Source organism: Mytilus californianus, unplaced genomic scaffold (assembly GCF_021869535.1).
Source record: "Mytilus californianus isolate M0D057914Y unplaced genomic scaffold, xbMytCali1.0.p SCAF_6, whole genome shotgun sequence".
In the NCBI taxonomy this organism is placed as follows: Eukaryota; Metazoa; Mollusca; class Bivalvia; order Mytilida; family Mytilidae; genus Mytilus; species Mytilus californianus.
In genome coordinates this window covers 14989706-15111601 of record NW_026262712.1, presented here as the reverse complement: position 1 = coordinate 15111601, position 121896 = coordinate 14989706, and the positions used below count along the sequence as shown (strand labels likewise).

The window sequence follows — 121896 nt, the reverse complement described above, 5'->3', positions numbered from 1 at the left end:
CTATATCTCTCATCAGCCTGAGAAGGTCAGTAAATATACCCAATTAAAAACACATGATGTTAAGAAAGCATCTTTGAATATATTAACTTTGGTCGAAAAAAAAGGTGACAAATACTTAATTACAGACTGTTTAATTTTTAAACAACCAAGACAATTCCTTTCACCATTTATTTCCTAACTAGAAATCAGCAGCACATTACATATCATCAACTATATTTCTGTCTATTCTTTTTTTTGCTAATAAACACAGATGGTGGCACGACCTAGTTATTTTATCATATTATACATGCAGTTTATTGATTCCTTCCGTCATTTCTATAGGCTTATTTTCAGCAATAACCACGATCTATCAACATTTATATTATTAAAGTGCCAGTTGGTCGCATTATACATATAGAATAATTTGTCTACCCTGTTAGTCGTCAGACACAGGTTTTATCCAATAAAAAAATCTTTTAACATCACATGATTAAGTGAATGGCATTAATAAGCAACTCTTTGAATGGTAGGCTTTAATACAATGTTCCTGTTGAGCTAGAACTTATAAGAGCAGTAGTTACAAAGAACAAGATCCCATAAGATTCAACATCATCATCTAGTGAAATTTGTTTGTAAAGGACATATTATTATCCCCTTATGAAACTTTTCACCATCTTGATTCTCAATTTTACAAAGAAAGGCCAATCAGAATCTAGAATCCAATGGAAAATATGTTCTATTCAATATAAAATAAGATTAAAAATCTTGTAAATTGTAAAATAATTTTCATACATTGTTCCTACCACATTTGTAAGTAATAATTACCTTTAACAGTAGTTTAAGAATATCATGTTTGTGTTCAAAAGTAACTATGAAAAGATATAAAAACAATAGATAAAAAGTAGTTGCAATATCCGCATATTAAGGTTACTTAAGTAAAAATTATTATTATATTAAGATCAAAAACATTTCTTCTTGTAAAATTTCACAGTATTATCCAAACTATTTCACTTATTATTTTTAGTAAAAGAAATATATTATATGGTATATATGGTATGTCAGTCATCCTTTTCAACTTTTGAATATCTAAAAAGGTGACAAAATATTCACTCTTTTTTTTTTTAAACATGGATATGAATATATATAAAGCAAAGTTTTTCTAAATTATTTTTTTTCATCATACATTTTCAAAATATTAAAGGGGAAAAGATAATACTCTCTACAATAAAAACTTATTGGGTCAATTAGTGAAAAAGACAGACCTGCCAACTATCCCGATCTATGGGGGATATCCCCCATTAGAGGTGTTGACTTTTTGAAATTCTTTATTACATAAACTGAAGACCTCAAAACAGTCATTCAAATGAGTTAAAAGGGTATTTAAGCACACAAATACTCATACAAACAGTATAGTAGTAGATTAAGAACACTTATGACAATATAAGAGGAGCATCAGGTCCTCTTGTGCTTAAAATCCCCCATGGACATTTTCAAAAGTTGACAGGTATGAAAAGATATTAGATTAGTTCATTGTGATCTATTTTATTGACTTTCCAGTGACATGGCAGCAACATAAACCTTGATTTGTACTATCAGACCTCTTCTTTGTTAAACAACTCTTTGTAGATATGGATTCTTATTCCTATTCCTCTAATTATATAAACTCATCAGAGAAGATACAATTCACATAGCGAACTTTTAGTTGTATGTTTTGTACTCGATATATTTTCATTTTCAAATAAAAATGAATCAACTCTTCTTGTTTCCCAGTGCAAGAAAGTTTTCCCTTGTCAAATCTCTTCCAAATCTGGTAGAGAATTCTCTTTGTATCTTGGCTGGTTAAAGAAACCGTATTCCATTCACTATATTTGTATCTGGACTTCCTTTACAATGTGATAGAGTTCTTGTAAGCTAGCTGGATTATTTTCTTTGTAAATTCTGCCAAGGCAGTCACCATGTAGTACATATCATTGCCATGTGTATCTTCTGAACAAAAAGAATAAATATCAATCATAAACATTACTGTCTCAAAAGTAATTGTGAGATTTAGGAATCCTGTTTGTCATATTTATCAAATATCTTTAATAGCAGGAAATGGTGTATGAACAAATATGGCAACTACTATGAATTCATTATATATCATATAAGGAGCCTCAGTGGGCTAGTGGTTTCAGTAGTTCATCTACTGTGTAATAAGCCTGTCAATACTGAGGTTGTGAGTTTGAACCCTGCACATGGTGATTTTTTTATTCTAATCTACCTTAGGTAATCTACCTAGGAAATGCGTTCGACTCCAATCTTAATTGACTAGGATTTTCAGTTTCCCTGCCTAGGGTGGTGGTTCTCTCTGACTTCCTCTACGAATAAAAACAGACCAAATCATTGCATTTGTTGAAATCCGCTCTGAGAAAGATGCTTAGAAAAATATATGTGATATTTTCAACCTCCATGTTGAAACTGCCACTATCCCAGAAAATACTGTAAACCAGGAGCCTGTAATTCAGTGGTTGTCATTTGTTGCTGTGTTACATATTTGTTTTTTGTTCATCATTTTGTACATAAATTAGGCCGTTAGTTTTCTCATTTGAATACACCAGTTTCACATTTAACTGTGCATGTCTAATCTAATTAGCCAAACTATGAAATCACGCGATAATTTCCGAGAGTTCATCAACTGGGGGCTAACGGTTGATAAGCAGTGACCATGCAGACTTGGAAAAAAAATCATCTGATTAAATGTTTGCGTGTCAAAGCAACATGAGCATCATTTGAATCAAAATATAAAAATTATATTGACGAGACAACTTTAATTATTAACACATTTAAAGATTTTAAAACGGACTACTGCTGTGTTGTTGGTTGCGGTAATATACGATCTGATATGCCGTCTGGCTTTAATTGTACCTTTAATTGTCACAAATTCACGCCAAGGTCGTTCACTTAACGGGAAGAATAAATTAGATAAATAAGCGGGGCTCACTTCATCTACATAGTATTAGGTCATAAATTAAGAAGTCAATTAACACCTTAGCCATGTGGAATCCTCGTTTTACCTTGTACAATCTCACCAGGTGACAATTGATAAAAACGTACCCTTATCCATACATACAGTTACTGATAAAGGGCGACTATTTGATTGATTTATTCAACTTTTGTACACAATTATTTCCTGCATCCTGCAGATTATTCTTTTCCATCCTGCCTGGTCATACTTATTTATTTTTAACTCCTACTAGAATAATAATTTTCTAACCCCCCCCCCCTAAAAATCAAATGGTCATCCCCTTATACAGATATTTAAAAATGTTAACCCTAGTACCTAATTTATTCTTATTTATCATAGCCAGTACGGACCTTAATGCCACTGGTAATATTTTAATAATTTAAGAGGGGGTTATTCAGCAATTTGATCTTTTTTATGGCAAAGCGTGGTAAATATAGGATATTCAATTAATTTTAATGACATGAAAAATGATAAAGTTGAAAATATGTAGAAAATTACTCTGGTTGCTGGGACTGAACCTCTGCATAGAAGAAGATGATCATGAACATAGCTTAGAAATTAAAATGGTATTGAATGCATTGTATTATAGTCTGATGTTTGAAATTAAAGATAAACCTGTATTTCTAATACGTATTTTAAAACTGCTTTGATATCTCTCTTCATTATCATGGCCGTTTAAAATATCACTGACGCAGAAATATTTGAAACGAATGTACATTCAAATAAGAGGATGTGGTATGAGTGCCAATGAGACAACTCTCAATCCACGTCACAATGTATAAGAAGTTAACAATTATAGGTCACAGTACGGTCTTCAACACGGTTCCGAGGCCCTGTCTACTACATGTCAATATTTTCTGTTGGTATTCTGAAAGAATTTTATAAGAGCTATATCTTCCCACATTTTATTTTGATATTCTATCATTCATTTTACCTTCAAATATTCATATGATGATACCTTAAAATTTTTCTCTGTATAGTCCATACAAAATGTTTCATATTTTTACAGCCTGTAGCTTAAAAACAAAACTCGGTGACCTATCATTGTGTTTTTCATATTTTTAACATATATCACAATATATACTACATCTTTGACAAAGGATATAAGGACAAATTCTATCAATTTTGGTTAACACTTCCATGCTACTATTAGTGGAAATTTCGATTATTTAGTAATGCCGGTAACTTGTCCTTGTACCCATAAAATTTCACGTAAAAGTCACCATAATAGTAATGTGTATTTTTTTAAAGAAAATTAAAAGTTCAAGTCTATGATACTTAATCTATATGTAGGCCGTAACCCCTTTACATGCATGTCACAAGCCGAAGATGCAAAAAAATATTTCAAAAAAACTTCGAATTGATACTGGAACAGAACTGATATTAAATGTATTTTCTTTTTATCTAATACTTTTCTCTTTTCAAGAAAAATCAAACTGATATACTGCAATGTACATAGCGCAGTAGGCAAAAGAAAGCAATTACAAGATTAATACTTTTTTAAAAACCATTTTACTAATATTAAAACACAACTGTTAACAACAAGATGACTTATTTTCAGGTTTGAATTGTTTTGTGTCAGGACCTTTTAGAGCTTACTATTCGGTATGGATTTTTTCATTGTCGAGGGCTGTATGGTGATATATAGTTGCTTTCATCTGTTATTTGGGTCTGGTGGATAGTTGTCTCGTTTGCAATCATACCACATCTTTTTATTTTAAATTTGTTAATCAAATAAACGATTATTAATATCTTAAACATAGATGATCTCAAGCATACATCATGAGAGGGAGATGAGTATTATTAGTTGATTTATTATTGTGTTGCTAAATATTAGAGTCAATTTGATGTAGCCCCCTGTCACGTATATCGTTAATTATCGCGGGATTTAAACTCAAACGCGCATAGGATTTCGAGATCAGCGTTATGTGAAACTGGTCTATTGTTTTACATTTGTCATATCGGGGCCTTTTATAGCTGGCTATGCAGTATGGGCTTTGCTCATTGTTAAAGGCAGTACGGTGACCTAAAGTTGTTAATTCTTGTGTCATTTGGTCTCTTGTAGAGAGTTGTCTCATTGGCAATCATACCATATCTTCTTTTTTATATAAAACAAAAAAATCTTTTGGACCTGACATAATATAACAACAAACGATTCCAATAATTCATTACATTATCAAATTTTCCTATGAAATGAAATGTGCATTTAATGGTGATTGAAAATAATAGTGAGAGAGAGAGGATGCATGGTTACAAGGCCAAGTTCATTTTTTTTCCCCTTTTCATCTACATTGGGTGAAAAATAGAGTGGGTGGGAGGATTTAATTGTTCAATTTTTAATTCCTCTGAAACCTTTCCATAATGTGTTCCTCAATTGTAAGAGTAATAAAAATAGCTTATATATACAGAGAATTCTGCATACTTTTTAAAATTATTTTCAAATTCTTAAATAATATTTCTAATTGACAACCATTATTCTTTCTTTAGAAACTCATTGTACGTAAAAAGCAAAAATGAGGTAGAATGCCCTCTTTTAGACTACTTGCATCAATTTTCTTTTGATTCATGCACTATGATCTGTAGTATCTATCAAATGCACTGCTTCAGGAGCATCGGGTTCTGCAAGCTAATTTGCAGTGACTATACCATCCATCCACATCAGACTGATACACCTCTCAGCCAATGCATGCTTTCTCAAAGGCACATTGGTTTGAGAAAAAAAAACAAGTATAAAGAGTACAGAGTGGACATAGGTGAAAAACATAACTGTGTTGAAAATACTAGGGTTAGGATTCATACAAGATGCAAAAAAGCTATGTATATTCCAAACATGAAACATGAACTGAACCAAAAGAAGTTGTTTAATGATTTTCTTGAGTTAGGTGTAGTTTTTTTGGGTCAACCAAATAAGTACAGTTTTGGAGTTAATCTAGTTATATGTTGGTCAACATTTTGTGCTTAATACATATACTGTTCTTAACAGTATAATGAATGCATCGAACAACTTCACATCAAGAAAATTTCAAGTAATGAAAATAATTGTAAGGTTACCAGTACCAGATATTGTTAGCATTTTAAAATGGGGATGAAAATAATATATCAATTTATTTTTATTGGCCTCATCAACAGACAATTAAAGCATTTATACTGATAAGGGACAGGAATCCTAGTATAGAATTAATCTTCTTTAACAATTGTTGACACTGCCCACTGAAATACCACACCTAAGTTCCACTTCCAGGACTATCTTTGCAGGCCAGACAAAACTGATGAAATTGAAGGATCTGAAGAAAATTTTAATTCCATACCTGGATCTGAAAATTCATGCATGTCTAGGATGAGTTCTCTAAACATATCCATCACACTGTTGAAGAACTGAAGCCTCTTCTTCCCACTGTCCATGGCATCCAAGATATTCTGAATCATAGTCATGACATATGAAAGACTAAAACTGTTCTTTACACACACCTGAAAAATAATAACAAGCACATAACAAGATAATGAATTTATACAACATTCACAAAAAAATCATTGATGACTTAAACATCTTCTGATTTTGTTTTGTGATAAGGATTAAAATACTTGGAGTGCAATAAAAAGCAAAAACATAGATTTATGACTCATCATTGGTTTTTCAACCCCTCCCCCCAAAAAAAATAAAAAAATAAAATATACATGTATCCTCAGATGCATTATTGGCAGTTGGAGTTATGATATTGTATGGATTATGATATTTATTCATATCATTTTAACTTTTAAATTACACTGAAATATTTTCCCCAGTTCTACCTTTTTTTAATCGGTATGATATTTTTTTTTGTTTTACCTCTATCCATTTTACTCTTTAAACTGGGTAAAATTGAAGTGAGAACCTTTCTAATTAACCAAAGGCTTCCTTTTTCACAAATGTGAAGCTTTCTGGGACACAAGACAAACAAGGTGTACTGTGAACTGATTATACCCCTACTCTATATTGTTCACTCTATTTTGTAGGAAATACAAAAGTAGTTGGTGAGAAAAATGTGATTTTTTTTCCATATTTGTGCATTACATTGTAAAGATACAAGTTTTTTGGCTAACAGGAAGTTAGAGGTAATAAAATAATTAGATGAAGCATGGTGCCGTATATCAAGAAGCTACAACTTGTTGCAAAGAAATATGTGAAAACAAATTTCATATGCATGCATGACATTTTAAGATACACGTTTTAATCGTTTACTGCAAACAGGCAGTAGAACATTAAAGAACTGAAAACTTGTTCCATAGAAATGCATAACCAGATGAAACTGTATAACATTTATCAAGAAGCTATGACTTGTAACTGTGAGAAAATTGCAACAGAAATGTGTCATGTACAGAGGGACGAACAGTAGTAAACTGGCCCATGGTATATACCCTCCCTTGAAGCAGGGGTATAAGTATACACCAACATTAGCCGGTACCTACCACACAGAAGGATGTTGTTATGCTGGACAGTTCCATTATTCTACCATTAATTGCTTTACTGATCAACATTTTTGATGTTATCACATCACCACATAATATCAACAGGTGTGCAACATTCTCTGCAAGCCACTCATCTGGTGAACCTGAAAAAGTACAAGGACAATTTCACTTACAAATAAATCATCTAAAACATGTTATTTCAGAAATACTTTGATGGTTCTCTGGATTCATTTATTTTCATACAAATCAATTTTTGTGGTTGGAGAAAAATTTGTTATTTTGAGAGTATAAACTTATTTCATGGTTTATTCATTTGCTCCTATTAAAATAACCCCAAAATTTGTTTTATATTTATAATTTAATAATGAAGTATTGAAAGCAATGAATATTACCACAATTACAATGTATTGTATTACTAACAGCTTTTCCAGAAATAAATGTATTGGGGAGTTGGAGAGCACTTTTTACCTAGCCCTGCCATGCATAAAATTTTAATTGATTATTTCATATTACTATTAAGTCTATCTGTCTAAAATAACTTTTATCCATGGAATTTTAATAAAAATACCTTTCAAACCCCCCCCCCCCCCCAATTCAATTAATTCTGAAAAAGCCCTACCGTAGAAAGGCTTGTATAGTTCGCAGTGGTACATAGTCCGCACCCCCTTCTCCCCACTAAATTTTAGGTAAAAAAACTTTTTGTAACTGTTAGAAAAGGTCTAATGAAACTCCGGTAATTTCAAATCCTGTGCGGTCGTTTGCGGTATTTTCTTGGAAAAACCTGTTTTCCATCATCAAACAGAAGCTGAAACTGCTTGTTAATGATTCTAGAACGCATCATGATTGTTAAATAAGTTTAATTCACTTAAAAAACAATTGAGAAACTTGTGTATGTTTAAACAGGAAGTTTAAAAAGCACGTGTAAAAGAAGAAATTAACCGGTGAAAGTCGAAATCCGTACATAACAGATATCACTATAATACGACTTTGAAAGTAAAACAGTTCCATCCTTTTGTAAAACAGTCTTTAATATATCTATCACATTAATGTTTGAAGGGTCTTAAGCTAATACAAACCATATTAGTCAGTATGAAACACCAAAACGGAACGAACAATAACCGATTTAGTTTTGTAGTTTACAAATTCTAAGCTGGTTTACGGTTGTCTTTTTCACTATGTTTGTATCGTTTCAATAGAGCAGATACCAGTTTATTTCAACCAATGCATTGAAAAGAAACGAGAAATTTGTAATGAAAGGTTTAGTTTTTATATTTATCAGTATTAATTTGATATTGAATAGAAATAACTTATTAATATGGATGAGTTAAAATTATTAGTTTGAAAAATGATAAGAGCGCCCTCTACAATAGAAACAACAAAGATGGCGGAACGTAAACAAACCACCTCGACCGCGAAATTGAAATTTTTCTCTTATTTCTTACTTATTGTACTCTATAGTCCGCACCCCGTCTGGAAGGTCCAATTTTGGAGAATAAAACCGCGGACTATACAACTCTTTCTACGGTAAGTAATAAATTATCTCCCTTTGTCATATTTTTGAAATTCCTTCTATAAATGAAATATGACTGAATCATTTGATATTTTTATAATTAACTGGTTTTTCGTCAATAATTTTATTTACTGTTGCAATATATGCAACTTGAATGAGATGTCTTCATTGCTGACGATTGTCCTTTTTTTTAACATAAGACTCACTTGTGAGTTCATCTAGAACACTTATTATATTGTCTTCTGACCATTCTTTAGGGTGACAATGTAAGATCTGTAAGGCATTAGCTAACTCTCCGAAATGTTTGGCTGACTGTTCTGAATCAATTGGTGTATTCTCACACAACTCATACCATAATATTTCCTCTGAAATTAAAAAAAAAATATCGTCAATTAAAATTCTTTGGAGGACTACAGATGCATGCTGGTAAATATAATGTTTAATTTTGCCATATATGCAAGCTTGAAATATATTATAGTATGTTAACTATAACAACATATACTGTTCATTATTTTATTTTCTTAATTAACTATTTTATTACTTTAATCAGCAAACATTTCCACCTATAAAATCAACCTTGATGATAAAAGTATGTAGGACACTTACAGATGAAGATTAGTTCTAACATCTGTATAAATTAAATAAGAAGTGTCCAATATTTAACAGGATCACACACAAAAATTCCTTGACTCCTTTATTTATTACCAATGTTTGATCCACAGTTGGAAACAAAAATTGCTTCAAATTATGATTTTAGATTATTAGAAATAAATTTTGGGAAAGAGCTTTTGCAATAAATGAATTCCGTTCATTATATCCTGGCTCAATTCAGAATATTCATGTTCAAATACATTTTCCAATGGATTCAGTATAAAGTCCTATCAACAGTGAAAACACTATTCTTATTCTATACAGAGTAATAACAAATGAACTTTTACTTACCTTCTAATGTTGGGCCATACAGAATGTATAATAATCTAGACTGGTGAACCATTGGCCAGGGCTTCAAGATTCTTGTCAACCAGAAAGCTCTTTCATTTATAGATTGACAGTGGTCTAAAAATATTCTCCTAAAGTAACATCTGATTTCATACTCACATCTGCTATGTAAACCTGGAAATAAATACAATAAATTTTAAATTCATTCTGCAAATTACACCAATCTTGGTAATATACATGAAATGGCTATATTCTAAGACTAGAATTTTTAAAAAATAATCTGATTAAATGCTAAATTTAGAAATTAAAGGTAAATTTAGAAAAAATACTAAATGCAAAATGTCTTTTCCCCAAAAATATTTAAAACATCACCAAGGCTGCATTCCTGTCAAAATATTTTTCTGTAACGTCTTATATCTTGGACAATGTATGTTGTGGCATTGCAATGTCATTCTTATTTTACTCTTAACATTAAGTTACAGACGTTCAACATGACAATGGCAATTTTTATGTCATGAGGCATGTGGACAATTTATCTAATCACTAAGTTGTTCTTTGGGACTGACTAAAAATATTCTGATACTGAATATTGATTATTATTATACAGTATTTTTAACATATATAAAAATTACCCTAAGCGCTTTACAACATATATCAATTCACATATACAATATTTATTTACAATAGAATATGAAAGCCCATGACAAAAATTTAGCATATGAGAAACAATCACTAATAACTTTTAAAAGATGATAAAGAGATGTTAAAATTTATAAAAATCTGATTTTAAATATAATGCATATAAGCTATTAAAATTTACTGATTAACAACAAAATTTAAAAAAATGAGCATGGTTAAATAAAAAGACAATAAAACCGTACAAATAAAAATGAGTTAAAATTCAAAAATATTTAGTTAAAAATTCAAAAATTACAATATGAGGTAGAAATATCTTAAAAACTATGAAAAAGCATGTCTGAACAAATGAGTTTTCCAGTTTTTCAGTGTTCACAGAATGTATGTTTTGTAGTTCACATGGCAAATCATTCCCCAGAACGGCAGCTGCTTTGTGGAATCTTCTTTCCCCATATGTTGATAAGAGTAACAGTATTGCTAAGAATATTACTTCATTATAATCACAACTATGTTATGTTGTTTTTTATTTATTGTTAGAGTGCTGGCATGTAGCATGAGGTATCATAAAACTGAAGAAAGAGGATGTTTCAAATAAGAGATGTGCAAACTAAACTATATCTCTGTCAGATTGTTCCATTTAAAAAATACCTAGTACCCAGGGAAAGAACTTTGAAAATAGAGTAAACCCCCATAGCAATTTGGAGATATACATTTTAAACTTATATGACCAATAATATTATATTTCACACCCAGCCATAGGGGTAAATTCAAGTTGCCTTCCCTGGGTCCCATGTATGTTTTTATGGGACAGTCCTTACCATGAGATTTATTACTTGTCATGTTTACAATGATAATAAAATGCTCCGCTGGGCGCAGCTTGATACGACTGCAGAGGTCGAACCATGAACTGTTGGGGCAAGTATGGACACAACATTCAAGCTTGATACAGCACTGAATTTGGATTGTGATTAAATATTTGACACAGCATAGGTTTCTGACACAGAATGAATGTGGTCTAAGAACTTAAAATTTTTTAATTTACCTATTCAAACCATATCATTATTATTTGCTTTTATATCTAAATCAGAAATAACCAATTTAAAATGGAAATTTTTAAAGAAAAAAAAAGGAAAAACAGAAAAAAAATCCCTCCCCCAAATTTTTTGAACCCCTTATGATTCATCACCCCCAAACTCAATCCCAGCCTTCCCTTTGTGGTATGGTACCTTGCTGTACAATTTCAGAGAGATCCATACACTTGAACACAAGTTATTGTCAGGAAACTAGAAAAATGCTTGTTTTTTGGCCCCTTTTTGGCCCCAAATTCCTAAACGTTTAAGGCAATTACCACCAAACTCAAACCCAGCTTTCCCTTCGTGATATGGAACCTTGTAGTACAATTTCATATAGATCCATACACTTACACACAAGTTATTGTCCTGAAACTAGAAAAATGCTTGTTTTTGGCCCCTAATTCCTAAAATTCTGAGGCAATTACCCCCAAAATCAATCCCAGCCTTCCCTTTGTGGTATGGTACCTTGCAGTACAATTTCAGAGAGATCCATACCCTTGAACACAAGTTATTGTCTGGAAAATAGAAAAATGCTTATTTTTGGCCCCTTATTCCTTAACATTTTGGGTAATTACCCCCAAACTCAATTCCAGCTTTTCCTTTGTGATATGGAACCTTGAAGTACAATTTTAGAAAGATCTATACACTTACACACAATTGATTATCATGAAACTAGAAAAATGCTTGTTTTTTGCCCCTTTTTTGGCCCCTAATTCCTAAAATTTTGAGGCAATTATCCCCAAAATCAATCCCAGCATTCCCTTTGTGATATGGAACCTTGTGGTACAATGTCAGAGAGATGCATACACTAACACATAATTTATGTCTGGAAGTTACAAAAATGCTTATTTTTGGCCCCAAATTCCTTAACTGTTGGTACCATAATCCCCAAAACCAATCCCAACCTTCCTTTTGTGGTATTGAACCTTATGGTAAAATTTCATAGAGATCCATTCACTTAAACTAAAGTTAGAGTGCGAAAACCATTGTGTCTTCGGACGATGACGATGTCAACGTCATACCAATATACGACGGTCGTATTAAAACTATCTTCAATACCTGGTTTCGAGTTGACAATCATTTTAACATTTTTGTTGACAGCGGTATGACTGTTAAGTATGTCAAATGTTCTAACACATTCTGAATCATCCCATCCGGCTATTACAGTGTGAAGGAATTTACCAAAACATGTCAATGATATACAACGGGACATCTTTTCACATTTACAAGCATTTCCACACATCATCTGAAAAAGAAGAAAAGTAAATACTTAAACTTGTAAGCAAAAGAAAAAGTAGAAAAGTAAATACTTGAACCTGTAAGCAAAAGAAAAAGTAGAAAAGTAAATACTTGAACCTGTAAGCAAAAGAAAAAGTAGAAAAGTAAATACTTGAACCTGTAAACAAATGAAAAAGTAGAAAAGTAAATACTTGAACCTGTAAGCAAATGAAAAAGTAGAAAAGTAAATACTTGAACCTGTAAGCAAATGAAATAGTAGAAAAGTAAATACTTGAACCTGTAAGCAAATGAAAAAGTAGAAAAGTAAATACTTGAACCTGTAAGCAAATGATTTGATTTTAATTTTTGGAATTTTAACGCCACTTTTGGGCTATTACATGGCGGCCAGTTTTTATTGGTGGAGGAAGCCGGAGTGCCCGGAGAAAACCACTGACCTTCGATAGGAAAACTGACAATCTTAGTCAATTAAGATTGGAGTCGAGTGCACCTGCACGAGCGGGGTTCGAACTCACAACCTCAGTGTTGACTGGCTAGTGATTACAGTAGTAACTACTTAGACCACTCGGCCACCGAGGCCCCTGTAAGCAAATGAAAAAGAAGAAAAGTAAATACTTGAACCTGAAGGAAATGAAAAGGAAGAAAATAAATACTTGAATCTGTAAGCAAATGAAAAATATCAAGTACTTTATTTGTATTTTTTTGTGTGTTAATTCATTTTTACCAAACATGCATTTAAATATAGATTTTACCACTACACTGTATCACATAAGTTTCAGTATTAAAATTTTTTTCTTTTATGTTTTTTTGACAAATGTATGCAATCTTTGTTATTTTTTGTGTGTGTGTGTGAATTATTTTTTTTTTCAAATATATACAAAGCAGCTTCGCCTAGAGCGCATGATCATGGATTTTTCTAGCATTCCACTTAGGTTCGGTATTAGGACCCATTCCCAATGGCAAAACTCCTACATTTTCCCCAATTTCAGCAGGAAAAATTCCCAAATTCAAGTCAAACAAAGGGAAATTCTTTTTAAACAAAGTCCAATTCTCAATCTGAAGATCATTCAGTACTGGCAGCTCCTGGCGCGGTGGGGGGGCACTTCAATACTTAATTGATAGGGGGTGTCGCTGGGGTTCTGTTACCCCACCCTTTTCATATAATTTAGATCTTAAAAATGTATACCTTTTCATATATTGCGTAGGTAAAAATGTAACCTTTTCCCATATTGGTTTGGTTTCGTGTAGTGTGCTGGAAAAATTGAATATTTAAGGTTTAGTTTCTGTATGTAATGTTGACTTACGGCCAGACTTTCGGCTGTGAAAAAATGACAGGGCTTTTCATATACAAGTATTTGGAACTTTATTGACCTAAGCATGTATTTCTGATAGTTTTCCCCACCTTTTCACATATTTTCAAGCTGGAAAGTGTGACCTATTCCAGCAGCACGTCCGATCACCTTGTATATAAGAAGTGGCCCCTCCAGAGGGCAGCTCACCAAGTCCAAAAAGAAAACAATAAACAAAATGAAGAAATGAATGGCAATCATGTAATTTCTTACTTTATATTCACAAAAAAAAGATAATTTCTAATGAACTGTACACACTAAAACTCTCATCCGGTTATTTTTCTGTTTTCCCAATTTCATTGAAAATCGTGTCAAAAATTCCCCAAACTGCCCAGGGTCCTTTTTCCCAAAATACATAGAAAAACCCCTGATGATACACCTGAATTATGCATTTTAATTTTTACATAAAATACTATATTTTGAATGATCTAGTCAAAGGATATCTTTAGACATATAAATATTAGGTCAAATATGACTGTTAAAAGTCCCATAACTCTGAAACAGCAAACCAGAAACTTTTCAAAAGCAAGTCTTGATTCACAAATGGCCAAAACTGTAAAGTTTGTAATAAATTGGTCTAAGCATACTACAGCTAGTGCATGAGATGTCAAAAAGTCCTTTTATTAATCTGTCGATAAAAGTACAATAACTCTGCACTCTTACTTTCACCAATTCCAACAATTATGTAAAGTTTACAATAAATCATTCCAAGCACACTAAAGTTATGGTACAATATAAATATAAACACCAAAAGTTTTATTTCTGCAAATTTATTGATTAGTTTAAGTAAACAATGACATCAAAAGCACTATTTTGTGTCAAAGAAGAGCTACTTTTACATACGTTATAAATTGGAGGGAGTGAATTGGTGGTCTGACATCTAAAGAGACAAAAAAGTTTATCAGAAGTCTTTTGTTTTGCTTTATTCTTAATCCTTGGTCAATTTGTAGTAAAACAAATCCTATCTGAGCATAATGCGACTTATATTGGAAAATTCACAGCTCAGTTTAAACTGACTGTAATGTATGACTTTAATAGAAAATACTTAAAAATTTAATTTCAGACTACAGGAACATAAACTTTCAATATCAAGATCAATTTTGGTTGATTTTTCCTTATTTGTCCTACTACTTTAAAGAACCACAATTTTTACAATGAGTTTAGTAAAAAATCAAAGGTACTGAAGTGCCTAGGAATATTGACCCCCTTTTTTTCATCAGGTGTCAGTAATGGACTATTAATTGATCAATAATGCAGTTATGGTCATGAAACAATTTTTATTTATTATTAGTCAATAAAATTTAAGGTAGAAAACTTTCATTTGAGACAATTTATGGGATTGGGGAAAGTTTATTCAGTGTTATGCTATCTGCCAAATACATGGAATGACGCAATGATATAACGGGTAAAATTCAAATAATTTCATAAAATCTTCATAACGACAATTTTTTTTTTGTGGTAAACAACCTATGTTTTTATGTTTAATACCACAGAAACAACTTACTGTGCATTCATACCAATTTCAGACATTTTTTTATATGAATGCATATAGTAAGGGTGGGAAAAGCTAAAAATAGCACAGTTTCAGGTTTAAGGCTCTAATTTTGCAATATGTGACTTTTTTGCCAAAAAAAAAAAGGTTGAAATGTGACTACTTGCAATTTAAATGATCAGTTAAGACAAAATAATCAATTGTTTTCTGATTTTTTGGTTTCACCACTTTTCGCTTTAAAGGTGTCAGACCACCAATTCAAAATCCCTGTCTATTCAACCAAATTTTGCAATTTTCACAGCTTTTTTAATATTTTACCTTAAGTTTAACTTCATAGAAACTAGGTATATCCTGAATTGTACATGTATCATCTTTCTACATGCCAAATTTCAACCCATGTTTAAAGTCTTGTAAAAAAGAACTGTCTTTCAGGAGACAAGTACTAGTAAAATAACCCCTAGTTTTCTGGAAATCTTAAATTAGTATACTATGGAGCGCATTAATCCTCAAGTTTTAATGCAAACTCATAGACAAGTAAATTTTGGCTCAAAATGGTCTAAATATAAATATAAACACCAAAAGTTTTATTTCTGCAAATTTATTGATTAGTTTAAGTAAACAATGACATCAAAAGCACTATTTTGTGTCAGAGTAGAGCTACTTTTCATACGTTATAAATTGGAGGGAGTGAATTGTTGGTCTGACATCTAAAGAGACAAAAAAGTTTATCAGAAGTCTTTTGTTTTGCTTTATTCTTAATCCTTGGTCAATTTGTAGTAAAACAAATCCTATCTGAGCATAATGCGACTTATATTGGAAAATTCACAGCTCAGTTTAAACTGACTGTAATGTATGACTTTAATAGAAAATACTAAAAAAATTAATTTCAGACTACAGGAACATAAACTTTCAATATCAAGATCAATTTTGGTTGATTTTTCCTTATTTGTCCTACTTCTTTAAAGAACCACAATTTTTACAATGAGTTTAGTAAAAAATCAAAGGTACTGAAGTGCCAAGGAATATTGACCCCCTTTTTTTCATCAGGTGTCAGTAATGGACTATTAATTGATCAATAATGCAGTTATGGTCATGAAACAATTTTTATTTATTATTAGTCAATAAAATTTAAGGTAGAAAACTTTCATTTGAGACAATTTATGGGATTGGGGTGAGTTTATTCAGTGTTATGCTATCTGCCAAATACATGGAATGACGCAATGATATAACGGGTAAAATTCAAATAATTTCATAAAATCTTCATAACGACAATTTTTTTTTTGTGGTAAACAACCTATGTTTTTATGTTTAATACCACAGAAACAACTTACTGTGCATTCATACCAATTTCAGACTTTTTTTTATATGAATGCATATAGTAAGGGTGGGAAAAGCTAAAAATAGCACAGTTTCAGGTTTAAGGCTCTAATTTTGCAATATGTGACTTTTTTGCCAAAAAAAAAAGGTTGAAATGTGACTACTTGCATTTTAAATGATCAGTTAAGACAAAATAATCAATTGTTTTCTGATTTTTTGGTTTCACCACTTTTTGCTTTAAAGGTGTCAGACCACCAATTCAAAATCCCTGTCTATTCAACCAAATTTTGCAATTTTCACAGCTTTCTTAATATTTTACCTTAAGTTTAACTTCATAGAAACTAGGTATATCCTGAATTGTACATGTATCATCTTTCTACATGCCAATTTTCAACCCATGTTTAAAGTCTTGTAAAAAAGAACTGTCTTTCAGGAGACAAGTACTAGTAAAATAACCCCTAGTTTTCTGGAAATCTTAAATTAGTATACTATGGAGCGCATTAATCCTCAAGTTTTAATGCAAACTCATAGACAAGTAAATTTTGGCTCAAAATGGTCTAAATATAAATATAAACACCAAAAGTTTTATTTCTGCAAATTTATTGATTAGTTTAAGTAAACAATGACATCAAAAGCACTATTTTGTGTCAGAGTAGAGCTACTTTTGCATACGTTATAAATTGGAGGGAGTGAATTGTTGGTCTGACATCTAAAGAGACAAAAAAGTTTATCAGAAGTCTTTTGTTTTGCTTTATTCTTAATCCTTGGTCAATTTGTAGTAAAACAAATCCTATCTGAGCATAATGCGACTTATATTGGAAAATTCACAGCTCAGTTTAAACTGACTGTAATGTATGACTTTAATAGAAAATACTTAAAAATTTAATTTCAGACTACAGGAACATAAACTTTCAATATCAAGATCAATTTTGGTTGATTTTTCCTTATTTGTCCTACTACTTTAAAGAACCACAATTTTTACAATGAGTTTAGTAAAAAATCAAAGGTACTGAAGTGCCAAGGAATATTGACCCCCTTTTTTTCATCAGGTGTCAGTAATGGACTATTAATTGATCAATAATGCAGTTATGGTCATGAAACAATTTTTATTTATTATTAGTCAATAAAATTTAAGGTAGAAAACTTTCATTTGAGACAATTTATGGGATTGGGGTGAGTTTATTCAGTGTTATGCTATCTGCCAAATACATGGAATGACGCAATGATATAACGGGTAAAATTCAAATAATTTCATAAAATCTTCATAACGACAATTTTTTTTTTGTGGTAAACAACCTATGTTTTTATGTTTAATACCACAGAAACAACTTACTGTGCATTCATACCAATTTCAGACTTTTTTTTATATGAATGCATATAGTAAGGGTGGAAAAGCTAAAAATAGCACAGTTTCAGGTTTAAGGCTCTAATTTTGCAATATGTGACTTTTTTGCCAAAAAAAAAAAGGTTGAAATGTGACTACTTGCATTTTAAATGATCAGTTAAGACAAAATAATCAATTGTTTTATGATTTTTTGGTTTCACCACTTTTCGCTTTAAAGGTGTCAGACCACCAATTCAAAATCCCTATCTATTCAACCAAATTTTGCAATTTTCACAGCTTTCTTAATATTTTACCTTAAGTTTAACTTCATAGAAACTAGGTATATCCTGAATTGTACATGTATCATCTTTCTACATGCCAATTTTCAACCCATGTTTAAAGTCTTGTAAAAAAGAACTGTCTTTCAGGAGACAATTACTAGTAAAATAACCCCTAGTTTTCTGGAAATCTTAAATTAGTATACTATGGAGCGCATTAATCCTCAAGTTTTAATGCAAACTCATAGACAAGTAAATTTTGGCTCAAAATGGTCTAAATATAAATATAAACACCAAAAGTTTTATTTCTGCAAATTTATTGATTAGTTTAAGTAAACAATGACATCAAAAGCACTATTTTGTGTCAGAGTAGAGCTACTTTTACATATGTTATAAATTGGAGGGAGTGAATTGTTGGTCTGACATCTAAAGAGACAAAAAAGTTTATCAGAAGTCTTTTGTTTTGCTTTATTCTTAATCCTTGGTCAATTTGTAGTAAAACAAATCCTATCTGAGCATAATGCGACTTATATTGGAAAATTCACAGCTCAGTTTAAACTGACTGTAATGTATGACTTCAATAGAAAATACTTAAAAATTTAATTTCAGACTACAGGAACATAAACTTTCAATATCAAGATCAATTTTGGTTGATTTTTCCTTATTTGTCCTACTACTTTAAAGAACCACAATTTTTACAATGAGTTTAGTAAAAAATCAAAGGTACTGAAGTGCCTAGGAATATTGACCCCCTTTTTTTCATCAGGTGTCAGTAATGGACTATTAATTGATCAATAATGCAGTTATGGTCATGAAACAATTTTTATTTATTATTAGTCAATAAAATTTAAGGTAGAAAACTTTCATTTGAGACAATTTATGGGATTGGGGTGAGTTTATTCAGTGTTATGCTATCTGCCAAATACATGGAATGACGCAATGATATAACGGGTAAAATTCAAATTCATAAAATCTTCATAACGACAATTTTTTTTTTGTGGTAAACAACCTATGTTTTTATGTTTAATACCACAGAAATTACTTACTGTGCATTCATACCAATTTCAGACATTTTTTTATATGAATGCATATAGTAAGGGTGGGAAAAGCTAAAAATAGCACAGTTTCAGGTTTAAGGCTCTAATTTTGCTATATGTGACTTTTTTGCCAAAAAAAAAAGGTTGAAATGTGACTACTTGCATTTTAAATGATCAGTTAAGACAAAATAATCAATTGTTTTCTGATTTTTTGGTTTCACCACTTTTCGCTTTAAAGGTGTCAAACCACCAATTCAAAATCCCTGTCTATTCAACCAAATTTTGCAATTTTCACAGCTTTCTTAATATTTTACCTTAAGTTTAACTTCATAGAAACTAGGTATATCCTGAATTGTACATGTATCATCTTTCTACATGCCAATTTTCAACCCATGTTTAAAGTCTTGTAAAAAAGAACTGTCTTTCAGGAGACAAGTACTAGTAAAATAACCCCTAGTTTTCTGGAAATCTTAAATTAGTATACTATGGAGCGCATTAATCCTCAAGTTTTAATGCAAACTCATAGACAAGTAAATTTTGGCTCAAAATGGTCTAAATATAAATATAAACACCAAAAGTTTTATTTCTGCAAATTTATTGATTAGTTTAAGTAAACAATGACATCAAAAGCACTATTTTGTGTCAGAGTAGAGCTACTTTTGCATACGTTATAAATTGGAGGGAGTGAATTGTTGGTCTGACATCTAAAGAGACAAAAAAGTTTATCAGAAGTCTTTTGTTTTGCTTTATTCTTAATCCTTGGTCAATTTGTAGTAAAACAAATCCTATCTGAGCATAATGCGACTTATATTGGAAAATTCACAGCTCAGTTTAAACTGACTGTAATGTATGACTTTAATAGAAAATACTTAAAAATTTAATTTCAGACTACACCCTCATGAAAAAAAAATTCTGAATATTGTCTGAATTTGTCTGAAAATGTCTGAATTTTTTCTGAAATTGTCTTACATGATAAATGATGTCTGCATTTTTCTGAATCCCGATATTTCTATTCTGAATTGATGCTGACAATTCTGAATTTTTGCTGAATATTTCTGAATCAATAAGAATTTTATTCAGACAAATTCAGAACTTCTGAAAGTGTCTGAATTGTTCTGAAAGTGTCAGAATTATGTTCAAGAAGGTAAGACGAATTAAGAATCTGTCTGTATCAGTAAGAATATGATTCAGACAAATTCAGAACTTCTGAAAAATGTCTTAATTTTTCTTAATGTGTCAGAACTATGTTTAATAAATTGTTGACACAGAGATGACTAACCTTTTTGTTATGTTGACACTAAAATGTAAATGTTGAAATCAAAATAGTAATAGTTTAACAAAATATTCAAAGTCAATGAACCATGACTGAAGCTACAGGGCCAAACAATCTCCATGGAAATGAAATGTGCCAATGCTAATACATATGCATACCAATTATCAATAGACCATGACAGATAGTGCAGGGTCAGATTATCTCCATGGAAATGAGATGTACCAATGCCAGTTAAACTGCATACCAAATAGCATTGACATATCACAATACGTTCCCCATGCATTAACTGACCTTATCATAAACTAATACAGTTGTAAACTAAGCAAAAGTTTCAAAATCTATAGACCATGACTGAGGGGGTAGGGTCAAATAATCTCAATGGAAATGAGGATGTATTTATTATGCTAGTTCAACTAGTGGTTCCCCAAAAACTGACCTAATCACAAACTAATACATGAAGACTTAGCAAAAGTGTCAAAGTCAGTAGACCATGACAGAGGGTGCAGGGTCAAATAATTTCCATGGAAATGAGATGCACCAATGCTAGTTTAACTGCATACCAAATATCATTGACCTACCTCTAGTAGTTCCCCATAACCTGACCTTATCAAACTAATACATGTAAACTAAGCAAAAGTTTCACAGTCACAAATTAACTTGTAATACGTTGTTCAAAGCCACTGCCGTCGATGCCGGAAACAGCATATACCTATGTCTCGATTTTTGGTTTCTTCAAGGACAGACAAAACTGTAAGAATTATCTTTTCTGTATTCCCGTGTATAACGAAATTTTCAATGTGCAAAAATATCAAGTATAACTGAATAAAGTGGGTCTCATTGGGGTCTAAGCGTAACGCGGGATTGGCCGATTTGTTTTAAGCGCGACACGTGAAAGTCAAATAATTAAGCGTGAAAACGGGAAATTACATGCACTATTATGGCAACGAGAAGCGGGATACGGGATTCTCACTAAACAATAAGCCGGATCCGGGATCAGAACCCCCCCCCCCCCCCGAATGAGACCCCCAATAAAAGGAATACCATTTTGTAAATGAAACAAAGAGAAATGTCGTTCTTAGCAATTATATCAGTTGATTGCAAACATGTTGCTCCGTGAAATAGGACCCCATTGATATATTCGAAATTCCTAAGAAGTGACCCATTTTAGGTACAGAGGTGTTGCTGGTATTACAAACCCCATTCATCTTCATTCATTTATTTCTTAGTTATCACCAGGAACATAGTTCCCAGATTATCACATATATACAATTTGGATCTGATCTAATTGAAAGATACCCGTTGAAAGCGGTACAGTATATATGGAGAGCCGAAGACCCCCCATTATTTTGATACTCTTTCGAGGTCAAAACAGATGACGTACTCAAACGAAAGAATAGCTTAACGATGTAAAATGTTTTCAGACAATTACAGACAAGAGGAAAAAAGAAAATATGGAATATTCGTTGACGAGTGTTAATAAAAATTAAATACTGATGTCTGGAATGTTTTTTATATTAAAAAAAAATGTAAATGGTTTCTATGAAACCATGTGTCTCGCACTTTTGCTACTGTCAGAATAAAAGTGCATTGTTGTTTGTCAAAAACATACGTCCACTTCGGGAGTTACCATTTGATTTTTAGGGGTGGGGGTGGGGGCTAAGATGAAAAATGTTGTCCTGCATTTTATTTAGTTGTAATCTCTGTCCTGCCTTCTTTTTTTCGCTCTAATCAGTCCTGCCATTTTTTATCCTGACTTTTTGATATAAATTTTCATCCTGCCTTTTTTTTGCCAAGTTGCTCATCGTGTCTTTTTTTACTCAAAACTCTTTTTTTTCAAATTCCATCCTACCCCCCCCCCCCCCCCCCCCCCCTTTTCCCCCTAAACATCAAATGGTAGCTCCTTTATTAGTAAAATTACAGGAATTTTTTTTCTGCTGCTATTTCTAGATCTTGAGAAAAAAGTGTAAGCCAAGTGATAACATTCTAATATCGTTATTTCTTTTTTTTTAAGAAAATGAAAATTTCGGCACTGCTTTCATCAGCAATATTTTGTTTTCAATAAATTCAACAAATATAAAAGTTTGGGTGAATAACAAACAGTTTTCATCAGAATCAGATCGCCCTTATTCATTGTTTTTTTTTCACCGACAAGTTTGAAAATTCCAAAAAAGATTAAATCATTGATCTACTGAGTGAAAGTCAATTCCGTTTTTAAAAGGTAATATTTATTGCAGAAATTATGCAATCAACTAACTTGACATCGCTTACAAAAATTTCGTTTTTTAAACGATTTGTTTATTGCATAAATTATACAATCGACTACTTGAGCATTGGAACTTGACATCGCTTACAAAATAGAAATGTTAAACATAACTGACATCGAAATACAAAAGCGTGTCGACTGCACGAGGTAACATTGGTGGGAAATTTAGATATCGGGTTAAATGTTTACTTGATTGACAGGAATCAATTATCGTTGAGGCTCCAGTAGGGAAAATATGATGAAGTTGCCATTATTATAAAGTGGATTATATACGATCAGTTCAAACAGGGACAGCCTATACTAACGATTTGGTACCCAACCAGATTTTATGTTCGGACTCCAGGACGTTTTTCTCACAGGGACTCGGTTAGCAGGTTAATTGTTTTTATGATAAATGCCTAAAAAAAAACCCCGTTTTTCCTGTCCAATTGTATAACTTCCTACGTAAATACGACTGTTGTAAATACCTGGGACAATTACAATAACAGTTAATATAATAGTCCCAGTAAATACATTATAAACGTATTTAACGTCGGTTAATTAACTTTCCATATTAGATTCAGAAATAAGGTACGAATTTCCTTGTACGATTTATTTACTCTGCCTACGATTTAATAGAACTTATCGGTGAGCGTAACAGACTATAATCCGGAAAATGATCCGGAGTCGGTTTTCATGTTAAAACACTGCTGAGATCTAGAACTTGTGACGCAGACGACGAAAGAACGCTGCAGAACAGATAAACAAGAACCTTTGTATATATAAAACAGCTTCATAATCATAGGAAAAGATGACGTCTGCCATTCAGAAGATGGTTTTCAACTTGCCCAGAAAATTGACTACAACTTGTGAACTGTCAGTGTCAATCCAACCGCACATACAACTAATGCATGAATGAACTATCCACCACAGGCTAAGAACAATGTCTCCAAACGGGTATGATGAGTCCATTGACAATTTTTTGATTTGGAAACGGCCATTTAATATTGTGGGTGGGAGCAGGGGATTTGGAAAATGAATAATCTTGCCTTGCCCTTAAAGATATCAGAATGAAAAATTATTTTACCCACCAAAATAAAGGATATTTAAGACTTTATGTGTGAAAATATTTTTTTTGACAACAAAAAAATAAAACAATCGGGAATCACAAAATAAATATTCCAAAATTCATCCTGCCTCCCCCTGTAACAGAATATTGAATGGTTGTACCCTTATACAGTCAGATTATACCATATTTATTAAATGCAAAATTCAAAACAACATGTAATATGATATGGGTAAACATAGTCATAGTCCAAATCATTATGAGGTCTTTTAGTTTTAAGGCTATGTTTAGTCTTGCTGGGAGGAAGCAAGGTGTCACAGAAAAGCAATGAAATGACTTACCATACAATATACAATAATGTCAATATAAAAATAAGATCTGGTTTGATTGCCAATGAGACAATTCTCCACTGCTACTGGAGACCAAATGACATCAAAGTAAGGAACAATAGGTCAATGTCTGACAATTACTGATTTTTAATAAAGATTTCACAAAAAGAGTTACTGTAAATTCAGAAATTAATGCAATGTTTTTATTATTGCGAAAAATGCGACAGGGTTGTAACCGCAATAATTTAAACTCACATTAATGATTTTGAAATTTTGTATATGAAGTAAACATGATTTGTCTCAATATCGCAAAATCTAAAATCACGCTTTAGTCGAAAATGACAATATCTCAATAATAAATGCACGCAATAATTTCTGAATTTACAGTATTTTAATTACAAATTACAATACACCTTATCACTATTTGTCGGCCATTACTGGACATCACACAGGTTCCCGTTAAAATTTTGACGTCATAATACAAAATATGTGATGCCACAATGGAAAAGTGATTGTTGTATGAGGTCAATAGTTAAAGCGGGACAGATTCTCGGGTCAGACGGGAATAGTGATAAGGTGTATATAAAAAAAAGACCAAATGAGGCGGAAATTAACAACTATAGGTCACTGTACGGCCTTCAACAATGAGAAAAACCCATACCACAGTCAGCTATAAAAGGCCCCAAAATGACAAATGTAAAACAATTCAAATGAGAAAACAAACGGCCTAATTTATGTACAAAAAGAGAAAGAAAAACAAATATGTTACCCATCAACAAACGACAACCACTGAATTACAGGCTCCTGACTTGGGAAAGGCACATACATACATAATGTGGCAGGGTTAAACATGTTAGCGGGATCCCTCCCCCCTCCTAACCTGGGACAGTGGTGTAACAGTACAACATAAGAACGAACTATAAAATCAGTTGAAAAAGGCGCTTAACTCATCAGATGGATACAAATAAAATACATCTAACAAAAACACAGAGTGGACGTGGCCGGGTACTTGTATATCCCAACAACAAAAAGACACTAAGTACTGATCTGAGAGTACTTGAAGTTACTGACAGCTAGTTCAAAGCCACTAAAAACTAATAAAAAAAATCATGCATCTAAGAATAAATACAAGTATATCATTATGCACTTCCTAATTTTCTTATTTTTGTGACTTGTGTGTGGACCATACAACTTATAGCTATTTGTCCACCATGACTGGACATCACAAAGGTTCCTGTAAAATTTTTATGTCACTATTTAACTATGAGGCAAACCTATACCATTTATTGGACGGCTACATGTATAATTGGTCCTGACAAGAAAAATATGAAACAATTCAATTGAGAAAATTAAAAGTCCAATTTATTACAAAACAATTAACGAAAACAAGAGATAATTGACAGTACATGAAACAACAACAACCACTGAACTACAGGCTCCTGACTTTGGACAGGCACATATAGAATGTGGAGGAGTTAAACTAAATTTGAACGCACCAACCGGGACAGTGGTGTTATGGCACAACATTCGAACAAACTATGCAAAACATAAAAAGAAAAACAAATATGACATACAGCACAACAACCACTCAATTACAGGCTCCTGACTTGGTACAGGCACATAGAATATGGTACAATTATTGTAGGCTATTAAATACCTACCCTAACTTTTTTTTTAGATGTAACTAGAACCACACATACTATTTTATAGAGTACATAGGTATTGAACAGATTGTTGTAGCTTAAATGTGCATGTGTTTAAAAGTAATATTTAGTATGGTTTTAATTGACTGATAACAAAATCAATATTTATACCAATAAAAAACAATATTCACTTCTTTTAAAAGAACTGGGCCATTTGAAGTTAGATGAAAGATGATCTGCATCATTGCGTTTATGATAATGTGGAAAAACACCAATTGTTTTGAGGTAAGAATGACACAGAAGAGACACAAAATAAATCACAGCAACCTTACAATTTATAAGAATATACAAATATTTGATTTTTCACCTTGGCATAGTCGATCAGTATATTTAGTGCCAAAATCATATAATTTCTAACTATATATTTACACTAAAAAAATGGTTATGCTACTTGTAATGATCACAGTTTATGATTGACCTATTTACTTTTCTAACTTGAATTCATAATGGATAATGCAAAAAACAATTATTTTGTCTAAACAGTAACGTAAATGTCAAAGAAACAGGAACCCAAAAACACAAATAATCAAAAACGTTTTAAATTCAACATAGATTTTACAACAATAAACAGAGGTGCTACCGTGTATACATGCTCTTCTGTATTAACCGTACATCAATAAGATGCACACCTTGACCCTATATAACTTTCAATGTTAATTTTTTCAATTTCAAACATTTACGGGGGGACTGTAACCCTAACACATTTATGCCATTTAGGAACAAGCACTGATAAAGTAAGACTGATTCCCTAATAGTAACCAGATAAACCTGCATAAAAAGTGTTAGTAAAATTAAATGAAATTGCCTACCTACCTACCCTATTTTTATAAGCCCATTTATGGGATGTATTATGGTATACCGTTGTCCGTCTGTCCGTCCGTTGACAACATGTCAGACAATAACTCAAAAACGCTTGAACCAATTGGCATGAAACTTTGGTGAATTGTTAATATCTATTGACATTAGCTCCCTTTCGGTTTTTTATAGATTTTGAGTTTGTGTTTTTGTTTGTTTTTTTTTCCATTAAAAAAGGGGATTTTCTTGTGTGCAATTCAAACCATATTTTAATGAAATACATATATCAAAATTTTATTGCAATGCCTTGACAAGTGTAAAAATCAGTTCAAAACAAACTATTTTTAAATGAGTTTTTCCTGTTGCAAATATAAATTAGGTAAAAAATTGAAATTGTAAGCAATCTCAACTTGCATTGTAGGAGAATAATAAAATTTATTGTGAAATTTGTATAAGCAATATATGGGACAAGTCGAAATATCAGAGGTTATGAATTATTTTAACAGGCATGACAGGAGTTAAGTCTCTTAGAAATGTTAATTTAATATAGAAAATAGCACTCATATGTACAATTCATGCCAGATTTTTATAAAATGTATATCAATGGCTTACATCATCAATGTCAAGAGTTGGATTTAGGGAAATAGAAAGAAATATTATAGAGAATTACTAACAGTTCAAACAAGAATTTGTGGAATTTTAGTTATTGTCCCTGGGCAGACAAGACATATGCTTGTTTTTTATTTACTCAGGTATAAGATACCTGCACCTACTTGATATAATTTTTATGTGAAATGATCCATTCTATTTTGAAGGGAATTTACTCATAAAGAAAAGAGAGCTGGAGGCAGGAAAAGAACAGACCAGGGAATCACAGATCCATATCAGATAATAAAATTGAATCGAAAATTTAAAGTTTGAATTTTATGTTATTGAAACTATTAATTTACAAACTTCCTGAAAATTTGGATTTTTTATTATTGTTTAGAGGCTATGGATATTTGACCATCATCAATGTGTAAGCACATTGATTTTCATTCAACTTCAAGAACTTCTTTTTAGGTTTTTATGGGAATTTCTGTTGTATAAGTTTCAAAGTTTTGTATGGATATCCACATTTTGAATCATTCTGAATGTTTTCTGAATATATCTGAATCTGTCTGAATCCATCTGAATGTTGTCTGGATATTTCTGAATGTTGTCTGGATGTTTCTGAATGTTGTCTGATTATTTCTTAATCTTTCTGATTAAGTTCAGAATTTTTCTGAATTCATTCTGAATAATGTCTTAATTTATTCTTACATTATTCTGATTTGTGTCTGAATGCTATTCTGAGATTTGTCTGAATGTTCGTATGAAAATTCTGAATTTTTCCTTAAAAGTCCGAAATCCAGCAAAAATTCAGACATTTGCATAAATGTAAATTATTATAGCCATTCAGACATTATTCAGAAAAAAATAAGAAAAATTAAGAATACTTGTCAGACAGAATTCAGACACCATTTTTTCATGAGGGGGCCTGAGGAACATAAACTTTCAATATCAAGATCAATTTTGGTTGATTTTTCCTTATTTGTCCTACTACTTTAAAGAACCACAATTTTTACAATGAGTTTAGTAAAAAATCAAAGGTACTGAAGTGCCAAGGAATATTGACCCCCTTTTTTTCATCAGGTGTCAGTAATGGACTATTAATTGATCAATAATGCAGTTATGGTCATGAAACAATTTTTATTTATTATTAGTCAATAAAATTTAAGGTAGAAAACTTTCATTTGAGACAATTTATGGGATTGGGGTGAGTTTATTCAGTGTTATGCTATCTGCCAAATACATGGAATGACGCAATGATATAACGGGTAAAATTCAAATAATTTCATAAAATCTTCATAACGACAATTTTTTTTTTGTGGTAAACAACCTATGTTTTTATGTTTTATACCACAGAAACAACTTACTGTGCATTCATACCAATTTCAGACTTTTTTTTATATGAATGCATATAGTAAGGGTGGAAAAGCTAAAAATAGCACAGTTTCAGGTTTAAGGCTCTAATTTTGCAATATGTGACTTTTTTGCCAAAAAAAAAAAAGGTTGAAATGTGACTACTTGCATTTTAAATGATCAGTTAAGACAAAATAATCAATTGTTTTATGATTTTTTGGTTTCACCACTTTTCGCTTTAAAGGTGTCAGACCACCAATTCAAAATCCCTATCTATTCAACCAAATTTTGCAATTTTCACAGCTTTCTTAATATTTTACCTTAAGTTTAACTTCATAGAAACTAGGTATATCCTGAATTGTACATGTATCATCTTTCTACATGCCAATTTTCAACCCATGTTTAAAGTCTTGTAAAAAAGAACTGTCTTTCAGGAGACAATTACTAGTAAAATAACCCCTAGTTTTCTGGAAATCTTAAATTAGTATACTATGGAGCGCATTAATCCTCAAGTTTTAATGCAAACTCATAGACAAGTAAATTTTGGCTCAAAATGGTCTAAATATAAATATAAACACCAAAAGTTTTATTTCTGCAAATTTATTGATTAGTTTAAGTAAACAATGACATCAAAAGCACTATTTTGTGTCAGAGTAGAGCTACTTTTACATACGTTATAAATTGGAGGGAGTGAATTGTTGGTCTGACATCTAAAGAGACAAAAAAGTTTATCAAAAGTCTTTTGTTTTGCTTTATTCTTAATCCTTGGTCAATTTGTAGTAAAACAAATCCTATCTGAGCATAATGCGACTTATATTGGAAAATTCACAGCTCAGTTTAAACTGACTGTAATGTATGACTTCAATAGAAAATACTTAAAAATTTAATTTCAGACTACAGGAACATAAACTTTCAATATCAAGATCAATTTTGGTTGATTTTTCCTTATTTGTCCTACTACTTTAAAGAACCACAATTTTTACAATGAGTTTAGTAAAAAATCAAAGGTACTGAAGTGCCTAGGAATATTGACCCCCTTTTTTTCATCAGGTGTCAGTAATGGACTATTAATTGATCAATAATGCAGTTATGGTCATGAAACAATTTTTATTTATTATTAGTCAATAAAATTTAAGGTAGAAAACTTTCATTTGAGACAATTTATGGGATTGGGGTGAGTTTATTCAGTGTTATGCTATCTGCCAAATACATGGAATGACGCAATGATATAACGGGTAAAATTCAAATTCATAAAATCTTCATAACGACAATTTTTTTTTTGTGGTAAACAACCTATGTTTTTATGTTTAATACCACAGAAACAACTTACTGTGCATTCATACCAATTTCAGACATTTTTTTATATGAATGCATATAGTAAGGGTGGGAAAAGCTAAAAATAGCACAGTTTCAGGTTTAAGGCTCTAATTTTGCTATATGTGACTTTTTTGCCAAAAAAAAAAGGTTGAAATGTGACTACTTGCATTTTAAATGATCAGTTAAGACAAAATAATCAATTGTTTTCTGATTTTTTGGTTTCACCACTTTTCGCTTTAAAGGTGTCAAACCACCAATTCAAAATCCCTGTCTATTCAACCAAATTTTGCAATTTTCACAGCTTTCTTAATATTTTACCTTAAGTTTAACTTCATAGAAACTAGGTATATCCTGAATTGTACATGTATCATCTTTCTACATGCCAATTTTCAACCCATGTTTAAAGTCTTGTAAAAAAGAACTGTCTTTCAGGAGACAAGTACTAGTAAAATAACCCCTAGTTTTCTGGAAATCTTAAATTAGTATACTATGGAGCGCATTAATCCTCAAGTTTTAATGCAAACTCATAGACAAGTAAATTTTGGCTCAAAATGGTCTAAATATAAATATAAACACCAAAAGTTTTATTTCTGCAAATTTATTGATTAGTTTAAGTAAACAATGACATCAAAAGCACTATTTTGTGTCAGAGTAGAGCTACTTTTACATACGTTATAAATTGGAGGGAGTGAATTGTTGGTCTGACATCTAAAGAGACAAAAAAGTTTATCAGAAGTCTTTTGTTTTGCTTTATTCTTAATCCTTGGTCAATTTGTAGTAAAACAAATCCTATCTGAGCATAATGCGACTTATATTGGAAAATTCACAGCTCAGTTTAAACTGACTGTAATGTATGACTTCAATAGAAAATACTTAAAAATTTAATTTCAGACTACAGGAACATAAACTTTCAATATCAAGATCAATTTTGGTTGATTTTCCTTATTTGTCCTACTACTTTAAAGAACCACAATTTTTACAATGAGTTTAGTAAAAAATCAAAGGTACTGAAGTGCCTAGGAATATTGACCCCCTTTTTTTCATCAGGTGTCAGTAATGGACTATTAATTGATCAATAATGCAGTTATGGTCATGAAACAATTTTTATTTATTATTAGTCAATAAAATTTAAGGTAGAAAACTTTCATTTGAGACAATTTATGGGATTGGGGTGAGTTTATTCAGTGTTATGCTATCTGCCAAATACATGGAATGACGCAATGATATAACGGGTAAAATTCAAATTCATAAAATCTTCATAACGACAATTTTTTTTTTGTGGTAAACAACCTATGTTTTTATGTTTAATACCACAGAAACAACTTACTGTGCATTCATACCAATTTCAGACATTTTTTTATATGAATGCATATAGTAAGGGTGGGAAAAGCTAAAAATAGCACAGTTTCAGGTTTAAGGCTCTAATTTTGCTATATGTGACTTTTTTGCCAAAAAAAAAAGGTTGAAATGTGACTACTTGCATTTTAAATGATCAGTTAAGACAAAATAATCAATTGTTTTCTGATTTTTTGGTTTCACCACTTTTCGCTTTAAAGGTGTCAAACCACCAATTCAAAATCCCTGTCTATTCAACCAAATTTTGCAATTTTCACAGCTTTCTTAATATTTTACCTTAAGTTTAACTTCATAGAAACTAGGTATATCCTGAATTGTACATGTATCATCTTTCTACATGCCAATTTTCAACCCATGTTTAAAGTCTTGTAAAAAAGAACTGTCTTTCAGGAGACAAGTACTAGTAAAATAACCCCTAGTTTTCTGGAAATCTTAAATTAGTATACTATGGAGCGCATTAATCCTCAAGTTTTAATGCAAACTCATAGACAAGTAAATTTTGGCTCAAAATGGTCTAAAGATAAATATAAACACCAAAAGTTTTATTTCTGCAAATTTATTGATTAGTTTAAGTAAACAATGACATCAAAAGCACTATTTTGTGTCAGAGTAGAGCTACTTTTGCATACGTTATAAATTGGAGGGAGTGAATTGTTGGTCTGACATCTAAAGAGACAAAAAAGTTTATCAGAAGTCTTTTGTTTTGCTTTATTCTTAATCCTTGGTCAATTTGTAGTAAAACAAATCCTATCTGAGCATAATGCGACTTATATTGGAAAATTCACAGCTCAGTTTAAACTGACTGTAATGTATGACTTTAATAGAAAATACTTAAAAATTTAATTTCAGACTACAGGAACATAAACTTTCAATATCAAGATCAATTTTGGTTGATTTTTCCTTATTTGTCCTACTACTTTAAAGAACCACAATTTTTACAATGAGTTTAGTAAAAAATCAAAGGTACTGAAGTGCCAAGGAATATTGACCCCCTTTTTTTCATCAGGTGTCAGTAATGGACTATTAATTGATCAATAATGCAGTTATGGTCATGAAACAATTTTTATTTATTATTAGTCAATAAAATTTAAGGTAGAAAACTTTCATTTGAGACAATTTATGGGATTGGGGTGAGTTTATTCAGTGTTATGCTATCTGCCAAATACATGGAATGACGCAATGATATAACGGGTAAAATTCAAATAATTTCATAAAATCTTCATAACGACAATTTTTTTTTTGTGGTAAACAACCTATGTTTTTATGTTTTATACCACAGAAACAACTTACTGTGCATTCATACCAATTTCAGACTTTTTTTTATATGAATGCATATAGTAAGGGTGGAAAAGCTAAAAATAGCACAGTTTCAGGTTTAAGGCTCTAATTTTGCAATATGTGACTTTTTTGCCAAAAAAAAAAAAGGTTGAAATGTGACTACTTGCATTTTAAATGATCAGTTAAGACAAAATAATCAATTGTTTTATGATTTTTTGGTTTCACCACTTTTCGCTTTAAAGGTGTCAGACCACCAATTCAAAATCCCTATCTATTCAACCAAATTTTGCAATTTTCACAGCTTTCTTAATATTTTACCTTAAGTTTAACTTCATAGAAACTAGGTATATCCTGAATTGTACATGTATCATCTTTCTACATGCCAATTTTCAACCCATGTTTAAAGTCTTGTAAAAAAGAACTGTCTTTCAGGAGACAATTACTAGTAAAATAACCCCTAGTTTTCTGGAAATCTTAAATTAGTATACTATGGAGCGCATTAATCCTCAAGTTTTAATGCAAACTCATAGACAAGTAAATTTTGGCTCAAAATGGTCTAAATATAAATATAAACACCAAAAGTTTTATTTCTGCAAATTTATTGATTAGTTTAAGTAAACAATGACATCAAAAGCACTATTTTGTGTCAGAGTAGAGCTACTTTTACATACGTTATAAATTGGAGGGAGTGAATTGTTGGTCTGACATCTAAAGAGACAAAAAAGTTTATCAGAAGTCTTTTGTTTTGCTTTATTCTTAATCCTTGGTCAATTTGTAGTAAAACAAATCCTATCTGAGCATAATGCGACTTATATTGGAAAATTCACAGCTCAGTTTAAACTGACTGTAATGTATGACTTCAATAGAAAATACTTAAAAATTTAATTTCAGACTACAGGAACATAAACTTTCAATATCAAGATCAATTTTGGTTGATTTTTCCTTATTTGTCCTACTACTTTAAAGAACCACAATTTTTACAATGAGTTTAGTAAAAAATCAAAGGTACTGAAGTGCCTAGGAATATTGACCCCCTTTTTTTCATCAGGTGTCAGTAATGGACTATTAATTGATCAATAATGCAGTTATGGTCATGAAACAATTTTTATTTATTATTAGTCAATAAAATTTAAGGTAGAAAACTTTCATTTGAGACAATTTATGGGATTGGGGTGAGTTTATTCAGTGTTATGCTATCTGCCAAATACATGGAATGACGCAATGATATAACGGGTAAAATTCAAATTCATAAAATCTTCATAACGACAATTTTTTTTTTGTGGTAAACAACCTATGTTTTTATGTTTAATACCACAGAAACAACTTACTGTGCATTCATACCAATTTCAGACATTTTTTTATATGAATGCATATAGTAAGGGTGGGAAAAGCTAAAAATAGCACAGTTTCAGGTTTAAGGCTCTAATTTTGCTATATGTGACTTTTTTGCCAAAAAAAAAAGGTTGAAATGTGACTACTTGCATTTTAAATGATCAGTTAAGACAAAATAATCAATTGTTTTCTGATTTTTTGGTTTCACCACTTTTCGCTTTAAAGGTGTCAAACCACCAATTCAAAATCCCTGTCTATTCAACCAAATTTTGCAATTTTCACAGCTTTCTTAATATTTTACCTTAAGTTTAACTTCATAGAAACTAGGTATATCCTGAATTGTACATGTATCATCTTTCTACATGCCAATTTTCAACCCATGTTTAAAGTCTTGTAAAAAAGAACTGTCTTTCAGGAGACAAGTACTAGTAAAATAACCCCTAGTTTTCTGGAAATCTTAAATTAGTATACTATGGAGCGCATTAATCCTCAAGTTTTAATGCAAACTCATAGACAAGTAAATTTTGGCTCAAAATGGTCTAAATATAAATATAAACACCAAAAGTTTTATTTCTGCAAATTTATTGATTAGTTTAAGTAAACAATGACATCAAAAGCACTATTTTGTGTCAGAGTAGAGCTACTTTTGCATACGTTATAAATTGGAGGGAGTGAATTGTTGGTCTGACATCTAAAGAGACAAAAAAGTTTATCAGAAGTCTTTTGTTTTGCTTTATTCTTAATCCTTGGTCAATTTGTAGTAAAACAAATCCTATCTGAGCATAATGCGACTTATATTGGAAAATTCACAGCTCAGTTTAAACTGACTGTAATGTATGACTTTAATAGAAAATACTTAAAAATTTAATTTCAGACTACAGGAACATAAACTTTCAATATCAAGATCAATTTTGGTTGATTTTTCCTTATTTGTCCTACTACTTTAAAGAACCACAATTTTTACAATGAGTTTAGTAAAAAATCAAAGGTACTGAAGTGCCAAGGAATATTGACCCCCTTTTTTTCATCAGGTGTCAGTAATGGACTATTAATTGATCAATAATGCAGTTATGGTCATGAAACAATTTTTATTTATTATTAGTCAATAAAATTTAAGGTAGAAAACTTTCATTTGAGACAATTTATGGGATTGGGGTGAGTTTATTCAGTGTTATGCTATCTGCCAAATACATGGAATGACGCAATGATATAACGGGTAAAATTCAAATAATTTCATAAAATCTTCATAACGACAATTTTTTTTTTGTGGTAAACAACCTATGTTTTTATGTTTAATACCACAGAAACAACTTACTGTGCATTCATACCAATTTCAGACTTTTTTTTATATGAATGCATATAGTAAGGGTGGAAAAGCTAAAAATAGCACAGTTTCAGGTTTAAGGCTCTAATTTTGCAATATGTGACTTTTTTGACAAAAAAAAAAAGGTTGAAATGTGACTACTTGCATTTTAAATGATCAGTTAAGACAAAATAATCAATTGTTTTATGATTTTTTGGTTTCACCACTTTTCGCTTTAAAGGTGTCAGACCACCAATTCAAAATCCCTATCTATTCAACCAAATTTTGCAATTTTCACAGCTTTCTTAATATTTTACCTTAAGTTTAACTTCATAGAAACTAGGTATATCCTGAATTGTACATGTATCATCTTTCTACATGCCAATTTTCAACCCATGTTTAAAGTCTTGTAAAAAAGAACTGTCTTTCAGGAGACAAGTACTAGTAAAATAACCCCTAGTTTTCTGGAAATCTTAAATTAGTATACTATGGAGCGCATTAATCCTCAAGTTTTAATGCAAACTCATAGACAAGTAAATTTTGGCTCAAAATGGTCTAAATATAAATATAAACACCAAAAGTTTCATTTCTGCAAATTTATTGGTTAGTTTAAGCAAACAATGACATCAAAAGCACTATTTTGTGTCAGAGTAGAGCTACTTTTGCATACGTTATAAATTGGAGGGAGTGAATTGGTGGTCTGACACCTCTAAAGGGGTTCCTTTTAACAATCCCACTAGGATGATGGAAGGCCTGATCTGTTGATTGAAAATAAAATGTTTACACTTTCCTTATGCAAGGAGCAAAACTAATTTCTCCTACAAAAATTGAGCAAACATATTTTTCCTCAATCTTGAATCTTATTTGTTGATAAAATAATAAAAAATATTGTTTGTTGTTTATTGCTGATATATTTATCCATTATAAATCTCTCCATCATGATTGATTACAACAAATTGCATTTTGAAACATAACAATATTACTCTGCCACTGTGGTAAACCTTGAAAAGTAGTTTATATATCAAAAATAAATATAATAACACCTAGATGTGTATAGAATATATTGGATTGCAGTATAAAGACAACAATAGTGTATTGACTTGACATAACAACAATATAAGAAGTTGCATATATTTACCAAGGAAATGCTCTGCAGAGCTTTCATATACCCCTTTTCTAAGCCTCATCCTTACATCGTTATAATGTCACTTACCGGTAAGTAAATATACTATACTATATAATTAATTGTGAATCAAGTTTATTTACAAGATTCTTAATTCATTGTACCTTATATCTACTTCCAATTACAAGTATATGGGAGATAACTCTGTATTTTTCTTACCCTTGTTAAATATTCATTGACTATTTTCAGTCTCTCTCTTGTGGCATATAAACAAGTAGTTCTTTTAACCAGAAGTCCTACAATATATTGTAAAGTCACAGATAGCTTCAAGTAGTTTGAGTATTTATGGTCTCTATAAATTTTAAATAACTGCAACAGCGGTCAGGGTATAGTACACTCCTCAAGTGTGGAGGTTAGAGAGTTCAATCCACAGCCACTTTAAACCAGAATTAAATCTTGTATTTTCTGCATGTTAACTAATTAACACTAAGCATTTAGCGGTAAGACTATGAGTTAGGACTGGTTAGTAGAGCATCAGTAATTGTGCCAGTAGAAGGGTGTCAAGGTTCCTGTGGACTATTCTCTAAGATGTTAGAAATTTGTCTTATAAAAATAAGAAGATGTGGTATAATTGCATGGCTTCCAAAACGGTCATATATTCCGGACATTGTCCGACTGGGAAAAGCATGAAACGGACATCTACTTTTAGTTTTCACGGCTTTCTTAAGAGACGGTCATTTTAACATAATTAAAAAAAAAAAGGAAGTTTATGCGATCTTTTGCCTTAAACAGCCACACATTTCCGGTCATAAAAGTGACATGATGAATAAGTACTATCAAAACAAACCCTACTTTAATACCTTCTCATTAAGGTTAATTAGTTGTCGGACAGCTGAAATTTACCTGTTCAGGCGACAGGTAAACTATTTTGTACCGGACATTGTTCGGTCTATTCAAAGTTATTTTCTTACATTTCAGCAGTTTGCATCTAATTAATTTAGTCAAAAAGATTGAAATTATCAGAAATATGTTTATAAATATGATTTGATGAAAAATTTAAAAAGGTTTTGAACGAAAATCGTCAGAACCACTTTGTCTGAACTAGTACACGTGTGCGCAGGTGGGAAATTTAATTATGCATCCTAATTCTTCAAAAATGCTAAAATTATCATTGATACCTTTATCTAACATTCATTTCAAGTATTTTCTTGAAGAAATAACCTGGAAAAAGCTACTTAAACTCAATCGTGCTTTGTAAACGTACACAGATTTTACGTATCCATCTCTGGTCCGTGTTTTACCATTGTCAAGTCAACATCCGGTATTAGGAAAATGTGCTTTTTAAAAACAAAAGTAAAAGTTTTTGACAAAGTTATTTTGCACAAATAAAGAATCTAAGGCAGATATTAGTATGCTGATGTTGCACACTTCGAATGATGCACTGTCAATTTAACAGTTTACGTCAGAACATCGAATTTATATAAAAGTAAAGTTTAATATCGTTTGTCAATCATTGGTTATATGATGGCCAACTGATTACCATAGTTGCCTTTTGATACCAAGTCTTAAGGGATTAAAATCGGGATATGACCTAAAATATCCGGCTGGCTCAAATATTTTTTGGAAGCCCTGTATAATTGCCAATGAGACAATTCTCCACCAGAGACCAAATGACATAGAAGTTAACAGCTATTGGTCACCTTACGTTCTTCAACAAGGAGCAAAACCCACACCACACAGTCAGCTATAAAAGGCCCAGAAATGACAAATCTTAAACAATTCAAACGAGAAAACCTGTTGAACGGTACAAAATAATGAACAAAAAACAAATATGATATATAGCAACAAACGACAATCACTGAATTACAGGCTCCTGACTTGGGACAGGGACATACAGAAGGTTAGGTAGCAATACACAGTTAGGAGTTTGGTTTCGCATTTTGGCCCCGTTGGATTTTTCAAATATGAAAGTTATTGTGTAATAAAATTCATTTTTAGACAGCTGAGTACTAATTTAGAGTTCAAAGGTGGTTTATAAGAACATCAAGATTATTTTTTACATGTTTTATGGGCTATTTTCTGTTTGACTCTCCGTATTTTCATAGCTAGACCGGTCATCGGTCCAGAAATTAATGTAATGTTTACAAACACATTTTTTCTACACAAAGTTTTTGACGCAATTTTACAAAAAAATGAGACGAAAGACATATGAATTTCATTGGATTTATTGAAAGATATATGTAAACAGTTTCAGAAAAGGTATTACTTGAAGTGATTGAAATTCTACTTTTGGCCAAATTTTGGGGAAATATGTGACATCTTTTCCCCCCTTTTTGCTATATTTTATAACAAAAAAATGCAGATTGTTGCCATGGATACACCAAAAAGAAATTATATTTTACCATTTTATATACTGGATATGAAATCTATGGAAGATTCTGATTACATACATATGCACATATATGACACAAACAGTCAACTTGATATTGCAAGAAGGCAATGAAAAGGGGATAGTAAAATTTATGAGGGAAAATTTTAATAATTTTTCCTAACTGTTTATTGCTACCTTATGGCATACTTACCAAGCTCAGAATTGTATAATTTAAGACTTTTCATACCACAAATCTATTGATATTTAGATTCTAAATCAACTTCTGAGGGGATTAAGTGTTTAAGAATGACAATGCATGTCAATTTTATTGTTTACAGTCCTTAGCAACCAAAATTAGACATTTTGACACAAGGCTTATAATTGTTCTCTATTTGCTTAACCCTTGCTTCTGAAGGATTGCGCAGTATGTAGTAGCCTAAGTATTGAATGTTTTGTATTTTTTCTTGCGAATATATCAAATTATTATTTTTATCAAGATTTCATGTTACATTTTGACATATATTAAATGTATAGTTGATTCAGCTGTAAGAATTTGATTCCCCATTACCAAGTTTTTTAATCAAGTCTTTGGTACACATTAAACATAAAGATTAACATTTTCATGCTTGAAATTGTTTAATTTTGTACAATTTTGCATCATCAGAGGTCTAATAAAGATTTTTAACATTAAAAAACTGACAAAAGAGGTATAGTTTTTAAGATTTTGCCAAAAATTGAGGTAGAAACAAGATTTTACACTTTGACTTGGCACCTTTCTTTAAATCAGTTTTTGTCACGTTTCAGTGTCAACTGCTAACCTTCATAAAATATTCATTACTCAACCAATTTTCAAAAATAAAAGGCCATTTTACTCGTTTTAGCTAGCAGAACACAGAAAATTAGTTAAAAGGGAGAATTTGAAAAAAAATATTTACTATTATGGCATACTTACCAAGCTCAGAATTGTATAATTTAAGACTTTTCATACCACAAATCTATTGATATTTAGATTCTAAATCAACTTCTGAGGGGATTAAGTGTTTAAGAATGACAATGCATGTCAATTTTATTGTTTACAGTCCTTAGCAACCAAAATTAGACATTTTGACACAAGGCTTATAATTGTTCTCTATTTGCTTAACCCTTGCTTCTGAAGGATTGCGCAGTATGTAGTAGCCTAAGTATTGAATGTTTTGTATTTTTTCTTGCGAATATATCAAATTATTATTTTTATCAAGATTTCATGTTACATTTTGACATATATTAAATGTATAGTTGATTCAGCTGTAAGAATTTGATTCCCCATTACCAAGTTTTTTAATCAAGTCTTTGGTACACATTAAACATAAAGATTAACATTTTCATGCTTGAAATTGTTTAATTTTGTACAATTTTGCATCATCAGAGGTCTAATAAAGATTTTTAACATTAAAAAACTGACAAAAGAGGTATAGTTTTTAAGATTTTGCCAAAAATTGAGGTAGAAACAAGATTTTACACTTTGACTTGGCACCTTTCTTTAAATCAGTTTTTGTCACGTTTCAGTGTCAACTGCTAAACTTCATAAAATATTCATTACTCAACCAATTTTCAAAAATAAAAGGCCATTTTACTCGTTTTAGCTAGCAGAACACAGAAAATTAGTTAAAAGGGAGAATTTGAAAAAAAATATTTACTATTAAGGTAGCAATACACAGTTAGGAGTTTGGTTTCGCATTTTGGCCCCGGTGGATTTTTCAAATATGAAAGTTATTGTGTAATAAAATTCATTTTTAGACAGCTGAGTACTAATTTAGAGTTCAAAGGTGGTTTATAAGAACATCAAGATTATTTTTTACATATTTTATGGGCTATTTTCTGTTTGACTCTCCGTATTTTCATAGCTAGACCGGTCATCGGTCCAGAAATTAATGTAATGTTTACAAACACATTTTTTCTACACAAAGTTTTTGACGCAATTTTACAAAAAAATGAGACGAAAGACATGTGAATTTCATTGGATTTATTGAAAGATATAAGTAAACAGTTTCAGAAAAGGTATTACTTGAAGTGATTGAAATTCTACTTTTGGCCAAATTTTGGGGAAATATGTGACATCTTTTCCCCCCTTTTTGCTATATTTTATAACAAAAAAATGCAGATTGTTGCCATGGATACACCAAAAAGAAATTATATTTTACCGTTTAATATACTGGATATGAAATCTATGGAAGATTCTGATTACATACATATGCACATATATGACACAGTCAACTTGATATTGCAAGAAGGCAATGAAAAGGGGATAGTAAAATTTATGAGGGAAAATTTTAATAATTTTTCCTAACTGTTTATTGCTACCTTATGGCATACTTACCAAGCTCAGAATTGTATAATTTAAGACTTTTCATACCACAAATCTATTGATATTTAGATTCTAAATCAACTTCTGAGGGGATTAAGTGTTTAAGAATGACAATGCATGTCAATTTTATTGTTTACAGTCCTTAGCAACCAAAATTAGACATTTTGACACAAGGCTTATAATTGTTCCCTATTTGCTTAACCCTTGCTTCTGAAGGATTGCGCAGTATGTAGTAGCCTAAGTATTGAATGTTTTGTATTTTTTCTTGCGAATATATCAAATAATTATTTTTATCAAGATTTCATGTTACATTTTGACATATATTAAATGTATAGTTGATTCAGCTGTAAGAAATTGATTCCCCATTACCAAGTTTTTTAATCAAGTCTTTGGTACACATTAAACATAAAGATTAACATTTTCATGCTTGAAATTGTTTAATTTTGTACAATTTTGCATCATCAGAGGTCTAATAAAGATTTTTAACATCAAAAAACTGACAAAAGAGGTATAGTTTTTAAGATTTTGCCAAAAATTGAGGTAGAAACAAGATTTTACACTTTGACTTGGCACCTTTCTTTAAATCAGTTTTTGTCACGTTTCAGTGTCAACTGCTAACCTTCATAAAATATTCATTACTCAACCAATTTTCAAAAATAAAAGGCCATTTTACTCGTTTTAGCTAGCAGAACACAGAAAATTAGTTAAAAGGGAGAATTTGAAAAAAAATATTTACTATTATGGCATACTTACCAAGCTCAGAATTGTATAATTTAAGACTTTTCATACCACAAATCTATTGATATTTAGATTCTAAATCAACTTCTGAGGGGATTAAGTGTTTAAGAATGACAATGCATGTCAATTTTATTGTTTACAGTCCTTAGCAACCAAAATTAGACATTTTGACACAAGGCTTATAATTGTTCTCTATTTGCTTAACCCTTGCTTCTGAAGGATTGCGCAGTATGTAGTAGCCTAAGTATTGAATGTTTTGTATTTTTTCTTGCGAATATATCAAATTATTATTTTTATCAAGATTTCATGTTACATTTTGACATATATTAAATGTATAGTTGATTCAGCTGTAAGAATTTGATTCCCCATTACCAAGTTTTTTAATCAAGTCTTTGGTACACATTAAACATAAAGATTAACATTTTCATGCTTGAAATTGTTTAATTTTGTACAATTTTGCATCATCAGAGGTCTAATAAAGATTTTTAACATTAAAAAACTGACAAAAGAGGTATAGTTTTTAAGATTTTGCCAAAAATTGAGGTAGAAACAAGATTTTACACTTTGACTTGGCACCTTTCTTTAAATCAGTTTTTGTCACGTTTCAGTGTCAACTGCTAACCTTCATAAAATATTCATTACTCAACCAATTTTCAAAAATAAAAGGCCATTTTACTCGTTTTAGCTAGCAGAACACAGAAAATTAGTTAAAAGGGAGAATTTGAAAAAAAATATTTACTATTAAACTAACAGGTCAAGAGAAAAAAACTGTGTATTTCTTATGATCAACAACGTTGTTGTCTTAAATACATCAGGGCAGAATAAAAATGTTTAACAGAAATTTTCACAACAAACTCTGTAATCATACCACTGACTGATAAAACAAGTTTTCCTAAGAATGATCTCATCCTGTCTAGTCAATATTTGTACAATGGCTATATTTCTTAAGATGATGAATTAACAAGAGGCTATGAGATTGACAGCAAACCGGAATTTTCCTGCATGAAAATGATATTTGCAAATCTGGATCCCCAAATAGGATCAAGAAAAAAAAATTAAATGAATTTTTGTAGGTTTCAGAAATGGAAAGGCCAAAATCAATCTAAGTTTCACTTTTCACTCCTTAAAGGTCTACAACTCAACAAAGACAAAAGCTAAAATCATGAAAATCCAACTTGACCTTCATTTAGTCACAGGAAACAACATATCTAAATTTGAAAAGATTTCGTCAAAGAGTTTTTAAGTTATTGCACAGACAAGGCTCTAAGTACCATTTTTCGCTACTTAAAGGTCTACAACTCAACAACGATAAAGGCTAAAATCATGAAAATCCAACTTGACCTTTATTTAGTCTCAGGAAACAACATATCTAAATTTGAAAAGACTTTGTCAAAGCGTCTTCAAGTTAACGCACGGACACTGTTTGAAAGACACCCACCTAAACGGCTGACCGCCCGCAGTACATCACCAAATTAATAACTGATATTTTCCTTTAGAAATCTGGTTAAAAATGGAGATGCTTCTTGTTACTGTTGCACATTTAATATTTACCTTGTCTGTTAAAAGTCCTTAGAAAATCACCTAGTTTTTCTGTTGGTAGTGGGTGAATTGATGCATGCAGTTGTTGTATTACTTTGTTGGTCAAACTAGGTGACAAAACTCTGAAACCTTCTACCAAATTCCTCATGGCTTTTGAGCCTAATGCTAAGAGGCTAATATCCTCAACTGCAATAATAAACAAATATAAATCACATAGGTGAAAAATATTCAGATGGTTCTAGTTGTAAATAACAAAGTTTTCTTATGAAAAGAAATAATCATATGTTGAAACATATCAATTTCGATGATATTCTGGTGATCTGAATTTTATATTATTGTATCCATTTTTCAGCATATTTTTGTTCCTGTTAACAGAAGTAACTGGAAACCTTGTTATAAGCAGTGCAATAAAATCAATACCAGTTGGAGCAAATATATTATACCCCTTATTTCATTAGACACAAATCATTGGCTAGAGATATAAGGGGAGGGTTGAGATCTCACAAAACATTTTAAAATGGGGCCTGTTCCAAGTCAAGAACCTCAAGCCTTTTTACTCTTGTGTGTTTTCTAAATTTTGGTTCATTTGTATGTTTCTGAGTTTAGTGTGGCGTCCATTTTGCTGAACTAGTCTACATTATTGTTTAGAGGAGCTGAAGCCCGCCTACGGGTGCTCGATTTTCTTGCTGCTTTGAAGACCCATTGGTAGCTTTGGGCTGTTTTCTGCTCTTTGGTCGGGTTGTTGTCTCTTTGACACATTCCCCGTTTCCATTCTCTATTCTACTGTAATAATTCTTCTACTTGGAACTTGTTTTTTTTATGAAGGAAATTCTAATCCATGTAAGTCGACTCTCGTTTCTTTGATTCATAAAATAGCTAGGTCTCTAATTTGATTGGTCCATCAATATCGGCCAATATTGGCTAAAAACTAAATTGTTTTTGGATTGACCAATATTATTTAATTGGCTCTTTTTAATAAGGGAAATAATGCATTCTCCCAAAAAATAAGTGAATTAGTTGATATTGTCATAGCTGATTGCTATCAAAATGTATCATGTTTATAATGTTAAAAAGAGAAATAATTAAGGCTTTGATTTGTTATATTCCTATATTTTAACTTTGTTTTTAACTTGAACACCAGAAAATTACACTGCAGCTTTTAATTGCACAAGAATGACTTTTACTTGTTCGGAGCGATAGAATAACAACTACTGTAGAACTTGATCTGTATAAGAATTTCCTAAAATAAGGTGAATAAATTTTCACTTTCATTCAATTGCTTAGGTGTCCACATAAAAGTTTTTAAATTATTGACTTTAATAGAAAATGATAATCGGTTTAATTTTTATGTGAAAGGTGAATAATTTTGATATTTTACATAATTATCACATATATTTTCTTTTCTTTTTTAAATTTTGTTATTTCCTGACCTTCTGAAAGATAAAAAGCAAAGTACAAAAAATATTTCATATTATTCATACAATCAATTCAATTATAAATACCTGTCATATATCTCAATATATAAAATTTAAGTTCCAAAGGAAGTAAATCAAAGTATCCAAGTGCTGCAGACTTCGTGCAAACTTTAGCATCAGGTGAAGTCACTGAAGATAACCTGGTGTCTTTTTTGATTTCTGGTGACATTTTATCTTTTCCTTCAAGCCTGTTTGATCTTCTTAGTTTTTTACAGGGTAAAAACTTTTTTATATCCATGTCTGAAAAAAATAAGAGTTTAAAATATATCCTTTTCTATGGAATATCTTTGGCAGCTAAAGACTGACTACAGTGTCTGGCATAACATAACTCATTCGGTGTGGTCTGTTGTACCTTCAATTTCAAATATATTGAACATAAACAGGGCGAAATTTTGCATCAAAGAACGCCACTTAACAAAATATGTCCAAAAGACAATACATAGGTTTCCTTTTAGTATAATTGTGGAAAACATTTATTATTAAATTAAGGAGATGTGGTATATGTTTTTTGGTATAGATACCCAAATTTGCCAAAATCTGTCAAAATTTCTGGATTATATCCCATGGTTTATAATTAGGTAATCGGCTCTTTATAAAATACGCAAGTTCACACATTGGACTGTGATACCATGATTGAACCAATACAGGTTGATTTTTTTCAGAGCTTTGGTCAGGTAACACTTTTATTTGATGTAATAATCCATAAATCTATTGCGGTTGTTGTTATATTAATATTTTTTTTCATGTACTCTTATGTGGATGGAGCCATAGATCTTTCTTTTCCCGTTAACTGTTTTTTTTCTTTCTATCTGTCAAAAGTAATTATCAAAATGTTGTAATTTAAACACCAGGGATGATTCTACTGTATAATTTAGGGCTGCTTTGCGGCCCTTAAATCAGCTGGCGGCCCCAAAAATTTTATGCAAAACATTAATTCCCAATTCAGGAAAAAAAAAATCAATATTTCGGGAAATGTTTCCGTCGCCGATTTAGGCAACTATATTTTTTCATAGTTTTGCCATCAAAGCGTCTTAAAATCTGGATAAGAATGCTGTCAACGATTGCATTTTATTAACAATGATTCAATTATGTCAACGTGTGGTAAACAATTTTAGCAGCGGAATCAGACCCCTCTTATACAATTGACGAAAATACAATGGGAGTATTTGATCTTGTAAAACTAACCCAAATAATTATGATGTTTTGAAAGGCCAATTTTTATTTTTTGCTGTGACGCCTTCCTACGACAGCAAAAAAAATAAATAGCCTTTCAAGACGTCATAATTATTTGGACTATTGTAAAAGCAGATGGCCCAACAGGTCGATAAAAAAAATGCTTTTTGTCAAAATGGGTCTCGTAAATGTAGACTTTGTCTGAGCAAAATTAAAATTTTGATATAACATTGATGAATTTAATGGGCGCAGATCTCGTAAAAACAGATCCCCCAACTTGTTTTATAAAAAAAAAAATTTTATATTTTGTCTGGCTCTATTTCCTCAAGACAAAAGTCTGACTGTCTCATCGATTTTGAGAATACATGTTGATAGATCATTCATGAAATAGGATGTCGATACAGTATGGAACTGTTTCAAAAGTTGTGAAGATGATCCAAATAATATTGTAATGCAATGGTTCAATGCTTAAATTTCCCGTTTCTTAGAGTTACACCTTAAGTAAAACTGGGACATTAGTATAATAGTCCCAGAGTAAAACTATGGCAACCTTCTACATATTAAACAGTAAGCAAAAATCACAAAAAATATCTTATCAATTAAGTACTAAAACTTTTGTAATTGCTTTTCTGAATTCAACTTGAAATCCATTTACATCAAGGTAAATTCATAAAGATGACCTGTTGTTGAAAAAAATACCCAATGGATGATTGTTTTCAGTGGTATAGCTTAGTTGTTATATATGTGCCTGGTCTCAATCCACTAAATGTAAAAGGTAACACCATAGCTAAGATGCAAGCCTACAAAAGATAGTGCTTCATGTGCAATGATTTTCATGTAACAACTTCCCACTAAATGTCAAGGGATCTGGCAATCATACATGTATGTATATCATAATTAATAACCCGTCCAGGATTATTCCAAATGTTACAACTTCATACAGCAGTGTATTATATAGGTAAAACTTAATACATTTTCTGTTTTTACAGAAAAATAATGTTATTTCGTCTAAGATTTTGTGTATAAAAAAATTCCCAATTGGGATGAGATTCCCAATTTGATGGTCAAGGGACTCAGTTGAAAACACCTGGAATCAACCCTGAAAACGGAAGTAGCAGAAATTATTTACCCTTTCGGAAAACATGACTTGGTTTTTATAACATGCATATATATAATTTGTGTTTGTGGTTATTTTCGGAATTTCGTTTTATTGTGTTGTTTTTTTTTGTGTTTCATATATTTTGTTTTTGTTGTAGTTTTTATTTTTATACCAAGAGAAATTATTATACATAAAGTATGATAAAAATAAATAACCTAAATGTAATGGGTTCCGAATTGAACATTTTAATCTTTACTTTATATTTTACAGTCAGGATTCTACTTCGTCAAAATTATCTCCCCATTATGCAGTTCATTTTTACAATCGTAAAAATGGAAGCCATTGTAGGGATGACGCGCTGCCAATTTAGCTCTTGAAAACCGATAAATTTATCCACATAGCACCATTACGATCCTTATATGCCAGTTGTATTTTAAAAGACAAATGTATCTACTAGCTAATGAGCATCAGTTAATGTACATGTCTACATTCAGTCAACTTAAAACTATTGTCTGATCAGTTGTCAGGTGGAATTTTCGAAAATTCATAAACATTTAAAACAATTCTAATTCAATATTTTTCGTGGAAGGGCAGACTAAAAATTTTCAGTGGTTGAAGACTATAAACCCTAGATATCACACACAAAAAATGAAGTTTTTTCGAAAATATGCATTTTTAAGATCCAACTTAAAAGTCTGTCGTCAAGTACTTTTAGTAAAAGTTTACTATTCGAACACACCTACTCTGTTTTTGTGATTCATTAGAAAGGTATTTCACTTGACCCATATATTTCATTTTTCAGTACTGTGAATTTTAGATGTTATAAAGTCAACCTGTAGCCTATATATATAAAAATGATAGAATCTGAAGCGAGATGATGTATCAAATACTTTCGCTTCTTACGTTTTCAAGACAAAATATTCAACCCAAACACGCCCTAACATAAAAAGGTGCACTCGATTTTCTCTTTCGATGCAATTGTTACCCATTTTTTGGAATTATTTCTCGAGTCACATAATGGAAGGGCAGAAACGAAAATTAAGGAACAAATAGATTGATATGTCCTTCGTCCATGGTATTATTTTTTTTTTAAACGGAGGTTATGCATTTTTTAAATCCAACTGAATAGACACCCATGTCGTCGACTTGATATCTATTTGTTCTGCTTAATTATGTAATAAATTGAAAACTTATGCAAATGGTGTTTTATGATAAAATACTTCGTAATTTAGCCAAAAACTGTCCTTTTATTTGTTTCCATTAACTTTTAAAATTTGTGTTACTATAGTAAACATTACAGTAAGCATTTATCGCCTTCTCTAACAAAGAGCTTCGATTCTTTTGTTCTATTTCAACTGGGTTTCTGCCTGTTTATTGGAGTGAAATATCCCGTTGCTGACCAATCCAGGTGCCAATTCAACTTGTTACCTCCAATGTGTCATAGGGTGTTAATAAATAAATATCAAAAAGAAAAAAACAAAGTTTATAGTCTGCATGTGATCCAATGATTTGCATATCATTACATCTGAAAGAAGTCGTTTCCTGAAAATCCAAAGGCAATCGTTTCCCAGAATGACGCTGAATTTAAACAATCTGAAAGACTGCGTTTCCTATGATTTTTTTCAAAGAGCATTTCTGGTTAGATTAAATAAATTTCGAGAAACGGAAGAGTATTAATGAAAGGAAAGTCAATAGAGGATTTGAAACCCGAGTTAATTTTAAATATTTTAAACAGTTTCATACAAAAGAAATGCATTCTTGTGTTCAATTGTTTACAGTGTTGCATTTGTGGGACCGTTTACGACCTGATTACAAATTTTTATGATGACATGCATTACATCTTTATCAAGAAAAATATCTCGAGTGTTCCGTGAGATACAAGAGAGAACATCATGTACCATCCGATTTAAGTATCCTCCATCCTCATTCCGTGTCTCCGGCTTCTTTGTCAACAAAAATCAAAAAGCAAGCGTTACGTGTAACGGAAAGCAAGCGTTACCACTGATTGAATCGGAAAGCGTTCCCAATATACACAGTGATAACATACAGATATATTAATCTAAGACCAGAATATCAATCCCCTTCCAAAATTCATCAGGATTTATTTTAGCCCTACTAAGCTAAGCGAGATGTATCGCTTGCATGGTCTTTCAAAATTCCTGTATTCGTTTGAGTCAAACTATGGGTATCTCGAAATATTTCTCTGGTCCGATAGACTTTGAGATAACGAGAGTCGACTATTCTTGATAAAATCACAGCATAATGGCGCTTGATTATGAAATTCCCAGCTACCAGGGTACAATTCCATGAGACAAAATATGAAAGGAATATTCGTTTACATATAAAAACCTGTTTACATTGTATATATATGGCCCAGAAAACTTTAAAAGCATGGCAGCAATTAAAATCAACTGGTATATGTTTTTGGTTTTTTTCTTGATTTTTCATAAAAAGCAACAAAGGAGCATACAATTTCCTGCAACTTTGTGTCAGAGGCTAAGGCGCATATAATATAGGCTTTAATTCCAACAAATTTGTAGATCTGATTATTAAAGGATAATGAATGTTGATGGTAAAACAAACATGCAAAATCCACTTGTTTATCCTTCAGGAGTCAATCAGTTAGCACCTGTCTCATATTAATGTTACAAGTTTTTAAGTTTTGTTGGGGACAAAAAACTACATCGTAGACTTATACAATTTTTTCCAACTAAATAAAGAATATTGATGAATATAAGATAATGTTCTCATCAACCAGCAATAAATAAATGAATAAATTAAAGAAATCACAAGAAAAATGCTGTCAACAGTCTTACACTACTAACTTCTGATGGTATCAAAATTCATTGTTGAGTTGCCAAAAGTGTCGTCTGTTGACAGTCGCGCGCAATCGTCTGCTTTGATCATATTTTTTACGTTAAAGTGCGTTATTCTTCTTTAAAAATTCTGTTTACAACAAAAGGTTGGAAAATGAAGACATTTCATTAATTTATCCAAATTAATTTCTAAAACATTTTGAAAAACTAAAAGAAACTTTGAAAACGGGCACCTTGTTGACAAATGAACATTTTTACCTTTCCACTAAAGAGTTCCTATGTCGTCCTCGAGTGTTTTCTGTACCTTTGATGGTAAACCCCCGAGAAGCAATCAAGGGGACATAATTTGAATTGAGCAATTCATAAAAATTGACACATGGTTACAGTTGAAGATAACCTTTATAAGTAAAACAGGGAAAGCTTGTAAGACAGTCTGTGACATTAACTATTTTTGGGTTTCCCTTATGTTTTCGTCAAAATCATGACATCAACAAGTTTTCAAAAGAAAACCAAAGCAAAAATACTTCAAATACCAGGAGCAAAACCATCCTTGTACAACAACCAGTTGCTGATTTCAACAGGCATTCCTTCTTTAGATAATATAATAGGTTAGATAAGTAATAGATTATAATGAGATAGCATAATAAGTTATAAAAATTTATGGAAAATATTTAAAATATGTTTCTGAGAGTCTGTACCATGATTGGCATGAATGAGGGTAGGAATGCCCTTTATGGTCGAGCGTTAAAAGTCTGTTTTTTTTCTCTTCCGTTAGTGTCAAATGAGCCTTAATTTTTTATTGTCATTTGTCCAAATCTCATTTTGTAGCTACCGTTAGCGTCAAATGGAGTAAATTTTTTATCGTTAACTTTATTTTAACAAATATTTTACCGTCATTCATCATGTGGGGTACCCCAATTCCTACCCTCATGAGTACCGTATGCACACACAAAATAAGACAACTCACAAGCGTACATGTATTAATAAATTACGTCAGAAGCTCAGAGTTCTTTGTGGTCCCTGAAGAAAATTTGCTGTTCCTCACTATTATTTCTATTGCAATATTATATACCAAAACTGTGGTCCTTTGCAAAATGATGGTACCTATAAAAAAAACATTTGGACCTCCACATTTCGAGGACTTGGAAAGCTACTTGAATTTTTGCTTTGAAGACTATCGGGGAGGGGGATCTATGTGAATAAGAATAGAAAAATAATCTCTGACAGCAGATTTCATTATTAATATTATTATAGTAATTATACCATTTTTTTAGACGTCTTAAAAACTGGTTTAATTACTTTTTCTAATAAGAATAGAAAAATAATCTCTGACAGCAGATTTCATTATTAATATTATTGTAGTAATTAAACCAGTTTTTAAGACGTCTAAACAAATGGTATAATTAATACAATAATGTAATATGTATTCCCTATAAGAATTTTGAAACAAGAATCATTATTAAGGCCAAAAAAAATATATGTCTTTTTACGGTTACCGGACAGACCCTACTTTAGAGCGCCGACCCTAAGTCATTTTATTTCCGTCGTAAAGTGAAAAATAAACTGAACTCGTGTCAAAAGTGAAGTTAGTGTTGCAAATAATATAAATCAATTGCCTGATACATTCCATTGTTCACAATCGTGAATATGACAGCTGTTTTAAGGAAATTCCCAACTCGTGTGATGAAATAAACACTTTGCTGCCATTTTTTTTCCAACCAATTACCAAAGGAAATAATCCAATCATTAAAAATACGAGTAAACTCAACCCATGATCAAGCCGGACCACAACAAGATGAAATGGCATGACTCAAAATCATGTCACAAAAAATAAAATGAAAAAATAAAAAATAAAATGGAAATACCGACCTACCTACCCTATTTTTTTAAAATATGTAACCTTAAACAGACATATTTTTTTTTGGCCTAATAAACAATGCAGACCTGCCAACTATCCGGATTTCTGGAGGATATCCCCCATGAGAGGTGTTGACCTGAATTTTGAAATTCTTTATTATATAAACTGAACACCTTAAAACAGGCATTCAAATGAGTTAAAAGGGTATTTAAGCACATATATACTCACTCTATCAATAAAGTAGTAGATTAAGAACACTAATGAGAATATAAGAGGAGCATTATGTCCTCTTGCCATTAAAATCCCTCATGGAGATTTTGAAAAGTTGGCAGGTATGCAATGAGGCCAGAGTAATAAACATTGGGTCATTACATATTCATTTTTATACCACCGCAAAAATTAAAATTTTTTTTTATACAACCGCAAAAATTAAAGATTTTTTGGTTGTATATTGGTATCACGTTGTCGTCGTCATCTACAGCGTCGTCCGAAGACGGATAATAACTTTAGTATAAATAAATAGAAATCAATAAAATTTTAACACAAGGTTTATAACCACTAAAGGAAGGTTGGGATTGATTTTAGGGGTTATGGTCCCAACTGTTTAGGAATTAGGGGCCAAAAAAGGGGCCCAAATAAGCATTTTTGTAGTTTCCAGACAATAACTTGTGTTAAAGTGTATGAATCTCTCTGAAATATACCACAAGTTACCATACTACAAAGGGATGGCTAGGATTGATTTTGGGGGGTTATGGCTCAAACCAATTAGGAATTAGGGGGAAAAACAAGGGTTTTTCTGGTTAAAGGACAATTGAGACAATTTAAAAGCAGCGTAAGGGAGGTAATCCAAATCAAAATCAAAATCAATTTAAATAACAATGTTTAATACCTCCCTTACACTGCTTGTAAATTATGTATTTAGAAATGATGATTGTCTGAGATACTGACCATAACTTGAGGGAAAGAATTATTTTTTGGAATAAGGGAAAGGGGGGAGGTGAAAAAAATTGGAGGGGGACAATTTTTCTCATTTTAGAATTCAAAATTAAAAGAAAATTTCTTCAAATATTTTTTTTTGAGGGGTTAATATTCAACAGCATAGTGTATTGCACATATGCAAAAAAACGGGGTGAAATTTTTTTTTTTTTTTTGGGGGGGGGGGGGCAATTCGCATAGTGTATTGCACAAAAGCAAAAGATTAAATATAAATTCAAATCATATAACCAATTTGAAGTTCTTTGACTACAGTTATTCTGTGTCAGAAACCTAATGTGTGTCAAAAATTTAATTACAATCCAAATTCAGACTTGTATCAACAATGATCAAGCGTGAATATTGTGTCCATTTTGGCCCCAACTTTTCATGGTTGGACATCTGCGGTTGTATCCAGCTGCGTTTAGCGAAGCAATTTATTTATTATTAAATTACATTTACTCATTAATTTTCATTTACTTAAATATTAATTGTAAAGCAATCAAATAAAAAAACGTTCATCCTAGCTACAATTTAGTACAAAATAATAATGTTTGATATTATTCTGTCGATTTCATCGATATCCATCATGCCCTTTAGGAGGATTTTGGCTATTACAAGGCACATGAACAGAAAGACTGACAGACAAATGGACATAGAGACTGACAGACAGATGGATGAACAGATAGAGTGACCCCCCCCTCCCCCCCCCCAAAAAAAAAAACATTCATATGAGTAATTTAAATCAAAAGATGGACAAGATTACAAGAAAGGGTGATTTGTTCTCTTTTTTGGGGGTTGTGGTTGGATATAGGAATATGTCTGTCCTTCTGACTGTCTGTCATTGTGTCTTGTAAGCACAACTCCTCATAAACAGCTGAACAGATATTGATGAAATTTAAGACAGTTGTAGAACACTAACCAAGGATGTGTATACAGGAAAAGATTTCCAGTCCTACATGTAAAAAGGGAGATTATTTAACTTTCTTACTCAAGTGTTGAAATATGTGATAAAAGTTTCTTGTAAGTGCAACTCTTCCTAAACAGTTAGCCTGATATTGATGAAACTCAAACTATAGACAGTTGTATAATACTACACAAGGATGTGTAGTGTGTATAGGAATATTAATCCTGGTCCAACAATTTTAAGGGGAAACAATAAAATTTGCTGGGGCAAGGGTTATCCATTTGTGAGATCACTCATAGTTCTAGTTTAAACAAAACAAACTAGTGATTTTTTAGCACTCATAATCAATCTAATCTGTCCATGGTTAACAAGAATCAGTTTTAACTCAAAATAATTTTCCAGTATACAAATTTCATCTATAAACAGGATAAATTTAATTAAAAGTTTGACCATGAAACTTGTTATAACAGACATTATTTGCTATTTATCTGTATTTTGAGTGTACGTCACTACGTGTATATAATTATACATGTTTTAAATGTTCATAAACTTACACAAAAAGTAAATAAAAAAAAAATCTAAATTTATAAAAATCCCGATATAACCTCTGATGATCAAAGGTGAAACCAGTAGGATAATGGACGTTATCTTTACATTTTGTGAAATTCAAATATGTAATTTAGAATATTAAATATCAGCATTTTTACAACTTTTAATTTTATTTATAAAGGCATATATCATGTACCGGTATATATATTTATATATACATTTTAAATATAGAATTAACATTGAAATAACAACTTTTGTTAAATCTGATTGAAATAGCTGTTACTATTTGCTTCTCTCTAAATTGGGAGAGAGATACAGACCTAACAGCTGATTTTAGACTGATTACATTTCAGTTCTCTATCATGTCTGTCCACATTTGCTAAAAGACCATTTAAATATTGGAACTCAACAAGTATTTTTATGGGTTCATAATAAATTTAAAAGTGAATCCTAATTATGAATTCAATTCAATTGGTGATTTAATTTATAGTTTTAGATATGAATGCATTGATAATCAAATGTATAATGTTCATAATCATTATAATTGCATATCAAATGCATTTTTGTTTTCAGGTGGAGGAGTTGCAGTGGGAACAGTCTTTTTACTGGGTACAGTATTTTTTCTTTTAAGTGAATTTCTTTTCAACATTATTCAGTTCATACCTCCCTCAATTAGGTATCTTCAGTCAGAGAAGGGCCATGTTAGCCTAGTGGTCTAAGTAGTTCAATAACTGTATCACTAGCCTCTCAACACAAAGCTGTGAGTTTGAACCCTGCACAAGGCAGGTGCACTCCAATCTTAATTGACATTGATTGTCTGTTTTCCTGCTGTAAGTCAGTGGTTTTCTCCAGCACTCCAGCTTCCTCCACCAATACAAACTGACCACCACAAAATAGCACATTAACGCTGAAAGTGGCTTTAAACACCATTCAATCAATCAATCCTCCATCAATAAAAACTTACCTCCACGAAAAAGCCAATAGTGCTGAAAGAACATAAATATACTACAAATATCTTGTATTTGCTATTTACTATCAATTCCAAGTTTACTATCGTCAGCAGTCACTGATATTATTATATCAGCGACCGCTGTGGATAGTAAACTTGGAATTGATAGTAAATAGCAAATACAAGTTATTTGTTGTATATTTATGTTCTTATAATACAAAAAAATGCGAAAAAATTGAAATTAGTAGAAAACGAAAAAATAACGGATTTTGGAAAAAAGGGGGAGGGCCAAAAAAAAAAGTTGTCCTGTCCCCAAGTATCTATGGGTTATCTAGAATGCTGTTTTAACTAGTTATATTAAAGTTTATCCATATGGCTGAAATATTACAAGATTTTGAATGAAAAAAAGGTTGTCACAAATAAACTCACCCTCAGTGGAGCTTGAAAGAGGGAGAGCTCCCACTTTATGGCTAAAACAGGTTGTTATGTATTGGATAGATACTTGGAAATCCATTTATGTAAGGTTTCTAGTAAACTGTACATGTAGAGCATAGCATATAAGTATTTTCAGTAGCATTCATCTATTAAATTTTATTAGTAATTAGTAGTCAGATTTATCTATACTGTTACATCCAGTATAAGATTTTCTGATAATAAGCTACATTGAGTTGTGTATGGAATGAACCCTTGGAATGTTCAATCAGATATGGATGCATCTCTCTAAAAAATAATAAGATGTGGTATGATTGCCATGAGACAACTCTCCACCTACGACCAAATGATGTAGAAGTTAGCAACTATAGGTCACATCATCTTTCAACAATCAGCAAAACCCAGACTGCATAGTAAGCTATAAAAAGCCCCTAAATGAAAAATTTTAAACAATTCAAAGGAGAAAACCAACAGCCTGATTTATGTACAAAACATTAAAAGAAAAACAGATATGATATACAGCAACAAACGACAACCACTGAATTACAGGTTCCTGACTTGGGACAGGATCATACTCTGTTGTTCTGTCAGTTTGCCCCAAAAAAAGTGTAACACCTTCTTTATATTAGCAAAGTTCTGTACTGTGTCTAAACTTAAGATGTGCTGTACCATCATCTGAAATATTCAAATATCATTATGCTCTTTACATTTTCTATTACCAGAGGAAGATGTGTATGGTAACTATGGCAGGTTAATGTTAAAGTATTTCTGTTCTGAAGCTGTGATGACAGGACATAGTTTGCATTTAACAAGTGCAGATAGAGACCCTCAGCAAATTCTTAAGGTAAGTATTTAACAGACTATATATTTCAGTTTATAAATTGTATTATTTTTCTAAAACTAAGATTACCTGTATATGGATTAGACTGTTCTGTTTAATATAACAATGAGGAGATGTGGTATGATTGTCAATGAGAAAACTATCCACCAGAGTTCAACTGAAGTGAATATAAGCAAGTATAGCCGCTGTAAGGCCTAAGTTGGCTATAAATAGCCACAACATTAACAATGGATTCATGCTCATAAATACTTCATAGTTTTGCCTTCCTAAACTTTTGGTCTGAAGTGTACCTGATGAATGTTATTCCAGAAACATATGCAACTATATCTTCATAAAAAATCTTGATGCAACATGTTTTAGGAAACAATGTTTACAGTTCTTACCAGATTTTTATGAAACTTATATCGTATGTTTATATCAGCAATGTCTTGGACGAGTTCCAAAATCAGTGCGGATCAATATTCTACGACCGCATAAAATTTTTCAGCGTTGTGCTAAGACACATTTGGTTTCCGGACAATAACTTTAGTTAAAGTGAATGGATCTCTAAAAATTTTACCAGAAGGTTCAATACCACAAAAGGAAGGTTGGGATTGATTTTGGGGGATATGGTACCAACAGTTTAGGAATTAGGGGCCAAAAACAAGCATTTTTGTAGTTTCCGGACAACTTGTGTGTTAGTGTATAGATCTCTCAGAAATTGTACCACAAGGTTCCATATCACAAAGGGAAGGCTGGGATTGAGTTTGGGGGTAATTGCCCCAACAATTTAGGAATTAGGGGCAAAAAGGTGTCAAAAACAAGCATTTTTCTAGTTCTCAGACAGTAACTTGTGTATAAGTGTATGGATCTCTCTAAAACTGTACTACAAGGTTCCATACCACAAAGGGAAGACTGGGATTAATTTGGGGGTAATTACTCCAAGGGGGAGGGGGTTCAAAAAGTTTAGGGGATATTTTTTCCAATTTTTTTTGGGGGTTCATATTTTTTTTTCTCAAAATTTTTGAAATTTCAAATGATTGCACAGTATTGCGCAATAGCAAGAAATCTTCAATTGCACAGTATTGCGCAATAGCACAGTATTGGGCAATACCACAGTATTGGGCAAGAGCAAGAAATCTTCAATTGCACAGTATTGCGCAATAGCAAGAAATCTTCAATTGCACAGTATGGCGCAATAGCAAAAAATCTTCAATTGCACAGTATTACGCAATAGTAAGAAATCTTCAATTGCACAGTAATGCGCAATAGCACAGTATTGCACAATAGCACAGTATTGAGCAATAGCAAGAAATCTTCAATTGCACTGTATTGGGCAATAGCAAGAAATCTTCAATTGCACAGTATTGCGCAATAGCAAGAAATCTTCAATTGCACAGTATTGCGCAATAGCAAGAAATCTCTAATTGCACAGTATTGCGCAATAGCATAGTATTGTGCAACAACAAAGTATTACCAAAAGTCCACTAATTAATTTTATTGATGATATTTTTTGTAAGGAGTTACCTGCTCCTATCATTGATGATCCAGGACCACCACCAGAGGACACATCCAACCAATCAGATGAACAAATGAAAATAGCATGGAGATATCAACATCTTCCAAAATACCAGGTAAATTTAACATAGCAGACCTTGGACTTTTGAATTCAAATTCAATTAATTTTTTTAAAACAACAATATTTGTAGTGTTGTGCAGAGGAGGCATTATGTTTTACCCTTGTCCGTCTGTCCATCTGCACGTTCCAAAATTAGTTTCCATTCTCTAACTTTTACTGTTCTCTAGTTACTTCCCTTTATAAAGGAAAAAAAAATGCTAAATTTGCCATTTCAGCACTCTAACTTTAGTTTTCCTCAACCAAATGTTATGAAACTTATACACAATGCTTATTACCACCCAACACAGATCAAGTTTGAATTTGGGTGATGTTACTTTTAAAGTTTCTCTAGTTACATCCCTTTATAAAGAAAAAAAATTGCCGTTTCTGCACTCTTTAGTTTACCTCAACCAAATGTTAGGAAACTTATACACAATGTTTATTACTACCAAACACAGATCAAGTTCGAATTTAAGTGGTGTCACTTTCACCGTTCTCAAGATATGTCCCTTTTAAATTGAATAAATTCTGAAATTCTGGTATATATATATGTCCCATAGACAAATTCTTCATTTATTTTTAAACCAGAGGCTAACAATCAAAATTAACATGTGCCCATAATTAGTCTAGGATTTATGTATGCAAGTTGCAAAAAGGACCAATTCCAAAATTAACTTCATATCTATATACAGACAATCAATATCATATAGGAAGCAATGGTGCATTTCTTATCTGTTTCACTCCTTTTATGATATTTTAGCCAGTTTTGAAAAATACAATCTGTCAAACAATGAGAGGGGTGACACAGGTATGCTAATTTCCCAAATTCAGCTTTTTATGTCCCTGCTGCGTGCGTCCATATGTCCATACTTACGTCCCAAAATTAGTTTCCGAAAGTATGTTATCCCTCTCAAAAATGTCCTTAGAATTCATGTTGTAAATATTGCATGGCATCCGGATATCTTGTCTTTTTCATTGTCTTATGGCAGAACTTTTAAATTTCAATATGATGCATGTCAAAAACTGATTTCAAAATGTAATATTTAAGTTTTATTTCAAGAGTACTGGTAGATGTTTAAAGGGTGAAGATGTATAGAATAAAGTCTGCACAAATACGTATACATTACATACATACAATGCTTTTGTTTATTTCAGTCGAACCCAACATCTATAAAGTTTGGACATTATTATGATTTAACAAAGACCATGGACCCTGAGTTGACAAACAGCATAGATCATTCTACAATCTCTCAAACAGATTTGTGTACATGGTAAGATAAAAAGCTTCAATAATGAATTTCATCATACTTATAAAACCATCCTGACATAAATTCTGAAGTTGTGATCAATTAACTACAGCTTGGCGATGACAAATGAAACATGCAATTCAATATGAGATCTTGGAAGGGATATGAATTTTATCCTATTTTGCATTTGTCTTACATACTGCGCCAGATTTAACAGTGCTAGCCCAAAAGGTCTGCAGGAAGTCACCAATATTGAGAAATTTTCTCATTTGACTCAATATGACTGGAATTGTATTCATCAGGTACACTTGAGTCACTTGTTCAGACTGAATCTGTTAGTTCAAATCCTGCTCATTGCGAGGTGTGTTTGAGTCTGATCTTAATAGACAAGGATTGCCAGCTTTATGCCAGTGTAATGTTAGTGGTTCTCTGAGCATTCTGGTTTCCTCCACAAACAAAAAATGACCACCACGTTATAACCAAGGTCAATGAAAGTGGTGTTAAACATAAACAAACACATGTTTGGAAAGCAAACAAAATAATTTGAGAGCACCTAAATAGAAAAGCATAATCAGTATAAAGTAAAGTTTGTCTTTTTATGCCCCTGCCGTAGTGGAGGGGGCATTAAGTTTTACCCTTGTCCGTCTGTACTTTCAACCGTCCGTCCGTACATCTGTACGTCCCGAAATTGGTTTCCGTTTTTCAACTTTAGTTTGCCTCAACCAAATGTTATGAAACTCAATGCTTACTACCACAAAACTCAGATCAAGTTTGAATTTTGGTGGCGTCACTTTTTAACTGTTCTTGAGTTATGTCCCTTTATAACGTTATATGCAAGCGGTGGCATCATCTGTGTCCCATGGACACATTCCTAGTACAATAACATCATTTTATGACCTGAAAATTTACTGACAAAAAGTATATTTTAAAGAAGCCAAAACTGAAGCATAAACTACCATCAATTACATTTTAAAGTGCAGTGTATTTCTCAGCCATATTTTAGATGTTAAAAAAATGGAAACATATAAAAAAAAACTAGGGAATTAAAAAAAACTTGAAAAGTTTTGAAAAATAGAAAATTAGTTTCTAGTCTATAAAATACTGTTAATATATAAGTAGGGTCAGCCATGGCTTATAGTTTTCGTTTGTTAAACATGGAAGTAAATATAAAACTAACCCCTTAGTCATGCCTGCTTGGCTTAAAAAAAGTGAGGATTATATTGTTATCACCTTGTCTGTCTGGCCGTTCATTTGTCCGTTCATCCATCCATGTGTATATTATATGTTTTCATCATTCTTTTCTAAAACTACTGAACAGAATTACTTCATATTTGGTCAGCAGCTCAACAAAGATTAACTGTAATGTTTGAGCACTTTTCGGATCTTTCAGATACCTTCTTCATGTTTGCCAATACTTTTAAGTGTTCCATAAACTATTAAACAGACTGACTTCATATTTAGTCAGCAGCTCAACAGTGATGAGTTAAAAAGTGTGAGCACTTTTCGGATCTGTCAGATTCCTACTTCCTGTTAGCCAATACTTTGAATTTTTCCATATGTTGAATGAATTTAAAATTTTCTGTCATGTCTACCTCAGAAACTATTGAACAGAATGACTTCATATTTAGTTAGCAGATCAATACTGATGACTTGGAATCTTTATGTGCTTTTCGGATCTGTCGGACACCTTCTTGTTTCTTTCTGATGCTTTGAATTAAGACGGGGATATGCTAACACAACAATGCATGCTTCTTGATTATATTAACTATCATCGCTGTTTTCATAACGATAGATTTGTTCTTTTTGTGTGATAGTTTTCCATCTCAGAGGATTATGGTCTTTCAACTCTTAGGAATTTCTCTGATTCATCTCATCTCAAGGCTATCGCCTATCAATGAGATTGCAGCAAAGAAAATCCCTCTTGTTTTCAAAACCACAGATAATCTATAAATGTTTTAGCTATGAAATTTTTCTAGTTTCAAATAATTCCTCGTTTAAACAAGTAATTTTAATAACTTTTTTTTAGGGGGTAATTGATATAACATAGACGAAATCTTTATTTCTTTTTGGGAGGGGGGATATAAAAAAAATTGTGATTATTGTTATTAAAATCAAGAAAAGTTAGAACAAATCATTGTAATCTCTTTATTTCATATATTATATTATATTTGTTTATGTATGATTCATTGTAATTATTCTGCTCCTTGTTGGTGCTTTGATTAGCAATAAAGTATCTGTATCTATCTGTATACGGTACTGTCCTTTAATTTTTTAAAAGTGAATTATACATGTATTACAAACTGTGAAATCTCTATTGACTTTTTTAAGAAGAAAGATATTTTATTTCAGTTCTTCACCATCAACATTTATGAATGAAAACTATGCTCTGCTGCTGGAGAAAATAAAACAAAAAATAGACAATGGCAAATTTTCCACAACTACACAACATGATAAAAGAAATATTCTCAGAATAGGTAAATTTAAAGCTTTCAGTTTACATTATCTGTTATTCAGGTTAATTTTTTCTGACACTGAAATTTAAGTTAAATAAAGACAAATAAACTGACGGACAGAGTGGTTGTTTTATATCAACTTAAGTATTAACCATAATCCAGTTATAATTTAGCAACAGAAGCTGAAAAGGATCACTTCTGTTATCTTACATCCTCTTCTGTGTCACACGCTGTTGAACCTTAACTCCTGAAAAAGGTTAAACAGAATTCAACTAAAAATTCCCATGTTCTTCTATAGGACATTTGGTCAGCTATTTACACTGTTTATTTCTATTATCAAAATAATCCTTGATTTATAAAAGTAATATGATAAAAAAAAGTTGATTAGAAGGATAGCAGTGATTATTTCTGTTCCAGGTATTCATTCCCTTGGTTCACCACAATGGAGAGAGAATGGAGGAATGAAGGGGGAAAACTTTGACTCCTCACTTCCTAGATTTCTTTATGGATGTCGAGCTTTACTTAGATCTGCCTTTGCTGTGATGATGATAACAGTTCCATCACATTTATTTCATGTAAGATATAATTTCTTGTCCAATAAATGTATGGCTTTGAATAAGAGTTTTGTACAAGAAATGTCATGCTTTTAATAACAAGTCTTAAGAAGAAAAAATTAGGATTAAAGAGGCAAAAGATACACATGATACAAAAGGGACATTCATAACTTATAAGTTGCTTTATAGTTAAGTACTTTAAATACTTGTTGCAACTCATGTTATTTATTTATTTTGTATTTACATTGTATCATAGATCAAATTTATTTGTTCAGTGTATGTTCACTGGTGTTAATATGTCTTTTGATTGAGTTAAGCCATTTCAATTGGTATTTTATAGTGTGTCTTTCTATGTTGTGATGTTACACTATTGTTTCAGATAAGGGTGAAGGTTTGGTACCATTAAAACGTTTAAACCCGCTGCAATTGTTTGCACCTGTCCTAAGACAGGAATCTGATGTTCAGTAGTTGTCATTTGTTGATGTGGTTCATAAGTGTTTCTCTTTTCTCGTTTTTTATATAGATTAGGCCGTTGGTTTTCCCATTTGAATGGTTTTACACTAGTAAATTTTTGGGGCCCTTTATAGCTTGCTGTTCGGTGTGAGCCAAGGCTCCGTGTTGAAGACCGTACTTTGACCTATAATGGTTTACTTTTATAAATTTTGACTTGGATGGAGAGTTGTCTCATTGGCACTCATACCACATCTTCTTATATCTATATATTATTGCTTTTTACACAAAAAAACTTGATACATGTACATTGTAATTGTTTAATCCTTATATAGTATTTTAAGTCCAGAAAGTTTTCTTTAGTACTTCCCTTTGAAGTTAGACCCATGACTGTAAACATTGGTCATCATAACACCTGTTATGAAGCTTATAACATGTGTATGAAACAAATACAGTATAAAATACTTATATATGCAGATGTGCATGTAGGTAGGTTGTTCTATTTGATAGAAATTTTCCTGAGATACAAGTACTGTGGATTCATTTATTTTCGTGGGTATCAATTTTCGTGGATTGAGGAAAACTTATATGTTCGTGGATATTTAATTTCGTGGTTTTGCCGATGTCTGCATACATGCCTATAAAAAATTTGTAGTTCGTTGAACATTTGATTTCGTGGTTTGCCTGTACACACGAAATCCACGAAAATTGGTATCCAACGAATAATTATGAATCCACAGTATTACGGTAGTCCTATATCAAGACAGTTATATTTATGTTTTTTTTTTCATGCCAATTGTTTTTGTTTTGTTTAAGTTAGTTGTATAAATACAACCATCTGTCATTTCCTTTGTTTGGTTTTACAATATGGAATAACAAAACTATATTATATGTTGTGGGCTTATGTTCATTTTTTATTCAATACTATAAGAAGAGGGAGAAGATACTTAGAAGCAATCAAAATCTATAAATCAAAAGAAAAACAGACAATATCATGGCCAAATAGAAAAATGACTAAAAGAAAAACAATTGTACAAAATGCTACACCGAAAATTAAAGATTGAGCAATGTGAGCCCCACCAAAAACTGCATGGGAATAAACTTGAGTGTTTCAAATAGGTAAACAATTGTGGATCCATGAGCAACAAAACAGGTGTCATTGGCAAGCATAATTATGGGGATATGTCATATATAGAGCTAGAAAAAAAATTGGATTTTTTGTGACAGCATTAAGGTCAACAATTCTTGATGGTGTCCTATAAACTCTTGAAGGAATGACTTCAACTTTCCTTTAAGGAACCTTTGGCTCAATAACTTCCTTGTAAGCAGCAACCCTCTATTCAGGAGATAGTGTTGCTACAGAGAAATGGAGAGTTCACAAGCTTAAATTGAAATGATCTCTTTTGTTGTCTTCGCAGGGCAGTTGTGTACTGACTATCCTCAATGTCATATTTGCAATAAAGAATATGGATCCACAACTGCCCTGCAAAGACATATGAAGAGAAACCACTCATTGCTCATAACAACATACGTATGTCAATGGTGCAAAAATGATTTCAGTCGTCATGAAATTACATGCCGGCACCTGAAAACCCACAACCTGATATACACCAAGGATCTTATAGAAAGAAAGACACCCAGAGATTAGGCAGAACCACCAAAAACTTCCAATTGAAGCCTCAATGAAAATAGACTGGCACAAAAAAACTAACTTAAGAGTAATATCCGCAAAAGAAATCACCCCAACAACTTCAAAAATATTAGAAGAGGACCTCAAACTTAGTGACAGTGAAGAAGATAAGCCAAACCAAGAAATCATATATGCAGCCAAAGAATGGGAAAAGGCTGAGAAATTTTCAAAATATTCTTATTATAGAGGACTTCAAATGTACGAATATTTACCAGGGAAACACCGAAATACCGATAAATACAGCAAATACAACTGCATGAATACTGCTAAATAGAGACAATAACTGCACAATTTATCTACATTTTATTTTTAGATTCATTTATAATTTCAATTTTATCTCTATTGTATAACATTTTATTTATTTCTTTACCATTCATATGTATTGCAATAACAGGATGTTCATGTTTTTATACCATCATCCACCGTTTCTGGTCAACCCCAAAGTAAACCACAATTGTTTTACTTCAGTAATCTATAACCTTATGTAATTGTCTTGACGAAACTAGTGGACACAATAAAAGATACCGCAACTTAGTGAAAGCTTTAGTGCTGTCTTTGTAATAAAAAAAGATAGTAAATAAATGACATATTTCGTTGTTTTTACAGCCTGCATTTGTTGGTAGACTAAGAAAATTATGTGATACAGTAATACAACTGGAAAGTTTTGCTGGTTCAGAAAAAAATCCTGCTTGTAAAGAATATCATGGTAAGTTGCACAAGGATTTCTTATTGCAAAGTTGAAAAAGGAAATTAATTTCTTAAAATTAGCATCTGTTAATTGTTGTATACTGTAAATCAGAAATGTTTGCGATGTATTTATTATTATGAAAATCCTGACGGGATAGGTTTTCGCAAAAATAAAAACATAAGAAAGAAAAGAATTTTTTATTTTTTTTATTTTACCCTACCATTAATAAAAGTTTTATTGATTATTTCCTATAATTGTTCTTTCTCAACTGATAACTAGCAATCAAATTTTAATAGAAGTGCCTTCTGACCTTTTATCTTTTAATAAAGACTTAACACATTTTTTATATCACATTGAAGAAATCTTGGATCCTCTTTCTTTTGTTTGTTTCAGGATTGTTGAAAATTCATCAGTTACCACGACTCAACTCATTATTATGCCATATGCCAGACACATTAGATTTAGGTTTTAAACTCAGAAGGAAGAAATTCACCATAGAGGTAATACTATAAAGACAAAGCATGTCACCTTTCCAAGCTTTTTATACGACCGCAAAAAAATTTTGAGGTCGTATATTGGTATGATGTTGGCGTCGTCGTCGTCGTCGTCCGGCGTCGTCGTCCGAATACACAATGGTTTTCGCACTCTAACTTTAGTTTAAGTGAATGGATCTCTATGAAATTTTACCATAAGGTTCAATACCACAATAGGAAGGTGGGGATTGTTTTTGGGGGTTATGGTACCAACAGTTAAGGAATTAGGGGCCAAAAAGGGGCCGAAAATAAGCATTTTTGTAACTTCCAGACATAACTTGTGTGTTAGCATATGGATCTCTTTGACATTGTACCACAAGATTCCATATCACAAAGGGTCAATGCTGGGATTGATTTTGGGGTTAATTGCCTCAAAATTTTAGGAATAAGGGGCCAAAAGGGGGCAAAAAACAAGCATTTTTCTAGTTTCATGACAATAACTTGTGTGTAAGTGTATGGATCTTTCTGAAATTTTACTACAAGGTTCCATTTCACAAAGGGAAAGCTGGAATTGAGTGTTGTGGTAATTGCCCAAAACGTTTAGTAATAAGGGGCCTAAAAAGGGGTTTAAAATAAGCATTTTTTAGTTTCTAGACAATAACTTGTGTTCAAGTGTATGGATCTCTCTAAAATTGTATTACAAGGTACCATACCACAAAGGCAAGGCTGTTATTGAGCTTGGTTTGGGGGGAAAGGGGGGTGGGGGTGATGAATCATAAGGGGGGCGGGGGTCAAAAAAGGGGTAATTTTTTTTTTTCCTTTTTTTTTTGTTTAAAATTTACATTTTAAGTTAGTTATTTTTTATCACGAAGAGAAAGTAGGAATTTAGTTTTGGGGTTAATTGCTCAAACATTTATGAATAAGGGGCCAAATATTGGTCGAAAATAAGGATTTTTTTAGTGTGCTCTAATGTTTAAGGAATAAGGGGAAAAAAGGTTAAAAAACAAGGGTTTCCATTTTAATAGACAAATAATTGAGTAAAGAACATTATTTAAAAGCAGTGTAAGGTTGGTAATTCAAACTCATTTAAATATCTCATCTACACTGCTTTTAAATTATGTAAATTGGAAATTTGCCAATAACTTTATTGTTAATAAATGCATTGGAAATTTGCCAACAATTTTAGTGTAATAAACTTCATTGGAAATTTGCCAATATAAAATTTTGCTGATGAAGGTTTTTTGTTTACCTTTAGCCTTGACTATGAAGTCATTTTCTATTTTTATAGCCTTATGATGTAGTTGAATTATTTAATACTTTTATGATGTGTTTAAATGGGGTTTTATCATGTTTATGGTTGCAAATTTATTGTTTTAGTATCATAAACTCCATTTAAAATTTGCCAATAAAAAATTTTTTTTTTTATTTTTAGCTATGATTATGATGTCATTTTCTATTTTACTGTTATGGTTGCAAAGAAATTTTTATTTTTAGATATTACTGTTAAATGATGCTGATTAAGGTTTTTGCTATGTTTAGCCATGACTATGATGTCATTTTCTATTTTAATATCTGTTATGATGTATTTAAATGGGCTTTTATGGTTACAAAGGAATTTTATTTTTAGATATTACTATAAAATGTTGCTGATGCTGATTAAGGATTTTGTTTATTTTTAGCCATGACTATGATGTCATTTTCTATTTTAATACCTTTATGATGTAATTTCCATTTTTAGATATTACTGTTAAATGATGCTGATTAAGGGTTTTTTGCTATGTTTAGCCATGACTATGATGTCATTTTCTATTTTAATATCTTTATGATGTATTTAAATGGGCTTTTATGGTTACAAAGAAATTTTATTTTTAGATATTACTTTAAATGTTGCTGATTAAGGATTTTTGTTTATTTTTAGCCATGACTATGATGTCACTTTCTATTTTAATACCTTTATGATGTATTTAAATGGGCTCCCATGTATTTAGATTTTTGATTATTTATACATGTTACCAAATTGGTCCACATTGAACAAAAACGGTCCAAATTTCAACTTTATTACATTACATCAAACATTGAATTCTACATATTCTTTGATATATTGAAATTAACAAACAATTTAGTTTATGGAGATTCCACCATAATAGGTAAATTAAATTTTTTCCAGTTCTTACACCACATTCATCCTGTGTCAGAAACCTATGCTGTGTCAAATATTTAATGACAATCCAAAGTCATAGCTGTATCAAGCTTGAATTTTGTGTCCATACTTGCCCCAACTGTTCAGGGTTCGACCTCTGCGGTCGTATCAAGCTGCGCCCCAGCGAAGCATTTTATTATCTTTTATCATTAAACACCTGGCAATTTCAGTGGTGTAGCAAAACACCCAAAATAAATGAGAGAAAGAAGAGAGGGGAAGAGAGACAAAAGGATAATTGCTAAATACCGAGCTTCTGATTGGCCCCTTGACCTGCTGCAGACTTTTGGCCTGGACCCTCTGAAAACCACTTCCGTGTGCACTCCACACACAATCCTGCTACATCCCTGCAATTGGTCAGTATCAATAAGACAATTTACTTTGTCAATTTACTTAACAAGTTACAAATCACCAATAACACTTGAAGGACTATTGTTTAAATTTGTTTTACACTGCAATCAGCTATTTAACTATACAGATAAAGCTATACGTATAAACGTTAGCTTTATACGTCAATGACCTCAACTAACCTATTAGCCACGCCTACTTACCGGAACTACTGTATTTCATCAACAATGTCACGTCACAACCATGACAACGTGTGGTAACAATTGTCAAACTTTTGTAAATTTAAACTTGTTATGTCTTGAAATTCGTAATTTATATACCATGTTTATTAAATATTATCAAATTAGTTAATTTTCTCTTTCTAATTCCTAAAAATGTCAATGTCTTATCGCCTGGACTTTATGAGTTACTACGCTTATAGGGAAATACCCAACAATGGTACCCCAAGAGGGAAATTCCAAACACTTTTTTTTTAACAATAAATTTGTTACGTATTTTATTTTTTTTTTATGTTTTTTTATCGATTTCAGTATAAAGACAATATACGTATAGTGTCTTGAAATATGAAATTTATTTGTATTCGGCACAAAACGGGGAAATGCTCGGTAAACCTCGCATTTCCCCCCGTTTCATAGCCTCATACAAATAAATTTCATATTTCAAGACACTATACGTATATTGTCTAATTATACTCTGAAAAAATACTGAACCATTTGAATACCCTGGGGGTTTATTTACACCTACTTACACATGCTTAAAATTTGTCTTTTGAAAGAAGTACAAATGAACATTTAGATGTATAAGAAATGATGCATGGACAAAATATATGATAGGATTAATAACTTCTATAGATTAAAAATATATTGAAAAATTTCTCAAAAAGCAACCTGATGAAATTCTCATTTTGAAGGCAGTAATATTATAAGGTTGTATTACATGTATTTGTAAAGAGCAAAGTCCTCTACTGAGAAAAACACTTAGTTTTGTCATTAAATGGCACTGGTTGAAGAATGCAAGCAATTGCATCACAAACTTGTGTATAACGCTTTTACAGATACTTCATTACTACAGGAAAGATTTTTCTGACCCATGACATGATGTTCATTAAAAGTCTTCTTTTAAATTCATACAATATTTTTTCATGTGGACTGAATTCAAACCACAGACGTAACATTGCACAAGTTATAAGAATATGTATATGTTTCTTGTTAATATACATCATTTTGATTGACATCAATTGCATAATGAAGGATATCGAATATGCTACTATTTGAAACAATTGAGTTAGCTTTATAACTGTACTGCTACATGCACAAAATACAGAGAACCATAAAATATAATTAGATGTAAAAACTATGGAATTGGTTAATATTAGCAAAGAAATGAATTTCCTCAGAATTTCATTGTCTAAAATTCATTTTTACTCTGAAAAGCTGTATCACAAAAAGCCATTCAGATTTTCTAAATTGTGGAAATTTAATCTCACACTGGTATCCCATTTCTCAAACCACATAAGTGAAAAAGGTCCCACCTTCGAAATGAGCCATTTCACATGTTAAACACAAAGAAAAATATGATCACCTAAGATTTTGTAACAACATCTGATTCAAAATATAGATGTAAAGTAGTTAAAAAAGAAAGGTGAAAGATACAAAAGGAGTTTTAAGAGACATTCAAACTCATAAATCAAAAATAAACTGACAATGCCATGGCAAAAAAGTAAAAAAGACCAAAAGACGAACAAAGTATACAAAACACAACATAAAACACTAAAGACTGAGCAACATCAACCCCACTAAAAACCGGGGTTGATTTCTGGTGCTTAGTTATTTAGAGATTGTTGATGGATTATTAGTCTTGATTTTATTATTGATTGATTTTATTTTCTTTTAAAAGAAACTTCACCTTCCTCCAGAGCTGTCAGAAACAGCCAGTAGACCCCAAGAAGATCCAGTGTACAAAAAATCTCCAGCAGGATGTGGTTCCACAGGCAAAAGTAAAATAGACTTCTGAAACTGTCAACAGGACTGGTGCTATACCCACATAGATAAACATGAATAAGCTATAAAGACAAAACTTGTTCCTTTGTGATATAATTTATTATCTGGAATGACAGTTTTAAATATTGTAGAAAATCTAGCAACTCATCACTATCTTGGTTGAAGAGCTAGAAATGGTAGTTATCAGATTATTTTTAAGTGAACACATTATATTCTCATAACTTAAAATGCAAATAGAAGTAGATAGGGTATCGCAACAGTAACCAACAATACAACAATACCAAAACAGAAACACTACAAAAAACAAAGACCTGTGATAAAGTTCCTGACTTGCAACATGCACATTAACCAGTTGAAATAACTAATTTTGAGAGTTCTCAGTACCCCCTTTTCACTATGTAGTACAGATCAGTATACAATTTTGTTAATTGATCTCTTTAAGATATTAGTAAAAGTACATTTTTGAAGTATTAGTTGTGTTCAATGATTTGTTGAGATAATATAAGACATCATGACTGAAACTGTTTAGCTTGTTGAAAATAAAGCAGTACAAAATTAAATGTTTTATTTATTGAAATGACAGGTTTTCTGGATCCTATTCATTTATTCCCTTCCACAAACATGACATAAACAGAGGATGATTTAGTGTGGGGGCCTCCTTTATTGAGCTACATATATGGTTAATATATAGACTTTTTACAAGTCCCACATCTGATCACATCTAATGTTGTCTTTTTAAATTCCTGGATCCGCACCAAACAATTCATCTTTTGTATATGTGTTGGTAAAAGTTTTTGTAAATAAATAAATTGATTCTATGTATATCTTAAAGAAAAATAAATTGATTAAGTTGAAAAAACTGTGTCCAAAGAACCCCTTCCCGCTCAAGATATTAATTGGATAAACATCATATGGCAATCTTCCAACACAGAAAAGGGAATAAATCTTTCGTTTTTAGAATTGATTGATTATGGTTTGCTTTTAAAATATAAAAATAAGGAGATGTGGTATGATTGCCAATGAGACAACTCTCCACCAAAGTTCAATTGAAGTGGATGTAAGCAATTATAGGCAACTGTACGGCCTTCAACAATGAGAAAAACCCATACGTATAGTCTGCTATAAAAGGCCCCGACATGAAAAATACTGTGGATTCATTATTTTTCGTTGGATACCAATTTTCGTGGGTTTCGTGGGTACAAGTGAACCACGAATTCAAATGTTCAACGAATTACAAATGTTAATTTGGCTTTGTATGCAGAGATTGGCAAAACCACGAAATCAAATATCCACGAAAATGCAAGTGTTCCTCAATCCACGAAAATTGATACCCACGAAAATAAATGAATCCACAGTATATAAAACAATTCAATTGAGAAAACTAACAGCCTAATTTATAACAAAACAATTTGCGAATAACAAATATGACAGACATGAACCAACAACAACCACTGAACTACGGGCTCCTGACTTGGGACAGGCACATACAGAATGTGACAGGTTAAACTAGTGCTGGCTCCAAACCCTCCCCCTAACCTGGGACAGTGGTGTAACAGTAACTAAAAATCAGTTGAAAAGTGCTTAACACATCAGATCTATACAAAGGAGAAAAAATCTAATGAAAACACAGACCAGATGTAGCAGGGTATCTATAAATCCCACAACAAAAAAGACACTTGGTAAAGATCTGAGAGTACTCACAGTAACTGACAGCTAGTTCAAAGCCAATTATAATAAATAAAAAAATCATGTATCTTAAACTAAATATCCATTGAGAACAAATTAACAATAAATCCAATTGGTAGGTTATGCAAATTGTGTCAATCAGGATGATAATTTTGTGTGTCACTTGAAAAAGTGAAAATATTGGACAAGGTCAGGAATTTGTCAAAAGGCCTCTTTTGAACTCGCTCCAGAGATGTTGCCAGGGTTTTTTAATGTGCAGAGAACGTAACACTGGCTTACATGCAATTTATCATCCACATTACAATCTAGCTGGGCTGCATATTAATACAAACTGCACAATCAAAAAGATGCCCCCAGCATAGTTTTTCTGTGAGACAGAAGTCTAGGTGACCATATTTCAATACAGAAGTCTAGTCTTGGTGTGTTCATGTCTTTACAGCTGTCAAAAGGTATACCGGTAAATTAGACAATCTAATCATATATACAAAATAATTTTGATAAGCAAATGTTTCAATTTCAACCATAAGCTTATAGTAGGAAAAGTGTTTATCATAAAAAAATTTGTAAGGGTTTTGCGGAACCCAGTGTCTCACCTACTTTTGCTGTTAGTCCCAGGCTCAACAAAAATGGGGAAATAATTATTAAAAACTTTCCTCTAGATACTATCTTTTGAATGTAAGAAGCTTCTTTAAGTTTGGTAAGAATCCAGGATGGTTTATGAATCTAATAAATGTTTTAAAAACTTTAACTGCAGACTATGTAATGTTAACTGGAAGAAAAACTAAGTCCATTTATATGTAATATACGGAAAAACAGGAATTTTTTTTTTTAAATTTCCTTCTAGATACTAGCTTTTGACCATAAACAAGCTTCTGTCCAAGTTTGGTACAAGTCCAGGATAGTTTAAGAAAGTTATTAAAATTTTAAAAAACTTTAACCACAGCGTGAATGTAATGTTAACTAGCAGAAAAACTAAGTCCATTTATAAGTAAAATACGAATAAACAGGATTTTTTTTAACAAAATTTACTTTTGAATACTATCTTATGATCATAAATAAGCTTCTGTCCAAGTTTGGTAGAAATCCAGGATAGTTTAAGAAAGTTATCAAGATTTGAAAAACTTTAACCACAGAGTGAATATTTGTGGACGACGACGACGCTGACTGAATGTAGGATCGCTATGTCTCGCTTTTGCGATAAAAGACGCAGGCTCGACAAAAATGGATGCATCTCAAAATTGAAATGGTGCAGAAATTTCTAAAAATAGAATAGTAAGACTTTGGACTCTGCAGAAAGGACCCTATCATACATGTACATGGTGATAGGCAAGTTTAACATCAACCCAAGGTGAAAAGATCCAAGCAAGAATTTAATTACCAGGCTTGAAACAGGCTAAGGGGTTCAGGCACTAGACAAATTTAAGGAGTTTTGTGTGTGTACGAATAGCATTTTTAACATAATTTCTTATTAGATTACCAACTTTCTTATTTGATTACCAACTAAACAATTTCCATTAGATTTGATTTTAATCTGGAATTATTTCATATGCATCCGCAGGCACAATATCGAGAGAAGTACAAGTTTCCTATAAACATTAGGGCTATAATTCAAAGACAACAGAGTAAATCATATGTTTAATCTGTAACTTCCAACATAGGGAGGGGTTACTGCAAAAAAATTGTTTATTGGTACATTAAGATTTTTGCTGCACCTTTAATTTTGACGGGACCTCATTTTTGAAAGTCCTGTACGCAACAATGTAATTATGCAACTTCTTTCCACAAAACAAGTCAGTACCTTAAGGCATGATATAGAAATCTGGAGAAGAACAAACTATTATTGTCATTTTTAGAAAGATTGGGACTATTGTTAATTTCTTAAAGCATGGCTCCACTAACCAGTAGGTAGCCATTTAAGCCTACAGATCTATACCCTCTGAAATATAGTCCCCAATACTTCTCATGTCTTTTGAGCAGTTTTTCAAATATGTGTGTCATTAGTTTTGTCAATGTGTTAGACTTATTTTAGGAATTAGGGGCCAAAAAAGGGGCAAAAAACAAGCATTTTTCTAGTTTCATGACAATAACTTGTGTGTAAGTGTTTGGATATTTCTGAAATTGTACTACAAGGTTCCATATCACAAAGGGAAAGCTGGAATTGAGTTTGGGGGTAATTGCCCGAAACGTTTAGGAATTGGGGGCCAAAAAGGGGCCAAAAAACACATTTTTCTAGTTTCCAGACAATAACTTGTGTTCAAGTGTATGGATCTCTCTGAAATTGTACTGCAAGGTACCATACCACGAAGGGAAGGCTGGGATTGAGTTTGGGGGTGATGAATCATAAGGGGGTTCAAAAAATTTGGGTTTTTTTTTTTTTAAATTTTCTATTTTAAGTTGGTTATTTCTGATTTATATTTAAAAGCAAATAATAATGATATGGTAGGAGATACACACCAAACAGGATGTGTAAATTATTATATAATAAGTATTGTGCAATAGCAAGAAATTTTCAATTGCACAGTATTGCACAATAGCAAGAAATCTTCAATTGCACAGTATTGCATAATAGCAAGAAATCTTCAATTGCACAGTATTGCGCAATAGCAAGAAATATCCAATAGCACAATATTGCGCAATAGCAAGAAATTGTCAATTGTGCAGTATTGCGCAATAGCAAGAAATATTCAATTGCACAGTATTGTGCAAAAGAAGATACTTCGTATAAATTGCTTATTTCTTGACCAATTTCAATTGGGTTTTATTCTTGAATTCTTGGGGTTCTTTAATATGCTGAATCTAACGGTGCATTAAGTTTTTGGATTTTGGGCCCCGTTTTTAAATTGGTCCACATTGAGGTCCAAAGGGTCCAAAATTAAACTTTGTTTGATTTCATCAAAAATTGAATTATTTGGGTTCTTTGATATGCCGAATCTAACCGTGTATTTAGATTCTTAATTTTTGGTTCCGTTTTCAAATTGGTCTACATTAAGGTCCAAAGGGTCCAAAATTAAACTAAGTTTGATTTTAACAAAAATTGAATTGAGATATTTTGTTCCTCACCTGGTGAAATAAGTTCCTTGTCTGTAAAATATGTTCCAATGGTTAAACAAGTTATCTTATATACTGAGCATTTGTCATCAGTGCTTTAAAGTTATCATTCATATGCATTATAAAAATAAGTATTATATTAATAATATAAGCAAAAAGTATAAATCATCCAATTCGGATCCTGTGGAGTATAGCAAATGTTTAGCATGTTTAGTTGTATACTCTGTAAAAATATCAAAATGACACTTTTGAGCCAGAAAAGAGTAGAATAAGAAAAATCAGTCAGAAAAAAAGTATAGTTAAGGATGAACATATGTACTTATTTGAAAAGGACATAATAACTGATCAATTGTATCAAAAGACATGTAGTTTCAAAAGACATACTCTTTTGAAACTGTGTCATGACCTCAGTACATGTATGACAAGAACAAGGGGCCATGACAGTTAAAAGGAACCAAGAAGGAATACTACATAAAAAATAAATACAAATAATAATACTTTTCAATGGCTTTATTTCGTATCTTCATCCTATGGTTACAGACATCCCTTGATTGCAAATGTATCCCATGCAAGCACACTCAGTACAGCATTTAGCTTGCATTATAATTTAAGTGTAACAAGAAAATATTTCGCTGTGCAATATGTTGCAAAAGTACTAATTTCTGTGAAAATATGTTTGAGCGGAACTTATTAATTTCTATGAAATATGTACATGTTCGTTTAAAACTATTATCACAGAAACTTAAATATTTATCTTATTTATAACTCTAAATACATGTAATATTAATTGGAACAAAATTCATGGAGCTATGATATTTGTTCCGGAACTTATTTCACATTTGGTCATAAAATTAGTTCTGGAACAAATTTTACAGTGCTGGAACATATTTTCTGTGATATAAATTCCGATGGAACATATTTCCTATGAAATTTGTTCCGGTGGAACAAATGTCACGCCGGAACAAATTTTTTGTTACACTAGTTCACCAAGACAAACGCCCGCAGTGGGTCACCTATCTTTTCCTTTTGGAGTACCAGTTTTTTAGTCTCCGATTTGACTTGGGGGGCTTAAAATTAACTGAGATAAAATTGAAAAATATATAAAAAAACAGTCATATGTACAATTTAAAAATTTTGTCTTAAAAAAGGAAAAATATCCCCTTTGACCCCCATTCCCAAATGGATAATAAATTGCTTTGCTGAGCGCAGCTGGATACGACCGCAGAGGTTCAACACTGAACAGTTGGGGCAAAAATGAACACAATATTCGCGCTTGATACAGGTCTGAATTTGGATTGTAATTAAATATTTGACACATACCAGGTTTCTGACACAGAATAACTGTAGTCAAAGAACTTAGAATTGGTTATATTATTTGAATTTATATTCAATGTTTTGCTTTTGTGCAATACACTATGCTGTTGTGAATTGAATATTTGAAGACATTTTCTTTTTAATTTCTGAAATCTGAAATGAGACATCTTACTACACACAATACTGTGCTATTGCTTAATACTGTGCAATTTAAGATTTCTTGCTATTGCGCAATACTGTGCAATAAGATATTTCTTGCTATTGTGCAATATTGTGCAATTGATGATTTCTTGCTATTGTGCAATACTTTGCAATTGGTTATTTCTTGCTATTGCTCAATACTGTGCAATTGTAGATTTCTTGCTATTGCGCAATACTGTGCTATAGCGCAATTCTATGCAATTTGAAGATTTCTTGCTATTGCACAATACTTCATATGATAACTTGTATGTTTCTCCTGTTATATCAATATTTTTTGCTTTTACATATATCTAATATAATTGATTGAAAAATGGAAAATTAAAAAAAAAAAACATAAAATTTATGATCCCCCCTTCCCAAATTATTTTGACCCCCCTTGAAGTAATTACCCCCAAACTCAATCCCAGCCTTCTCTTAGCGGTATGGTACCTTGCAGTACAATTTCAGAGAGATCCATACACTTAAACACAAGTTATTGACTGGAAACAAGAAAAATGCTATTTTTTTGCCCCTTTATTGGCCCCTAATTCCTGAACTTTTGGGCCAATTACCCCCCCCCCCCCCAACCCTCACCCAGTCTTCACATTGAGATATGGAACCTTGTAGTACAATTTCGGAGAGATCCATACACTTACACACAAGTTATTGTCCAGAAACTACAAAATTGTGTTTTTAGCCCTTTTTTTGGCCCCTCATTCCTCAACATTTGGGACAATTACCCCAAAACTCATACCCAGTCTTCCCATTGTGATATGGAACCTTGTTGTACAATTTCAGAGAGATCCATACACTTACACACAAGTTATGGTCCGGAAACTACAAAATTGCTTGTTTTTTTTATCCTTTTTGGTCCCCAATTTTTTAAAACCGTTGGTACCATAACCCCAAAACCAATCCCAGTATACCCATTGTGATATGGAACCTTGTGGTACATTTTCAGATATATCCATAGACTTACACACAAGTTATGGTCATGAAACTACAAAATTGCTTGTTTTTTACCCTTTTGGGGCCCTTAATTTCTAAACCTTTGGTACCATAACCCCCAAAATCAATCCCAACCTTCCCTTTGTGGTATTGAACTAGAAAAATGCTTGTTTTTGGTCCTTTGTTTGCCCCCAACTCCTGCATGTTTGGGGCAATTACCCCCAAACTCAATCTCAGCCTTCCCTTGATATGGAACCTTGTGGTACAATGTCAGAGAGATCCATACACTTACACACAAGTTATTGTCCGGAAACTACAAAAATGCTTTTTTTTTTACCCTTTTTGGCCCTTAGTTCCCAATCTGTTGGCACCATAACCCCAAAAATGTGGCATTAAACATTGTGGTATAATTTCAGACCAATCGAAATACTTATACATAAGTAAGTATCCTGAAATTTAAAAAAATGCTTGTTTTGGGCCCCTTTTGGGCCCCTAATTTCTAAGCGGTTGGGACCATCTTCCCCAAAATAAATCCCAACCATCCTTTTGTAGTAACCTTCTTAAAAAATTTCATAGAGATCCATTCACATAAATTCAAGTTATTGTCCGGAAACCAAATATGTCTTTGGATGACGATGCAGACGATGCTGACGATGCAGACGACGACATCATAGCATTATACGAACCCAAAAAATTTTTTGCGGTCGTATAAAAATGTAAACAAGAATATAAGGATGGTATGAGAGCAAATGAGACAACACTTCTCTCTGTCAAAGAAACAATGTATTAAAAGTAAGCAATATATATATATAATAGGTTAAAATATGTTTAGTAATAACATGGCTATTATATTATACTTTAATCGTATGAAAAAAAATCATAGAAATTTTAGTATTAACATGATTAAATATGGCTATATACAGTGATATATGTTCATGGACACTTTTTCATACCTAAGGCCATTGTTCATAGGAAAATTGTGGCTTGGACACATTTAAATAAGTAAATATTGTCCATGGACAGTATTTATATTTATTATGAAAAAATTTTTGTTAGACATTATTTCATAGGGAACATTATTAAGTCCTATGAAACCTCCTCCCCCACCCAACACATTCTTTAAATTCCTGTCCAAAGTCAGGAGCCTGTGATTGAATGGCAGTAATTCTAATATTATAGTTTTAGCCTAAATCAGACATAGGTTTTCTCATTTTATTTTATTTTTTAAATTGGTTCATGACTGCATGCCTTTTATAGCTTGCTATAGAGTTTTATGGCTTTAAGGATCATCGTTGAAGATTGTATGATGACCAAAAGTAGCTAGCATCTACATCATTTGGTATTTGGTGTATAAGTGTCTCATTTGCAATTATACAACAACTCCTTACTTTAGCTCACCTGGCCACAGCAAGACAAGAAATATGACAAGGACAAAACTGTTGGTTAACTCTGTAAAGGAGTAATTGCCCCTAATTGATGATTTTTACCAATTTTAGTGTTTTTCCTTTTAATTCAAAAACTATGAAAGATAAAATAAATGGGGAATGTGTCCATAGGGACTCAGATGATGTCCCCGCTAGCATATAACGTTATAAAGGGACATAACTCACTAACTGTATAAGTGACGCTACCAAAATTTGAACTTAAACTGAGTTTTGTGGTAATAAGCATTGTATATACATTTCATAACATTTAGTTGAGACAAACTGAAGTTGGAAACAAAAAATTCAGCAACTTTTCTATTTGTAAAAAAACATAACTTTTGAACGGTAAAAGTGACGCCACCAAAACTCACTCAATCTGTGTTTTGTGGTAATGAGCATTGTGTATAAGTTTCATATCATTTGGTTGAGTCAAACTGAAGTGGGAGAACGTAACAAAAAATTCAGCATTTTTTTTCATTTGTAAAGGGGCATAACTCTTGAATGGTAAAAGTGATGCCACCAAAATTCAAACTTGTCTTGTGTTTTGTGGTAATAAGCATTGTGTTCAAGTTTCATAACATTTGGTTGAGGCAAACTAATGTTAGAAAACTGAAACCAATTTTGGGACGTACGTACGTACAAACAGACAAGGGTTAAACTTAATGCCCCCTCAACTGCGGCAGGGGCAATAAAAAAATTCAGAGCAGAAATGATAATGAGGACAAGATTCACAAAATAATCACCAAAACAAAATCCTCAGATATTTTTTTTAATATTCAAAAGAAAATGTATGGTTTTTTTTTGGGAAAACTTAGAAGTACTCCATTTAAATGTTATTGCCACTGAATGTTAATCAAACAAGTAACCATGGTAACTACATGTAGTATGTTAATTTGGATACTGTTGTTTTGTGTATCATACTTTGATATTTTTATATTTTACATCAGATTTTAGTAAATTTAATTCTAAGTAATTAATGAGTAGTTTCTAGTCATGCATCAGTGGTTTTATTTATTGTAAGACTTCTTTCTTCATGGCTCAGTGAATTTTGATCCATTGAGTATTAGTTTACTCTCTAGGTTTAACTAGTTTGTGCTATGAAAACTCTATCTCCTTTATGATAATTGGTTCATTAAGTCATGTGTCTATTTAGGAGGGAAATTCTTTTGTTTAGTCAGACTTTACTTATATTTTGAACTGATTGGAGCTGTGCTGTTCCTTATATAATTTTATTCAAATTTGGTGGACATCTTTGATTTTTTTTCAAATAAGGTCAGTGTTCCATCATTAATACCTCACATGCCTTCTAATATACTGATATGAATTAATGTATTACATAATGATTTTGTATGAATGGTCAAAATGAATGATTTCAGAATAAAAGGTTCAAATGAATGATTATTATGAAACACAAAAGCACATATTTATAAAATATTGGTTCAATCAGATAAGTCTAAATAATCATTTTATAAGAATTTATGCCAAACAATATTTGAATATCTCGGTTATTGCCAAAAAAATTAAAAGTAATTATGTATTGGAGATAATTGGACCCCCCTTTTTTTTGACATTTAATGTAAGTGAATGGGGACATGGTTGGAAACCCCCTCCCCCTTTTTATCCTGGGTTGGGACCCCCCTCCCCCCTTATGTAATTGCTGGATCCGCCCCTGGAAACATTACAGCTTAAAGAAACTTCAAATTGCAAAATTGATCAACAAGACAATATCTACAAACAAGTCAAACTTTAACGAAATTAAAAACTACTCATTATAAGAGTTATTGATGTTTAATGATGACTTTTATCATTTGTTTTCCTTTTCTGAAAAACAATAATAATATTTTACATTTAACTATTATAGATAGAAAGCCACTTTAATAGCAAAAATGATCAGCAAGACAAGATCTACAAATATGTCAAATTTTGCCAAAATCGTGATTGCCCTGATACATGTTATATGACAAGTTTGCTCAAACCAACACACTCCCTAGAGCCATCTCGTTGATATTGTCATCTTAAATGAACAGAGTTATCTTTCTTAGTACTGATTATTAATATTGCAGGGTCAGATTTTTATTATACTACCAAAACTACTCAGTTTTGTACAAATATTCTAAAAATAATATGTCTATTTGTTTATCCTAATTGACATGTTTTTATGTTTTGCAGGAAATTTCTATTAGTAAATGAATCAAATGAAGAATCTTCATGGTTAAATGCATAGAAATGATATTTGAAGAGAGCCAATGATTGACATATAAGGAGAAGCAGTTATGAATTTTGAAATTGATATAAAGGAGAGGTCATTCATCACAGAAGATTTAATCAAAGTTTACAGGTAGGAGACTTGATCGGTTGATTTTTATCAATAGTCATAAATAAAAAAGATGTGGTACTATGATTGCCAATGAGACAACTATCCCTGAGAGTCCAAATATTGCAGATTTAAGCAATAATGGTATGTTACTATGGCTTTCAACAATGAGCAAAACCCATACCATATCTTCAGCTATGCATCTGCTTAGACATTGCTTGTTTACTGTAATGTGGCAAATGTTTAATGCATATTCAAGATGATATAAAATGTTAATAACTTAAGTAGCTTCTAAAAATTTTGTAAAAATTGTTGGAGAGGGGAGGAACTATGGACGAAAGATAGGTGGTGGTGGCAATAAAATTTGCTTTGCAACAAACCATCTGCAGATTCTTCATATAAAAAGTTGTTACACAGGAGACGACCAGTTATTGAATAGAAATAGAAACATTTGCGTTCTTGTATTATCACTCAAATTTCCAGATCAGATCGAAATTTTTCTGTTAAATATATTGGTATGCAATCCTATACATGCTACATTTAAACCTGTTTATTTACTTTTGACCTTAATTATTTATCCCCTGTAATTTTTTATTAACTGTGTATTTGCATTCAGGTGTCACAGGTCAAATTTATTCCTTCATTGTGTGTTAATTTACGTTTTTTGATTGAGTTAAGCCTTCCAATTGATATTTTATAGTGTGTTTTTCTATGTTGTGATGTTATACTATTGTTTCAGAAAAGGGAGAAGGTTTGGTACCATTAAAACGTTTAATCCCGCTGCAAATGTTTGCACCTGTCCTAAGTCAGGAATCTGATTACAGTAATTGTCGTCTGTTTATGTAGTTCATATGTGTTTCTCGTTTTAATATAGATTAGACCGTTGGTTTTTCCGTTTGAATGGTTTTACACTAGTAATTTTTTGGGGCCCTTTATAGCTTGCTGTTTGGTGTGAGCCAATGCTCTGTGTTGAAGGCCGTACCTTGTCCTATAATGGTTTACTTTATAAATTTTTAACTTGGATGGAGAGTTGTCTCATTGGCACTCATACCACATCTTCCTATATCTATATAAGAAGTTATCCCTGGCTCAGTATACTTCTAGGATATTGATTGTTTAACACACGTGGTTACAAAACCCAATGCCACTGGGTGTTGCTAAACCATATACCGGGCACTTCAGTGGCGTAGCCAGGTTCTGTGTGCAGTGCACGCAGAATCTGTCGATAAGAGACAGGGGCTGCTGAAGGCCCCCAGTGGGTCCAAGGCAAAGCTCTGGTAGGGGGCAGGGGGCGAAGCCCGCCTGAAGCTCAGAGAATTAAGTAAGCACAAAGAAGAATTTTGTTGTTGGAAATTTATCTGTTCTGTCTAATTTTCTTTAGAATTATATGTAATGACAGGGTCCAGTTATACCTTGATAAACGGACATGAGTGTTGGACTGATTCAGTGACGACAATTTGTTTATAAACCAGTATAATGCTGCTCTACTAATTTGCCTATTGAATATGCTAGAGAACTCGACGGAGACAATCGACCTTCAAAGAGTGATGCAAACAATTTTGTAATATATGTAGGCTGTAACATAATATTATGAAATAGATAATACATTGGCTTAGTCATAGGCCCGATCGTTGCTGGTTTTTGGCCGCTATGACGACACCAAAGCAGTCAGCTGATTACGAACAAGTCAATACAGAAAAGGTGCACAAATAAAACCAATAGTTATGCATTTTTAAGATTGATTAGTACGAGGAAAAGGAGTCTGAAGAACAAATCATGCGGACTCAAAACAATCCAATTATTCAAGTTTGCTTGACATACCGATAAATGGGAATAAAATGAAATGGTTACACGCAAGCGAGACAGCATTTTATCAACATATAGATAAAAAAAAACGTCAAACGATATTAACAAACGTCCTCCAACAATGGACAAGTGTCTAAATAATATATATCAAGCTCTAAACCGGCCAGAGCAACACAGTTGTGAAAACAATTTGCAGAGACTATAAAAGATCTGTCATTGACACCAAATTTCGAAAATGACAAAATTATAAAGATAGAGTGACTTCCTGACTTCATCTTGGGTAAAGCACATAATCATGAAGCAATGTGAAACGAATTTTTGAAATCGGTATCCTCCAATTTTTTTCAATGTGAATTAACGAAATTGTGGTGTATATACAAGACAGCAACCAAAAGACACACAAAAATAATAAAAGACGTCTAGAGTTCAACATCTGGTTTTTATCTTGTTAACTGATAAGTGATTTGCAAATAACAACAATTTACTGGTTTCATTTAAGCAAGCAACATTTTTCTTTATTTGGTATTATAAAATATGTCAACAACTTCTTTTCAAATCAATTTCAAAATCAGCATGAATGTGCAATAGTATTAGAGAAGATAGCCATTTTTGTCCCATTGTATATCTAAGATAGGTTTTAACCCGTTTCAGTTGCAGTTGTTGGTGGCATCGTAAGAAGAATTCTACAGTATACATTAGAATGCAGTTCTTTGTTTGTCGTTTCCAATGTTTCATATAGTTGATCTGGTATCTTTCAACGAGCAACATATCTTTGGATCTCGAGAGGCTCATTGGCGTGATATATATACGCAACTGATCTTCGCATCTTAACTCTTTAACATTCTGTGGAATTAGAAGGTGGGCGAGAAACATTTCCTCTGAATTAACCAGTCAATCAGTCTTTAAATTTGTTTAGAAGATGGTATATGAACTGATGTAACTGAAGGTAAAATATGGAAAAGTTTGGGTATTCTTATAAGTATCGATGAATAAATTGTATTTATCGATACTCCCTCACTCTCACACTCTTTCTCAATCATTCTTTCAAAAAAAAAGTCAAAACTTTTTTTTTTGCCTGTTTGTTTGTGCATGCAAGTGCGTCGTTGCGTCAATAGTAGCTACGCCACTGCACTTGAACGTTGCTACCCAGTTTTCCTTAATTCCATGTCTGTTCCTTGTGAAATATTGAATTCTGTATATTATTCATTATGTCTAACAATGTTAGTCTTTTATGCCAATCATTTGCACTCATTTTTATACGACCGCAAAAATTAAAAATTTTTTGGTCGTATATTGGTATGACGTTGGCGTCGTCGTCGCCGGCGTCGTCCGAAGACACATTGGTTTTCGCACTCTAACTTTAGTTTAAGTGAATGGATCTCCATGAAATTTTACCATAAGGTTCAATTCCACAAAAGGAAGGTTGGGATTGATTTTGGGGGTTATTGTTCCAACAGTTAAGGAATTAGGGGCCAAAAAGGGGCCAAAAATAAGCATTTTTGTAACTTCCAGACAATAACTTGTGTGTAAGTGTATGGATCTCTCTGACATTGTACCACAAGGTTCCATATCACAAAGGGAAGGCTGTAATTGATTTTGGGGGTAATTGCCTCAAAATTTTAGGAATTAGGGGCCAAAAAAGGGGCAAAAAACAAGCATTTTTCTAGTTTCATGACAATAACTTGTAAGTGTTTGGATATTTCTGAAATTGTACTACAAGGTTCCATATCACAAAGGGAAAGCTGGAATTGAGTTTGGGGGTAATTGCCCGAAACGTTTAGGAATTGGGGGCCAAAAAGGGGCCAAAAAACACATTTTTCTAGTTTCCAGACAATAACTTGTGTTCAAGTGTATGGATCTCTCTGAAATTGTACTGCAAGGTACCATACCACAAAGGGAAGGCTGGGATTGAGTTTGGGGGTGATGAATCATAATGGGGTTCAAAAATTTTTGGGGGGGGGGATTTTTTTTTCTTCTTTTTTTTCCTTTTTTTCCTTTTTTTTTCTTTTAAAATTTTCCATTTTAAGTTGGATATTTCTGATTTATATTTAAAAGCAAATAATAATGATATGGTAGGAGATACACACCAAACAGGATGTGTAAATTATTATATAATAAGTATTGTGCAATAGCAAGAAATTTTCAATTGCACAGTATTGCACAATAGCAAGAAATTTTCAATTGCACAGTATTGCGCAATAGCAAGAAATCTTCAATTGCACAGTATTGCGCAATAGCAAGAAATATCCAATAGCACAATATTGAGCAATAGCAAGAAATTGTCAATTGTACAGTATTGCGCAATAGCAAGAAATATTGAATTGCACAGTATTGTGCAAAAGAAGATACTTCGTATAAATTGCTTATTTCTTGATCAATTTCAATGGGGTTTTATTCTTGAATTCTTGGGGTTCTTTAATATGCTGAATCTAACCGTGTATTAAGTTTTTGGATTTTGGGCCCCGTTTTTAAATTGGTCCACATTGAGGTCCAAAGGGTCCAAAATTTAACTTAGTTTGATTTTAACAAAAATTGAATTTTTAGGGTTCTTTGATATGCTGAATCTAAACATGTATTTAGATTTTTGATTATGGGCCCAGTTTTCAAGTTGGTCCAAATCGGGGTCCAAAATTAACTTTGTTTGATTTCAACAAAAATTGAATATATGGGGTTCTTTGATATGCTGAATCTAACCATGTATTTAGATTTTGGATATTGGACCATAATAGGTGAATGTCCAATTTAAAATTTTTAAGTTCTTAGACCACATTCATTCTGTGTCAGAAACCTATGCTGTGTCAAATATTTAATCACAATCCAAATTCAGAGCTGTATCGAGCTTGAATGTTGTGTCCATACTTGCCCCAACTGTTCAAGGTTCGACCTCTGCGGTCGTATCAAGCTGTGCCCTGCCGAGCATTTTATTAATAAATGCATCGCTTGGCTGCCACATTCAGTGGCGTAGCTACCTAAGGCTCGACTAGGCACGTGCCTATACATAAATTTGCCAATTATATACCCCTTTGGAATAAAAAAAAAATACACATTGTAATTCTAATGCGTATTATTATTTATACGGTGCCCGTCCGTATTCAAACACCGATCTGTACTCTTCGGTGCATAGGATTATTTTGATTTTATTGACAATGCCCGTTTCATCGGCAACTAGTGAAAGATCCTTCAGTGCGATGCGACGCATCAAGTCCTACCTGAGATCTGAGATGAGCGACTTTCTAATCTATCCCTTCTTCATACCCACCCACACCTCACTGTTGAAGTTGATGAGAGTATAACTGATTTTATTGGCAGAAAAAAAACGTTGACTTGACTTTGAATAAGTGTATCATTGACTTTGTGTATGAAACTGGATCTGAAAGTTATTCATAAAAGTTCAGAAATTTTAGATTTGTTTAACCAATTTTTCCCCAATGAGTTAAAAGATTTGTTCGAAAAAGTTGAAAATCGTTCCCCTTGACCCTCTGTGGGCCTTAAGCTTAGAATAGTCCAAACAAATCTCCTCCTCTGAAACTACTGGGCCAACTTTAACCAAACTTGGCCACAATCATCATTGGGGTATCTAGTTTAAAAAATGTGTGCAATGACCCGGCCAACTAACCAAGATGGCCGCCATGGCTAAAAATAGAACATAGGGGTAAAATGTAGATTTTGGCTTATATCTCTGAAACCAAAGCATTTAGAGCAAATCTGACATTGGGTAAAATTGTTTATCAGGTCAAGATCTATCTGCCTGGAAATTTATAGACAAATCAGACACCCCGTTGTTGGGTTGCTGCCCCCGATTTAGTAATTTTAAGGAATTTTGCAGTTTTTGGTTATAATCTTGAATATTATTATAGATAGAGATAAACTGAAAACAGCAATAATGTTCAGCAAAGTAAGATCTACAAATAAGTCAACATGACCAAAATTGTCAATTGACCCCTTAAGGAGTTATTGCCCTTTATAGTCAATTTTTAACCATTTTTCAAAAATTTTAGTAATTTTTTAAAAGAATCTTCTCCTCTGAAACTACTTCGACAAATTTAACCAAACTTGGCAATCATCATCTTAAGGGTATGTAGTTTTAAAAATGTGTCCAATGACCCTGTCCACAAACCAAGATGGCTGACATGGCTAAAAATAGTATATAGGGGTAAAATGCAATTTTTGGTTAATATCTCTGAATTCAAAGCATTTAGAGCAAATCTCATTCATTAAAATATGTTCATTAAGTCAAGATCTAACTGCCCTGAAATTTTCAGACAAATCAGACAACCTGTTGTTGGGTTCCTGCCCCTGAATTGGTAATTTTAAGAAATTTTGCAGTTTTTGGTTATTATAATCAATATTATCTTAGATAAAGATAAACTGTAAACAGCAATTATGTATCCAAGCAAAGTAAGATCTACAAATAAGTCAACTTGACCAAAACGGTCAATAAGGAGTTATTGCTTTTTATAGTAAATTTTAAAAATTTTCGTAAATTATGTAAATTTTTGTAATTTTTATGACTGCAAAAAAATTTTTGTGGTAGTATATTGGTATGACGTTGGCGTCAGCGTCGTCGTCCGAAGACACATTAGTTTTCGCACTCTAACTTTAGTTTAAGTGAATGGATCTCTATGAAATTTTACCATAAGGTTCAATACCACAAAAGGAAGGTTGGGATTGATTTTGGGGGTTATGGTACCAACAGTTAAGGAATTAGCGGCCAAAAAGGGGCCAAAAATAAGCATTTTTGTAACTTCCAGACATAACTTGTGTGTTAGTGTATGGATCTCTCTGACATTGTACCACAAGGTTCCATATCACAAAGGGAATGCTGGGATTGATTTTGGGGGTAATTGCCTCAAAATTTTAGGAATTAGGGGCCAAAAAAGGGGCAAAAAACAAGCATTTTTATATGGACAAATACTTTAGTACAAAACATAATTTAAAGCAGTGTAAGGGAGATAGATCATTTGAATTATCTCCCTTACACAGCTTTTAAATTATGTATAAAGTAATGGTTAATGAACAATTAAGACAATTTAAAACAGTGTAAGGGAGGTAATCCACATACAACGTTTTGATTACTTCCCTTGCACTGCTTTTAAATTATGTTTAAAGAAATGCATATTTATAAAGGAAGACCAGTAAAAATATCTGCAAATGTTGCATCTTTTTTTTTTACAAAAAAATAAAATCCATATGAAAGATTTGACACCATATTTTAAATTCTATTCTAAAATAGATTAAGTTAGCACTATGGTAAATTTAAATGGGTAATTATGGTTGCAAATTCCATTGGAAATTTGAATTGAGATTATGACCATATCTTGAGGGAAAGAATTTTTTAGGGGAAAAAGGGGGGGGGGGGAAGAAATTGTTGTGGGGGGGGGGGGGGGTCAATTTTTTCTCATTTCAGATTTCAGAAATTAAAAAGTATTATTCTTCAAATATTGAAAAATTTCAAGAAGTAATCTTTAATTGCACAGTATGGCGCATTAGATTTGTAAAATCTTTGACATTTATTTATTTGTTATGCCGAATTGGGGTCCAAAATTAAACTGTTAAATTAAATTGTTTGTTTGTTTGTTTGTTTGTTTGTTTGATTTCAACAAAAATTGAATATATGGGGTTCTTTGATATGCTGAATCTAACCATGTATTTAGATTTTTTATTTGTGGGCCCCACTATCAAATTGGTTCATATTGAGGTCAAAAGGGTCTAAAATTAATCTAACCGTGATTTTTAATTTTGGGTCCTGTTGTTTAAATTGGTCTACATTAAGGGTCCAAAATTAAACTTAGTTTGATTTTAACAAAAATTGAATATATGGGGTTCTTTGATATGCTGAATCTAAACATGATTATGGGCCCAGTTTTCAAGTTGGTCCAAGTTGGGGTCCAAAATTAAACATGTTTTTTGATTTTTGGGCCCTGTTATCATCAAAAATTGAATTCTTTGATATGCTGAATCTAACCATGTATTTTGGATATTGGACCATACTAGGTAAATTAAAAAAATTTAAGTTCTTAGACCACATTCATTCTGTGTCGGAAACCTATGCTGTGTCAAATATTTAATCACAATCCAAATTCAGAGCTGTATCAAACTTGAATGTTGTGTCCATACTTGCCCCAACTGTTCAGGGTTCGACCTCTGCGGTCGTATCAAGCTGTGCCCAGCGGAGCATTTTATTTACAAAATATTTTCCTTTGAAACTACTGAGCCAAGTTCATTATAGATAGAGAAAATCGAAACAGCAAGAATGTTCAGTAAAGTAAGATTGACAAACACATCATCATCACCAAAACATAATTTTGTCATGAATTCTATTCTCATCTATTATGTATGTCCTTTGTTTAGTATGAACATAGACCAAGGTGAGCGACACAGGCTCTTTAGAGCCTCTAGTTTTGTACTTATATCAGGCCATTAGTTTTCTTGTTTGAATTATTTTACTATGGTAATTTTGGAGCCTTTTATCTATGACCATGTTCTGTGACTTAAAGTAGTAAATTTCTGTGCCATTTGGTCTCTTGTTGAGATTTGTCTCATTGGAAATCATTCCACATCTTTTTTATAATCATTTACCAATTATTCAAAATTGATTAAACTAAACTTTACATATGAATGGCTGATTAAACTTAAACATGCATACTTTAGGGATAATAAATCTTATTTTTACTTTTCAGTATGTTGAGAGAAGTTCAGAACAAGCAATTTGGTTGAAGAGGAGTTGTCAACACGTCATCTTTGAACAAGGTCAATTGTATTAGAAGTGAATCCTTAACAGAAATGAGACAATAATCAAATAATTCAAAGACTACATGGATGTTATCTGGACTAGCATTTGTATGACCTAAATGTGGTATTTTTCATATGAACACTTACAAGGCAGATAATAGTCTGTGACAAACATTTGTATGCAATTAAAGACTTGAAGAACTTGTACGGTATTCTTCAGATTTCAGTAGAATTTGTTTAAAACGGTACATTCTTGGTATGAATTGAAGAATTTTTGCTCATTTAAATGAATTATGAAAATGTTTTATATGTTTAGAATAAACAAAAACAACATAAAAGATGGACAATTTTTTATTTTCTTTCTTAGAAACTTATAACAGAATAAATTGTCATATGCTAATTCTTGATAGATGTGCTGCCAGAAATTTATCAAGTCTATTTTTAGCCTGAAAGTGCAACTCAATGCATGGTTATACAAACAGGAAACTACATTTATCTTTCAACCATATAAAAAATAAGGATATATGGAAGGGTTGCAAATGAGAGTAACTATCCTTAAATGCCAATGATATCTTATAAACTATATAAGATATCTTATAAACTATATAAGATATCTTTAACTATATAAGATATCTCATTAACTATATAAGATATCTCATATAATTTTATAAGATATCTTATATAGTTTATAAGATATCTCATATAGTTTTTAAGATATCTCATAAAATTTATAAAATATCTTTTAAACTATATGAGATATCTTATAAAATTCAGAAGATATCTTATAAAGTATCTAATATATCTTATATACTTTATGAGATATCTTATCTATATCTTATATAATATATATAAGATATCTCATTTGATATATAAGATATTGTATAAAAATAAAATTATAAGCTATCTTATATATTAAATAAGATATCTTATACATTAAATAAGATATCATATATTAGATATCTTATATATTATATAACATATCTTATATATTATATGAGATATCTTGAAATTCGAATAAATAGTAAAATGACTTTCCACCTAAGAACAAGTCATTGTTAAATAGATATAAGAATATGTGGTATGAGTGCCAATGAGGCAAAACTCTATCCAAGTCATAATTTGAAAAAAATAATGATTAAAGACTAAAATTGAGAATGGAAATGGGGAATGTGTCAAATAGACAACAACTCGAACATAGAGCAGACAACAGCTGAAAGCCCCTTATGGGTCTTGAATGCAGCTAGAAACTCCCGCACCCTAATGCGTCCTTCAGCTGGCCCCTAAACATATATACTAGTTCAGTGATAATGGACATCATACTAAACTAATTATACACAAGAAACTACAATTGAAAATCATATAAGAGTAACAAAGGCCAGAGGCTCCTGACTTGGGACAGGCACAAAATTGTGGCGGGGTTAAACATGTTTTTTTGAGATCTCAACTCTCCCCTTATACCTCTAGCCAATGTAGAAAAAAAAAATCGCACAAAAATACGCACAGTGAAACTCAGTTTAAGAGTTGTCTGAGTTCGATGTCAGAATATGAAACAAAAGAAAATAAACATAACAACAGACTACTAGCAGTTACTGACATGCCAGCTCCAGACCTCAACTTTTTACATTTTCATATCTTTCTGGTTTTACTTTATAGTTGAGTTGCTGTCACACTGTGTTTACCGGAATGCCACATGTTCTTCAATCCTTAAGAAAACCATCAAGAATTTCAAAACTAGATATATTTTACAGAGAAGTTATTTCACTTCTTAACACAGGCAACTTGGAATCAAGGTTTTTGATATTATTTCACTTCCTACCACAGGCAACTTGGAATCAAGGTTTTTGTTATTATTTCAGTTGTAACATTTAAAAATTATTTTCAGTGACTGACATGAAAAACATGACAACGTTATGTATCAGTTAGCATTGGATACTTGTGTATACGTATGACGAAGTTAAGCCGCGCTCTGTGTTTGGGGTTCACAGATACTATACCTCCCTTTTAGGTATAGGAACGTCCCCCGTATACGTATCAAGTATCCATTCTTACTGGTACGTTAAACTGAGAGTGAGGTGGCTCGGTTTGACTGATGTGCGATGGCTCGGTCAAAATTTTTTTTGCACCAACTGAGAGTGAGGTGGCTCAGTCTGCATGTGAAGCTCTGTAACATGCTTTTAATTGTAAAAAGTATTTTATTTGTTTTTATCCATATTTTACTGTTTTTATCCAAATTTTAATTGGGGATATTTTATTGTTTTTACTGGAACAAACTGAGAGTGAGGTGGCTCAGCCTGCATGTGAAGCTCTGTAACATGCTTTTAATTGTAAAAAGTATTTTATTTGTTTTTATCAAAATTTTAATTGGGGATATTTTACTGTTTTTATTCCAAATTTTAATTGGGGATATTTTTATTGTTTTTACTAGAACAAACTGAGAGTGAGGTGGCTCAGTCTGCATGTGAAGCTCTGTAACATGCTTTTAATTGTAAAGTATTTTATTTGTTTTTATCCAAATTTTAATTGGGGATATTTTACTGTTTTTATCCAAATTTTAATTGGGGATATTTTATTGTTTTTACTAGAACAAACTGAGCGTGAGGTGGCTCAGTCTGCATGTGAAGCTCTGTAACATGCTTTTAAGGGGAAAAAAATATTTTATTTGTTTTTATCCAAATTTTAATTGGGGATATTTTACTGTTTTTATCCAAATTTTAATTGGGGATATTTTACTGTTTTTATCCAAATTTTAATTGGGGATATTTTATTGTTTTTACTAGAACAAACTGAGCGTGAGGTGGCTCAGTCTGCATGTGAAGCTCTGTAACATGCTTTTAAGGGGAAAAAGTATTTTATTTGTTTTTATCCAAATTTTAATTGGGGATATTTTACTGTTTTTATCCAAATTTTAATTGGGGATATTTTACTGTTTTTATCCAAATTTTAATTGGGGATATTTTATTGTTTTTACTAGAACAAACTGAGCGTGAGGTGGCTCAGTCTGCATGTGAAGCTCTGTAACATGCTTTTAAGGGGAAAAAAGTATTTTATTTGTTTTTATCCAAATTTTAATTGGGGATATTTTACTGTTTTTATCCAAATTTTAATTGGGGATATTTTACTGTTTTTATCCAAATTTTGATTGGGGATATTTTTATTGTTTTTACTAGAACAAACTGAGAGTGAGGTGGCTCAGTCTGCATGTGAAGCTCTGTAACATGCTTTTAATTGTAAAGTATTTTATTTGTTTTTATCCAAATTTTAATTGGGGATATTTTATTGTTTTTACTAGAACAAACTGAGCGTGAGGTGGCTCAGTCTGCATGTGAAGCTCTGTAACATGCTTTTAAGGGGAAAAAAGTATTTTATTTGTTTTTATTCAAATTTTAATTGGGGATATTTTACTGTTTTTATCCAAATTTTAATTGGGGATATTTTACTGTTTTTATCCAAATTTTAATTGGGGATATTTTATTGTTTTTACTAGAACAAACTGAGCGTGAGGTGGCTCAGTCTGCATGTGAAGCTCTGTAACATGCTTTTAAGGGGAAAAAAGTATTTTATTTGTTTTTATCCAAATTTTTATTGGGGATATTTTACTGTTTTTATCCAAATTTTAATTGGGGATATTTTATTGTTTTTACTGGAACAAACTGAGAGTGAGGTGGCTCAGTCTGCATGTGAAGCTCTGTAACATGCTTTTAAGAGGAAAAAGTATTTTATTTGTTTTTATCCAAATTTTAATTGGGGATATTTTACTGTTTTTATCCAAATTTTATTTGGGGATATTTTACTGTTTTTATCCAAATTTTAATTGGAGATATTTTATTGTTTTTACTAGAACAAACTGAGCGTGAGGTGGCTCAGTCTGCATGTGAAGCTCTGTAACATGCTTTTAAGGGGAAAAAAGTATTTTATTTGTTTTTATCCAAATTTTAATTGGGGATATTTTACTGTTTTTATCCAAATTTTAATTGGGGATATTTTACTGTTTTTATCCAAATTTTAATTGGGGATATTTTACTGTTTTTATCCAAATTTTAATTGGGGATATTTTACTGTTTTTATCCAAATTTTAATTGGGGATATTTTTATTGTTTTTACTAGAACAAACTGAGAGTGAGGTGGCTCAGTCTGCATGTGAAGCTCTGTAACATGCTTTTAATTGTAAAGTATTTTATTTGTTTTTATCCAAATTTTAATTGGGGATATTTTACTGTTTTTATCCAAATTTTAATTGGGGATATTTTATTGTTTTTACTAGAACAAACTGAGCGTGAGGTGGCTCAGTCTGCATGTGAAGCTCTGTAACATGCTTTTAAGGGGAAAAAAGTATTTTATATGTTTTTATCCAAATTTTAATTGGGGATATTTTACTGTTTTTATCCAAATTTTAATTGGGGATATTTTATTGTTTTTATTTGTTTTTATCCAAATTTTAATTGGGGATATTTTACTGTTTTTATCCAAATTTTAATTGGGGATATTTTACTGTTTTTATCCAAATTTTAATTGGGGATATTTTATTGTTTTTACTAGAACAAACTGAGAGTGAGGTGGCTCAGCCTGCATGTGAAGCTCTGTAACATGCTTTTAAGGGGAAAAAAGTATTTTATTTGTTTTTATCCAAATTTTTATTGGGGATATTTTACTGTTTTTATCCAAATTTTAATTGGGGATATTTTACTGTTTTTATCCAAATTTTAATTGGGGATATTTTACTGTTTTTATCCAAATTTTGATTGGGGATATTTTTATTGTTTTTACTAGAACAAACTGAGAGTGAGGTGGCTCAGTCTGCATGTGAAGCTCTGTAACATGCTTTTAATTGTAAAGTATTTTATTTGTTTTTATCCAAATTTTAATTGGGGATATTTTATTGTTTTTACTAGAACAAACTGAGCGTGAGGTGGCTCAGTCTGCATGTGAAGCTCTGTAACATGCTTTTAAGGGGAAAAAAGTATTTTATTTGTTTTTATTCAAATTTTAATTGGGGATATTTTACTGTTTTTATCCAAATTTTAATTGGGGATATTTTACTGTTTTTATCCAAATTTTAATTGGGGATATTTTATTGTTTTTACTAGAACAAACTGAGCGTGAGGTGGCTCAGTCTGCATGTGAAGCTCTGTAACATGCTTTTAAGGGGAAAAAAGTATTTTATTTGTTTTTATCCAAATTTTTATTGGGGATATTTTACTGTTTTTATCCAAATTTTAATTGGGGATATTTTATTGTTTTTACTGGAACAAACTGAGAGTGAGGTGGCTCAGTCTGCATGTGAAGCTCTGTAACATGCTTTTAAGAGGAAAAAGTATTTTATTTGTTTTTATCCAAATTTTAATTGGGGATATTTTACTGTTTTTATCCAAATTTTATTTGGGGATATTTTACTGTTTTTATCCAAATTTTAATTGGAGATATTTTATTGTTTTTACTAGAACAAACTGAGCGTGAGGTGGCTCAGTCTGCATGTGAAGCTCTGTAACATGCTTTTAAGGGGAAAAAAGTATTTTATTTGTTTTTATCCAAATTTTAATTGGGGATATTTTACTGTTTTTATCCAAATTTTAATTGGGGATATTTTACTGTTTTTATCCAAATTTTAATTGGGGATATTTTACTGTTTTTATCCAAATTTTAATTGGGGATATTTTACTGTTTTTATCCAAATTTTAATTGGGGATATTTTTATTGTTTTTACTAGAACAAACTGAGAGTGAGGTGGCTCAGTCTGCATGTGAAGCTCTGTAACATGCTTTTAATTGTAAAGTATTTTATTTGTTTTTATCCAAATTTTAATTGGGGATATTTTACTGTTTTTATCCAAATTTTAATTGGGGATATTTTATTGTTTTTACTAGAACAAACTGAGCGTGAGGTGGCTCAGTCTGCATGTGAAGCTCTGTAACATGCTTTTAAGGGGAAAAAAGTATTTTATATGTTTTTATCCAAATTTTAATTGGGGATATTTTACTGTTTTTATCCAAATTTTAATTGGGGATATTTTATTGTTTTTATTTGTTTTTATCCAAATTTTAATTGGGGATATTTTACTGTTTTTATCCAAATTTTAATTGGGGATATTTTACTGTTTTTATCCAAATTTTAATTGGGGATATTTTATTGTTTTTACTAGAACAAACTGAGAGTGAGGTGGCTCAGCCTGCATGTGAAGCTCTGTAACATGCTTTTAAGGGGAAAAAAGTATTTTATTTGTTTTTATCCAAATTTTTATTGGGGATATTTTACTGTTTTTATCCAAATTTTAATTGGGGATATTTTATTGTTTTTACTGGAACAAACTGAGAGTGAGGTGGCTCAGTCTGCATGTGAAGCTCTGTAACATGCTTTTAATTGTAAAAAGTATTTTATTTGTTTTTATCCAAATTTTAATTGGGGATATTTTACTGTTTTTATCCAAATTTTAATTGGGGATATTTTACTGTTTTTATCCAAATTTTAATTGGGGATATTTTACTGTTTTTATCCAAATTTTAATTGGGGATATTTTACTGTTTTTATCCAAATTTTAATTGGGGATATTTTATTGTTTTTACTAGAACAAACTGAGAGTGAGGTGGCTCAGCCTGCATGTGAAGCTCTGTAACATGCTTTTAATTGTAAAGTATTTTATTTGTTTTTATCCAAATTTTAATTGGGGATATTTTACTGTTTTTATCCAAATTTTAATTGGGGATATTTTACTGTTTTTATCCAAATTTTAATTGGGGATATTTTATTGTTTTTACTGGAACAAACTGAGAGTGAGGTGGCTCAGCCTGCATGTGAAGCTCTGTAACATGCTTTTAAGGGGAAAAAAGTATTTTATTTGTTTTTATCCAAATTTTTATTGGGGATATTTTACTGTTTTTATCCAAATTTTAATTGGGGATATTTTATTGTTTTTACTGGAACAAACTGAGAGTGAGGTGGCTCAGTCTGCATGTGAAGCTCTGTAACATGCTTTTAAGAGGAAAAAGTATTTTATTTGTTTTTATCCAAATTTTAATTGGGGATATTTTACTGTTTTTATCCAAATTTTTATTGGGGACATTTTACTGTTTTTATCCAAATTTTAATTGGGGATATTTTATTGTTTTTACTGGAACAAACTGAGAGTGAGGTGGCTCAGTCTGCATGTGAAGCTCTGTAACATGCTTTTAATTGTAAAAAGTATTTTATTTGTTTTTATCCAAATTTTAATTGGGGATATTTTACTGTTTTTATCCAAATTTTAATTGGGGATATTTTACTGTTTTTATCCAAATTTTAATTGGGGATATTTTATTGTTTTTACTGAAACAAACTGAGAGTGAGGTGGCTCAGCCTGCATGTGAAGCTCTGTAACATGCTTTTAATTGTAAAGTATTTTATTTGTTTTTATCCAAATTTTAATTGGGGATATTTTACTGTTTTTTTCCAAATTTTAATTGGGGATATTTTATTGTTTTTACTGGAACAAACTGAGAGTGAGGTGGCTCAGTCTGCATGTGAAGCTCTGTAACATGCTTTTAATTGTATATTTTATTTGTTTTTATCCAAATTTTAATTGGGGATATTTTACTGTTTTTATCCAAATTTTAATTGGGGATATTTTATAATTTTTACTGGAACAAACTGAGAGTGAGGTGGCTCAGCCTACATGTGAAGCTCTGTAACATACTTTTAAGGGGGAAAAGTATTTTATTTGTTTTTATCCAAATTTTAATTGGGGATATTTTACTGTTTTTATCCAAATTTTAATTGGGGATATTTTACTGTTTTTATCCAAATTTTAATTGGGGATATTTTATTGTTTTTACTAGAACAAACTGAGAGTGAATTGGCTCAGCCTGCATGTGAAGCTCTGTATCATGCTTTTAAGGGGAAAAAAGTATTTTATTTGTTTTTATCCAAATTTTTATTGGGGATATTTTACTGTTTTTATCCAAATTTTAATTGGGGATATTTTATTGTTTTTACTGGAACAAACTGAGAGTGAGGTGGCTCAGTCTGCATGCGAAGCTCTGTAACATGCTTTTAAGAGGAAAAAGTATTTGATTTGTTTTTATCCAAATTTTAATTGGGGATATTTTACTGTTTTTATCCAAATTTTAATTGGGGATATTTTATTGTTTTTACTAGAACAAACTGAGAGTGAGGTGGCTCAGTCTGCATGCGAAGCTCTGTAACATGCTTTTAAGAGGAAAAAGTATTTGATTTGTTTTTATCCAAATTTTAATTGGGGATATTTTACTGTTTTTATCCAAATTTTAATTGGGGATATTTTATTGTTTTTACTAGAACAAACTGAGAGTGAGGTGGCTCAGTCTGCATGTGAAGCTCTGTAACATGCTTTTAAGGGGAAAAGGTATTCTATTTGTTTTTATCCAAATTTAATTGGGGATATTTTACTGTTTTATTGTTTTTACTGGAAGAAACTGAGAGTGAGGTGGCTCAGTCTGCATGTGAAGCTCTGTAACATGCTTTTAAGGGGAAAACGTATTTTATTTGTTTTTATCCAAATTTTAATTGGGGATATTTTACTGTTTTTATCCAAATTTTAATTGGGGATATTTTATTGTTTTTACTGGAACAAACTGAGAGTGAGGTGGCTCAGTCTGCATGTGAAGCTCTGTAACATGCTTTTAAGAGGAAAAAGTATTTTATTTGTTTTTATCCAAATTTTAATTGGGGATATTTTACTGTTTTTATCCAAATTTTTATTGGGGATATTTTACTGTTTTTATCCAAATTTTAATTGGGGATATTTTATTGTTTTTACTGGAACAAACTGAGAGTGAGGTGGCTCAGTCTGCATGTGAAGCTCTGTAACATGCTTTTAATTGTAAAAAGTATTTTATTTGTTTTTATCCAAATTTTAATTGGGGATATTTTACTGTTTTTATCCAAATTTTAATTGGGGATATTTTACTGTTTTTATCCAAATTTTAATTGGGGATATTTTATTGTTTTTACTGAAACAAACTGAGAGTGAGGTGGCTCAGCCTGCATGTGAAGCTCTGTAACATGCTTTTAATTGTAAAGTATTTTATTTGTTTTTATCCAAATTTTAATTGGGGATATTTTACTGTTTTTTTCCAAATTTTAATTGGGGATATTTTATTGTTTTTACTGGAACAAACTGAGAGTGAGGTGGCTCAGTCTGCATGTGAAGCTCTGTAACATGCTTTTAATTGTATATTTTATTTGTTTTTATCCAAATTTTAATTGGGGATATTTTACTGTTTTTATCCAAATTTTAATTGGGGATATTTTATAATTTTTACTGGAACAAACTGAGAGTGAGGTGGCTCAGCCTACATGTGAAGCTCTGTAACATACTTTTAAGGGGAAAAAGTATTTTATTTGTTTTTATCCAAATTTTAATTGGGGATATTTTACTGTTTTTATCCAAATTTTAATTGGGGATATTTTACTGTTTTTATCCAAATTTTAATTGGGGATATTTTATTGTTTTTACTAGAACAAACTGAGAGTGAATTGGCTCAGCCTGCATGTGAAGCTCTGTATCATGCTTTTAAGGGGAAAAAAGTATTTTATTTGTTTTTATCCAAATTTTTATTGGGGATATTTTACTGTTTTTATCCAAATTTTAATTGGGGATATTTTATTGTTTTTACTGGAACAAACTGAGAGTGAGGTGGCTCAGTCTGCATGCGAAGCTCTGTAACATGCTTTTAAGAGGAAAAAGTATTTGATTTGTTTTTATCCAAATTTTAATTGGGGATATTTTACTGTTTTTATCCAAATTTTAATTGGGGATATTTTATTGTTTTTACTAGAACAAACTGAGAGTGAGGTGGCTCAGTCTGCATGTGAAGCTCTGTAACATGCTTTTAAGGGGAAAAGGTATTCTATTTGTTTTTATCCAAATTTAATTGGGGATATTTTACTGTTTTATTGTTTTTACTGGAAGAAACTGAGAGTGAGGTGGCTCAGTCTGCATGTGAAGCTCTGTAACATGCTTTTAAGGGGAAAACGTATTTTATTTGTTTTTATCCAAATTTTAATTGGGGATATTTTACTGTTTTTATCCAAATTTTAATTGGGGATATTTTATTGTTTTTACTGGAACAAACTGAGAGTGAGGTGGCTCAGTCTGCATGTGAAGCTCTGTAACATGCGTTTAAGGGGGAAAAAGTATTTTATTTGTTTTTATCCAAAGTTTAATTTGGGATATTTTACTGTTTTTATCCAAATTTTAATTGGGGATATTTTACTGTTTTTATCCAAATTTTAATTGGGGATATTTTACTGTTTTTATCCAAATTTTAATTTGAGATATTTTACTGTTTTTATCCTAATTTATAAGTTGAGGCAGGTCATTTTATGATTATTTGGGAAATGAGGGACTTTTACATTATTTTATCCATTGTGGGGGACAAAGGGAATATTTTACTTTTAATTTATACAGTAGACCTTTTTTTTTTTATCTTTTTTTTAGTTAAATGTTGAGCCCCTAAGTCAAATCAAAGACTTAAAAACTGGTACTCCAAAAGGAAAAGATAGGTGACCTACTGTGGGCATTTGTCTTGGTGAACTAGCACCTTAAAGTCCAGCTAACCCACAGGCCGGCTGGCTAGTACAAGCAGACAGGTATTTTTAATACCATTTGGCATTTTTAAACTTTGGCATTTTTCATTTGGCTTTTTGTTTTATGTGTTTTTGAACTATTTGGATTTATACCATTTGGCAATTTTCATTTATGTTTTTTTCATTTTTTTCAACATATTTTGTAATCAACACACCAAAAGCACTTCAAAATTAAGAGTGGGATATATACTTTTTGGCCTCCATAATGTTTATCAATCAAAACAGCATTCTATTTTCAAATTTACATTACACAATTTGGCTTTCTGTAACGTTGGCTGTTAATCTTTTGTACGAATGCTATGATGACCATTATGTGTAGAAAATAAGACTACATTTCTAAAAGTGGCTCAGGTTCATATATTTATGTTTGATATCAATCAGTTCTAAATTTCCTTCACATTTCTAAAATTTAAGATCTTCCATATCTGGTACATCTTATAATATCGTATTCATCTACTAACCCAATTTTCTCATAGGGACTTAACACGAAGCAGAAGGGGTATTAGGTGGTAGGTGGTTAAGGGTGTTATAATAGGGTGAAAGGGTGAGAAAGGGAGGGAGAAAAATAGAATGATGGAGAGGGTGAGGGTATATGATTGTGAGTGGAATATAGAGAGGGAGTAAATCTGTGAGAGAATGTGATTTCATAGTAAGGGCAGGGTGTACTGGTCTGGAAGTATAGTTTCTGTTTTGTCTCATGTAGTTTCTGTTTTCTACATCAATCTGATAAGTTTAAATATTGAGAAATTGCTGTCGTCTAAAAGTTCACAGGTTAACAGCCTTTCTTGTTACTGTTTATGTGCTGCTTATATATAAACATTGTAGCACTTCTCAGTAGCTAGATAGAGTTGTGGCTTTTCATCAAATTAAGCAGCAGCTTCTGTACAGTTCATGTTGGAATGATACCAAGTGCTGTGTTTTTCTTCCCAGTTGAGAACATTTTTGATCTTCATGAACTAGTAATTACACATAGTGAAGCTTTTTATGGCCCTGCAACAAATATGGCCTCGCAACAAAGCCATATAGTTTTACCCTTGTCTGTCATTCCATCATTCCGTCAATCCATCTTTCCATCATTCTGTCATTCCGTCATTCCGCAACAAACCATTATACGGGTTTTTTTCTAAATGCCTTTAGATATTAGGCTGATTTTTGGTATGTGAGTTAACCATAATGAGTTACAGATCAAGTTTGAGTTTTGTCCTGCTCTACTATTTTTGCCAAAATTACGGGCTTTGGACTTCGATAAATTGTTGAAAATCACAGTTATACAGGTTTTTTTCTAAACGCCTTCAGATATTGGGCTGATTTCTGGTATGTGAGTTAACCATGATGTGTTACAGATCAAGTTTATGTTTAGTTCCGCTTTGCTAATTTTCCCAAAATTACAGGCTTTGAACTTTGATAAATGGTCGAAAATCACAGTTAAATGGAGTTTTTTAAAGCCTGAAGATTTTGAGCAGAATTTTGATATGTGAGACTACCATCATGTTTGTGTTCAACATGTGTTGTTGAAATTGCAGATTTTTCAACTTTTTGAGACAGGGCCATTCGTGTCGTTTTGACACATCTACCGGTAGTCTTTTTTTGCAACATGTTTTTTTATCAACACAACCAAAACACTTCAAAATTAAATATACACTTTTGACATTCATAATGATTATCAATTATTTTCAAATTTACATTAAATAATTAAATAACTTTAGTATAAGTAAATAGAAATGTATGAAATTTGAACACAAGGTTAATAACCACACAAGAAAGGTTGGGGTTTTAAGGGATTTAAGGAGGCAAAAAGGGGCCCAAAAAAACATTTTTCTAGTTTCCAGACAATAACTTGTGGAACATTGTATGGATCTCTCTGAAATTATACCACGATTTTCCATTCCTCAAAAGGATGGTTAGGGTTGGCTTTTGAGGGTTATAGCTTAAACCAATTAGGAATTAGGGGCAAAAAAGGGGGGAACAATGATTTCCTGTTTGATGGACTATTACTTATTTAAGTACATGAATGTTACGTTTGAATTACATACCTTACACTGCTTTTAAATCATGTATAACGAAATGTATTGTCTTGAGGTGATTTGCTGCCAATTTGTTTTTAGAAAAAAGTAAAATCACAAAAATGCTAAACTCTGAGAAAAATTCAAAACGGAAAGTCCCTAATCAAATGGTAAAATCAAAAGCTCAAACACATGAAATGAATGGTTAACAACTATCATATTCTGACTTGGTACAAGCACTTTCTTATGTAGAAAATGGTGGATTGAGCCTGCTTTTATAACTAGCTAAACCTCTCACTTGTATGACAGTCACATCAAATTCCATTATATTGACAACGATGTGTGAACAAATCAAACAGACATAACAGGTGAAAATGTCAAAAATACAGCCATCAAGAGAGAACTAACTGTTTTATAAAAAAGAATTTTTAAGGATGTATTTAAATGGGTAATTATGGTTGCAAATTCTTTTTGGAATTTTAAATTTTAAATTTTAGATTACAGAAATTTCAGAAATTAAAAAGACATTTTCTTTAAATATAATTTATTTTTGCCAAAAAAAAAGGGGAGGTGTCAATAAACAACAGCATAAAAGTGGATTGCACAAGAGCAAAAAAAAATGAGGGGTCAATATGCAACAGCATAGTGTATTGCACAAAAGCAAAGCTTAAGGGGTGTATTTTTTTGGGTAGGCCGGGGTCAATTCGCAACAGCATAGTGTATTGCATATAAGCCAAAAAAAATAATATAAATTGAAACATATAACCAATTCTAAGTTCCTTGACTACAGTTATTCTCTGTCAGAATCCTATTATGTGTCAAATATTTAATAACAATCCATATTCAGACCCAAGCGCAAATATTGTGTCCATTTTTGGCCCAACTGTTCATGGTAGGACCTCCGCGGTCGTATCTAGCTGCGCTCGGCGAAGCAATTTATTATCTTTGAAATGTTTTGTAGGAGTTCTGCTTCACAGAAATACAAAACAAGTGGGTCATTAGGGATGACCAATAAGTACCCATAAGTGAGACTATAAAACATAACAAGGTTGAGAAAAATAAAATTTGGTACATTTATAAACCTATAATAATGTAAGCTCTGTACAGCTTTTTATCAACGAACAAATAAAAGGCGTATACAATTCATGTAAACAATTTAAGACATGCAAATAAGATAAAATGCATATCAATGTGAAAGCATTATTAAGTGAAACAAGATGTCACAGTGCTCATGATAGCAACACTGAAAAAAGCACAGTTAAATTGAGCGCAGAGCCGGAATATAAAAGTAAAAACAAAGCAAAGGAGAAAAATATAAAGTACCGATGATAAAAGTATGTATGCAGTACCAGTGCAGATCCAGAAATTTTGATAAAGAGGGTGGTAGTGGCCAAGAGGCCGTCCCACTCCAGTCATGCTTCACTGATCCCTAAATAACTTAGTTAGTCAAACGAATTTTCCTACAAAGGGACGGGACCCCTGTCCCCCACTTAATACGCCTCTGAGTACAAGTCATATTTTATGCCCATTATAGAATGACACGATTTCCCCGCTATAAATAACATTATCTTTAGTTTAGAATAAACAGTGTTTTCATAAGGTTCAGTTACAATTCATATTACATGTAGATTTTTCTTTTAAATAATCATAACAGATATAAGTTTTAAGAATGTTCTAATTTACGAAAACAGGTTTGGTATTTGAATGTTAAATAAAACTGTTATTATAATAGTTTCCCAAAATAAAACCTTCCTCATTCAAAATATCTCTGATCATTGGCTATCGAACGGAGCAACTGGAGTACTTCTGTTTATTAAACAAAACCAACCGGAAGTTAGGTTGTTGTCGTGACTTTTCTACCACAAAAGGGCAATATTGTTGTGTGATTTTACTTTATTCACGTGCTTTAGATAGATGACAACACAAATTACTATCAAGATAGATAAACAGAAGTTAAATTTTATTTACAATTTAAGTATTCAAATATTGTATGCTTTGTCATTACATAATTCAACCGACTAGATCTACAACAACCTATACACCTTATCTCTATTCCCGGCTGACCCGAGAATCTGTCCCGCTTGAACTTTTGACGTCATACAACAATCACTTTTCCATTGTGGCGTTAGATATTTTGTACTTCTGTTTATTATTATTTGTGACGTCAAAATTTTACGGGAACCTGTGTGATGTCCAGTAATGGCGGACAAATAGCGATATTAAGGTGTATTCTCGGGAACCAGGTTCTGTAACCAACATCCTACAGACACTTGGCTGGCCAACACTAGCAACAAGCAGACAAGGAGCCAGGCTCATACTCCTATATAAGATCCCAGTATCACTATTTTGCGGGTTGAGGGCTACAGGCTGCGGGTTGTGGGTTGCGGTCAGCTCTATTTCATTAAATTACAAAGTTACATAAAAATCTAAATACTAATTTTCCTTTACAGGTTAAAAGTTAATGAAGAGCTGTGGCATGAGCGCATGATACGCCTGTCGCTTTTTCGATGAGTAAAGTTCCATAACTAATCGCACTATCATATCAGAAATTTATAAAAACTAAAGGGAGGTTATTTCAATAGATATAAACCAGTCATCAAAATTTCAAGAAAACTGCTCAAAAACATTCTTGAGTTATTGTCCGAAAACTGGAACCCTCTCCTTTTTTTAATGAATAAAACCACATCTCTCGGAAATGTAAAATCTAAAATTTATATAAATCGTAAGGGAACTTATAGATATAAACAATTCACCAAACTTTTGTGCAAATTGTTTAAAGAAAAAGGGAAAGAAATTAAAAACTATCAAATTTTGTTAAAAATAATTGAAAGAATATTAAAAGAAGATGACTTTTGTCCAGATGATGAAAATAAAAAAAAATAAAGTATTTCTGTATCACAAATTTAAAAAAAAATATACATTATTTTATTTTGATTTAAACCTTTATTTGTTTCTCCAGTTTATTAAGACATATTGACTGACCATAAAAATGAAACATTAAAATAGTAAATTTTGAACTTAAACAAATTGTATCTGACAATATATATATATATATATATCCTGGCGAGGGATAAAAAATTTGCGAAAGCAAATTTACAGATCTAACATTGTTGGGCTGATGTTTAGACGAGTTGTATATACACAGCCATGTATCACCATCACTGCTTGTGATCCGATGGATAAATCTGTTGTTGAGTTGTCACTGGTTCAGACGTACTTACTGAACTAGTATATATATTTGTTTAGGGGCCAGCTGAAGGACGCCTCCGGGTGCGGGAATTTCTCGCTGCATTGAAGACCTGTTGGTGACCTTCTGCTGTTGTCTGTTCTATAGTCGGGTTGTTGTCTCTTTGACACATTCCCCATTTCCATTCTCAATTTTATTTTTATATATATATATAATTTGTCTAAACAACACGTCACTGGTTCAGACGTACTTATTATATATATATTCCAAATACCATTTCGATTCCTAACATTACTGAAGAGACGTTAATTGTCGAAATCCGGATATGGTGTACAAATTTTTGCACCTCTTGTTTGCGGTATACCATCTTTTCCGCAAGTTTATTGTTTTCTGTTTGGTATTAAATTATAATAAAGATCCATTTTGTTACATCTTGTGATCTGTTTATTTGGCAATCGCCAATGGCAGTCAGCAGGGTTTAAGAACATCCGTTGTTCGACCTGTTAGTCAAATGCGTTTTGTTTAAATATACTTTTTCACTTTTTTGGTCTTTTGGAAAATGTTGTTTGTGCTGTATTTAGACCCCTCTACCAAGAAATTTGTTTTGCATGCACACATATAAAAATTGCGGTTTTTTATCCAACGCAAACATAGGTTTGAAAGTTGTTTTCAGTTTAGACTTATATATATATATATATATATATATATATATATATATAAACCAGTTTTTGGACAATACCTCAAGAATGTTTTGAGCAGTTTTCATGAAACTTTGGTGACTGGTTTATATTTATTGAAATAACCTCCCTTTAGTTTTCAATTTAGACTGATATATATATATAAACACTGATATATATATATATATATAATTGTAAACATATAACTATTGACTTATGCGATAACTTTTCTTTTCCTTCTTGTAAAGACACTTTGTATTCACTTGCTGTATGTTCTTCTATGGCTTCTCTTTCATTAAGTTTTGGTACTTTATAAAATTATTTCATTTTTATTTTAAGGATGAAAGGTCTTTTTGGAATAATATATAACTTTAACTTTATTGCAATATATGTATATAAAGTACTGACTCCTCTGCATCAGGCACGAGGATGACATACCAGTTATGTGCAACTTCTTACAATGTCTTACCATATTATTAATCATGTTAATGTCCTGATACACATTTTAATATGCACCCACCATGCCATATAGCACCGTCCCTTGGTGACTCCTGCAGTTAAGCTATATATATTTAGCCTTCTTACAGAATTCTTTTTTTTGTTACTTTCTAGAGGTGTGCCTGAGACAAAGGTTTTATATATACTCCTATATATATACGAATATGTGTAAACTGTTGTTTCTTATTTGTGTTTGTAACTATGTATACTGTATTGTTTATTATATTTGTAAAAATAATATTATAATGATATTATATTATGCTCCTTGTGAGCCCATTTGACATGTTTGATGGAAATAAAGCACCTTCTTATTCTTCTTCTTCTATATGCAAAGGGATGCTGAATTGCACATAACTATTACATCTCCTTTACTTTTATTTAATGAATTTGGACCAAAGGACATAAATCCTTCAATTGAAACAATCAAACATGTTATATAAAATTTTGTCAGAAGAATCTGTCACTAAAACCAATAAATCCACCCTAAAATTAGATGGTTCGATAATCACACAATAAATTTCTAACCTTGAAAATTTGGTAAATCTGGCTAATTATCTATAGGTTTCAATTAAAATCATGTTTTATCTAAAGAAAAAGAAGAAACACAAACAAATAGGAAGAAAAGTGATAATATATCCTTAATATAACAATATACAACAACACAAAGCAATGTGTTATTGCACATAAATAGTTTAAGGTCTGTATGCCAAATGTATGACAAATATGAGATGATCTAGAATCATAGTAAGATAAAATCTTAGCAATCTTTGGACACTTTTAAATTACTTGAATTATTAAAAAAATTCTGTTCAAGTATGATCATTATTTTCATTATCACACTTAATTCAGGGAAATTTTAAGAAAATTATGTAATTTCTTCCTGAGAAGTTACTTTTCGTACACTTTAAATAGTGTCATTGCTTTGTGTGATTTTTCTAAAGCACTGGCCTAGCTGGTTAACAATTTTTACTTTTTATCAATTCTATAATAAGTGATATTTTTGGTTGTGATATTCTGAGATTTATTTTCTGATATATTGGTATATTTAAATGACCAGCAATAAATCATTAAAAGTCTGTTAATAATTATACACATTCTTACACAATTTTTCGAAGTTTCACAAATAGAACCTTTTACAAGTATATAGTGTTTTGGTGATTTTTTTTTTTCTTCCCTATTTATTGTTCAACTGACTTATTAGATCGCAGCCCGCAGCCCGCAACCAGCAAAATATACACACTCATAAGATCCTGCATGGAGAAGCATCAGTCATTATCCCAGATTACATCAGGAGACCAACTGTAACAACCAGACAATACCACAGAGACAGGTTTTCCAGAGTCAGCACTTCAATGGATGGCTATAAATACAGTTTCATCCCCAGAACAAATTTTTGACTGGAAGCAATTACCTGAAAGTGCCATCCAAGCCCCCACAACAGACGCCTTCCGGGTCTGTGTGTGGCAGTTACTGGCGTAACTATTGATACCTGATTTTAACCCTGTACAGTTGTTGCAAACTCACATAATTTTATTTGATTTTGTTCCTGTAAATACACAAGTTTTTGTTTATTTTTAACTTGGCGTGTACTGGTTGACACACCCGCACAGTATATCTGTGTTATGGAAATTTCAACTGCAGATTAACGACAAAATATAGAAGAAGAAGTACAATAAACACTAGACAACAGGAATGATAGGATATATCTTCTGGGGGGTAAATGGTTAAAACTAGATATAAACAGATTAACTTACTAATGTTCTATTATATACTGGTAAAGTACTAGGGTATCAGTACTAGGGTATCAGGTTGTTCTGGCCCATAATCAATCTGGCCCCAGAACAATCTGGTTAATTACACTGTGACCAATATTTACGACGGAAGCTCGATCAAATGTCGACAGCCCATTTATGGTATTCAACAGCTCATTGGTCAGAGTTCTAGTCAAATCAGTATCTGGTCAATTCGGCACCCGGTATAGTCAAATCAGCACCTAGTCAAATTGGCACCTAGTTAAATGGCACCTGATGTAGTCTTTAGGCACACTTGATAAATATATTTAAACGCAAAATTTTTTTTTGGATTGATTTTGGGGTTGATGGTCCCAACTGTTTAGTAATTAGAGGCCCAAAAAGGCCCCAAAACAAGCATTTTTCTACTTTCAGGATAATAACTTGTGTATAAGTATTGCAATTGCTCTGAAATTGTACCATAATGTTTAATACCACAAGTAAAAGGTTTGGATTCATTTTGCGGTCTAGGGTGTCAACAGTTAAGAATTAAGGGCCCAAAAGGGGCCAAAAACAAGCATTTTTGTAGTTTCTGGACAATAACTTGTGTGTAAGTGTATAGATCTCTTTTATATTGTACCACAAAGTTCCATATCACAAAAGGAAGACTTAGATTGAGTTTGGGCGTTATTGTCCCATTCATGCAAGAATTAAGGTCCATAAAAGGGCCAAAAACAGGCATTTTTCTAGTTTCCGGACAATAACTTGTTGTAGTTTACAGTCAATAAGTTGTGTTTAAGTGTATAAATCTCTCTGAAATTATACCACAAGTTTCCATACTACAAAGGGATAGTTAATTGGGGTTATGGCTTAAATCATTTAGCAATTAGGGGCCAAAAAAAGGGGGAAAACAAGTGTTTTTCTGGTTAAAGGACAATTTAGACAATTTAAAAGCTATGTGTTAGGGAGGTAATCCAATTCAAATTTAAAGAATACTGTTATATATATGTTTGATTACCTCCCTTACACTGTTTGAAAATTATGTATTAAGAAATGATGATTGTTTTGAGATGATAAGCTGTAATTTTTTTTTTAGAAGTAATACTATTCAATTTTTCTCATTTCAGATTTCTTTAAATATTTTTATTTGAGGGAATTAATATTCAACAGCATAGTGTATTACTCAAAAGCAAATAAATTTTTTAAGTTCATTAGACTACCAGAAACCTATGCTGTGTCAACTATTTAATCACAATCCAAATTCAGAGCTGTATCAAGCTTGAATGTTGTGTCCATACTTGTCCCAACTGTTCAGGGTTCGACCTCTGCAGTCGTATAAAGCTGCACCCTTCGGAGCATCTGGTTACTTTATGTTTACATTAATATTTGAAGATTTGAACAAATCAACGGGGAAACCAGGCATTATCTTGCATAATATGAAAAAGAAGATGTGGTACGATTGCCAATGAGACAACGAGCCAAAAGAGACCAAATGACACAGAAATTAACAGCTACGGGTCACCTTACGACCTTGAACAATGAGCAAAGCCCATACATATAAGTTCTTTCAGTAATTTAACATGGCCTAAATACCTGTGCTTACCATGATAAAAAGTTGAGTAATGGAGATAAAGGGTATAATATATCAATGAGACAGCAACTTAATGACACAAAAAGTAAGAAGACATTTAAATATCAACACCAAAGCATCAAAGTTCATTTGGATTGTATCTAAAAACCACAGGGTTAAGATTTTAAATACCTGGTTAAACTGTTGTATAACATTTCAAATACTGTTAATACAGAAATTATTGTATGGTTTTTATATTGTGAATGACATGTTTTTTTTTACTGACCCTGGTTATCCATGAGGGTCTTGCATGGTCGTATATGTGAATAATGTATCTGGGTGGGTATCACCAGGTGTATATGTATACACAATATATTGTGAGATGAAGCATAGCCAGACAACTGCAAGGGGCATAGCTAGGTATCCAATAAACTGTAGGCACAAATTGCGGCAGGGGTTCTGGGGCCGCATAAGGCCCCCAGCAGGTCCAGGGCAGAGCCCTGGTAAGGGGTTCTAGGGGCGTAGCCCCCCGACGGAAAACGGTTTTCAGCATTTAAGTTGCAAAATTTTGTGTACAAAAAAACATAAAAAAACATCATTTTATCATGATAATATACATGAAAAAAATGTCAAAAAAAATAAACATAATTCTACAATTACATCTGACTGATGAATTAACCGGCAGTACAATGGGAAATATAAAAATAAACAATATTTCCAATATGCATTGCCCAGCATGGATCAGCGTAGCCCTTTATTAAGCAGCACAACCTGTTTCTGATTGAGTATAATTGATATATATGTAAATTGATAAAATTGAGAATGATAGAACATATTGACGATCCTTCATTAAAAAAAAAAAAAAAATAGGCACGAAAACACTGAGACTACTACATAATAAAACTAACTTTTGGAATACGACGCATCGACCATTCATATTTTGATTCTTAAACCTTCACTCTCCCCCGGCCACACAAACACATACACACACACAGTCAATACGTCATGCAGAAGTTCTGTTCTGTTCATACTACCAGTGTCTAACATAATTCAAGAAATTCATATTTTCTTATATCCTGTACTGTAAAATCCCTACCTGTTTAGGAATTTGAATAATTATCGTCATTACATGTAGATCTGAGAGTACTCGAAGTTACTGAAAGCTAGTTGATTGATTGATTGATTGATTGATTGATAGACGTTCAGTGGCAAATAATTCATGCATGTTCAGGACTAAAACAGATAGGGGTCGTCCAGGATGAAGGTCTGGAAATTTGGAAATGCCATGCATTGGAAAATGAGGGTTTATTAAATAGGAACAGAAATTTGCCTTTCAGTAGACGACCTACTTACCCCTCAAAGAGTTGTTTCAAGTGTCTTAACGTGCAGAGAGAGTGGCATTCTCTCTTCACTAGGCATCAGATTGAACTTGGGCCAACAACAACTAATTAAAAAAAATCATTTATCTAAGTTGAGGTTCATTCAAGTATTTGTTGATTGAAGTGAATGATCTGAACCAAAGTTCTAGTTTATAGTTTCTATATTAGGTGGAATATAATGACATACAGTTCCAATACGCCACTGTTTCAATAAGGATGATAGACTAGAGTACGCATGACATTCGATAATTAAAGAGTTTTGACAAATTCACATGCATCTACAGATAACATTGTTTATTACTTTTTTTGATAAAAAAATTATTTGTGAAAAAATTATGTGTAGGCTCATGCCTACAGTGCCTAACGGCAGCTACGCCCCTGACTGCAGTTTATTACGTTTATTATATGCATTAAATTATAATTACTTTTTCATGTGATAGAAAAACTTTATAAAGTCATAAAGTAAAGATTATGTGAAATTATCTAATTGTTTTTTTCAGGAAAGTAACTAAAGTTAACTTTAAGTGCAGTATATCTGTGGACTTTTTTTGTTCTGATAGTAATATTTTCTTTCTCTTTCACAATAGATGGATGGTAACTGAATCAATACAAATAGCCTCATTGAATTTGAAAAAAGCTGCAAATGATATCAGTAACAAAAGATTGTTAGTGTGCAGTGTGCAGTGTGCAGACAGTGGTTAAACAGAAGTTAACATTCTATTAGTTTTGGGATTTTACAATCAATGCCAAAATGAATGATTATGCTAGAGGAAATAATAGGAGAAAAAGGGACCTGTGTGGTAAAAACTTCCTAAAAGTCGTCCTTTATGTGTTCAACTTTTTCTTTTGGGTAAGTGTATTATATATATGTTTATAGTTTTAGAAAAGGCAACTTAAAAAGATATTACAATTTAAATGATTTATTTATTATTGGTTGCTTATAATCATCCATTGGCAAATATTATATATGCATATTCAGAACTAACTATATAAAGTATAGAATTTGTAAATGTATAATATAAGACATAAGAGAAGATATAGATACATGTTAATTGAATAATCTCCCTTTGTTCTTTGTTCAAATTAAATGAAATTCTTCATTCATTGTTTACTGTATTCTGTTGCTAGTAAGATTTTATAACCATGCTAACAGGACAAAAGATCCTAATATAAAATTATTTCTAATTTTTCAGCTAACATTGCTAACTTCAAATTACAAAAATATTCCGTTTCCTAACTTTTCTTTATCATGTTCTGTCAATTAATTAAATGTTCTTTAAAATTCAGTAGTGTTTTTATGCATGATAAATTCTATATTTCTTTTCCAGCTGACAGCCCGGTTAGCTTTCCTAGCATTAGGGTTATATATCAAGTTCCAGAAGCATACCTATATCAATCTGCTAGGGAACAGTACTTTCCCTTTGGCAACATACTTGCTACTAGGAACAGGAGCCTTTATTATCTTGTCAGGAATCATTAGTTGTACTGGGACATGTATAGAAAAGAGATGTTTTATGGTTATGGTGAGTTATTTCCCTTTGAACACATTGTCTACTAAGAATGTATACCAAAATTAAGTTTTTTTAACTTTTCACAAGCAAAGCCAACAATAAATTGAAAAAAAATCATTTCAGCTAATTCCAATTACATGTTATTTTACTTATGATTGTAATGGATATTATGTTGTATGGTCTGTTCGTCTGTCAGTCCAAATAGATTTTTAGGTTGTTTACATTGACGTTGTGGTCTTATCAACATGAAAATAAGGCCACATGATGTGAATTTACTATGGTATTAGGCCTATTCCACGGTTCACTTAACATTGAAATTATTACATTCTCAAGTTTAAAGTCATATGAAACGAGTGACTAATGAAAAATAATGTTTATCCAATTCTTGAACCAATGCATGTTTATATCATAAACTTAGTCTTCTGTGCACGATTTTATCATTTTTTACGCAAAGATATCGTTTTTAGATTGTCAATTTTTTTTCTCTCTGTCTGTTATGATCTAACAAATATGGTAGCTCATTAATTGCCGTGTTTTGAAGCTGAAGTTTACCGATTGTTACTTAATAGTAAACTATCAACAAAAAAGGATGCAATCTATTGGCGATTTTATCATAAACATGCTGCTAATAAATGCCTCTTTAATAAGCTAGGTGCATTTTTCTATATTTTTTTTATCTTAGGAAATTACTATTGAAACATTGTTTATCTGTTATCTTGAAATTATTGTTTGAAAAGGATGTTTTTTTATAGAGATGACTTAAGCCAATCAGAAAGTCAGACTAGAGGTCACATGTCTGGCATTTCATTCACCTGTCTCATATTCTAAAATGTTATGGATAATTAAAACATTGTTGTGATGTCATTCTATTGTTTTACCCGTTCTTTATTTCAGTGATTGGACTATCATTAACCTGTAAGAAACCATAATGTTACCTTTAGCTGTCCAGTATTTTTAAGAATAGACCTCCTCTTTCTTAAAAATATTGGACAGCTAAAGGTAGCATTACTGATTCTTACAGGTAAATGATAGTTCAATCACTGAAATAAAAAAAAAACTATTAATTACCCCAATTGTTTTCATCATGTAAACAAAAATAAAACCAAAGATCAAATGACAATAGAAAAACATTTTATTAAAGTCACCTTCCAATACAATAATTTTGTCACTCATCAAAACGGTTCCTTGAGGAAAAAATCACTTTCAAATTGATGTTTGTCTCACTTGACGGAGTCAAAAAGCGAGACATAGGTATGCTGTTTCCGGCGTCGGCGTCGATGGCGGCGTCAACAATGTATTAGTTTGTGATTATGTCTAGTTTATGGTGAACCACTAGTGGTAAGTCAAAGATATTTGGTATGCAGTTGTATTGGTATTGGCACATCTCATTACCATAGAGATTATTTGGCCTCACCCTCTCAGTCATGGTGTATTGACTTTGAAACTTTGCTTAGTTTTCATGTATTAGTTTGTGATTAGGTCATTTTATGGGGAACCACTAGTGGTAAGTTAATGATTATTGGTATGCAGTTGTATAAGCATTGGCATATCTCATTTCCATGGATATTATTTGGCCCCGCCCCCTCTGTCATGGTCTAATAACTTTGAAATTTTTCTTAGTTTTCATGTATTAGTTTGTGATTAGGTCAGTTTATGGGGAACCACTAGTGATAAATAAATGATAATTGGTATGCAGTTGTATAAGCATTGGCATATCTCATTTCCATGGAAATTATTTGGCCCCGCCCCCTCAGTCATGGTCTATTGACTTTGAAACTTTTGCTTAGTTTTAGTGTACATCTCATTTCCATGGAAATTGTTTAGCCATGTACCTTCAGTCATGGTTCATTGACTTTGAGTATTTGCAAAACGTACATGTTAAATAAAGTGTTGCTATTTTAATTTCAACATTTGCATTATCGAAATTACAAAAAAGCGAGACATATCTCTGTGATAACAGTTTATTAACACTACCAATACTTATATCACAGCCATTTTTCTCATGTTTTTGGGTTGTCTCTTTTAGCACTAATTCAATAAGTTGATTATGCTCGTTGTAAGTCTTGTTTTTATTGCTTTTATGAATTTCTTTTTCCAAAAGATTTATCCGCGTCCATCTTTAGGTTATCAAAATTGACCTCTGGTAATGCTCTTCCTAACATCATTTTCAACTGCAACTAAAATGAAAAAAGCAATAAAGTCATACTTCTAAAATTTGATAGATCATGCCGCAATACAAGAGTCATGAACAACCGAAACCTTATCCTGTGTACAAAGTGCGAATTAGATCTTCCTTCATGAACCAGGGGACTATGAAGGTTTTTATAATTTTCAGGTTTCAACGTGTAAAACAATCTAAGATATAAGCCTCTATCAGTCCATTCTGTAAAATATTTTACAGAATGGATTGTTATTGGCTTATATCCCTTAGAGAGAAAAATATCATGTGACATCAAACATTATCCATTGATTTATGGCAAACCTTATATATAAATATCTAAATATTATAAAATATATCTAAATAAAGGCAACAGTAGTATACCGCTGTTCCAAACTCATAAATCGATAGAGATAAAAACAAATCCGGGTTACAAACTAAAACTGAGGGAAACGCATCAAATATAAGAGGAGAACAACGACACGACAAAAACACAACATTAAAATGTAACACACACAGAAACGAACTATAATATAACAATGGCCATTTTCCTGACTTGGTACAGGACATTTAAAGAAAAAAATGGTGGGTTGAACCTGGTTTTGTGGCATGCCAAACCTCCCGCTTTTATGGCAACGTCAAACACAACACCAAAACGACAACATCACATGACAGGACCACAAAACAAATAAATGGGAGAACATATAGGACAAAGAAACACACAAATAATAGCTAACAAAAGGTACTAGGCTTAAAATTCAATACGCCAGACGTGCCTCTCATCCACACAAGACCAACCAGTGACGCTCAGATGAAAAAAGTTTGAAAGCCAAAATAAGTACAAAGCCAGAAATTATGGAATCATTGTTCAAAAGAACCTTTATGGTAGTAGTAGAATCTTTTTTTAAATATATTTCAATATAATTTATGTACATACAGGTTGGAAGAGACTGATGAACTATACATATCTGGGATACAGAATCAATTATGAAACATCGTCAGTACTGAAAGGTCAACATCAAAGAGGGGTCAGTGTGCTGTAGACTTCTCAGGTATTTATTGTTTGTTCATTTCCAATCTTAATACAAAAAAATTATGCAGATTGAAACATGACAGGATATTTTTGGTGGTTAACCTTGTAATGCTTTTGACTGGAACAAAAGAATGGATGTCAGGAAAATCAGGAAAATAAGATTATAAGTACAGCTAGTATGGGAATAAAACCTGGAATTTTATCACCAGATCTGGTTGGACTTGGATATTTGTTGATTTGTTACTGCCTGAAAATTATCTACTACAGTGATACTTAATTTATTGCCACCTTTTGGAACATGTAAAATACTATCGACAAGTCAGGATGGCAGTATATCAAAGTAGAAATTTATATAAAAACTGCACACATTTGAGAAAAGTTGACTCTAGGATTATTCTTAAATATTATGGGTGCAATAATTGACATTTGAAACATTTTAAGAAAATCAATACCTGCATTTGCAGAGATTTTAGTGTTTGTTACAGTAAGATTTAAAGCATAAATGTCTTAACTGTTTTATGAAAATTAATTTAAATGACAAGTTTGGTTTTATTTATTTTAGGTGATGGTAAAGTTTCGCATCATTTGGTTTGGATGACAACCATCTTATTTTAGTTTGAGACTGGAGAAAGGGAGAGAAATTAACATCTACCAGGTAATATTTGTATAAGTTTATATAGAATCATTTTCATAACAGCTTGGACAAGACCAGTTCTTGGGGCACTCAGGTTATGAATTGACTGGGCCAGATTAGGTAAACTTTCATGTATTACATTACATTCTCTCTTGACTTTACATAGCTTTATCTTTGACAAGTTTAAGTTCTCAAAAACTATTAAAAAATAATTAAAATTTCCTGGACAACTCATGGGTATTCTAAAACTTCACCTAAATTGCACATAAACGCTGTGGACCATCAGTGAACTTGCATTTAAAATAGTTCAGGCATACTGTATTATACAAATCCTTGGTTCAGGGATAATTTCTAAATTCTACTGAACAGATGGAAAAAAGGGGGAGAAGATGCAACTTCAAGGTTAGATTTTTGTCAAAATGAAGATAGTCGGCTACAGAAAACAGCAAAAAGACGACAGAATACTTACTCATAGTCCAGTTATGTCGTATGATTCTGCTTGTATGCTGAAATCCCTAGGTAATACAAAAACAATCCGTCCATTCAAATATGTGGGTTTCAAGCTTCCTATCGAATCGATTTTCCAAATAAAGAAAATAAGCGAAGCCTCCGTTGCGAGATCGACAAGAAGGATTTTCATACAATACAAGTTATGAAATATAATGTGACATATGGTTTTTAATTACAACAAATTATCATTATTTATCTTATTCTGCATAGTTTATCAATAAAAAGAACAAAATACGAGAACGATTGACGACCAGAGAAATGAAGTGGACAGCCAAGGCCGTAACTACCATTGAGGCAAGTGAGGCAATTGCCTCACTATTAATTTCGACACTAAATTTTTTTTGTGTATTTGTTTATGGTAATTAAATACGAAATATAGTCATTTGTTTTTTCTGTCTCAACCCTAATTTCTATAATTCGACATCGTTGATCGTTCCTTTTAAATTATTCATCCCGGGTATAAATCAGCATCTCACTCGGTGATGTTTCTCGATTACATTAACCTAGTAACCGGTAATCATCATGGATCTCTGGTCAAAAGGAGGTTGGGGCCTCGGTGGCCGAGTGGTCTAAGTAGTTACTACTGTAATCACTAGCAAGTCAACACTGAGATTGTGATTCGAACCCCGCTCCTGCGGGTGCACTCGATTCCAATCTTAATTGACTAGGATTGTCAGTTTTCCTATCGAAGGTCGGTGGTTTTCTCCGGGCGCTCCGGCTTCCTCCACCAATAAAAACTGGCCCCCACAAAATAGCCCAAAAGCCGTGCTTAAAAGTCCTGTTTGCGGAGTATTTCGCCATTTTCCCCAACTTGATTCGTTCTCTTTACAGATAAACAAAATATAAATAATATGAAACATGCATGGATTAGTTTTTATCCATGTTTCTTTTACCTTAAATTTTAAAGAACATCCGGTAATCCAATTTTGACATTATTGAGGGACGGTAGGACCTTTAAAACGGGGTTTCATGTTTTATAATTCGGGACTACCGGATTTCGTGTCTTTTAATTCAGGATTGCGGGATCGGACCCCCTCCTACCCCTCATTATTCAATTGTCGATCTAAAATATCCTGCCACTAATAATTTCCAGAAATAATCTGAAAAAAAAACATCAATATTCCCATAATAACATAAAACGATATACATGTAGTTATATCCAATTTCCCGTATTCATTATATTAAAAGGTAGCATGTGGCAAAAAGAAAAACTCCGGACAGTTTGTCTCAACGATGTCGAGCTCTCTGGAAATGCCAAGAATGCAGGATTTTACACCATTTATTCCAGACCCCCTGCCGAAATTTTTCGCCTCGCTTCGCTTGCCTCTATTTTTTGGCATAACTTAACTCACCAATCAGTACTGACTCACTAAAATAATATGCCTAGTCGGTCTTGACAGTGTTATCACTATGGAGATGCAACGTTGCTCATTAATATTCATAAGCATCACAAGAGTTATTTGACCCTGAAAAAATTGCCTTAACATACCTGCGTTATTTTGTAAATCACAGATAAATTACTGAACTTATATCCTTTCACTTCAAGATCTTTTAACAATGGCATAAAATGAATAAAAAGAATAGATACCAATAATATTGCCTATACCTAGCTTTCTATACATTATTGAGATAACAGTATTTTTTTTTTCAAGATAAAAGAAGTCATGTATACAGACAACATTTTGTAAAGAAGTCATTGTCACAGGCCCAGGAATGTAGAAAAGGCTTTTATAATTACAAAGAAGGATTCTCAGATTCTTGGGTGAGTTATTCTCTAATAATAAATTTTTTGGATAAAATAATAATAAAAACTTTGGAGATACAAACATTTATTTTAGTACAGATACCTTAACAATGGAGGCAAAAGGAAATCGAAAAGGTTAATTTAAAAATTTATAAAAAAATTATTTTCTAAGACAACTCCTTTATCGTGAGAAACATACTGTAACTAGATAGTTAGAAATGTATCAATGAAATTGAGAATGGAAATGGGGAATGTGTCAAAGAGACAACAACCGACCAACGAGCAGATAACAGCCAAAGGCCATCAATGGGTCTTCAATGCAGCGAGAAAATCAGGCACTCAGAGGCATGCTTCTGCTAGCCCCTAAACAAAATGTATACTAGTTCAGTGATAATGGACATCATACTAAACTCCAAATTATATAAAAGAAACTAAAATTAACAATCATACAAGACTAACAAAGGCCAGATGCTCCTGACTGTGGGGAGGCCCAAAAATGTGGTGGTGTTAAACATGTTTTTTGAAATCTCAACCCCCACCTCCTATACCTCTAGCCAATGTAGAAAAACAAACACACAACAATATGCACAGTAAAACTCAGTTTGGTAGAAGTCTGAGTCCGATGATATGTCAGAATAGGTAACAAAAAAACTATGATACATAGGACAACTAGCAGTTTCTGACATGCCAGCCATGTCACACTTCATTTCAACATACATTAGTTTAGTTTAAACATATTTATTTATAGTGGTTTGGGAAACAAGTTTTGCAACTTATATTAATCCCTTTCCACTTTGCGGGTGCGAGTGCTGCCTTGTAGCGGCATTAGCCTGCTCTTTTTCGAAATCTACAAGGGTGTCTTTAACGTGCAAGAGATATGGCTCTCTCTTAACACGGGTCAGCCATTTTTCGTCCCCATCCGACGGACTATCACCGTTTCCTCAAGACCATACTCGCAAATGGTGTCAAGGGAGAGCCGAAAATTCAGTCCCTGAAATTTTCATCCTGGAACGGGAATCGAACCAGGAACCTTTGTGTTAGTAGTCCGATGCACTAACCACTACACCACGGCTCTCTTTACACCATACATTACAATTTCTTTTGCAAAAATGTGTATAACATAACATAAGAATGCTAAACTTTCCTGAAAAAAGGGGTGAGAACTTGAAAAAAACCTTTGTTGAACTAGTAAATAGTGACCTAAATGTAAATATTGAGCTGTGATGTGCTAGCCATCCACAGAATACCTGGAAAAGACGGTTACCAGAAGTCTGTTATTGTGAAGGTTAGAAACACTGACACTAAAATACGGATAATGCGACAAAAAAGATCCTTGAAATTTGAACTTATATTTCATGATGATATAATACAACGCAATATTGGACTTACGGCAAGACTTAAAAACACTGAAAAATTTGAAGATGTATGGTTTTACAACTGTAATGTGCTTGCCAAAACTGAAACTAGTAGTAGAATAAGATTTGACCTGTTTGACAATGTAGATGACAAAATGAAAAAGAAATTGAAAAAGGGAACTTTATCAATCTTGTATAGTCAGTTACATCATTTAATTTAATTTTCAAATCATTCCAGCTTTTTATTAATTTCAATAGATTGATATAAATGTAAAAGATAACTGCTGAAGTAAAAAGTGTTTTATATCAGTTGTGAATACATATTCCTATATAAATAGTAAAGAATATAAGAGATATTCATCTAGATAAATTAGTTTAAAATAAATTATACCCCCTGTCACTATACAGTAAAGGGGAAATAACTCTAACATTTATAATGATATAAATATTCAATTTTATCTTTTAAACATCTATTCCTTTGATAGTTTTAAGTATAATTGTTACATGCCATACTGTAAATTAATTAATACATTCAATGTTGAATGAAGAAAATAATATGTGACATCTTATGTTTGTATGTGTGTATGTTTGTGTATGTCAAATTTGTAACAATTGTATATTTGTACTTATGAACTTATACTTTAATATTATATTGGTTTATAAAACATCACTTTGAACATCTATAATCATGGATAATAATGTAGCGATATTATCAGTGAATGTGAGGGGTCTTTTCTCAAATTCCAAAAAGAGGGCAGATGTATTTGATTGGGCTAAAAGTAAAAATACTTCAATAGTGTGTTTCCAGGAAACTCATAGTAATAAAGACATTGAAAAAAACTGGGAGGATGAATGCGGAAGCACATGTTTTTTTCAGTCATACAGACAGTAAAAGTGCAGGTGTCTCTGTTATGTTTAAAAAGGGTCTGGATTTTGTTGTGCATAATTCTGTTACTGATGACAATGGTCTTAGATTGTTTTAGATTTAACAATTTTTTCACAAAAATTGAGTTTTGCCTGTTTGTATGGTTATAATACTGATGAACCTTCATTCTTTGATATAATAATGCAGAACATTTTATCCTTTAAAAACACAAGTGTTTTATTATGTGGTGACTGGAATGTTGTTTTAGATAAATTTATGGATACAAATAATATCAAACATAATATCCGTAAAAAAAATTGATGAAATTATTGATATTATTTAAGCAATAAACTAATTTTTGAGATGTTTCAGGCATTGGCCTTCTTCGGTTCTTTATTTTTCTCCACAACTACATGGCAGACATTTTTTCTTTTTCAATCATTAAGATGTTATAGATATAATTCCTTGGAACTGTCATGACGTCACAATACTTTAACGTCACAATAACATGACGTCATAATACTATTTTATGAATGAAAGTTAAATTATATAA

The 121896-nt window shown here is 31.9% G+C and overlaps 2 protein-coding genes and 4 long non-coding RNA genes across 8 annotated transcripts; 5 read left to right on the top strand and 1 right to left on the bottom strand.

Moving 5' to 3' along the window:
• Positions 1-1184: 1184 nt before the first annotated feature.
• On the bottom strand, positions 1185-50381 carry LOC127706882 (F-box only protein 47-like). Its single transcript, XM_052211615.1, has 10 exons — positions 50246-50381; positions 45176-45388; positions 43686-43859; positions 36901-36977; positions 12647-12833; positions 9882-10052; positions 9146-9304; positions 7430-7572; positions 6292-6451; positions 1185-1965 (listed from the first exon to the last, which is right to left on the bottom strand). The coding sequence occupies exons 1-10, from the start codon at positions 50325-50327 to the stop codon at positions 1865-1867; spliced, it is 1467 nt and encodes a 488-aa protein (XP_052067575.1). The 5' UTR covers positions 50328-50381; the 3' UTR covers positions 1185-1864.
• LOC127706891 (uncharacterized) lies at positions 23659-27943 on the top strand. The gene is made up of 3 exons (XR_007984616.1): positions 23659-24092; positions 26377-26458; positions 27844-27943. It is a non-coding gene; the product is annotated as an uncharacterized LOC127706891 (long non-coding RNA).
• Positions 50382-50560: 179 nt separating the features above from the next.
• LOC127706873 (elongator complex protein 4-like) lies at positions 50561-71001 on the top strand. Its single transcript, XM_052211597.1, has 10 exons — positions 50561-50844; positions 55096-55131; positions 56626-56747; positions 58244-58357; positions 59497-59612; positions 61938-62062; positions 62459-62616; positions 65342-65441; positions 65817-65923; positions 70338-71001. The coding sequence occupies exons 1-10, from the start codon at positions 50718-50720 to the stop codon at positions 70452-70454; spliced, it is 1122 nt and encodes a 373-aa protein (XP_052067557.1). The 5' UTR covers positions 50561-50717; the 3' UTR covers positions 70455-71001.
• Positions 71002-80001: 9000 nt separating this feature from the next.
• LOC127706884 (uncharacterized) lies at positions 80002-90100 on the top strand. Its single transcript, XR_007984607.1, has 3 exons — positions 80002-80313; positions 81211-81379; positions 89842-90100. It is a non-coding gene; the product is annotated as an uncharacterized LOC127706884 (long non-coding RNA).
• Positions 90101-95941: 5841 nt separating this feature from the next.
• On the top strand, positions 95942-100345 carry LOC127706887 (uncharacterized). Of its 3 annotated transcripts, none has more exons than XR_007984611.1 (3): positions 95942-97210; positions 98325-98871; positions 99827-100345. It is a non-coding gene; the product is annotated as an uncharacterized LOC127706887 (long non-coding RNA). The 3 variants fall into 3 exon arrangements; XR_007984610.1 differs by having other exon boundaries at positions 99696-100345; XR_007984612.1 differs by lacking the exon at positions 99827-100345 and adding an exon at positions 99029-99178 and having other exon boundaries at positions 98325-98677.
• Positions 100346-108006: 7661 nt separating this feature from the next.
• LOC127706885 (uncharacterized) lies at positions 108007-119144 on the top strand. Its single transcript, XR_007984608.1, has 6 exons — positions 108007-108570; positions 112121-112383; positions 112862-113056; positions 116142-116254; positions 116798-116890; positions 119032-119144. It is a non-coding gene; the product is annotated as an uncharacterized LOC127706885 (long non-coding RNA).
• Positions 119145-121896: the final 2752 nt, after the last annotated feature.

Excerpts from the sequence above, each read along its gene's own strand:
- LOC127706882 (XM_052211615.1), bottom strand. The coding sequence starts at position 50,327 with ATGATCAAAGCAGACGATTGCGCGCGACTGTCAACAGACGACACTTTT. Across the intron at positions 36,978-43,685 it reads AAGGACTTTTAACAGACAAG|GACTTCTGGTTAAAAGAACT; the intron begins GTAAATATTAAA and ends AATATATTGTAG. Across the intron at positions 1,966-6,291 it reads GCATGAATTTTCAGATCCAG|AAGATACACATGGCAATGAT; the intron begins GTATGGAATTAA and ends CTTTTTGTTCAG.
- LOC127706873 (XM_052211597.1), top strand. The coding sequence starts at position 50,718 with ATGACATCAACAAGTTTTCAAAAGAAAACCAAAGCAAAAATACTTCAA. Across the intron at positions 50,845-55,095 it reads TTCTTTAGATAATATAATAG|GTGGAGGAGTTGCAGTGGGA; the intron begins GTTAGATAAGTA and ends TTTTGTTTTCAG. Across the intron at positions 56,748-58,243 it reads ACCCTCAGCAAATTCTTAAG|GAGTTACCTGCTCCTATCAT; the intron begins GTAAGTATTTAA and ends ATTTTTTGTAAG.